The sequence below is a fragment of the Lynx rufus genome, unplaced genomic scaffold (assembly GCF_022079265.1).
Source record: "Lynx rufus isolate CCGP_SWC_20201006 ecotype Redwood Valley unplaced genomic scaffold, mLynRuf1.p SCAF_5, whole genome shotgun sequence".
NCBI classification, from domain to species: Eukaryota; Metazoa; Chordata; class Mammalia; order Carnivora; family Felidae; genus Lynx; species Lynx rufus.
In genome coordinates, this window is record NW_025814867.1 from 10,227,704 (window position 1) to 10,371,882 (window position 144,179).

Below are 144,179 nucleotides of genomic sequence, written 5' to 3' on the forward strand. Positions count from 1 at the left end.
CGGTGGTGGGGCGGGTTGAAGCAGTTTGGGGAAAAGAGCGGTGGGCTGGGTGGGAAGAGGCTTCCTGTGCCTGAGACTTTAAAGTTGGCTCAGTCGTCCGATTCTGGAAGGTAGGTTTTAAAAGTTTCGTGGGCCAAGCATTCTACGCAGAGATACACAGCCCTGCAAGAGAGTTCAAAAGTGAATGGCCCACCACGAAATTTGACACGTTCACAATGTCTTTGGAAAATGCTGGGGAGGGGCACTTGGGTGGCCCAGTCGGTTAAGCGTCTGACTTAGGTTCAGGTCATGATCTCACAGTTGTTGAGTTCCAGCCCCGCATCAGGCTCTGTGCTAACAGTTTGGGGAGCCTGGAGCCTGTGTCTTCGGATTTTGTGTCTCTCACTCTCTCTGCCCCTCTCCGCTCACACTCTGGTTCTCTCTTTCAAAAATAAATAAACATTAAAAAAGAAAAAAATGTGGGGGAAAATTGTGGTAGTGAAAAAAGCAGAATAGTAATTGCTAAATAAACGTGTTTTTTTTTTTCAAACAGAAACAAGTCTGGGAGGAATATATAGAAATATTTTTTTAAAATGGTTATTTTGGGGTGGTGAAGTTACAATGCTGTTTTTATTTTTGCACCTTTGGGCATGTTAAAAATAATGAACATGGTCTATTTTCATCGTGGAAAAACACTTGTTTTTGTTTTTTTTTAAGTCACTGCCCAATATAAGTCGCTACTATATTCAGGACTATATGCAAGTGGGAGGCAAATTTATATGAAAGAAGATTCAAGGATGCTTTCTAAATATTTATTCAGGCCTTTATAATTTGAAAATCTTCAGACATGTCATAGTTGCTTTTCTTGCTTTTTCTCCCCCCATGAGGCATTCACCCTCAGAGACCTGCATGGACATGTGGCACCAGACCACCTTTTGCAACATCAACCAGAAGAATATTGACAGGATATAATCCATCTATCTTTTCATGTTTTATTTGTATTCATGTTTCTGGTGTATTTTCTTCTATTCGATTTTACAACGTTGGTGGTAGTTTGCATATCCACCACCACAGTCAGGATATTGAACCTTCATTCACCGCAAGGATCCCTCTCTTGGGCTTTTATAACCACACTCACATCCCTTTCCCACCTTCCAGTCCCTAAACCCTGGTAACCACTGATCTGTCTTTTCTAAAATGTTGTCATTTCAACAATGTTATATAAATACACAGTATCTAACTTTTGGGGACTGACTTTTTTACCCAGAATAATTCTTTGGAAATTCATCCAAGTTGTTTTGTGTATCAATACTCTGTTCCTTTTTATTCTGAGTAGCTTTCTACGGTATGGATATGCCAGTTTAACCATTCACCCACTGAAAGACTTCTAGGCTGTTTCCAGTTTGGGGACATTACAAATAAAGCTGATACAAACATTCATGTACAGTTTTGTATATGAATTTTTCATGTACAGTTTGGCTAAGGAATATAAAATGGTGCGGCCTCTATAGAAAAGTTTGTCAGTTCCTCAAGAAGTTAAATGATCCAGGAATTTCACTTCTGGATATATACCCAAAATATGAAAGCAGGGACTCAAACAGATATTTGTACACCCATGTTCATAGCAGCACTATTCAGAATAACCCAAAGGTGGAAACAACCCAAATGTCCATCAACAGATGAATGGATAAACAAAATGTGGTCTATCCATACAGTGGAATATTATTCAGACATAAAAAGGAAAGAAATTATGACACTTGCTACAGTATGGATGAACCTTGAGAACATTATGCTAACATGAAATGGACCAGGCATAAAAGAACAAATATTGTAGAATTCCATTTGTTTTAGGTACCTAGAATAGGCAAATTCATAGAGACAGAAAGTAGAAGAGATGTTGGCAGGGGGGAGGGGAAGAGGGAAATGAGAGTTATTGAAGGGTGTTAAGTTTCTGTTTGGGATGATGAGAAGGTTCTGAAGGCAGATGGTGGTAATAGCTGCACAGCATTGTTAGGTGTACTTAGTGTCCATGAGTTGTATACTTAAAAATTGTTAAAATGGTAAATTTTGTTATGTATATGTTACAACAAATTGTTTTTTACTTTTTTCATTTTATTTTTTATTTTTTAAAATTTACATCCAAATTAGCATACAGTGAAACAATGATTCCAGGAGTAGATTCCTTAATCCCCCTTACCCATTTAGCCCATCCCCCCTCCCACAACCCCTCCAGTAACCCTCAGTTTGTTCTCCATATTTAGGAGTCTCTTCTGTTTTGTCCCCCTCCCTGTGTTTATATTATTTTTGTTTCCCTTCCCTTATGTTCATCTGTTTTGTCTCTTAAAGTCCTCATATGAGTGAAGTCATATGGTTTTTGTCTTTCTCTGACTGCCTAATTTCACTTAGCATAATCCCCTCCAGTTCCATCCACGTAGTTGCAAATGGCAAGATTTCATTCTTTTTGATTGCCGAGTAATATTCCATTGTATATATATACCACATTTTCTTTATCCATTCATCCATTGATGGACATTTGGGCTCTTTCCATACTTTGGCTATTGTTGATAGTGCTGCTACAAACATGGGGTGCATGTGTCCCTTCGAAACAGCCCACCTGTATCCCATGGATAAAAGCCTAGTAGTACAATTGCTGGGTCATAGAATAGTTCTATTTTTAGTTTTTTGAGGAACCTCCATACTGTTTTCCAGAGTGGCTGCACCAGCTTGCATTCCCATGTTACAACAAATTAAAAAAAAAAAAATCAGTTGCACAGATTTCTGTGGGTCTAACCACTCTTTTTTCTAATCCCTAAAAATTAGGTCCTTCCCACAGTTCCATATAGCTCCAACTATAAAGTAGGACCTTTATCTATGCTTATTTATTTTTTAAAAGATAATCATAAGGCCACCAAATAGATTTTCCTGCACTGAAATTATATGCTTGCTCCCACAAATCAGTAAATATAGCATAAGCAGACAGTGATCCTCTTCTTACTATGAGAAGCAAAGTTGAATTGAATATCAGAAGAAGTACCTGGGTTTCTAACTCTCTGACATGAGTCAAGTCACAAACATCAACTTTCTTCTTAAAATAACAACAGTACTGGGGCACCTGAGTGGCTAAGCAGCTGCCTCTTAATTTTGGCTCAGGTTGTGATCTCATGGTTCATGGTTTTGAGTCCCGAGTCCAGCTCCGCGTTGACGTGGAGCCTGCTTGGGATTCTCTCCTCCCTCTCTTCCTGTGCTCTCTCAAAATAAATAAACTTTATAAAATAATTACAATAGTACTGTTTATTACCATGATAATCAAATAGGTCATGAATGTTCTTTGTAAACTGTGAAATACTCTTCAGGTGTATTACTACATATTTAGCTGTTTTTGCCTCAAAACGGAAGCAAGCTTTGCTGCAGCTTAAAACTAAGGCTCCATTAGGCTCTATGCATTTCAGACCTCTCCAATTATGGACTTCAGCTTTGCAGATCCAAAATCTGATTTGGTCATTATACCATAAATGTCTCTTGGGGTTGGACTTAACAGCAGTCATGGTATTAAGTGACTGACATGTAAACCAGAACACTAAGCCACTAGTTTACGTTGGGGAATTGTGACCCATATCCAGGGCCCCTCCCTTCCCAGAATCAGACACCCACGAAACCAAACGAGTCATCAGAAAGATATTGAGAGCATGGATTCAAAGCAACCAGAAGCAAACTACCTTGAGATATTTTTAACACTCATCACAATCAGGAGCCTCCTCCCCGCCCCCTCCCCCCCCCCCCCCCAGATAAAAATTGTTCATTTTCTCCAGGTTCAAGATACTTCTGGCTGGAAGGTGCTGTCTCTTCAACTCACCATGGATTTGGGCTTCCTTTGTTGGCTACCAGCCTCTCATAGACTCCCCCTAGTACACTTTTGTTTTATCATAACACCATTTTGGCTATTCAAGTCTTAGTGTTTGTATGTATGGTGATCTCACCCATCATATGCTGATTTTATTAGGAAACTCAATGTTCTGCCAAGATTCAGTAGTCCTTGCTTCCAAGGGATCTCTCTGATGGATGAGATCTACCCTGCTCTCCTCCAAGCCTTCAACACAATGTATTGGTAATGTATTTTTATATTTTACCCCACATTTCTCAATTTCACTCTTAGCTCATATCATGGTCTTTCATAAACACTTGAATGAGTCACCTGGTCTCAGTAATTATCATTTTTTTCCTATTGCTTAGGTCCCCAATGCCTTGTGTACTTACTAGTTTTTAATTTACCACCTTCACAGTAAAGACCATTTATATGGGGGGATTTCTTCATCTTTCTTCTCACAAAGGCCAAAACAAATACTGACAATTTTCATATATGAAGAAACCTGAGGAAGAAGCAGCTATGGAATATTGGCGGGGGAAATGGACCTCAGACCTAATTGGGTAATGAATGTGTATATGTGTGTGGTGGAAAGTGGAAATGAAGATAAGAACAATTATTTATTGAACAGTTATTACTTTATATACCTGCCTTCCCTTCCATCATGCAGTTTCTCCCTGTGACCAGGCTCTTGAGTTCTGGGTCATGCTCTGCCACTTTTCAGTTGTATGGCCTTGGGTAAATTACAGCTTTCCTTTCCTATGTTGGTAAAGTCAGGATAATACATACTTCTGCATTTTTGTGAAGAACTAATAGAAAAGACTATTGAAGCATTTAATACACAGCAAAGCAGTGCACAAAAGTATTATTATAGTGGAGCATGCATTGTGTTTTCAACTTGTCATGGCAAGATGTGAGAGAAAGGAAAGTCCACCGTGGCCTAGAGAGTTCAGAGAAGCTTTACCAAAATAGAATTTGGGTTAGGTCTTCATGGTGTGCACTTGAACTGCCTGGGACTGCGGAAAGGGAACATTCAGGAAACAGGTAAAGCATGAGCAAAGATGTTGGGGGCAGTGGTGAGCACAGGGCTTCAGCGCTGCTGGACGAGGTAGCAGAACAGGAGCTGAAGGGCCTAGGTTTAAAGTGGTACAACAGGAGAAAAAGGACAAATCTGAGTGACGGGAGACTCTGCTTATGAAAAATTGGCAGGATTGGTGAGTGCTTTAACAGTGATAGAACAGGAGGAAGGGAAGACATTTTTAAGAGTTTGAGCCCAGAGTGTGATAGGGGGAGGTGGAGGGTGTCACTGACAGCAATGGGTGAGCCAGGAAGGGGCACCAGTGGGGAAGACCGCGAGTATGGCTGTGTGTGGGCTGAGTTTAGGTGATAGGCATGCAAGGCCTCTAGCTTTCTTCACTCTAGCTGAAAGGCACGATGGCATTTCCTCCTCACATGGTAAAATTTTAGTCCGTGACACTTCAGAGTTACACTGGGGACAGGAAAAAGACCAAACACCATTAGAAAAAGCTCAGAATACTACAGAGAGGACCTGTTCCTGGGTTCCTCTGAGGGGACCAACTGGACACTGATCTCTAACCCAGAACCATTTGTCGTATCACTGCTGAATTTAGAGAAAACTTTTCTAACTTTTGTCTTGCTAAAAACAAATTATTTATTTCAAATAGGATCAAGTATATAAATAACTGACAGTTCTACTATTTGACACAAGAGAACTTTAAAATACCTTATGTTTATTCAGCTTTGTTCTGGCCTAGTAGGTATGTTACAATGGGCTGTAGGTTTACATGGGGATAGAGCCTATATTTCAAGCTCCTGAAACTCTCCAAGTAGCATTTCCTCATCTGTGAGGCAAGAGGCTTGCCCAGCATGACCAATCCCCTACTCCAAAATCCTGACTCTATGATACAGAATCAGAGTGTACCTTGAAGATGTAAGTTCCAACTCTTACCACCAGATGTCACTGTTGCTCATTAGACATAGATAACTCCAGGGGACAGCAGGATCATGAATGTAATAAAACCAACAAAACCTACTTATCCCAACTAGTTCAACATTTACTGAATACCTATATAAGCCAGGCACTAATGCCAGGTACTTTAGGTCATCGTGCCCTCAAAGAGACTAGAGGAGACACGGAAACAATCACTCACAGCTCTCCAGTAACCTGCAACATTAAGCCAAGGAATCTCAGTGAAAAATCAACATACCATCTCTTTTAGGTAAAACATTGATTCCTCAAGGATACTTTTTCTGACTCCAACCCTAGGTTAGGTCCCCCAAGCTCAATGTTACTGCTGCAACCTATACTTAGCATTCATCATGCTTTTTGTAATCACTTAATGGCAGCCTTCCCTGCTAGACTATAAATTGAGGGCAGCGCCCATGAATCTCCTGTCCTGCTGCATTCCCAAGCTTATCATAGTAACAAGGTAATAGCAGTCATTTATGGAATATCGATGCATCAGGTGCTATGCTAGTCACCACTCCATTTAACCTTCCCAAAAATCCTAGGCCACAGATCTTGTTTCCATTTTACGGATGAGGAAACCATGGCTACTTGGCTAGTAGGTGGCAGAACCATGAATCCAGGACTGATTCAGTAACACATAATACCACATTCATTTTAGCCACTGTTAAGGACTTCCATTATTTGATGCCAACCTATTTATCCAGCTAATGTATCACTCTCTTCCTTGGATGAGCAACCCCACCCAATTACATAATGCCCAGTACCATTTCACACTTCAGTCATTTGCCCTATCCTCTGGCATTGGTCTAGATCAACTTCTCTCAAGTTAGCATTTAGCTTAACAGAATCAATAATGTACTCATCTATTAGAACAATAATTTTCTGAAAATTGTTTCCAAATGTGTTTTTCTACAGAAGGCTTATCCTTCATGAAACAATTGTTACGATTGCCTACCAGGATCTAAGGTCTACTGGAACCTGAGAAAATAGTTCCTAGTAATAGCTTTTATTTTTAAAGCACTTTTTCACAGACTCATATAATGACCTATAAGCTACATAAGACTATATAAATTAACTAGTTCAACTTGTTATTTTATAGCTAAGATTGAGACAACTCAAAAAAGATTTGATCCAGGTTATACAGTCAGTGGTGAGTCAAGACCATGCTATAACCTCGTCTAATTTTATTAATTTACAATAACTGCTGCCACTCCAGCATTGATTTCACAAAGGCCAACTTTTCTAAAACCTGTTGGCACCCACCACTTAACTGCCCAGGTTCTAGTTCCAAACCAACAATCCTCTCTAGCTATGGGACCCTGGGTTGGATATTTATACTGTTCATGCCTCAGTCTCCTCCTGTTAAATAAGAATCATAGTTCCTACCCCTTAGGGTTGTTAGGAAATCTAAATGACATTATACATGAAAAGCACTTAGAGCAGTGTGTGGCACATAATAAATGTTCAATAAATGTTAACCATTATTCCTATTTAGTAAATATTTTTTAACCATAGTTCCTACCAAAGGTATAAGACATTCTCTCTTTTCTTGGAACTTGATCCTTGTGATTTATTTTTTCCAAACTGAAAGAAATACAAGACGACTGATGTGTTCACTTACTTTAATAACACTACATTTACCATGTTATCACCATGGAATGTAAATTCAGGTTAGACAAGAAAATTCCACAAGTGCAATAAAGCATTCTAAAGTATACCAAAGTTTGCGTATAACGTCTGACCAAACCACCTTGCTGATAAATCAATCACTAATCACTTCGATTATAGGTAATTTGCTACATTTATGATTCTTCCAAAGAAAAATAAACAAATTTCATACATTTAAAAAGTATTTTTCATTTACCTTAGAATTAGTACTTAAAACACACATTTCTATTTCAAGATGACATTTAAAAATTATTCTAATACAACAGCATAAATATAATTCTGCAATTATAAAAAAAGCTAAACTGGGACTCATACTTAAGTAATTCTCATGTTTACATATGATGCTGAAATAAATACTACTTCTAAGCAGCTGTTATCAGCTTTTTAAGTTTGGTTTAAACACACACACACACATGTTCAGTTGTGGGGAAGCATATTCCATGCACTGCTCTGAAAGGGGTCTAAGAGCCAACCAGCCCTAAAAACTGAAGTACTCAACCAGTCTGCAAAACAGGCAGAAAAAAGTTAAACAGGATTCCTACATAACATCAAAAGCATGTGATAATCTGCAGCAACTGGGAGGACTTCAGGATTGCCAAGTTGTTCTCTTTACAACTCATTTCATCAGAAGGCTTTAAGAAGATGCATGTTTTACCACTAACAAGTACATTTAAAAGTGACATGTTTCTTTTGTGCTAATTTGACTCTCCGGAATGACCTAGCTAACTAGTCATTAGTAATTTGGTTACCAGGCAAATTGAGCCTGCAAGAAAGGAAAACAATATTTAAATTACCATGTTATTGTCTGACCCATTCAAACCATTTATTTTCAACATAAACATATAAATTCAACATGAGATGTCTGGAGCAAGCACCACCAACAAAACCAAGACAGCTGCTCGTCTTCTAAGGTTTAGGTTTTGCCCAGAATTCCTTATACATGGAATAGCCCATACCTAAAGAAAAAGAATGCTAGTTAAGCATTTAAATATTTCCCGTGACGTTAAGAAAATTGAAAACAGTTCATAAAATAGCTAAAAGTAGCATCCTGCTACCATGCGATATTTACAAGGGGAACAAGACCCTAAACTGCTTACACTCCTGCCTTCTTAAACTATTTACACTTCTAAAATTCTTTTATATAGTTTCCCAGGTAGCTCGGACTATTGAAATACTTGTTTTAAAGAACAATCAATGTTTATCTTACAACTTTAAAAGGAGTCACTCTTGCTATGTAACATCAAGTAAAGCCAATAAAAGAATGTAATACTTATATTAATAAAAATCTTTCCCACTGTCAAAAATTCAGTGAAATAACAATCATATATCTCTCCCAGATAATGGATCTTACTGCCAACCTATATACATATCTAGACTCCTCAGTGAAATTATAAGTTCTGTGATGCACAGAATTATCTTTCTTTAAAATATTAGTAAGATATATTACAGACAGTAAAAATAGGTCACTACTTGAACTATTTTTATTAATCCAATTTTTATGTGAAAATAAATATAAGTGACATTTACAAACTACTTCAAAGTCAGCTACAAGCTGCCTTGTTTTATTTACAAAGAAATCTATTAATGGGAATTACAAACTTGAAAATTTCCTGTTGGAACCTACCAAGAGTCATTGCTCCCACAACAAAGCCTTGGGCTGCCACGCGCATGTGGATCAGATGAACAGACATTTTAGTATTTCCCCTGCTCTTCAATTTATATAGTCCATACGCAACGATTGCTGCAAACCCTGCCATTCCTGTAAAACCAATCGTCACAAGCATGTCATGCAAGGGGGCAGGGAACAAAATGACTTTACTGTCAATCAATGTACTTTTGACTATTTTTATAAGGATGCTTTATGAGATCATTAATTAACATACAAATTGAGTTTTTAATTTTCCCCCCTCAAAACCAAAACTCCTTAATTGGCAGCAAAATAGTAGCAGGTTCAGAAAGTTAAGATCATCTTCAAAATGTGGGCTGTGGAGCCAGTAGATGCTTTAAGAGTGTCAAGGGAACTTCTACTTTCAGTCCTATTTCCCTTCCTGAAGGGAATCAGTTAATATAGCAGAGACTGTAATAAATCATAACTGTGAGTATAAGAGGTTTTTTTGAGTCTTGTGAGTCTTTCTAGCAAATCACTGGACTGAGGGTGATCTTCAGGTCCCCCAAAACAGTCATTGAAATAAGAGTCAATAAAAGAAGTCTGAATACACACAGAAGAACTTTTTATAGAGAGTTCTATCAAGCCAGTCTTACATAGAGAGTTCTATCAAGCCAGTCTTACATATTTCAACAACATACGAAAAAAATATATGAAAATAAATGCTTTCAGGATATGCTTGATGAACTGACCACATTTCTACTGCGCTAAAGCTCACAACAGACTGATTATTAGAACATCACAAGCTTACCGATGGGAACAAACGGTGCCTCCCTAGCTTTTCGGATAAGTTTAGATCCCTGATCTTCATCATATGAAGAAAGAGAAACATCTGTGCCGGTTGACATAGTGACTGAAGAATCTGAAAGAGAGTTTCCAGAGGTTCTGCAATTAAAAGGATCTAGAACACTGAATGGCTGGATGTACTTAAAATACTTAGTTTCCACATAAAAACCCAGTGTGTATCCACATGAAGTTTAAGAAGGATTTTTAAGAAACTAACTGTATTTTTAACCCATAGCTACCTTTAGGGAGGGCTGTAGTTATTCCCACCTACTGTTTTGATGTTTATCCAACACAACCAATTCCTTTTTAGCACCACGTCACTGATAACAGTGAAAACTTTTTTTCTAACTGAAATAACTTTTGTCAATTAAAATAGTAGCTATTAATTTTCTGGCTATTTTCACCCTTAAACAACTTCAACTTAACAACTTCACTCAAACCAAACCAACAGTCCTTACTGCCTCTTCAAAACATGTTGAATATCCTACTAAGCACTTCTAAGTGTAATTTTCACTGCTTTCAACTGAGACTGACTTACTGTCTCCAACATGCTACCTGGTTCAGTTCTCACCTCTGAATAGTTTCCAACCTATTACAGTAATCTCTATTATTGATGGTGGCTGTTTTGGGAAAAAATGACAGTCTGAATAACCAAAATTTCTACTTTAGCTCATTATTAAGGGCAAAGCTTTTATTTTTTGTTTTTTGTTTTTTTTTTAGGACAAAGCTTTTATTTTAAATACAACTGCTAGAAATGCCTCTTTTTAAGCATAATTTATGTTCAATTGAACATAACATAGCCTTTTAGTTTTCTACTTAGGGTTATCATTTCTACCATCACTGCAGCAAATGAATAACTGCACTGGCCAAAAACTGAATGCCCCCAGGGCTGTTCTTAATTCATCTATTTTTTAATGTTTATTTATTTTGAGAGAGAGAGTGAGCGAGGAGGGGCAGAGACTGAAGGAGAGAGAATCCCAAGCAGGCTCCATGTTGTCAGTGCAGGGCCCGATGCAGGGCTCGAACTCACAAACTGTGAGATCATAACCTGAGCTGAAACCAAGAGTCTGATGACTAATGGACTGAGCCACCCAGGACCCCCTTAATTCATCTTCTTAATGAATGAATATCTCCTAAGCTTCAGTTCTACTTCCCTTTCCATACCTTACATTTCCTGGGCCTCCCTCTTAAAAATGTGTACCTTTTTTTATATTACCCCTGTAAGTGGTACCAAAAAAGGCAAGATATTAACCTGATCATTATATGGATAGGGGAGGGGGGGCAGGAAAAAAAAGATTCACTGCCATTACCACAGAGACCAAAGACTCCATTCTCCCTTTTTCAGTCATATCCCTTTACACAGGAAGCTATTTAATAGGCGTTTCATCACAATGAGAAAGTAAAAAATTCAGTTTCACCTTAGTCACAGTATATATATACTTCCTTCTTCACTGAACTGATTTAAATTGCCTATAAACTTTACCCAAGATAAAATAAGGGAGTCAAACATAGTATGCAAGTCTCTGATTAGTGTCATTTACAGTAAAGTCAAAAGTCAACTGCCCATCCCACTACCCATATAACATCTCACCTTCATTTCTGGGTTTTTCAAGTGCACCATACTCCCTTCAATAATAACTCTCACTCAACACTTTGCTATTCCAGGGGATGTAAAGAGTAGGTAAGACCCTCAAAGAAAATCCAACTCTAGAGGGGGGCGTAGTGCTTAGTTTGAAAAGTGAAATCATCTTTCTAAACCCTCATCCCCATTCGGAAGAGTCCAATTCTGTCATCTGACAAAGAAGAAAACCTTAATCTAGAGTTGTGCAGCATCACACTGCTAAATAGGAGGAAACTCAGATTAAACTAGACTTTCTCTTCTTTTTTTGTACTCCATCACCTACTAATTGAATAAATCCCTACTTACTGAGCTTTTATTATATACAAGGTTCAACAAGCTCTAAGTTCAGGACGCTCACTGTATATGTGAAGAGTTAAAACAAACACTGAAACAATTAATGGTTAAAAATTAGATTTTTTTTTTTTTAAGGGACACGAAAGAGCATGATTACTTGCCAAGAGCATAACAGAGACAATGAGAAATGAATTTAGAGTGTGGTATCTTTTAAATAAAGTAGGTTTGGGAACTTTCAGAGAAATATTTGAGACTGGCCTTCAAGAAACTACATAAATGGACTAGATGGAGAGATTAAACATTATATTTTAGTCCAGTATACGCTTATTTGTTGCTTTCAAAACTAACTATAGGCTTCTGAAAGGCCTAACAGCTCATCAGATCCTCCTTCCACCTTTCTTGCCAACAGAATCCCACATTATAACCATATTAAATTTCTTAAAGATGTTCTCTATACCTCAGTGTCTCCGCACAAGCTGATTTCTCTGCCTAACACTTTTCCTTCCTTTCCATCTCCTTCAGATATTTTTCCTAGCTAACTCCTCCCATTTTTCGAGTTCTAATCTTTAAAAAAAAAAAGTTTATTTATTTTGAGAGAGAGAAAGAATGAGCCAGGGAGGGACAGAGAGAGAATCCCAAGCAGGCTCCATGCTGTCAATGCAGAGCCGATGTGGGGGCTCAGTTCCACAAAACATGAGATCACAACCTGAGCTGAAATCAAGAATCAGATGCTCAACCAAGCCACCTAGGCTCCCCTCAGGTTCTTATCTTAACTGATGGCCACTGGAAGTCTTCGACTTTCCGAGTTTATGATAATTGCTTCGGTTATGCAGTCCTATAGGACCTCATGCTTTCTCTATAAAAACTTTCTTATAGGGGCGCCTGGGTGGCGCAGTCGGTTAAGCGTCCGACTTCAGCCAGGTCACGATCTCGCGGTCCGTGAGTTCGAGCCCCGCGTCAGGCTCTGGGCTGATGGCTCGGAGCCTGGAGCCTGTTTCCGATTCTGTGTCTCCCTCTCTCTCTGCCCCTCCCCTGTTCATGCTCTGTCTCTCTCTGTCCCAAAAATAAATAAAAAAACATTGGAAAAAAAAAAATTAAAAAAAAAAAATAAAAACTTTCTTATAAGTATCTGTTTCTCTTGCTAGAATCCTTGAAGTCAGGAGGCTAATCTGCCCTGCTTATATCTATCTTCACTGCCTCACACACTTGCACATAGTAAGCATACCACAAAATATTTGTTGAATAAATTTAAAAATAATATACTGCAACAATTAAAGTTATTCTCGGGTATATTTTATTTAGGAATATTTAGTGAAAGCAATAACAATTATACACATTTGTAGAGTTTAATTGGTCAGTAAGAAAAATGCCAAACTGTATGTACCCAGGTGCTTATTTAATTCTTAAAGAAATGATAACATGAGTGGGGCTTGGTTCCTTGCAACCACAGGAACCTATTCTATAAAACTATTCTATAACACAATCCACTTTTAAAAACTAGCATCTTCTTTTGCAGATACATTCATTTTTTTCCTTTTGCCTTATTTATTCCTAAACTAAGAAGTCATTTGGGAATTATCTCTAAAAGCAAGAAAGTCAGTAATCTTTCCTCTAATCTCTCACATCTGGATCACTGTAATTGTTCAACAGGTCAATGGAGCAAAAGTTTTTTGTCTCCCTCTTTCAGGAGAGAGGGGATGGCAGTCTCTCTCCTGTACATAAAAGAAGAAAATCCATTGATCTCCATTCCTCACCTATGATGGAAGGTCATAGACGGGTAGGACATTTGATCTGGTTTTCAGAAAGTAATCCCTAGGGTAAGAATACGGGTATGGGGGAATAATTTGGTCACTATTTGCTTTAAGTGACTAATAATAACCTGTCTCTGATCAAGAACACCTTGTGTGCACATCTGAGGATAAAATAAAGAGGAATATTAAAAACTCAACACTTATACCAGATTTATTGTACTATACTTCATATTACATTTTTAGATCATCTTATACATTCTAATATACTACATGTTCATAACACTCCTTGCATGTAAGATTTTGATAATTCTCTTCCTAATTTTCATCTGAAAGTTTCCCAAATATTTATGATTTAAAGCACATAAATTGAAAATGGCTAACTTTTAAAGTATCAGGATCAATAACTATGGGTGATATAATTTGAGAATAACCACCGAGATGATTAATCCATGCCAAAAGCCTAGCTTTACACACGTAAGAAGGGTTATGAAGGGTTATATGAACTGCTCAACACCAAGAATACATCTCTGGCAGGGTAAAATTAGAACCCAGATCTCCTGATACACAGTCCAGAGTTCTTCTGATTGACAATATATTGCCAAAGCATCAATCTTATGATGCTGGTAATATAGTTAATCTGAAAAATATTAAAATCCATTCCCTAACAAAAGCTTGCATTTCTTTCTTTGAATTGTAAAAATATGCAAGTCATGCATAAAATTAAATGGAACTTCCTTCCCCAGTGACTTGACTCTTCCAACAATTTGAACTGTGCTTTGAATAGATTTTTTTTTTCACTAGCACCACTTCTAGATTTTCCTTTATTTTAATTTTCTCATCTGCCCATAGCAATGAACCCAGATCTGTCAAAAAAGCTGAACAGGTACAAAAAGAGCCATTGATGACCAAATAGTCAAAGTCAGTTCGAAAACACTACTGTCTAAACTTACTAAGATACTACCAAAGACCTTTCCAAATGCATGGGAACCTAGAAAAGACATCAGGGAGATGATGTAACAGACTGAAGGATCTTCACAGCCCGTCATTTGGTCACAGGAACTATTAACAAGGGCTTCAAATTTCGATTTTTCATCGGTTACCTGTCAGCTCGCTTAAAATGGCTGCAAAGGTCCCACCCTGGAGATTCTGATTTACTGAGTCAGGGGCAGGGCGCAAGGAATCTGCATTTTAAGAAGCCCTCTTCAAGTGATTCTGGGGCACAAGGAAGAGATTCCCTGGTATACATGACTCAAACATGTTTGTGCTGCTAGGGCCTGGTACCACTTCAATCTGTCTGAACTTTTCAATCTAAACCGGTCATACTCGAAAGTGCTTGGGTACTTCCCGAAGCACAGATTCCTGCGGTGGGGATTACCCCATACAGGGAAATAGCTGCTGCCCACACCGGTACTAACAAGAGAAAGGAGACTAACACCGCCGAATCATTTCAGCGGCTCCCAATTCTAAACCCGCGCTATGTTTTCTAATCTCTAACCGGCAGGCTTAACTTTCAGGAAGAAATTTAAATTCCTTCACAGATGTTTATACAGGGCCTGAGGGCTTCTTACCTCCCTAGGGTAAGAGAGGATCGCCAACGGTGGGAGGAAACACGGGGTCGTAAAGAAGGGTAAGGTCGTGTGGTTTTACGCTCTCAACCTTTAGAACCTCCTCCCCTGTCTCTTCCCGTGACCTTGTCGGGACTCTGCGGGCCGGAGCGCTCGCCCTCCCAGTTCCTCCTCACCACCTCGCGGGCCCACTCTCCAGAAGGCTCCCTGCTCCAGCTACCGGCTCCCTGAGGTCGGCCCCAGGCCTTTCCATGGGTCTCTCACTACTGCCTCTCCCCGAGTCTTCCCTCCCGGCCAAGATTCACTCCACAAGCTTTGGTTTCATCCTCTCGTTGGCTCCGTATCCCCTCACCAGACAGGCCGTCAGGCTTTGTCTCGGGACCCCCAACTTTCCCTGAACCACGAGGTCGGGCCTGAGACCCTCCAATTACACCTCGTCCCGTTCAACCTGGGCATCGCCCCTTCCTCCCAGCCCCGCGGCCCCCAACACTCCCAAGGCGCTCTCGGCCCAGCCAAGCGCTGCACCACTTCTTCCCTCTCCACGGTCGGCAGTCCTCCGCTCCCAAGACTCCCTCAAGCTTCACTTGCCTGCGATGACTGGAACTCTTAAACTCCAGACGGTTGTCAAGCTCCAACCGGTTTCAGGCTCTCGCCCACGCCCGCTGTAAAGCCGGCTTCTCTTTGTCCCGCCCACACCTGATCCTAACCAATCAGAAACCAGCGGCCGGCAAGCGAGTGCGGGTCGGGTGTGTGCGCGGTGGGTGGGGCAGGTCCCGGATTGGCTGGGGGTGACGCGCGCCGGCTGTGGCTCAGGGTCCCCGGCTCTCGCGTAGGGATAACGTCAGGGGTGAGAGTTCGCCGTGCGAAGTTCACGCGAGGACTCCAGCGTCCCTGGCTCTTAGGCTGGCGGGACCTCAGATTTCTCTCGCGTTTTTTCCCTCGTGCGGCGGCGGCTAACTCCTCGAAGGCTGTATCCCGAGCGCGGGCCTGGCGGGGACGGGCATGAGGGGTTTCGGTCGCAGCCGGTTCTTGGGAGGCTCGGGGGAGGACGTTCCGGCTTTCACGCGCGCCGACGGCGGCGGGGCGACGGAGCGCTCGATCCTTTCCGCTCGTCTGGTGGTTATCTGCTGCCCCGAACACGTGCTGTGGAGCCTCTCGTGGAGCCTTTCTTGGGGCTTGCACTCTGGTGGGGGCAGCCATTAGTTGCAAGCATGGGGTCACTAGAGCGGTGGTCTGACCCAGAACAGGGGAGGTTTCTCTGAGGAAGGCAGTGTCTTGAGGTGACAGTGAACTTCCAGGGATGGAGCCTCTAGTTTGTTCGTATGATAGATAACCAGTATCTGGCGAGCTGATGCAAAGCGTCAACTGTGCCGTAGGGAATATATCTGTGACTAAATTAGAATCTCTTAATGTTGCCGTGAAGTGAGACAGGTTGCCCATGTTGTGTATCACACAGGTAGGAACCAAGTGCCGTGAGCTCCGGATTGTGAAACTCTTTTTGTCTCATGATTGAGTTAAGACACACGTAGGAAACATTCGTGTTATATATGTTGAATTAAAAACGTCATACCTTGGTTTTATTATGGTATGTCTTTCAGCTACTTGAAGGCACATACTTGGTTTGGTTCACGCCCATACTTCCTGGAACAGTCTTTGAGCTCAGCTGAGTAGGAGCCCAGTGATGTTAAATGAAGACATAAGTGATGCAGTAATTGTAGGGTTTCAAAAATAAGGGGGATAACCAGAGACTTATTTAGGATAATTAAAATGACAAAAGAGCCTGAGAGACTTGAATATGAAGGTAAACCCGAAGTCATTAAGCCCCGTGATTCTGGAAATACAAAGGCTTATAGCAGCAGGGAGCTGAGCGTATTCATTCCTGAAGGGGATTTGTACAAATCAAAGGAATGTTAGCTTCCTTTGCACATTTCCAGAGAAAGAGATTTGGGATCTGGGAGACTTGAGTGCCAGCCTCAGGCTAGCCACAAAGTAGTCTTGACCCTGGGTTTTACTTCTCAAAACTTCACTTTCTTCATCTGTAAAATGGGGGTAACAGTGGTGCGGTTAATGAGGAAAATGTAGGTAGAGTGTTAGCACAGTGACTGCATGAGAAGTGTGCACTCTTTACTTTAAAAGTTCCTGTGCTGTGCATTGTGTGGAAAGAGGCAGACCCTGCCCTAGTTGTATGAGAAATTATCTCTTTCTGATTGGTATATAGAAGCCAGATCTTGGTAAATGATAATGATAAATACCTGAAATAATCAATGCAGAAGATTTTTTAATGGAGGTTATTCTGTTATACTTTTTTCCGTGTTGTGTTACAAGAAAACAGCGTGACAGCTGACAAACCATTACATCTTTCATCATGCAGACCTAACTGATAGCAAATGTACGTCATGTATTATTCTCCTTACTCTGTCATTTAGAAGTATAATTGATGCAGAAGACTTTAAAAAATTATTTGGGTTCTCATGCATTAAACTAACCTACTTGTGATTTATAGAAGGAAAGACAGCACAAGAAGTGTCTGCCTAATTTGCTAATTTCTGCTCTTTGGAGAGCCTTTGTAACTTCTTTTTTTTTTTTTTTTTAACGTTTTATTTATTTTTGAGACAGGGAGAGACAGAGCATGAACAGGGGAGGGTCAGAGAGAGGGCAACACAGAATCTGAAACACGCTCCAGGCTCTGAGCTGTCAGCACAGAGCCCGACGCGGGGCTCGAACTCACGGACCGTGAGATCATGACCTGAGCTGAAGTCGGCCGCTCAACCGACTGAGCCACCCAGGCGCCCCAAGCCTTTGTAACTTCTTATGTTCTTAATAGAGGTTTACACACGATCGATCGTATCTACTGTAAGAGAAATGCGCTTCTAAACTCATGTCTATTTAAGCTGACGCCCAGTTTAAAGCTACACTACTCTTTTTTTATATTCTTAAAACTACTTTGTGATCTTTATGGAAATTTTTCTAAAATTTTGAGAAAATTGGTAATAGCTACAGAAATTTTAAAACCAGAGTTCAAAGTCACCTTCAGCAATTATATTTCTTGGTGTGTATATTTTGTTGGGTATTGTACTGGATTTAGAAGTTAAAGACTTAGTCCTTTTCCTGAGATGATTTACAGTCTGATTAGGTAGAATGAAAAGATACAGAAAAACACTAAAAACAGTCTATGATAGGTGGTTTCAACACAGCCTCAGGTAGATACAGTGAGCGAGCAGTTTCAGAGAAGGCTTCTTGGGACTGGGGTTTGAGTGATTAAGCTTTGAAGAATGACTAGCTTGTAAATAAATTGGGAGACTATTTCAGAAAGAGAAAACAGTGGGCAGAGGAATAGCAGTAGACTATGGGATTGTAGCTCTAGCATGGACAGTGAATGGGGAAATGGCAAAATTTGTGACTAAAGGAGAGTCAGAATAATGGGAAGTAGGCTTAAGCTACATTGGGAAGGACTTTAAATGCTAATTAAAGAAGTTGCACAGTATTCTATCAGGTGGCCCTTGAAGGTTTGGGAGTAGGATGTTGACCAGAATAGTTAGAATATATTTGAGGTAGATGATAGTGTAGTAGAATGGTTAGAAAGGGAATATCAGAAAGTTAAAACCCATTCAGTGTTTAGCTTATTATATTATTTGTATTGAAGCCGTATCTGTGGTCTTAAGGATATGGAAGGCTGCTACATGCAGTGGCCTCATCCCTCTACCTCCTTGACAAGAACCACTATTTTGAAGCAACAATAGTTCTTACAAAACAGTTCCCAGGCAGAATTGTCAGGGGCCCAGACCATCTTAAAATCCACGTTAGAGGACTGCCCTGCAGGGCTACTCAATATGTCACAGCTCTGTACATCTTACATTTTGTAGATTTCATGGAATACTACTTAAGGTGTTTGTTTTAAACAAATGTAAACTTCCCAGGCACATTAATAACGTTTTAAAGTTTATTTATTTATTTTGATAGAGAGTGGGGGAGAGTCAGAGAGAGGATCCCAAGCCAGCTCCATGCTGTCAGCATGGAGCCCGATGCAGGGCTTGAACCCAGGAACCATGAGATCATCGCCTGAGCTAAAGTCAGAGGCTTAACTGACTGAGCAACCCAGTGCCCCAAAAGTTTTGTTTAAAACTAGGTAGGAACTTTTAAATAAACCAAGATTCTGTGGCAAAAGGTAATTGGGCCCCTTCCTGGACTGCTTATTTAAGTCTATCAAGTGTTTTATAAGAAATGCTATTTTTCCCCCCAGAAGGAGCAGCTGCTAATCGTATCAGGCCACCAGGTTCTGCTCAGGTATGATAGTTTCTCTTTTTCACAAATTATATATGCCAGAACATTAAGTCTGAGGTACCTAGTCCATCACTCTGCCCTTTAGGAAGAATAGTTCTAAAATGCAATCTCAAAACTCTCCACATGGGGGGAAGTCAATGTCTCCTACTTTTATATCATTGGTTTCACTCAACTATGTAAAATATTTTTCTATTAGTAACGAGTATGGCAGTAGGATTTGTGTGTTTAGATAGTGATATTTTCTGTAGTGAACAAAAATATTATACTTGAAACATTTTAGTCTTGAATTAATTTTTCCACCAATGCACTAGGTATTATTATTGTTGTTCTGGGCAGCAACATTCTTCTTTTAATTTTTTTTTTAACGTTTATTTTTGAGAAGAGAGAGACAGAGCAGGAGAGGGGGAGGAGAGAGAAAGAGGGAGACACAGAATCTGAAACAGGCTCTAGGCTCTGAGCTGTCAGCACAGAGCCTAATGCGGGGCTCGAACTCACGGACCGCGAGATCATGACCTGAGCCGAAGTCGGACGCTTAACCAACTGAGCCACCCAGGCACCCCCCCCCTTTTATTTTATTTTATTTTATTTTATTTTATTTTATTTTATTTTATTTTATTTTGGGCAGCAACATTCTTCTTAAGAAGTACCAAGGGGGGAAAATGTGGTGGAGTGGAAAGGGGACTGGCCTGTGTCCCCAGGACTGCTACATGCATGTAGTTGAGAGACATGGATTTGAATGCTGCCTTGAATGCTTATTACCATTATGACCTCAAACAAGTCATTTAGCCTGTTGGAACCTCAACATTTCATCAACAAAATGGGGATATTAGTAAGTTCCTTAGATGCATTGTATGATCTAAATAACCCTATTTAGATCTAAATAACCCTATTTACCAAGAACAGTGCTTAGGATATATCAGACACTCCGTACATGTTAGTTCCCCTCTCTAATGCAGTCCCCTTCCTCTTGCTGCCATGTTCCTAAGCACTAGCCAGCAATGCAACCTTAAATCACTTTTCTTCTCTAGACCTCTAAATGTCCTGAACTGTGCCATTAAGTCACACTTTTCATTTATGTTTGCTCAGCCTCACCTTCCATTCCCCTGATATCCCCACTAACCCTTTTCACTGAGAGCACTGAGAACTTCTCTTACCTCTTCCTTTGCTCCCACATCTGGACTTACCTGCATCCACCTCAGTCATTTCTTCTGGTCTTGAGTGCCTTCCTCCCACTGAACACCAATTCCTGTACTGGATTCCATCATTTCTTGCCATGTCCGCTATCAATTGTTTGCTCTCTCATCTGTAATTGTGTTTGCTCTCTCTTGTTATGGGCTTCTCCTACCCAAGACTCTTCTACTTCTAGAAAAAGTCCCTTCCTAGCTCCTTCATCCTTCCTGTAGTTATTTTTCTATTTTCTCTTTCCCTGGTTTAGGAGGAAAAAAATATGTGTGTTATTTCCATATCACTCTTTGCTCAACCCACAGGTCTCTGTTACTGTCACACTACTGAGACTACAATAGTGAAAGACATCTACTCTCTTTTCTCCTCTTGGGATCATCTCGTGTACCCTCATGGTTTTTTACTGGTCATCTGTATACTGATGCTCTCTTCTCTCTCTGCCATACTTCTTACCTGAGCTGTAGAACCCTACACTCAGTTGTGTGTTGGACATCTCTACCTCAGTATCCCACAGATTCTACAACATGTCCATAAGTGAGCTGGATTAATCATCTCTTTCCCCTCCTTCCCCCTGCTGTGGACACTCCCCTCCCAATAAGCCTGCACTTTCTCCTAAATTCCCTGACTTGGCTGGTGGAACGGCTATCCATCCCATTAACCAAATATGAAACCTGGGTAAATCCCTGACACGACTTCCTCCTTTCTCCACATCCAGCCCATGACATCTGAGCAGAGGACTGAATGACGAGGGGCCAGTCCGATGAAGCTCTGGGAAGATCTAAGGTAGGGATGGCACTCTGCCTTTGCTCTCATGGTATTCTGCTCTGACCAAACTGGCCCAGATTTGCCTGACTGCTGTATGCAGTGATGTTAAGAGGATTATTTATACAGGAAAACTTTTTAAAAAAAATTTTTAATGTATATTTATTTTTTAGAGGGGGGAGGGGCAGAGAGACAGAATCCAAAGCAGGCTCCAGGCTCTGGAGTGTGAGTGGGGGAGGGGCAGCCTGCTTCAGATGCTGTGATTCTTCAGATTCTCCCCTGCTTGCTCGTGCTTGCACTCTCTCTCTCAAAATAAATAAATAAACATTTCAAAAAATTTATATAATTTTACATTCCATATAGTTTGTTGTTAAATATGCCCTTCAGTAGAGAATATTCGGTTTTATATCTTGATTTTTTAAGTTAGAATACTTACAATCTTATATAATCTATATAACTAAAAAGATTGGCTTATTTTTATGATCTGTATTTGCACAGGTATGTTAATAGGTTATACAAAAACAGAATTAATCACTGGAAGCAAAAGCTTTCTGTTTATCCCAGGCAAACAACTCTTTCCACCAGGAGGGATAAACATAATTTTCTGCATGGCTCCCTAGCTGCTTCCTGGCACTCGATATGATGTTGAGTACTGTGGTCACATGTGAACATTGGGTTACAAGCACCCTGGCAGGAGAGCCTCTGTTACGTGTATCTTTGTACCGCCCACAATGCTAACCTAGTGGTGTCCTGAACATAAGCCTCCAGTAGATACTGGCTGAATGACTCACTGTTGTCTCTCTGCAGAGGTCAGTTCCTCAGTTCAGTGACACAGGTTGCATTTCAGCTACTGGGGCTGCAATATCCAGGTGGGGGCTGTGGACTCCTGTAGCCTCTTAATTCTCTTGATCACCCACCGTTTACACAGTCGCCCTTTCAGAACCCTCCTCCCTTCTCCCCCACTGCTTTGGATGGTGATTGCTTCTCCTCTTCTTCTTACTCTATATCTCTCAGCAATGATTTAGGGCCATTTTTACAGTCTGCTAATTCCCTGAGAATGAGGTGCCTCTTCTGGGAGATACTGCCATCCTCAATGGCACTGCAGATAGGTTTGTGTTGACTGATCTCCAGGCTCTCCAAGTCATTTTGCCCTTATCCTGATTACAAGGCACCATCTGTTTGTCTCCATGGCTTAATGAATCGAGGGCTCATAAATATAGCTGATATCTAAATTAGATCCAAATCACAGTGAAGAAAGGATAATAGTCTCCTTCGCCAGAGATGGGTGGGCAATTACTTTTATAGCTTTGGAGAAAAATGGATTATGTAGATACTTCACTCAAATTGGTGGCCCTGAGTCACTGTCCCTATATGCTGATGCTTTTGCTCAGGGACAGTAACTTGCCTGCCCTGTTTCAGGAGAAATAGATTATCTACCTGACCCAAGTTCACTCAGTGAATCAGCAGTCAGATTCTAGCCATCATAGTCCTTCTGCTACTTTGGCTTATGAGGGTCAGAAGAATTTTTCAAGCATGAAGAATATTAAAATAACCATTAAAAAACTGACCTAGTAACCTTGGCCTGTTGCCTAATGCAGTATGGCTGATGAGAAGGAAATCCCTTGCAGTGAGATGGCTGAGTGTTAAGTGTACTACACAGGTTGTGATTTTTCTAGAAATTGCAGGGGGGGGGGGTGGCTGTTAAACAGTTTTAAAAGATCTATTGCCACTTCTGGTGAATTTGTTCTTACAGTCAGTGGGCTCTGGAATCCTTGAGATCCATGGGCTACAATGAGTGAGTTGTCTCTTGCCTCCCCCTTACCTGCAAGTATTTTACACCAGAAGGAAGCAGAACCACATGCAGCTACCCAAACAGCCTGTGCTACACCAACACATGTGCTCACTGCCTACCATTCTCTAGGCACATTGCCATACACTTGACGTATCCGTGTCTCTGATCATTAAAGCAGCTCTATCATGTAAATATTATTATCCCCATTTTATACGTGAGGAACCTGGGGATCAACATAATTAAATAATTTTCATGGGTTTCCATTGAGGCAGAGGCAGGATTTGAACCCAGTCCTGTTTAGCTCATGTTGTTTCTGCAATGCTTCGTTGCCGTTCAGTGCATTTTTTTGCCCTCCCTATGTTTATTCTCTGTCTCCTCTTCTGTTTCCCTTTCAGAATCCTTATCAATCACAAGGGTTTTTTGAAATATAAAAATGTGTGTATATATTATATGTACATATATATTCACAACACATGTACTTTTATTTTTTTTTTTATTTTTATCTTTTTTCAACGTTTATTTATTTTTGGGACAGAGAGAGACAGAGCATGAACGGGGGAGGGGCAGAGAGAGAGGGAGACACAGAATCGGAAGCAGGCTCCAGGCTCTGAGCCATCAGCCCAGAGCCCGACGCGGGGCTTGAACCCACGGACCGTGAGATCGTGACCTGGCTGAAGTCGGACACTCAACCGACTGCGCCACCCAGGCGCCCCAACACATGTACTTTTATATCTATATACCCATATAGATGTAGATATTTATAGACAGATATAAATAGATATATAGATGTATATAACATTAAATGAGGAAAGATATACCCCTCAAATGTTAATGGTTGTTTTATCTGAGTAGTAGAATAATTTGTGATTTTCATTTTTTCTTTGTGTTTTTGTGTCTTTCTCAAACTAGTATTATTGTCATCAGGAAACAGTTTTTTAAATCTTTCACATCCTTTCAAATTCATATGATACTACCTTTGTGAGTAAAATCTTTCCTGATCTCCACACTAATGCTACTTTCTCTTTTGAAACACACTCTTTCCCCAGCACTTTTTTTTGTAAGATTAGTTATTTATTTTGAGAGAGAGAGGGAGGGGGAGTTGCAGAGAGAGAGGAGAGAGAAAACCTCAGGCAGGCTCCAAACTGCCAGCGCAGAACTCAGTGCGGGGCTCAGACCCATGAACTGTGAGCCCATGGCCTGAACTGAAATCAAGAGTACGATGCTTAACCGGCAAGAGCCACCCAGGCGCCACTCCCCAGCACTTTTAATGTCTTGGGTCATTTCCAGCATTTTGCTTTGTATTCTGTGTAACCACAGGTCCCCAGGTCCCACAAACTGATAGAGGAAAGGAGTCAGGGAGGCGCAGCTAATGATAAAAAAGGTAACGGAATAGCTGTTGCTCCATTAGGAAAGCTAGAATCTTCCTGCTGTATCCACTATATCCCAGACTTTTTGGTCTCATCCCCTCCCTGTGGTCCTGGCCATGTCTCTTCCACATTGCTGTTCCTATGACCTGAGTCAGCCATGATGGTCACTCTGTGTGTGATGCTGTCCCCTCTCCTTCACTTGGTACCAAGCTAGGCCCCATTATTCCATCAGCCTCACACCATCTAGGCTGTGCCTCTACCCTTCATCACTTTGCTGAAGTGGGACCATCTCCCACCCAGGTTGTACCTTTTAAAAGTTATTTGCCTTCCCCTCATTTTCTTAATCTCTGATATAACCTATTGCACGATGACTCATGTTTTCCAGCTCCTTAATACATCCCCTCCCCAGCCTCCTTGCCTAGAAGAACCTGCCCTGAGATTAGGTTGGGAGCCAGAGAAATCTGGTCCAATCCTTCCCTCTCCTTAGGGGCCCCAGATGGAAGGGTGCACAACCACTTTCTTGTCTGGGAGACCGAGCTGTGATTTTGTTCTATAATTTATTCTAGTGTCTCTCTCCTGGGTGGCTTGTTAGCCTTCATCTCACCAGTCATTCCCTTTCCAGGAAGGCCTAGTCTGCAGCAACCAGAACTGGAAGCCTGGTGGCCCGCTTGACATGCCCTGTGCTTGGGTAGACAAGCAGAAGCAACCCTGCTTGGGCTGTCATCAGTCCACCGTGTCCTCTTCTAAGCCTCTCCATTAACTTCTTGGACAGGAGCTGAGGACCAGTCAACTTTGTACACTCTGTGCACTCTGAAGCAGCTCTTAACATAGGATGGTAAGAGCTCCATAAACTTTTGCAGAAGGAATTACTGAAATCTATTGAATTTTGTGCTCTGCTTTTCTTTCTTAACATTATTGCAGCAAACAATCAAATAAAGATGATTAGTCCCACTTTGTTCTATACTAAGTATATCACACTTATTCTAATTCCATGACTTATTTGAGTTTTAAAACATTGAGATATAATTCATATACTGTAAAATTCACCCCTTTAAAGTTTACAGTTTAGTGGTTTGTTTTTTTTTAATGTTTATTCATTTATTTTTAAGGGGTGAGAAAGAGAGAGACACAGCTCAGGGAGGGGTAGAGAGAGGGAGACACAGAGTCCAAAGCAGACTCCAGGCTCAGAGCTGTCAGCACAGAGCCCGACGCAGGGCTCGAACTCACAAACCATGAGATCATGACCTGAGCCGGAGCCAATGCTTAGCTGACTGAGCCACCCAGGTGCCCCTGGCATCCTTTAACTATCACTCCCTCTTGCCCTCTCTACCCCAGAACCCTCCAGTGACTATCAATCTACCTTCTTTCTCTATAGATTTGCCTGTTCTGGACATTTCATAAAAATGGAATCATGTGACATGGACCTTTGTATCTGGTTTCTTTCACTTAGCATAATGTTTTCAAGGTTCATACATGTAGCATGTATATGTGTTTCATTAATTTTTGATGGCTAAATAATACTCCACTGCATGGATATTTCACATTTTTGTTTAGCCATTCATCAATTGATGAACATTTGGATTGTTTCTGCTTTTTGGCTGTTATGAATAAAGTTTTATTTATTTAACATATACATGTTTTTTTTCTCGAGACCTAATGATTTCAATTTTGGGGGTATATACGCCTTGGTGGATCATATGGTAACTCTATGTTTAACTTTTTAAGGAACTGCCAAATTGTTTTCTAAAGTAGCTGCATCATTTTACATTCCAGAAGCAATGTATGAGGGTTCCAGTTTCTCCACATCTTTACAAATGTGTTATTGTTCATCTTTTTATTATAACTATCCCAGTGGATATGAAGTGGTATCTCATTGTGGTTTTGATTTGCATTTCCCTGATGGCTAATAACGTTGAGTTTCTTTTCATGTGTGCATTGGCCATTTGATATTTTGGTAGAACAGTAGAACATCCTCCAGACTGATACAAAGGGCCTATGTAATCTATTGGCCAGTGAGAAACAGGGCATGCAGTCTGTCCCGTATGCCTTGGGGTGTGGCCCAATAGCCCTTGCCTGAGGTGGCAGTAGGGACAGTCCTTGTCAGCAGCTGTGGGTCAGAATATTTTAAAGGCAAATGTAATCTTTTTAGTATTTCCCAAATACTTCCGGGACCTCTGTGTCCTGGTTTACAGTGGACCTATTCTACTGCATCACATGGAGTCCACATTTCCTTCAGCAGAAGGCCCCTGCCCAGGCTAGTGCACCTGCTCCATGCTCGCCTGGCAGTGTGGGCGGGGAGTGAGTGGACGTGTGCCATACTTGGACAGCTGCGTCAGGTTTAGTGCGTACGCCCCAGTTATCTTTCCATAGGTCTGCTCCCCACAAGGCTCTATTTCACATAGCCCAGCTTCCTTTGTGCCTTTGCAGGACCCATGTTGTCAACCCTTTTCATGCTGCCCAGCTGTCAGTAGCCAAATTGGTGAGCGTGGGTTCATGCATCAACACAATCCATAATGACCTCAACTCTGCCCAGTGACTACTTTGTCTAGTTCCTACTTTAAAACAAAGTACATTGGGTCTAGTTGGATGGCAGAGGAATGCCAAATCGGCAGGTTTCCCTGGCAACTGCCATCAGTATACCCTGTGTCCTCTGAAGGCAAGCCTACCCTTTTCTTTACTTAGCGGAGGGGACACATAATGGCAGCAACTTCTGGAAGTTGGGCTGGATTGACATAAGTGACCAGCCCTAGTAATGAGTGCAGTTCATGAGACAGTAGGCTGGTATTGAAGTGCTCCTCTGCAGTAAGTAAGTGTGCCATTTCTGGAAGGTGCTTACCTGGGCACAGGCACTCTTAGGTTTGTGGAACATGTCCTAAATCCATCCTCCTATTGGCAGAGAGATTCGTATCACCACAGGCAGGTCAGTAGTCAGTCCTTCCCTGTGTGCAGTGCAAGATAGACAGCTAATAGTTGTTTCTCAATGGGACTATACCTTGTTTCTTTTCAATTTCTTGAGGCTTGTTGTATGGCCTAACATGGTCTGTCCATGTTAGAATGCTCCATGTGCACTTGAGAAGAATGTGAATTCTGTTGTCATTGAGTGGAGTGTTCTACTTATCTGAGTTTCTAGTTACTCACTTTTCACCTGATAAAACACTGGTCATCCTTTGAGTTCCAGGTCCAAAGGATCTTGTCGGTCAGGCCTTCCTTAATACATCTCACCACTTAAAACATACAGTTTCCTTGTTTGAACTTCCATCACTCATAACTGTGGTATATGGATAGGCCAACACCATAACGGTGTTACAAATTCCATCAAAAGTCAGTCTTTCTGTACTCGGATGTTACAGGTTTCTTTTGTGCAGGGACCATGTCTTAACTCTATCTCCATATCCCTGAAAACTTAACTTTTTTTTTTTCAAGAATTAAATTTTTTTTTCTTCTAAAAAAACGGAAGCAATAAATCACAAAAATATCCTTGAAAAAAAAAGTCTTTGAAAATAACTTTTCATCTCTTCCAGGGGAGGAAAATCCATCACCTGGTTAGCACCAGGTGGTATCAGTAGTTGATTGATGTTTTTCTTTTTTTTTTTCTTGATTTTTTAAAATTTACATCCAAGTTAGTTAGCATATAGTGCAACATTGATTTCAGGAGTAGATTCCTTAATGCCCCTTAGCCATTTAACCCATCCCCCCTCTCACAACCCCTCCAGTAGCCCTCTGTTTGTTCTCCACATTTAAGAGTCTCTTAGGTTTTGCCTTTTCCCTGTTTTAATATTATTTTTGCTTCCCATCACTTACGTTCATGTGTTTTGTATCTTAAAGTCCTCATCTGAGTGAAGTCATATATTTGTCTTTCTCTGACTGACTTATTTTGTTTAACATAATACCCTCTAATTCCAGCCACATAGTTGCAAATAGCAAGATTTCATTCTTTTTGATTGCCGAGTATACTCCATTGTATATATATATATACCACATCTTCTTTATCCATTCATCCATCGATGGACATTGGGCTCTTTCCATACTTTGGCTTTTGTTGATAGTGCTGCTAGAAACATTGGGGTACGGGCGCCCCTCTGAAACAGCATACCTGTATTCCTTGGATAAATACTTAGTAGTGCAATTGCTAAGTCGTAGGATAGTTCTATTTTTAATTTTTTGAGGAACCTCCATACTGTTTCCCAGAGTGGCTGCACTAGCTAGCATTCCCACCATCAGTACAAAAGAGATCCTCTTTCTCTGCATCCTCACCAACATCTGCTGTTGTCTGGGTTGTTAATTTTAGCCATTTTGACAGGTGTGAGGTGATATCTCATTGTGGTTTTGATTTGTATTTCCCTGATGATGAGTTATGTTGAGCCTTTTTTCATGTGTTGGTTGGCCATCTGGCTGTCTTCCTTGGAGATACTTATCCATTTCTTCACTGGATTATTTGTTTTGGGGTGTTGAGTTTGATAAGTTCCTTACAGATTTTGGATACTAACCCTTTAACTGATACGTCTGTTGCAAGTGTCTTCTCCCATTCCGTCCGTTGCCTTTTAGTTTTGCTGATTGTTTCCTTGGCTGTGCAGAAGTTTTATTTTGATGAGGTCCCAATAGTTCATTTTTGCTTTTGTTTCCCTTGCCTCTGGAGACATGTTTAGTAAGAAGTTGCTGTGGCCAAGGTCAAAGAGGTTTTTGCCTGCTCTCTTCTCGAGTATTTTGATGGCTTCCTGTCTTACATTTAGGGCTTTCATCCATTTTGAGTTTATTTTTGTGTATGGTGTAAGAAAGTGGTCCAATTATATTTTTCTGCATGTCACTGTCCAGTTTTCCCAGCACCACTTGCTGAAGAAACTGTCTTTATTCCATTGGATATTCTTTCCTGCTTTGTCAAAGATTAGTTAGCTATACGTTTGTGGGTCCATTTCTGGCTTCTCTCTTCTGCTCCACTGATCTGTGTGGGAGATAGAGGAGAGAAGCATCAAAGGAAAAGACTTCAAATTGGAAGGGCTGGAGAAGATGCAAGGCCTTAGGACATGTTTACACAGCTGAACGTGGCTGTGGCTCCTAAGGAACACCTAGAGCCATTAACATTGTCCAGAGCCAGATCCTCCTTCACACCTGACCCTTCCTAGTGTTATAGAAACCAATTAACTTGAAATTCAACCTTGAAAAGCTAAACCATTAGATTGATTAACACACTTGCTTAGCTGATTTTATGCACATAGTCTTTAGCAATTATCCTAATAAAAAGAAGCTTCATTCTGGAGTTGGGGCCTCATTCCCACTCGAGTATGAGGACCTTCACTTAACTGCACTTTGTTTGCGGACTCATCTTTTGCGACTCTGGCCATACTCCCTGCAACAGATCTGAGTGTTTTTGTGCCAGTACCATACTGTCTTGATGATTACAGCTTTGTAATACAGCTTGAAGTTCGGGATCTTGATGCCTCCAGCTTTGGTTTTCTTTTTCAAGATTGCTTTGGCAATTTGGGGTCTTTTCTGGTTCCATACAAATTTCAGGATTGTTTGTTGTAGCTCTGTGAAGAATGCTGGTGTTATTTTGATAGGGATTGCATTGAACATGTAGATTGCTTTGGGTAGTATCAACATTTTAACAATATTTGTTCTTCCTATCCAGGAGCATGGAATCTTTTTCCATTTGTGTGTGTGTGTGTGTGTGTGTGTGTGTGTGTGTGTGTGTGTGTGTTCTTCAATTTCTTTCATAAGCTTTCTATAGTTGTCAGTGTATAGATTTTTCACCTCTTTGGTTAGATTTATTCCTAGGTATTTTATGGTTTTTATGCAATTATAAATGGGATTGATTCCTTGATTTCTCTTTCTGTTGCTTCATTACTGGTGTATAAGAATGCAACTGATTTATGTGCATTGATTTTATATCCTGCAACTTTGCTGAATTCATGGATCAGTTCTAGCAGTTTTTTTTGGTGGAATCTTTTGGGTTTTCCATATAGAGTATCATGTCATCTGAGAAGAGTGAAAGCTTGACCTCCTCCTAGCCAATTTGGATGCCTTTTATTTCTTTGTGTTGTCTGATTGCTGAGGCTAAGACTTCCAACACTATGTTGAATAATGGTGGTGAGAGTGGACATCTCTGTCTTGTTCCTGATCTCAGGGGGAAAGCTCTCAGCTTTTCCCCATTGAGGATGAGATTAGCGTTGGGTCTTTCATATATGGCTTTTATGATCTCGAGGTATGAACCTTCTATCCCTACTTTCTTGAGGGTTTTTATCAAAAAAGGATGTTGTATTTTGTCAAATACTTTCTCTGCATCTATTGAGAGGATCATGTGGTTCTTGTCCTTCCTTTTATTAATGTGATGTATCACATTGATTGATTTGCAGGTATTGAACCAGCTCTGCATCCCAGGTATAAATCCCACTTGGCGTGGTGAATAATTTTTTTAATGTATTGTTGGATCCAGTTGGCTAACATCTTGTTGAGGATTTTTGCATCCATGTTCATTAGGGAAATTTGTCTATAGTTCTCCTTTTTAGTGGGGTCTTTGTCTGGTTTTGGAATCAAGGTAATGCTGGCTTCATAGAAAGAGTTTGAAAGTTCTCCTTCCATTTTTATTTTTTGGAATAGCTTCAAGAGAATACTTGTTAACTCTTCTTTAAATGTTTGGTAGAATTCCCTTGGAAATTCATCTGGCCACGGACTCTTGTTTTTTGGGAGATTTTTGATTACTAATTCAATTTCTTTACTGGTTATGGGTCTGTTCAAATTTTCTATTTCTTCCCATTTCAGTTTTGGTTGTTTATATGTTTCTAGGAATTTGTCCATTTCTTCCAGATTACCTATTCTATTGCTGTATAATTGCTCATAATATTCTCTTATTATTGTTTGTATTTCTGCTGTGTTGGTTATGATCTCTCCTCTTTCATTCTTGATTTTATTTGTTTGGGTCCCTTCCTTTTTCTTTTTGATCAAACTGGCTAGTGGTTTATCAATTTTGTTAATTCTTTCAAAGAACCAGCTTCTGGTTTCATTGATCTGTTCTACTTTTTTTTTTTTTTTTTTTTTGGTTTCAATAGCATGATTTCTGCTCTGATCTTTATTATTTTCTGTCTTCTGCTGGTTTTGGATCTTATTTGCTGTTCTTTTTCCAGCTCTTTAATGCATAAGGTTAGGTTGTGTATCTGAGACCTTTCTTCCTTCTTTAGGAAGGCCTGGATTGCTATATATTTCCCTCTTATGACTGCCTTTGCTGCATCCCAGAGGTTTTGGGCTGTGGCGTTATCATTTTTATTGGCTTCCATGTGCTTTTTAACTTCCTCTTTAACTCTTGGTTAGCCCATTCATTCCTTAGTAGGATGTTCTTTAGTCTCCAAGTATTTGTTATCTTTCCAAATTTTTTCTTGTGGTTGATTTTGAGTTTCATAGCCTTGTGGCCTGGAAATATGCATGGTATGATCTTGATCTTTTTGTACTTGTTGAGGGCTGATTTTTGTCCCAGTATATGATGTATTCTGGAGAACATTCCATGTGCACTGGAGAAGAATGTGTATTCCACTGCTTTAGGATGAAATGTTCTGAATATATCTGTTAAATCCATTTGGTCCAGTGTGTCATTCAAAGCCATTGTTTCCTTATTGATTTTCTGTTTAGATGATCTGTCCATTTCTGTAAGTGGGGTGTTGAAGTCCCCTACAATGATGGTATTATTATCAATGAGTTTCTTTATGTTTGTGATTAATTGATTTATATATTTGGGTATTTGCACATTTGGAGCATAAATGTTTACAATTGTTAGGTCTCCTTGGTGGATAGACCCCTTAATTATGATATAATAGCCTTTTTCATCTCTTGTTACAGTCTTTATTTTAAAGTCTAGATTGTCTGATATAAGTGTGGCTACTCCAGCTTTCTTTTGTCGACCATTAGAATGATAGATGGTTCTCCATCCCCTTACTTTCAATCTGAAGGTGTCTTTAGGTGTTAAGTGGGTCTCTTGTAAACAGCATATAGATGGATCTTGTTTTCTTATCCATTCTGTTGCCTTATGTTTTTTGATTGGAGCATTTAGTCTAATGATGTGTAGAGTGACTACTGAAAGATATGAATTTATTGCCATTATGTTGCTTGTAGAGTTGGAGTTTCTGGTGGTGTTCTCTGGTCCTTTCTAGTCCTTGTTGCTTTTGGGTTTTTTGTTTGTTTGTTTGTTTGTTTTTGTCTTTTCTCCCCTCAGAGAGTCCCCCTTAAAATTTCTTGCAGGGCTGGTTTAGTGGTCACAAACTCCTTTAATTTTTTTGTCTGGGAAATTTTTAATCTCTCCTTCTATTTTGAATGACAGCCTTGCTGGATCAAGAATTCTTGGCTGCATATTTTTTCCGATTCAGTATATTGAATATATCCTGCCACTCCTTTCTGGCCTGCCAAGTTTCTGTGGATAGGTCTGCTGCAAACCTGATCTGTCTTCCATTGTAGGTAAGGACTTTTTTTCTCTTGCTGCTTTCTTGATTCTTTCCTTGCCTGAGTATTTTGTGAATTTGACTATGATATGGCTTGTTGATGGTCAGTTTTTGTTGAATCTAATGGGAGTCTTCTGTGCTTCCTGGATTTTGATGTCTGTGTCTTTCCCCAGGTTAGGAAAGTTTTCTACTATGATTTGCTCACATAACTCTTCTACCCCTTTCTCTCTCTCTTCATCTTCTGGGACCCCTATGATTCTGATGTTGTTCCTTTTTAATGAGTCGCTGATTTCTCTAATTCTTAAATTGTGCTCTTTTGCCTTAGTCTTCCTCTTTTTTCTGTCCTATTATTCTCCATAAGTTTGTCCTCTATATTGCTGATTCGCTGGTCTGCCTCATCCATTCTTGCCACCGTGACATCCATTCAAGATTGCAGCTCAGTTATAGAATTTTTATTTCATCTTGACTAGTTTTACTTCTTTTATCTCTGCATAAAGGGATTGTAATCTATTTTCAGCACCAGCTAGTATTCTTATTATCATGATTCTAAATTCTGGTTCAGACATCTTGCTTGTATCTGTGTTGATTAAGTCCCTGGCTGTCATTTCTTCCTGCTCTTTCTTTTGGGGTGAATTCCTTTGTTTCATCATTTTGAAGGAAGAAAAGGAACTAATAAGCTAAAAAAAATTAAAATTATAAAATTAAAAACAACACAAATCAAAACATATCAGATAAATTATGCTAGATCATAGGTGCATTTTGGTCTGGTTGTTGAAAGGAGCTTAATAGATTAAAGAAAAACGGGGAAAGGAAAAAAAAGGAAAACTTTTGAAAATTAGAAAAAAATGAATGCAATGAAATAGAATAAAATGAAATGATGGAAGTAAAATAGAATTTGAAAAATTTACAAAAAAGTAAAAAATATAGTAGAAAAAAATTAAATAAAAATATTTTTAATAAAAATTGAAAATAAAAATAAATTTTTTCTCTTTCTGTATTCAAGAAAAAGAAAAAAAATTGAATAGCTGGACCAGCAAACAGACTGAAATACAAGTGAAATTACATCATTTTCCCCTAGAAGTCAAACTCCGAAGCATTTTATAGTGCGTAAACTAAGGAGGTGGAGAGACTTGTGGTGTTCCTGAAGTGTGAGGTTGGTCCACTTGGGTGGGGCTTAGTGTAATGGCTCTGTTCTCCACGAGATGGCGCTCCTTAGCTTACTGGGGTAGATTGTTGTGGTGCTTGTAGGTGTGTATGCGCGTGCGTGGGAGGGGTGAAAATGGCGTAATCCAGCTATCCAGTCTCTAGTATTGGAACTCTGTTCTCCCTGATCAGCAATCTTGTACCCATCCTTTGTCTCCGGTTTCTGTCCACTTCCTGCTTTTATACTGTCTGTGACCAAGCCGTCAGGTTGTGAGGCAGCACCTCCCTCCTGGGTCTTATCTCAGATGCGGTGGTGTTTCCCAACCTCTCACTTCTGAGGGACTGCAGCTTTGACCTGCTTAGACCTTCTGAGGGACGGTCTCACCGAGCAATGGCTGAGTGCTGGCCACACCCAGGAACGTTCGCTGGACCTTGCTGTTGCCGATGCACAGAGACTGAGGTCTGATGCAAGCCCACCCCAGAAAAAGTTCACGCAGTTGTGTTGCAGCAGCATTTCAGGGATTATGGTAAGTCACAACACACATCTGGCACCAGGCTTCCCCCTTAATGTCCTTGTTCCAGTACCAGTGAATGTGGTTGTTCTCTGGGGTCTGCTGGGACCTTTGGCTGTGGGGAGGCTGCACAGCCTCTACCAAATGTCCTCCCAGCAGGGGAACCACCTCTCTCAAGGACCCCTGGACCTCACTCTCTGCTCTTGAGGATTTGCCCTTGCCATCAGAGCACTACTAGGTATCTAGCTGTGGAGTTTCAGACTCTGTGCTCCCCCTGTTTATAGAGTCTTAATGGAATTTAAACCCTCTCCTTTCTTCTTTCTCCCTTTTTTGTTCAGTTCCTGTAGCTGTTTCCACTTTTCCACTTTCTTTCCAGGTGCTTTTGGGGGGGGGTGCTTTTTCCATACTCTCCCCCACCTCTGTCCTCTCTTTGCAAGCAAAAACAGCTCCCTGCCCTCCAAGGCTTCTCTCTCCCCTGGTTCACCTCTCTGCACTGTGTACCTGCTGAGTTCTATATTTCAGGTTGTGCAGATTGTTGTGTTAATCTTCAGATCAGTTTTCTAGGTGTGCAGGATGGTTTAGTGTTGATCTGGCTGTATTTCATGGACGTGAGACACAGAAAAAACTTCCGTGCTCTTCCACCATCTTGGCCCCACCCTGAAAACTTACTTCTCATGGTAACTTCAAAGCATTCTTATTGAAAGGATAAAAGAATTTGGTGGCTATTGAACCCCCCTTAAATGCTGAGCTCTAGGCCGCGTGCTGTAGAGACTAGAGCAGAAGAAACACAGTATACTCTGCCTCTGGGGAACTTGCAGCTTAGTTAAGATGACAGTTTATCTACATGAGAAACGGTGATCACAGGATCTGACCAGGTGCCAAGACAAGGGCCTTAGGAGTTTGGGCTTGTCTGCTTTGTCTCTCTCCATGCCTGGGAAAGAGTCCATAGAGAGTTTCAAGGTTGGAATCCTGATTTCCAGCTGTTAGTCACTGTAGAGTCCTCTGGCAGCTGGTTATCTAGCCTCCACTTGGACACTCTCACCCACAGGGAGAAGCCCCAACACTCTCCACTTAGGATTTGATGATGTTGTTTGCCAACTTTGGGCAGTGAGAGAAAATCAGATTGCTTTTTAGCCTAGATGTATGCATCTTTCAATCTTTGCCTTAAAAGAAACTACAGGCCTGAAAAAAATGTGTGTAAAGTCAACAAGGAAAGGAAAATAGCTCTAGTCAAAAGGTTGAATTCCAGTGAGATAGGTCAATGGATACTCACATGCTGACGTTAGCTAAGGAATGTCAGATCAAATTCATCCTGAGAGGGTCACTTCTGGGGGGACCAAAATGAATTATTTTATTGTTTACTGTTATCCTTCCAGAGCCCATGTGTATGTGAATGTTCTGGGAAGGTCTGAGGGTATGAGATTTAGAGAGGTGAATTCATTCCATATACCAGTTAGACATTTTATTCTAATTCAGGATAAAGGCTGATAATTTTGGAGCTAATCAGATATTTCTCATCAGGAATGCAGTGTGATAAAGGTTTTAAAGCCAGAATGTAAAACCCTTCTCTAGTAACTTCTCAAAATAGATTTATAATAGGAAATAAAATTATAATATGAAGTACAATACCTGCAATTGTGGTGGTGCCAGTTAAATAAAACAAGGGGATAATTCAAGGGCTGGCCCACGGTTGTATATAATAGTAGACAAAATGCGTGGTGTCTTTATCACCATCATCATGGTCATGTTGATTTACAGCCACCAAGGGAGAGGGGAACACTAAGCCATCTGATGTTGGAGAATTAGAGAAGGGACAGAGCAGGTCTCCTGGTGGGTAACAGATGTGAGCAGAGTGAAAAAGAAGAGATAAGGTCAGCGAAAGGGCCATCGAGGTTGGAATGTGTAAGATATATGATTTGATCAATGCAAAGTACCCAGAAAGTTGCACACCTGGGCTTTGGTAGAGGCAAGGGACAGGAAAACTGCTACCCCTGTGTCCACCTAGGTGTGTCTGGACTCTTACAACTTTCAAACAAGATTAGTTCACTAGGAGCAAATAAATCATCCACATGACTGTGCTCCAGGCAATCGCCCCTACTGAATTGATGACTAAGGCAGTCCACCTATGACTTATCAGAAATTCTCTTCCCAAGGAGGTCAGGAGGGACAATGGGTGTGGTGGGCCAGGAATTATGGGCAATTCTAGGTGAGCCAGAGTGAGTCACCTTCCCCAGTTGACTTCTGGCTAATACTGGAGACTAGGTCAAGGGCTTTTGCTTCTGCTGCTCATTCTCTTCACCTTTCCCCCAAATCCTTGCTCTGTCAGCTCTTCGATTTTTCTGATAAGGCTCTGGAGCCGGAGCAGCTCTAATTTTATAGATAGAGCTCCTGAGACCCAGATTGGAGAAGAGATTTGCCCTAATTCCTATAGCACATTGTTTTCAGAGCTGAGAGTGGACCGCCTCTTGACTACCAGCCTCTTGCGCTCTGTCCTCCACCATGTGGCTTTCCTCTTTGAGTCTTTTCCCCATTGTTCCAACTGAGAGGCAAAAAGGACACAAGACATGGCAGAAACTTGAAGAGGTTATCCCTCAACTATGAAGTGCCCCATGGAACATATAGAGACTAAGGAGGAGTTTGGGAGCAGAGTCTCACCTTCCATGACCCTATCCTCAAGAGAAAAATCCAGTTTCAGGTTACAATTTCTAAAGTGTAAACTCTGAACTAATGAACTCTGTGACGTTTTCATCAATCTCTAATATTTTTCTTTTGGGATTTCTTTTCAAATTTTTGTTTTCAGTATCCCCCCTTTTAAGTAGCTTTTTTAAAATAAATTTTTTATTAAGTATAACTAACATACTGTGTTACATTAGTTTCAGATGTACAATATAATGATTCAACAATTCTATACATTTCTCAGTGCTCATCACATTAAGTGTACTGTTAACCCCCCTTCACCTATTTCACCAACCCCCCCACCTCCCTCTGGCAACCACCTGTTTGTTCTCTGTATTAAACTTCTAAAAGTTTGTTATCTTACAACAAGATCCATATTTCTCTCCCCTGATGAATGTCATCTGTCCTGCCTGAATGTCCCAAGGCCTCTCTTCCTCCAGTGAGCACAAAAAAACCTTGGAGTGTCCTTAGGTTGAATCCAGCATCAAAGGGAGTGTGCAGTTTCCCTATGTAAAGAATTGGAAGTCCTCGTCTCTCCTGCTGATGAGCACTCCCCTCCTTCCTTTTGCAGTACAGTCCCTATAAGCGAAAACATCTTGCTTTTAAATCTTTTCTGTACCCCCTTCTCCCAAAATTTGGCCTAGTCAATGAAGTATAGAACAACACAGACTCCAAGAGGAGCAGAAGTGTAATGCAGGATGAAGCAAGTGCCTGCTAATGAGACCCCTTAATTTCTTACTTTTGTGTCCTCTTCTGGGCCTGTGGGAGCCTTCCACTCCTGGAGAGGCTGCATCTAAACTCATACCCTGGGCTTTTCAGAAAGGTTTGTTGTTTCAGGTAAGCATCATAAACTAAAGCTGGCTGTGTATCTGACTATCTGTCTGGCCTCTGTTGTACCTTTCAGGTCTCAGACTCCTCAGACTCCTCAAAATCAAGTGTACCTATTTCTCCTCAGGCTAGATAGGTAAGTGTTCTGTAGATGCTCCTGTCTGGGTCAGGAAGGCAACTCCAACTTCCCCCAAATCAGTTACTTTAATTTTTTTTAAGTCTATCTATTTTGAGGGGCGCCTGGGTGGCTCAGTTGGTTGAGTGTCTGACTTTGGCTTAGGTGATGACCTCCCAGTCTGGCAGTTTGAGCCCCGTGTCAGGCTTTGTTCTGACAGCTCAGAGCCTGGAGCCTCCTTCGGATTCTGTGTCTCCCTCTCTTTGCCCCTTCCCCAGCTCACACTCTGTCTCTCTCTGTCTCTCTCTCAAAAATAAATAAACATTAAAAAAAAGTTTTATGTATTTTGAGAGATAGAAAGCACGAGTGGAGGAGGGGCAGAGAGAGAAGAGAGAGAGAATCCAAGCTGGCTGTACACTGCCAGTGCAGAGCCTGATGCAGGGCTTGAACTAATGAACCATGAGATCATGACCTGAACCAAAGTTGGACACTCAATCTACTGAGCCACCCAGGTGTCCCCAAATCCGTTAATTTCAAAGACTTTGGTTCCTCTTATGTATAATTAGGGATTAGTGTACAAGAGATGACCCAAAACTTCCAAGATTGATCCTGGAACCATAATATCTTGAAATGTTTAAGGAAAAAAAAAAAGGAAACTCTCATCATGACCAGATTGGGTCAGAGATCTGTGAGAAAAGGAGGCTTAAAAAGTAAAAGCCTAAATCCTTAATTGCCACCTAGAAGTTGTAACATCTCATTAAGGATATTTCTAAAAATTCTTTTCTGGAAAGTCTTTTGTATACTTGCACAAAGTCCCTGATAGCAAAAGATCAAGCCCTCCTACGTTTAGAGGAGGTTTGCCAGTTATCACTTAATACCTCCTTTTTTCAGATCTATCCTTCATTGCTTTGCTTGGGATACTAGAACATTTCTTCCTTACAGCTCAATGTTGAGCTTTATCAGTAGAGAGTGCTGGAAGGCCGATTTCATCTACATAAGCAAGTGGTTTCTTCCTTCTGGCTTCTGCTTACTAGTACCCCAGCTGTGGGGGAGTCCTGCTTGCCAGCCAATGCCCACAGTTTCCTGCCTCAGCTACTGTGTACCAGCTCTGGCTAGGGCGATCTAGTGTACTACTGTGTCATCTGATGACTTGTGGCTGTAGTCACACCCTCTCCAGTGAGGTCAGTGTCCCAGCCTTAGGGAGAGGCTCCACCCGCCCCCTGCCTCCCCCCCCCCCCCCCCCCCCCCCCCCCCCCCCCGTCCAAGTAGGTTCTTTTGGTTACCCTCCCTCTGCCTTAGGGTATTCTTTAGAGTTCTCTTTTATTCCCTCATAGTAGTTAGCTCCCTTTAAGTAGTTAATAATTCTTTATATTAAACTGTCCCTGCTCAAAATACTGTGATTGCTATCTCCTGAATGTCCTTTCATTGGCCTTGATGCTGAAAATGCAATTACTGGTAAATGACGGTACCCTAGTAGGTCAAGGTTTTGATAAATTCAAAATCCATTGAACATGTGAAAATACATCGGTCCTAATATTACTAGAAACTATACAAAATGAGTCAGAATGAGTTTTATTCAGCTGGAAGTCATATCTATGAATTTTATATTTAGAATTGTTATTAAATCATTGTATGGTTTAATGGTAGTGAAATGAACTCTAACAAAATTTTGGAGACTGAGATTTCTGGAATAAGAGAGTGATTCTCCCTTTTCCTTGAGTAGCATCAGCACCCAGAATAGCAGAAAGTCTCCATCTTTTAAGATGTTAGATATCCAGTTCTGTCAAATTGGAAAAAAAAAAAAAAAAACCCTCCCCAATCTGTCCATCAGATTAAGAAATTCCATTGCCACACACACAACATGTATGACTGACTCTAGACCAGTGCTGTGCAGTAGAAATAGATGGTAGGCCTCAAATATAATTTAAAATTTTCTATGGTCACATTAAAGAAAAGAGAGAAACAGGTAAAATTAATTTTAACAATATATTTAATTTAGGGGCGCCTGGGTGGCTCAGTCAGTTGGGTGGCTGACTTTAGCTCAGGTCATGATCTCACGGCTCGTGAGTTTGAGCCCCGCATTGGGCTCTGTGCTGACAGCTCAGAGCCTGGAGCCTGCTTCAGATTCTGTGTCTCCCTGTCTCTCTGCCTGTTTCCTGCTCACACTCTGTGTCTCTGTGTCTTTCAAAAATAAATAAACATAAAAAAAATTTTTTTAATTTAAAAACCCAATATATTTAATTTAATCCAACGTAGTGAAAATATTATCAAGATAATAATCATTATTAAATTATTAATTAACATTAAATTGTTGATATTTACATTCATTTATATGTACCAAGTATTTGAAACCTGGTATGTGCTTTATGCTGTAAAACTTCTCAGTGTAGACTAGTCACATTTCAATGTTTATTTATTTTTGAGAGAGAGAGAGAGAGAGAGGGAGGGAGCATGAGTGGGGAGGGGCAGAGAGAGAGGGAGACACTGAATCTGAAACAGTCTCCAGAGTCTGAGCCGTCTGCACAGAGCTGGACACTGGGCTTGAACTTGTGAACCACGAAATTATGACCTGAGCTGAAGTCGAATGCTTAATTGGCTAAGCCACTGAGGCACCCTAGACTAGTCACCTTTCAAATGCTCAATAGCCACATATGGCTAGTGGCCACTCTGTTGGACAGTGCAGCTCTTGAATATGGGTTGACCACCATGTGAGGTCACGGGAGCGACTTTAAGTTGTGACTTTTTGGGACACAGTTTAAGAAAAAAGGAACTGCATAAAAAATATTGGACTTTATTCTATAGCTTTATTGAACCTATTAATATTGTATTTTAAACCATTTTTTGTGTTAGATACAAATAAATGTAGTAGTGATGATGTGTATTACTTTAGGAATCAAGAATTTCAGTATAAAAGAAAAGGAAGTGCAATTACAGAATTAAGAATCTAGGTTGGGAACACTGTTGGGCATTACTGTGGAGTTTGTTACTCCTGTTAATCCTGTTGATCTGAACCCACTTTTTGGTAGCATGAAGATTACAGAAACTGTTAAAAATAGCAGTTTGGAGACATTTTCTGACTCAAAGCATAATTAGTAGAATGAAACTGTAAGTTCTTGACTTGACCTTGAGTCAGGGGAAGCCATGTGAAATATCCAAAATCCAGTTGGATCTAATTTTAAAGATCCTTAGGAGTTACATTGTATGAATATGACAGAACAAAATTTCATCAGGTCTTTGTGTCTTAAAATTAAATTCAAAAGACATTATTGTGGAACCTCAAGTTTAAGGGTCTCTAGATACATCTACATATCTTTACTTTTTAATGGAAAGGTATTTACATATCTTAACATATGTACATTTATATATCTTAAGATTTTAAAATTCAATCAAGGGGCGCCTGGGTGGCTCAGTCGGTTAAACGTCCGACTTCGGCTCAGGTCATGATCTCATGGTTGGTAGGTTTGAGCCTTGCATCAGGCTCTGTGCTGACAGCTCAGAGCCTGGAGCCTGCTTCAGATTCTGTGTCTCCCTCTTGCCCTGCCCCTAACCTAACTCATGCTCTGTTTCAAAAATAAATACATTAAAAAGAAAAAAACTCAAGTAATCAACTTGACTAGGAGTTACAGACTTCTTAGGGAGAAAAACTTGAGCAGGGGAAGTGGGCTAGGTGATCACCTCTCTATTTATATATTTAGGTATATATTTTCTTTTTCTTTTCCTGGAGTATTTAAAAAATTTTTTTTTCAACATTTATTTATTTTTGGGACAGAGAGAGACAGAGCATGAACGGGGGAGGGGCAGAGAGAGAGGGAGACACAGAATCGGAAACAGGCTCCAGGCTCCGAGCCATCAGCCCAGAGCCCGACGCGGGGCTCGAACTCACGGACCGCAAGATCGTGACCTGGCTGAAGTCGGACGCTTAACCGACTGCACCACCCAGGTGCCCCTTTCCTGGAGTATTTTAAAGCAAATCCCAGATATCATATCTTTTCACCCAGTTATTACCCCATGACATTATGAAGTCATTAACATAATCATATATAGAGTTTAGGGTTGCTGATGGGGTCTCAATAAGATTCTTAACCTTGCAGCCCAAGTATCTGCTAATAAATAGCTTCGGTTCACTGGTATGCTAATTGCTTTCTTTAGGTGGGTAAGCATGTTCTAACCTTAGAATAAATCATAGAAATATAAAAGAGAAGATACCATTAGTATTAATATTTTTTTGTGTTAAGAAAGTGGCTTCGGGGCACCTGGGTGGTTCAGTTGGTTGAGGGTCTGACTTCGGCACAGGTTATGATCTCAAGGTTCATATGTTCAAACCTGGGCATCAGGCTCTGAGCTGACAGTGCAGAGCCTACTTAGGATTCTCTCCCTCTCCTCTCTCTCTCTGCCCTTCCCCCACTTCTGTGTGTACTCTCTCTCTTTCTCAAAAACAAATAAATAAAACTTTTTTAAAAAGCTGCTTTGCATATTTGATGGTTTTTTCTTTTTAATGTTTTTATTTAGGGGCACCTGCTTGGCTCAGTGGCCAAGCGTCCAACTTCGGCTCAGGTCATGATCTCACAGTTCATGGGTTCAAGCCCTGCATCAGGCTCTGCGCTGACAGCTCAGAACCTGGAGCCTGCTTCAGATTCTGTGTCTCCCTCTCTCTCTGCCTCTCCCCGACTCACACTCTATCTTTCAAAAAACTAAATAAGCATTAAAACAAAAGAAAAAAAGTTTTTATTTATTTTGAGAGAAGCAGAGAAAGAGAGAACAGGGGAAGGGCAGAGAGAGAGGGAGAGAGAAAAATCCCAAGCAGACTGTGTACTGTCAGCACAGAGCCTGATGCAGGGCTTGATCACACGAACCTCGAGATCATGACCTGAGCCGAAATCAAGAGGCAGATGCTTCACTGACTGAGCCACCCAGGTACCCCTGCATATTTGATGTTTTATAGATCTGTCACAGGAGGATGGGTTTGGACTGGTAGCTTTGTAACTAATTTGGAATGTTTGAGCAATACAGATTTTTTATTTTAAGATGAAACCTTATTAAATTATTCTTAATATTTTGAAATATCTAAGATACCTTTGGATTCCTAATATTTATACACCTAGGGTATTGGATTTACGAGTATGAATTTCTACCCAGAAAGTTTTGCTTATTATAAGTTAAAGCACTTGAAGTATGTAAAGGGAAATGCTGGAGATGAAGCAGTCCGCTATGTGAATACATTTATAAGCACGCTCTTCCAATCCCTAGCCCCTTGTCACTTTCCAATGTAAGAATGACCACAGAGCCTACAAAATGGGGCTGCAATATAGAAAAGCTGCCCGGACACTAACAGGTTGCTAGCCTGTCCTATGTATTTATAGCTTCCACCAAGATGGGCGACTTACGGACTTATGGTCTCTAAGTCCCTCCCTGCTCATCAAAGCCAGCCAGCATCTTAACACACAATTGAATGAAGGAGCATGATAGAATGAGAAATGCTAGGTATGCACCTGGGTTTTGCCATATATTGATTTTTCATTGTGTGCACTGTCTTTCTTCTGCCACTGTAATATGGGAAAGCACCCTAGAAGAGATGGTCCTAGCATTAGGAGCATCCACAGGGCCAGAGCTGTTATGCTTATTCTTTGGGTAGCCTTGAGGCGACCCCTACTGGAAGGCAGATGCTACCACAGTCAGAAGAACTCCGAAAATGCATTCCTTCCTGGAAAAAGATAGACTCCTATCTAAACTCAGACTGATGTCTCATTTTATGGGACAAGTTGTCCAACGTGTGCCTAAATTACAAACCACACACCCCTTCCAACCTCCAAATCACTGGTGAGACAGAAGCAAAACTATGGCACTAAGCAAAACTATATAAAACTTTTCAGCAAGCAGGCTTTATGTGTCCTGAGGCTCTACTAAGGATCAAGATGAACTCTAATGCTGCAGTTCTACAATCCACCAGATCTTGGGACTCAGTCCATGTCAATATTATTATCTATCTGGTATTCCAATAGTGTCACTCCAACCTTGAGAGCTTTCCTTCTTGTCTGTTGCCTCCTTATTGTCAAGTACTCACTTATATCCTGGGTTCCTTTGCAGCCCAGGTCACCCTGGACATCATACAGCACATATGTTCTAGCAGGATATGAAAAGGAATTTTAAGAAAGAACCCAGATGGCAGTAGTCTTATGACATTCTCTTGACCATCCCCATGACTCTATGGGGCTCTAGACCATCCTTGAGGATACAAGAGTGACAAGCCACAACTACATCAAAATTTGTAGCAAATAAGGTAAGTCTGGATACAATTCATGGCAACTTTATCCTAGAAAAAAAAAAGGAATTACCATGTGGCATTCAAGATGGACTAAGTGAAGACCACAAAGAAATTTTGTAGGGTGTATGGAGATACCAGATAAATAACCTCAGGTCTAGTGTATGAGATGGGAGACTGGGCTAAACCAGGATTCTTAAGTCCTCATCTTGCTTACCACCATAGTTTACTGCTGCATATCAAGAAGGTCCATCTTCCCTGCCCCTTTCCATCATAGCTCTCTCCTTCAAATGTCTTTGGCAGTGGTAATTCATGGCCACTGAGTAGTTGGTACACAACAGACCTTAACGTTGTCTGTAAAGTTCTTGGCTGCATATTCCACCTAGGGATGCAATGTGCTAGATACTATAAAAATTCTGCCACCTAAAGAGTACCTAAGACATGGATCCTCCCTGACATTGTGTGTGTGTGTGTGTGTGTGTGTGTGTGTGTGTGTGTGTGTGTGAGCTGCTTTGGAATATAAAGGGCTCCTCATCTTTAGGGACATTTGGTTTTATATCCTTTTTCTAGCTCTAATCCTTGGAACTGGGATTTTTTAATTAGACCCATTGTAAAACCTGTGGGGATTCTAGAAAAAGGCCTAATGCAACTAGGGATGCCACTGGGGCTCTACAAACCAAGGAGTTGTCTCTTACCTCTGTAAAGGAAGACTAAAATAGCTCAGGAATTTTAACTGTGATTCAAGGAAGATAGAAAAATATAACCTTACAATTGAAGAAGTATTCCAGTTTCTTTACTTTATAAGAGAGGAATAGTGCATTAGTTGGTTCGGGTAGATCCTGGACATTGGTGGACAATTATTAAAAGTTATTAATTACTGGGGGTGCCTGGGTGGCTTAGTCGGTTGAACGTCTGACTCTTGATTTCAGCTTAGGTCATGATCTCACAGTTCGTGAGATTGAGCCCCATGTGGGAGACTCTGCTGGCAGCATGGAGACTGCTTGGGATTCTCTCTCTCTCCCCCTCTCTCTCCCTCTCCCTTGTTCTCTCTCTCTCTCACAAACAGACTTTTAAAAAGTTATTACAGATTATGCTGATTGTAAGATGAACTCTTATGTATTTTTTATACTACTTTAGGGTTTGCTTGTCATGTTACATTAAGTAAGCCTCACTCCCAACTCTTAATTCTTGAAAGACCAAACAAATGAGCCTCTGAAGAACAGAGGAACAAAGCCAAGACTATGTGAAATTATATATAGTGTTAAAATACATCTGTATAGCCTACTAAATATACACTGTGGATGTACTCCTATCAAAGGGAGAGTGCAAAAAAAAAGGTCCCATCAACTCCAGAACTTCATGTCATTTATTCTGAAAGATCAACTCTGAATTAGCATAAATTGTTAGCATCTGACTCCATGCACAGAAACTATGACCCTCCTTATATATCTTAAAGGTTTTACTGGATGTAAACTCTGACCTCTTTCAAAATGTACATTATCAGAACCCTCTTGTAAACAGCATTCTGAACTTTGCTAATATAGGTTTATCAACCGTAGGCCTATGTGTAAAACCAAAAATTACAAAATTTCTGGAAGAAAACATAAGAGAAAATCTTTGTGACTTTAGGGCAAGCAAAAATTTCTTAGATAAGACACAAAAAGCACACAACATAAAAGAAAAAAATAAATTCTTTGGATGCCACAAAAATTAAGAACTTCTGCTCTTCAAAGGATACTATTAAGACAATGGAAACTAGAAGAAAATATTTGCAAATCATATACTTGATAAAGGACTTGTATCCATAATCTATAAAAAGCCCTATATACCAAAGAGTAAGAAGACAGCCCAATTTTTTTGTAATGGGCAAAAGTTTGAAAAGACACTTCACCAAAGAGGATAAATGGGTGGTAAGTAAGCATATGAAAGTATGTTCTTAAGGAAATGCAAATTAAAACCACAGTGAAATACTACTTCACATTTACTGGAATGGCTAAAAGTAAAGATTGACCATACCAAGTCCTTAAAAGGATGAAGACCAATTGAAACTCTCATATTTTGCTGGTGGAAATTCAAAATGGTACAGGTACCTTTGGAAAACAGAATGCCTGGTTTCTTAAACATGCATGTACCATACAACCCAGCCATTCCTTTCCTAGTATTTACCCAAGTGAAATGAAAACCTATATTCACACAAAAACCTGTACAATAGTGTTTATAGAAGCTTTATTTGTAATTACAAAAAATGGAAACAAACCAAATGTCCTTCAGCTGTGGAGTGATAAACAAACTAGCACATCCATAAGTCTTGTTAGAAAGAATGTAATTTGGTGCAATCACTTTGAAAAACTGTTTGGCTATGATTACCAAAGTCAAGCATATACCGCAGCCATTGCACTGCTATCTAGAGACCCAATAGAAATGTATAATATGTTTATCAGTAGTCTTATACTACAATGTCCATAGCAGTACTACTTGTAATAACCCTGTAATAAAGGGTCTGACTCCATTAAAAAAAATTTTTTAAGTCTATATTTATTTTGACAGAAAGAGAGAGAGCACACTTTTTTGGGGGGGCGGGGAGGCACAGAGAGAGAGGGGAGAGAGAGAACTCCAAGCAGGCTCCATGTGCCATCAGTGTGAAGCCAAAGATCATGACCTGAGCCAAAATCAAGAGCCAGATGCTCAACCGACTGAGCCACCCAGGCACCCCTAGTCTGACTCCATTTTTAATGTTTGACTGCTGACAGCCCTCAAGCCCCATCACTCCCTTTTTCCATCCTGTCGCACACCTGGACATGCTGCTAAGAAAACCCAGGTTTCCTTGGTGTGGATGGGAATCCAAGCCACACAAACCCCAGCCTGTGGAAGAGGGAGTCCTCATTTTGGACCTCCTCCACCTCCAGTCACTATAAAAACCCGAGCCACTTGCCCCTTCTGCTCCAGCCAAACAGACTGGCTTGAGTGTTGGCCATGCTTGTCCCTGAAAGCCTCACTATGTGAGAATGAATCTTTCAGACCCTCTTGGTGAGTGTATTGCATCACCATCTCCAGCTCCAAGCCAATTTTGGATGGGTGGATACCACCCTCCACGGAGCAACCACAAAGCAAACCCCAAAGTAGAAACTATTCAAATGCCCAGCCACCAGATAAATGGACAGATAAATTATTGCATAGTCACCCACTGGAACTTACAGGGCAGTAAGAATAAATGAACCTCTATTTCCTGTAATCTTACAATGTTTAATAAAAGGAACCAACGTAAAAGAATATATTATTTTATTATTATTTTTTAAAATTTGAGTGTAGTTGACATAATGTTTCACTATTTTCATGTGTATAACATAGTGATTCATAGTGATTCCATACATTATGCTATGCTCACCACAAGTATAGATACCATCTGTCACCATACAATGTTATTACAATATCATTGACTGTATTCTCTATGCTGTACCTCTTACTCCTGCGACTTATTCAGTCCATAACCAGAAACCTGTATCTCCCCATCCTCCTCACCCATTTTGCCCATCTCCCACCCCCCTTCTTTCCGGCAACCATCAGTTCTCTGTATTTATAGGTCTAATTCTGCTTTTTGTTTATGTATTCATTTGTTTTGTTTTCTAGATTCCACATATGAGTGAAATCATATGATATTTGTCTTTCTCAGTCTGACTGCTTTCACTTAGCACAATACCCTAGGTCCATCCATGTTGTCACAAATGGCAAGATCTCACCCTCTTTTATGGCTACGTAATATTTCATTGTGTGTGTATACATACATAAACATGGGTATATGTATATACTTACATGCACACACACACCACATCTTCCTTATCCAGTCATCTATCAGTAGACACTTAGGGTGCTTCCATATTTTGGCTATGGTAAATAATGCTGCGGTAAACATAGTGCATAGTAGTGCACGTGTCTTTTCAAATTAGTGTTTTCATTTTCTTTGAGTAAATACCCAGTAGTGGAATTATTGGATCATGTGGTATTTCTATTTTTAGTTTTTTTGGAGAATCTCCATACTGCTTTTTCACAGTGGCTGCACCAATTTACATTCCCATCAACAGTGCATGAGGGGTCCTTTTTCTCCACATCCTTATAACACTTGTTATTTCTTGTCTTTTTTATGTTAGCCATTCTGACAGGTGTGGAGTGATACCTCTTTGTGGTTTTGATTTGCATTTCCCTGGTGTTGAGTGATATTGAGCATCTTGTCAAGTGTCTGTTGCCTGTCTGGATGTCTTCTTTGGAAAAATATCTATTCAAGTCTTCTACCTGTTTTTTTAACTGGATTGTTTGTTTTGGTGTTAAGTTGTATACTTTTTTTTAATATATATTTTAGATATTAACCCTTTATCAGATATATCATCTGCAAATATCTTATGCCATTCAGTAGGTTGCATTTTTGTTTTGTTGATGGTTTCCTTTGCTGTGCCAAGTGTTTTATTTTGATGTACTCCCAATAGTTTATTTTTGTTTTTGTTTCCCTTGCCTCAGGAGGCATATCTAGAAAAATGTGTCTATTGATAGCCAATGTCAGAGAAATTACTGCCTATGTTCTCTTCTAGGATTTTTATGGTCTCAGGTCTCACATTTAGGTCTTTACTCCATTTTGAGTTTATTTTTGTGACTAGTGTTAGAAAGTGGTCCAGCTTCATTCTTTTGCACGTAGCTGGCCAGTTTTCCCAACACCATTTATTGAAGAGACTGTCTTTTCCCCATTGTATATTCTTGCCTCCTTTCTCATAGATTAATTAGCCATCTAATTGTGGGTTTATTTCTGGACTCTCTATTCTGTTCTATTTATCTATGTGTCTATTTTTGTACCAGTGCCAGACTGTTTTGATTACTGTAGCTTTGTAGTATATCTTGAAATCTGGAATCATGATACCTTCAGCTTTGTTCTGCTTTCTCAAGATTGCTTTGGCTATTCGGGATCTTTTGTGGTTCCATACAAATTTTAGTATTATTTGTTCTAGTTTCTGTGAAAAATGCTATTGGTATTTTGATAGGGAATCATATTAAATCTGTAGATTGCTTTGTGCAGTATGGACTTTTTAACAATATTAATTCTTCCAATCATGAGCATGGAATATCCTTCCATTTGTGTCATCTTCATTTTCTAATATATTCTTTATGACTGCATTTAAATAAAGGGTAAGAGCAGGCAATTGTTAACCTATGTTAAAAGTCAGGATGGTCACCACCATTCTTAGAGTAGTAGGTTACTGGAAAGGAGCACAAAGTGGGTGCTTTTTTGAATGTCAGGCTCAATTTGGAAAAAAAATAAAAGCGGAGCAGGATGAGGGAATGTTCTCAGCTCTGAGGGACGAGGTCTGGCTTAGCCTTTGGGGCTGAAGGATTAAGAATGTGAACTGGCTCCATCCAGTGGCCAAATGTGGATATGCCATGTCAATGCTTAAGAGCAGGACATGACAGGCCTCTCTTGGATGCCTCATAGTGTCAGTCAATTTTGGGAGTGGGGTGAAGATTCTGGGCTCATAAATGGGATAGAGTATGTCAGTAGGACCTGAAATCAGTATTTCTGTCCTGCTACAGAAATCTGGGCTCAGCCAGGCTGAGGAGGGACAAATGACTTCCCTGAAGGGAAAGTTAGGAAGCTCAGGGAAAGGTGGACCCTACCCCAGCCCTCCTATCTCCATCCAGGCTTTATCTGCCCCATGAGGCAGTCTGGGCTGGGTTTGGACTTCAGCTTTACTCAGGTATATGCTAATCTAGTGATCCCCATTCTAGAAGTGAGGGAACTGAGGCCCAGGTAGTTTGGCTTATGTAAATAGCAGAATTAAGATTTCAACTCAGGTCTGTCTAGCTCCAAACCCAGCCCTAAACCGTGATTCTCTATGTAGTGTCTTAACCTCTTCTGTTCCATGGCTCCCTCTGGAAGTCTGTGAAGCCTATGGACCCATCTCAGAATACTGTTTTAAAAATCATGAAATAAAATACATATGGGGGAATGGGGGAGGGAAAAAATACATAAGATTAGTGATCCTATTGAAATTGCCAAGAACTGATGATCTTATTAAAACACATATACCACAATATTTTTTCAATTGTGGCATAGCATGTGCTATCTATGTGTTTCTTTATTGATGTCTTAAATACAAAGTGGGTCTGAAAACAATTTTCAGAAAGTGATGAGTGTAAATATTTTGAAATGTCTGCTACACTGGTGATGTGAATAAAACTATCAGTGACTTCACTGGTGACAAGTCATGTATCACATTCTGTTTGAAGGAAATGTTGAATTTCCATCAGAGGTCAGTGAAAATAAGGATATAATCGTGTTCTTATCTAAGTACCTGGATCTCCTGCATACTAGGCTGGGTCCATTGGGGATCCCAATGGGATCCCTTTCTGGGAACAGGGACAGCTTGAGCTATGCAGAGCCTAGATTGTTTTCTTGTGAAAGGAGCAGACCAGGGAGGGCCACTGGCTGAATGATATAAGGTAGAACACAGAAGGCATGTTTTATTTTCATAATTGTGTTTTGGTTTTATTTTGCATTAGGGAATAGCATCAAAGCTTTGCTTTTATCGAAAGTATTCCATGAGACAGAGCTGGTATGAGTATTTAAGTTTCCAAAAGGTGATGAGTTGATTTAGAGAGAATATTCATAGAATAATACGTAGTACAGGTGGTACAGGGATGTGGCAAAAAATGTGAAAGGCAGGGGGCACCTGGGTGGTTCAGTGGATTAAGTGGCTGTCTGACTTTGGCTCAGGTCATGATCTCGTGGTTTGTGAGTTGGAGCCCCACATCGGGCTCTCTGCTATCAGTGCAGAGCCTGCTCTGGATTCTCTCTCTCTGTCTCTCTCTCTCTGTCTCTCTCTCTCTCTGTCTCTCTCTCTCTGTCTCTCTCTCTCTGTCTCTCTCTCTCTCTGTCTCTCTCTCTCTCTCTCTCTCTCTCTGCTCCCCCCCCCACTCACACACACTCCTTCTCCCTCTCTCTCAAAATAAATAAAACATTACAATTTTTTTAAGAGGTGGAAAAAATGTGAAAGTGGTAGCAATCCTGTTTTGAATCACTGGATCAGGAGATAGGAATCACTTTCATTTTACAGAATTTGAGAGGTTCTTCTGGTTCAGCCCAGCAGTCCCTGCAGCCCTGAATGGGACCGGGGGCTGACGTAAATACACAGTATTTAGGAAAAGCTCAGCAATCCTGGTCCACACCCTTTTATTTCTGGATACACTCAAGGGCAGCGTTTCAAACCGTAGGTCACCACCCAGAAGCGGGTTGTGAAATCAGTTAAGGGACCACGTCCAGCATTTAGAAAATATGAAATAGAACAGAGTAGAAAATATCAAAGCATGCTGTGGGTAGTTAGGGTAATTATTATTTTGTGATGTTTATGCTGTGGACCGCCAGGCAAAATACATTTCCTCCAGTGGGTTACAGGGGAAAGCATCTGCTCTGTGGAAACAGCCTTGCCTTAACCCAAGCCTCTCTCTATAACCCTTGAGCCTCTCTCTATATCCAGAGCCCTCTATTTTGGAGGGATTGAGTTCTCCAGGAGGGAGGACTGGGACCAGGCCAAATAGGCCCCTGGAGCTTTTCAATGTCAGTGTCACCTTCCTGATCTCAGCCTGATGTTCCTCTTTCCAGATTTTCAGCTCACACCCAGGTCTTTTGCTTCCAAACATTCCATCACATTTCCAGTTACAGCATTTCTTTATCTCCTATGGTTTCCTCATTTTGTGGCCACACTTCCCACTCCAATGTGCAATATCTGGGTGGAGGATGTGTTCATCCTGAAGCAGCCTCTGCGTTGTTCTGCCCCACCTCTTCTAGGATCTGCCATCCTGGGGAACCAGAGGAGGCAGAGGGTCCTCTATGGATCTCAAGGGGTTCAGCCCCCCGATTTGGCTTAGCACTGTCTCCCATTGATCTCCCTAAGGGTGACTGGGTGGTAATTTGAGGGAGAAATCCTTGGATAGAGTACGTAGATAACTGTGTTGGCAGACCCTAAGACAAAGGGTTGAGTGTACATTTTAGTTTGGTCTATATGAAATTGCCGTTTTAATAAGTCCAAGAAGATCGGCGATTGGCAAGGTCATGTGGTTCAAGTAGTAGTTTATTTAGGAGACACAGGCAGGAGAGTAGGGAAGTGAGGTAGGGGAGGGAAGGACGCCAATAAAGGTTATGTTACCTCTGTTACCCTGTGGGTAGCTGCAACCTGGAGAAACTCAGGGTAGTATACAACATACATCTCAGGGGCAAGGTTGGTGGGGTAGTTTTGTACCAACTCACCCCAGTCATTTGTTAAGGAGTCTTGAGGGGAGGGGGGGGACCATATGGCTGGGCAGGGGCAAAACAGGCTTCGTTAGCCAGAGCAAGCCCTCAGAGGAAGTAGTGTGGGCACTGCCAGTGGGAAGTCAGCAGTGTATATTGAGCAGGTGAGGCCAGAGTGAGGCCAGGGGATAGGAGGACCACCAAAGTGTCCACTGCGGGTGAGGCCACAGGATAGGAGAATCACCAAAGTGTCCGCTGTAGAAGCTATTCCCATGGATTTTCAAAGTGCCATTGGCTCTTGGCCACATACTCGAGTGTATAAGAAAACACGGTCATAGTTTTCTATAATAACTTATTTTCTGTTTTGAGACCCTAATCCACAGGATATTGAAAAGTAAGCCTCAGTTACTGTGAGGGTCACCCATTTCCCAGAACCTCATCACTTCTATGAGATTCAGTCAGTGCCAAGGTTCAACACTGTACCATCTGGTCTTTGGTGGCATCTGCCCATGGGGGTCTTCACTTAGATGTCATTTCCTGCCTTCCTTTTGGTCACCAGTCCCTCCCATCCACACTCAATCTGATCCGCTGGCACCTTCAGCCCCGGCAGGGCACTGAATATGTCATTCAACTGCTTCTGTGCCAGGTGAGGGTGTGGGATGGGGGCTGCCTGTAGCCCTGCTCATCTTGGATTCACCATTACCGTGTCCCTCTGCCTCTGGACCCCATAAACCCCAGGACTCTGGCTGGGAGGCAGAGCACAGAATCTCTCTAATGTCTACATTGACTTGCTTCTCTCAGACCTCTTATCTTCTCCCTGGCCTGGGGAGTAATTTTTTAGATTGATATAGGATAGAAAGGGAAGCTTGATTTCCTCAAACCCCTGTATTCCTGTATCATAAATGTGTTTAAAAAATATTTTAACATGGGATGCCTGAATGGCTCAGTCCATTTAGCATCTGACTTCACCTCAGGTCATGATCTCATGGTTCATGGGTTCAAGCCCTGCATCAGGCTCTGTGCTGACAGCTCAGAGCCTGGAGCCTGCTTGGGATTCTGTGTGTCGCTCTCTTTCTGCCCCACCCCCACTTGCACTCTGTCTCTCTCTCTCTCAAAAATGAATAAACATTAAAAAACTTTTTTTGTAAATGAATAAAAAAATGAAAATATTTTAACAATTATATTTCAGAATTTTTTAAACTTTTTATTTTAAAATAAAATTATCTAAATTATAGACATGAATTTTAAGAAATAATTCCAAGAGCTCCTGTATACCTTTCATCCAGTTTCTCCCCTTGTAACATCTTGCAAAACTATAGTACAATGTTGTGTCCGGGAAATTGATATTGATACAATCCCCCTACTTTATTCAAGTCTGACCAGTTTTCTGTGCACTAGTGTGTGGTGTGTGTGCATGTGTGTGCATTTAGTTCCATGCAGTTTTATCTCATGTAGATTTGTGTGACCGTGAGAACAGTTCTGTCACCATGAGGGCCCCTCATGCCATTCTTTCATAGTCAAACAATTGCCATGCTCTTCCTTCCTTAAACCCTGGAATCCACTAATTTGTTCTAATCTGTTTGGTCTTGAGTAGTGTTCCATGGTAGGCATGGAATTTAATCATTTTCCCACCGAGGACAACTGGATTGTTTCAAGTTCTGAGGCATATAATTGGTTTTTAACGTATTTTGCTTTATGTTTTTAAAAACATTATTCTGAGAGAGAGTCCAAGGCTTTGTTACACTATCCCAGGGGTCCATTGGCACAAAAGTGTAGTTCTAAAGGAGAAGAGGACTATGTATCTCCACATTTCCTTCTCTCCATAGGGACTGGGTCGGAATGGGAACCACAGAAGGAGCTATTTCAGAGCTTCACGTCTTCTGTGCTGCTGGGGGAAACCTGAGGCAGGTGGTCTCTGTCACCACAGTGAGTCACCAAGCTGATCTTCACTGTAATGAGGGGAGTGTGTCTGTGGAAAGGAGAGTCGGAATGAGAAGGGCCCGGAAGAAAGAGAGGGGCCCAGGCACACGACAAATTTAAACCCAACCATGGCCCCAAACTTAAGGAACATCTGTTATGCTCACGATGGGGTGGTGAGTGATTCTGAGGAGACAGAGTCTCAGGGCCAAGTCCCATACCTGTATCTTCAGGGGCAGGGAACAGCTGGGAGAAGTGAGCTGTGAGTGGGCTAGAGCATTCAAGGATGTAAAGACTCAGAGCTAGAAGTGACTGTGATAGCACAAGCTGCTGGGAGTTTTAGCAGAGGCAACCTCCTGCTAGGTGCAAGCCCATTTCATTCGGTGACCTCAGCTGGCACTGATCTACATTTGACTTCACCTCTTTTGGTTGGAGGAGTCAGGGCACACATTGTGATGACCACTGAACCTCTGTCCTCCAAGAGTAGACCCCTAACTGGGGTGTTTTGGAGGAAGCTCGTGCTATATCTAAGTACCAAGGAATGTCAGTAGCTAAGAAGCCGTTTAGGAGAAAGATGCTACAGAAAGGTCAGGGGTGCATCAGAGTCTGCAGGAGGAGACCATAAGTCATCAGAGGTAAACCAGCCACCATTGTGCAACTGCTAAAGAATGAATGGGCGTTGGCATTGAGCATCAGTGGCTGCTCAGCTTACAAGAAGAGTGACAACCACACAGTACATGCCTCCCGATGGATGAATAGCACCACCTGTGAAGTATAAGAGCTGAATCTGATCAGATCTCTAGCTTCCAATTTACAGGAAAACAAGAGGGCAGAGAAACATTCAAGACCACCACAAGGATGCAATCAGCACAGTCTAGACCATGGGAAACCTGACATACAGGACGAACAACCAGTTTCCTCAATAAGTTTTGAGGAAAAGCAAAAACATGGAGGTGGAGAAAGAACCTATAGGTTTAAAAAGACAATATATAAACCAACCATTCACAGTGTGTGGACCTTCCTCTATAGACAGAAGAAGCCTCAGGGACTGGAGTCTGTGTACAAAAAACATTAGTACCAGCCTTAGATAAGAGTAGGTAATTCTTGGGGAGGCTTTCTACATAGAAGCATGTGTTCCCTCAGTAAACTTTTATTGAGTGTTTGCAGTGTGTCCATCCCATTGGCCAGACTATGGTGCGAGGGATCCTCAGATGGGTGACAAATAACTTCTGTCCTGGAACAGCTAACTAGATCTGAGTTGGAACGGTTGGAGAGCAGGAAGGAGAAAAAAATCAAACAGAATATTCACGTACATTGTAGGCAAGAGAGCACTGATATGGGAGCCAGAAAACCCTGGTGGGTTCTCGTCAACCGTGTGTTTCTGGGCAAGGCTCTCTGAGCCGTAACGTAAGCGCTATATTAAAGCTAACATGTAATATGTGGTTGAAGATGTTTTGATAAGTGAACAAATACATTGATTTCAAACAAATAAGCTTGTAGCAAGGGACTGGTAAGTGGTACAAAGGTTACACATCCCCCCCCCCCCCCAGGCTGAAAGCAGCCCCCTCCTAGGGCCCTGAACATGACAGGCTGGGCAGATGTACAAAAGGAGAGACATGTCTGGGTGGCTGGAAGGGATCAGCCGGTGGGGGCAGCACAGAAAGAGGAAATGGAAGAGGTGAGATGAGTAAAATTTCCTTCCTGTTGTGCTGTCAATGGAGCATGATAGGAAGAAGTTGGTCTGGCCTGACATCTAATCAAAGTAAGTAAACATGGGCTTTACCAGAACTTCTAAACTTGGGGGCAAGTTTGTTTAGGAGTTCCAACTTCAAGACCCTAGAGAGGGTCCGACTGACCCTGTCACGGGCTTAGCCCGGAATGGGGTGAAGTTTGCCCAGGGAAGACAGAGAAATGGAGAGAAAGAGATCGAGAGTGAGGCAGAGGATGAGGCAGGGCCAAATTGGGGCCTGTCCGTCAAAACGTCAGCTTGTCCAGTGCTGGTTGGGTTATGTCAGCAAATTAGCTGCCTGGCTTTCTAGCTTCTGCTCTGTGAGGGTAGCACCAGGTACTCTGTGTGCAGATGAACCACTCTGACTGTGAGGAATTTGTGGTCTGGTAGGGAGACAGATTTGTCCTTGAACAATATTTCCCTTACAGACTCAGGAAGCTCAGAGCAGGGCATTAGGGATGTTTGGAGAGGCCTGGAAAGACTTGAGGAAGCTTCTGGGGAGGAGATGGGCTTAGAGTTGGCTGGCAGAGGACAGGAAGGGTCAGGCTGCAGGCAAAATGTCCACAGGTTCACAGTTGGTCCTTGGCTGGCAATAGAAGCAGATGTTTTGAAAATGTGATGCCACTTTTTGCTGTAATGGTAAATGTGTCCAGTGTGTTAAAATTGTGTGTTAGGAGTGTGTCAGGACAGTATGAATTTTAAGGTCTCCATTCTGAAGTTGAAGCAGCACTGTATCCTGTAGGAGAGGCCCTGTGCATCCCAGCTGCCTGTCATCAGGGGCTGGGTCCACACTCTTCCCAGGGCAAATAATTGTTGCACTTCTTGAAGAGAGCAAAGAAGAGGAGTTCAGAGACTTCTTCCCCCCAGCCCACTTTGATATGGGGAAGTCCCCTTTGTCCTTGACTGGTGCTGTCTCTTCTTTTGGCTGCTTTGGGAGAACAGCGAGTAACTAAACCCCAGGAGGAGAGCGCTTTCTCTGCAGGAGAGAATTTGGGCAAGTGCTGCCCAGCTGTCTGCCACCTGCACTTCTCAGGAACAATCCCTGGGCAGAGAAGAGGGGGTCAAGAAGGAAAAGCGCAGGACAAGCGGTGGGCCGGTGCTGCTACTGGGCCAGGATTGGGGTGGGTCTATGGAGGGCAGGGTAATTCCGGGAGAGTCTACCTAGCCAGGCTCAGACCTTCCTGGAATTCCCTGCCCCCAGAACCATGACTGACTTCCTCTAGCTGGAAACTGCCCATTCCAGGAGGACCCAGCCTTTGCTCGGAAGATGCCTCAGTGAATTCCAGGGAAACCTGGCCACCCATGCAAGGGCTCTGAACCCTCACAACCTGCCCTGCATACCAGAGTGTAGGTGTTTGAGGTGCTATGGGTGGAAATTCAACTCAACAGGAAGCAGATGGGCTGAGATATTTCAAAAGAGGATGAGAGGAGTGCCTGGGTGGCTCAGTAGGTTAAGCATCTGACTCTTGATTTCAGCTCAGGTCATGATCCCAGGGTCGTGGGATTGAACCCTGCATTGGGCTTCTCACTTAGTGTGGAGGCTGCTTAAGATTCTCTTTCTCTTCCTCTGTCCTTCTCCCTCAGCTCATGCTCTCTCTCTCTCTCTCAAAAAAAAAAAAAATTGAGGTGATTTGAACAGCAAAATCAATGATAATAATGGAATAAAATTAATACTCATGAGTCCATGCTGATAGATATAAATAAATAGAAGGGCCAAGTCTTTCTTACAGCAAAATCCAATTAATAAATGTAAAAAGAACGATAGAAGTTGTGAGAAGGTGAGAGGTCTTAGCCCCTGAGCTGGAATTTTTAATGCAGAAATTCAAACTGGCCTCATTTTGTAAAGTTTCTGGGTAAATGGCTGGGCGGGAGAGTTTTGCAAGTTTTGGCATAGCTCAGCAAAAGTAATTATCACTCGTACTGGCAAAGGGTGAAGCCAGTGTTCCAGACCTGCCAGGGTTACCACTCGGGCAACTGGTTTGAGCAATAGCACAGAGGTTACTCTCTTTCTGGTTATGCAGCAGATGGAAGTGCACGGAACCTCTGGACACCGAGCTGAAACTCTGGTCGTGTGTCAGGAAAGCACAGCTCTGGCAGAAAGGCAGGATGAAGACCCACTGGAAGATCCAAATCTTCTTTTGACTATTGAAGAGTTAAATAAGGAGTTTATGGTGAAAAGTAAGGACCTATGGCTCTCTCTTGAGTTGCCACTGGCAGCCTTTGGATACAGTTCACTCTAAAATCCCAAATGAGGGGCACCTGGATGGCTTAGTTGGTTCAGTGTCTGACTTCAGCTCAGGTCATGATCTTGTGGTTCCTGAGTTCGAGCCCCGCTTTGGGCTCTGTGCTGACAGCTCAGAGCCTGGAGCCTGTTTTGGGTTCTGTGTCTCCCTCTCTCTTTGCCTCTACACTACTTGTACTCTCTCTGTCAAACCTAAGTGAAACATTAAAAAATAAAATAAAATCCCAGATGAGACCCCAAAGGAGCATGATGGTCATGAAGGTACCCAACTGTCACATTAATTACATCTTGTTTTGTTTTTGTTTTCGAAAAAAAAAAAATTCTCCCAAGAATGTCCTGGATTCTGTATGCACATACAAATCTCCAGGACTTCAGTGTGACTGACATGATAAAATGTGATATAAATAAACTTTACTAACACACACACACACACACACACACACACACACACACACACACACAAAGAATGATAGAGATAGAAAATCACCATTTGGGAAACAACACAGTAATAATTGTCAGAAAGCGTCATCAATGAATGTTAATATTAGCGGGCAAAAGTTGATAAGAAAGGGTATTTGCATAGTCTCAAAGTACCTCCCTACAAGATGCTTCTTAATTACAAAAGAATAAGTAGTAATTTCACAGTGGAAACCCTGCAGACACTATCTTACTGGGTGATTAAAGTTAATGTTGCCAGTAATGAGACATACTGAAATCATGCACATCTGGTATAATGCACTGAGAAGGACACAACATCACTTCTGTGGTGTTCCTGCCTAAAATACATAGCCATAATTTACCCTTGAAGAAGCATCAAACCAAAAGTTAGGGATGTTCTACGGTTCTCTTCAAAACTATCAAGGTCATGAAAGACAAAGCAAGACTGAGGAACTACCCTAGAAATGGGGAGACTAAGGAGCCATAACAACCAAAAGCAATGTGGGAGTCTGCTTCGGATCTTGGACCAGAGAAATGACATTAGTGAGACAGTTGGTGACATTTGAATAAGGTCTGTAGATTAGTGAATAGTATTGTGTCAATGTTAGTTTCTTGCTTTGGATCATTATTCTATGGTTCTGTGGTTAACATTAGAGGAAGCTGGCTGACAGGCATATAAGAATTTTGTGCGCTAAGTTTGCAAATCGAAAAATTATTTTAAAATAAAAAGTTGGGAGAAGGGGAGGATGAGGAAGGAGCCTAGGTTCTAGAACTTAGCTGTCCTAATTCTCTCAAGAGAATTATACGGAATGAAAACAAGCCAGTCTTAAAAGGTTATCCATCCCTGGGATGGAACCAGGGCTCTGTGGCTTCTGTTGGGCATCTCCCTACTCCTAATTGTCCTATTGGTAACCAGCACTTAGCCTGGAGACACTTGGAGACCCCCCGCTTGAAACGTCCTCTGCTCCCTTCTGTTGGAGTGAGAACCCATCATGGCCTGGCCTCCACTCTAGGTGGCCCGTGGACCTCAGGGAAAGGCAAATGTTTAAGGCCATGTCCACCTCTCTGGGGACATTCAGTTCTCATCATTACTGTCTGAGGGAGGCAGCATCCCCACCCCCAATACAGATCTGAATGGCAAGGCTCAGAGAGGTGAAGACACCATCTCTAGATCACATAGAAGGTACACACAGAGCCAGGTTCAAGCCGGGCAGTGTGTTGACCCCAATGCCAGTGCCTGTGACCACCTGGCATTATTCTGTTACTGCTTAATTCAAGTAGAGACAACAGGCATTCACCAAGCACCTGCTGTGTATCAGGCTGCAGGGGGTTGGAGGTAAGGGTGGCTAGACATCATCCCTGGGCCACAGGTACTGTCCCGGAAGAGAGGTACCTTCATCTTGGCAAGCATATGGTGGCAGAATGTCACACACACATATTCATTCAGTTTCTGCTCTTTTCTGGCCCTAGGCTTAGGCTGGTGGGTTCGGTATAGTCCTTGCCTGGGAGTTCCTGACCCAGTAGGAGAGCAGACAAGTAAGTAGGCAGAGGGAGAAGAGTGGGGGTGGAGAGGGAAGATGGTTTGGAAAGTCTAGGAAATGAAAATATTGCTGACACTTTGGGGGGCAGATGCAGCAGGGCTTGTTGGGAATTAAGGCCAGAGGAGATGAGGGGCAGGATGGGGTAGGATGGTACTGGAGAGATGTCTGAAATCAATGCAGCTGGAGGTTGGGGAAAGCTGCCTAGCAAAGGCCTGGAGTTCTGAACTGCGGCTGTTCATCATCTGCTTGGCTCCCCTGCTGGGGAAATGGTCCAGAGAGGTGTGGCTGGGGACACATGTTTTCCAAAGACATTAGACTGTCTTTGGGTGGGGGGAGTTGCTCCTTCAGGGGGGCGGTCATTTGAGCTTGACTCATTTCAAATGAGGGGAAATAGCTTATGGCTCTGCAGTGAGGCGGGGCAGGGGCAGGCCCAAAGGGGCTGCTTTGTTCCAGCCTCAGAACAGGATGTGTGCAGGGCACTGTCCAGACAGGAGATTCGCACTCCCTCTACACTTCCCTGAGGAAGAAGGACCCGGGTGCTGCTGCTCTCCTGGATAAGGTTGGACATCCCCAGGCAAGTTGGTCTGGCTCTGGTAGGTTATGGCCACTGCTGGAATGGGGTGGACTCTACCCAGGGGAGAGGGGAGAGACTGCATCCAGGGACTTGGAGAGTGGCCACAGGTGTGGGGAGAGGGAAGCACTAACAGGTCAGTGTGGAGCTTTCTCTCTGGGACAACTCTTGGAACAAGTGCCTCAGCACTAGGGAGTACGGCATTTGCTGGTTCCTTCCCTCTTTGGCTCCAGCTCTGAGAATCTGCTTTGTGGATTCTGTAAGACCCTGAAAGTTGGTGTCAGACATGGCTGTGTGGTCTCAGGGATTCCCTTTTGTCTCTGGGTCTCTGGTTCCCCAGCTGAGACAGATGAGAAGGTCTTTCAGGGCCCCCTCCAAGGGCTGAGGTTATTCTTTGCATGTCAACACTCTTTCCTTATGCCGCCTTGCTCTCTCTTGTTACCCCTCACCCAAGTTCTGAGCCCCCTCTTGCCCCAGATAGTCTCGGAATTTCCTCTTATCCCTCTTAAGCTAAGCCAAGAGTCATTTTGGGGCCTGGAAGGGAACCAATAATTCTATGTCAGGCACTCACCTAATTATTATAAAACCTCCAGGAAGGAGATATTTTACAGGTGAGAAAACTAAGGCTCAGAGGGGCTAAGTAATTTGCCTGGGGTTACTCAGCCATTAAGAAGTAGACCAATCTCTTCTGTCTATTCCATGCTGCACCATGCTGAGTATACCACCCTCCCTGGGGGTAGTGGAGGTGGTGATTGTGTTTCATTTTGAACCAAGAATAATGCCGAAATGTAAATGCAGGCAACAGTGAGAGAGACAAAGGAAAGAAATGCAAAAATGATTTGGGAAACGTGAAAATCATACCTTCTTCTGCAACAGCAGCTCTTTAAAGAGTAGGGCTCTAAACTTGCTGAGTTTTTATTAACTGAAGTAAGCTCTGGGAGGAGGGGTTGCCCTGTGAGTTTCTCAATGACACCAACATCCCCATTCCCTGATAAGAGCCAGGAAACATTGAGTAATGTGGGGTCCCAGGGAGCATGGGGAACAGGAGGGCCTCACAGATCCCAGGGGCCAGGAGCTGGGGAGTCTATCAGGAGACTTCAAAGGCACTCACACCCTGCAGGGGACCGGACAAGGCCACTCTCTTCCAGCCAGACTCTCTGATTCCACAAATCTGGGGAGGTTTAGTGCAGCGGATGGAGCCATGGGCATGAAAACAGACAAGATTTACCAAAATATTCCCAGAGACGATTCCTGGAGGCAGCTAGCCTCTTTTCTATTTTTCTCTTACATTTCCACATTTTACATTGAGCATGTATGATTTTTGTAAGCAGGAAAAATACATGTTAGAAAAGTAAAGAGAGAAGGAGAGCATGTAATTGTCCACTGCTCGGAGATTCAGAGCTCTAAGGTCAGCTCTGCCTAACTTGTAGTGAGTGTGGCTCTGGGCTTTCTGTGAAACCGGGGAGGTGACACATGCTGCCGGTAACAAGGGAGCCAGGAGGACTTGGAGGGCCAGGATATAAAGGCGCCTGGAGAAGTAAGGGGCCCCATGTACACGTCAGGACCGGTTACTATTGTTTCCACAGTGTTTTGTGCATCACAATGAATTTAAATGCAGTGCTTTCCACAGTGGACCATGAAGAGGGCATCTGTCCTTTCCCGTGAGTCTGAGGCGAGAGCTCACAACAGTGGAGCTCCCAGTGTGTGGTCCAGGGCTCTGGCCCTGGAGCCGACTGCAGGGACTCAATTTCTGACTCTGCAGCACACTTGCTGAGTATCCTTGGGCAAGTAACTCCCCCTCTCTGAGCCTCAGTTCCTCATTTACAAAATGGAAATAACAATAGTGCTTATCTCCTAAGGTTGTTGTGAGCAGTGAGGACATGAATACTAGAAAGTTTGGAGGAGGGAGTCTACGACTGGCCTGTTATTTTCTTTGAGAGGCAGTATAACTTAGTGTTCTAGAGCATGGACTCTGGATTTCAGTTCCTGGACCTACTACTACTCCCTTGCCAGGTGACATTGGGCCAGTTCCCTAATCTCTCTGTGTCTCAGTGTTTTCAGCTAGAAAATGGGGCTGATGATAATATTTAACTTCTGTAAGGTAAATGTGAGAATTAAATAAGTTAATACATGTATAGCTCCTTGCCCCAGCACCCAGCACACCATCAGGGCTCTGTGGTGTTAGCTGTTATAAAGAAGGCACGAGGGACGCCTGGGTAGCTCAGTCAACTAAGCATCCGATTTCAGCTCAGGTCGTGATCTCCCCGCTCTGGGGTTCGAGCCCCACGTTGGGCTCTGTGCTGACAGCTCAGAGCCTGGAGCCTGTTTCAGATTCTGTGTCTCCGTCTCTCTCTCTGCCCCTCCCCCGCTTGAGCTCTTCTCTCTCTCCCTCTCAAAAAAAATACACATTAAAAAAAAAAAAGATGGCACGAGATTTATTCATCGCGACATTCTTTGCTGTAAGCGCTATTTATTTTATGGGTGAGAAGACAGGCTTGTGCAAGTCACGGGTTCCAGAATGGAAGCCTTGACTTTATGTTAAGGCTGGCAGGGCCTGAAGTTTAAGTCCAAGGGCATCCCAAATGAAGCGGTGAAGCAGAGTCCCAGTTTCCCACCCCCCCCCCCCCGCCCGCCATAGGTTATTCATGATTTCTCTTCCTGTGTGCCATTCCTGAGGCACTAGACATTTTTCCTCGTGTCCTCCTTGTGTGGCTCTTGGTTCTTTTCCTGTTTTTCATTCATGTACCATCAACCCCCCAGCCAGTCTTCCATTCAGGCACGCTGAGCAATGGCAGTCTGGTCTCCTGTCACTTCTTCATCTCTAGTCCCCATCCTTCACCCCTGTCTTTTAATGAGCTAGCCCAGACTCAGCTTGGGTTCAGATCCCAGCTCTGCTACTAACTAGCTGTGTGGCCTTGGGCAAGTTCCTTAGCCCCTCTGTGGCTATGTTTCCTTGTATGTAAAATTGAGATAATAATAGTACCTGCCTCTGAGTGGTATTGCGAGGATGAAATGAATGGGTGCGTGCCAAGTTCTGAGAATAGGGCCTGGCCCAAGGTAAGTGCTCTGTAAGTGGTGGGTATGTGTTACTATTGTTGTAATTGTCATTACACAGTAGAGGTTAATATCTGGCGTTTTCCCAAATGGAGGAGGAAACTGGAGTGATCCCATCACTGTTACCAGTTCCCGCAAAGGCAAGTTTTCTTCTACCTGTAACCTAAGGCCAGAGCACTTTCCGCAGCCAGACCCTGTGGTCAGAGAGTGAGTCACTTCATAACCCCTTGCCTCAACTTTTCCAGCCACAGCTAGGCCAGGAATGCAGAATGGGAAAACCAGAGTTAGAGGCACAGAGGGCTCACTCCAAGCTGAGCCAGGGTAGAGTCCAGGCCTTGGGACTCTGTCTCCATCCCAGTCCTCCCAGAGCAGTTAGGGGAGCTGCTGAGGGAGGAAGCTGAGAGTAGCCAGAGGGCACATCCTCTGACACTGGGTCTAGGGAGGCTGTGCCAGCTGGAGATAGCACTTGAACATGGCTGGAGCGGAAGCAGTGGGCTGGACATGCCGCATGGCCAGGAGCTCCCAAGGCCACTGTGGCAGGGCTGGTCTAGGCTGGGAAAATGACCCACAGAAGGAGTGTCTTGCCTCTGCTGTGTTCAGGGCACCAGTAAGGGAAGGCAGGAAACCAGGCAAGGGACAAATGAGGCGAGAAAAGAAGGGATGAAAAGAGGTGACAGTACTGATGAGGTCCATGGTCATTTGTTGACTGCCTCTAAGTGCCAGCCCTGTACTGGTGAGTTCCAACCCCTGGGTGTCCCCAGTCTAGCAGAGGAGGTGAGCGATTCTCTAAAGGGAACTGTACTCAAGGAGGTAGGTACCAAGGCTGAGGAGTGACCTTCTGTGAGTGCTTGGGGGCTGGGGCAAGGGTTACGCCAGGCTAGTGGCCCGGGCAGGCTTCTGGGAATGAAGAATTTAGGTTGCATTTTAAAGGATATGATTTCCAAATTGTAAGGAAGCCAGCATAATTTTTGTTCGCTAGAAGTGATTTCAGATGTTATTCTTGGTTTTACATTTTGAAAGCTAGTGTGGCCTTTTTGGGGTCACATTTGACCTTGTTTATTTGTTTGCTAGTCACAGCTGCACTGTGGGCAGCACACTCAGCATGGCTGTGCCGTGGGCACGTGAGAGGGGACAGGGTGGCCCTGTCTCCAAGGGTTCTTGGCTGGAGAGGAGGGCAGCCATGGGGTGATGTGGCAGGTGGAGGGGAAAAAGTGATGGGAGACACAGACAGGGACATAGTGAAATGGGCAGGATTAGGTCAGGCTTCATGGGGTCCTGATCAGGGGTATGCCAGTAAAGGTTTCATAACCAGCTCTCAGTGGTAGTGGTAGTGGTGGAGGCCACGTGCAAGGAGAGGAAGCTCCAATTCGTAGCATTTGTTGCGGTGTACATATTCCCACCATGACTAATTTCAAGCTACCAACTCATCCCCAAATGAAGAATTGGTTAATTTCATGGTTGTTTGTTGGATGCCTCCCAGATGTTGTATAACTGGCTCTCATGAGCCTGTGGGAGCTGCCTCAGCACATTAATGACTTTGAATCTTCTCTGCCACTGGTTGCTAAGGTCAGAAGTCCCCCTACCAAAGGCCCATCCTTCAAATTCAGGTTTGGTCCGTGTTGAAAGGAGAGCTAGAGGGAAAGTGTCACCCGTTCTACCTTGTACTGTGGGGGCCATCCAACCTGGGGTCCATCATTTGCTGATCTGAAGCCGTGGGCAATTGGACTTCACCATTCCAAACCTCAGTTTTCTCATCTGGAAAATGGGAATCCTAACAGTACTGTTTCCCAGAACTATGGTAAGGATTAAAAGAGAAAATTGCATCTGAGTATTCAGCTCATGGAAGGAGCTCAACTAACATGGCTGCCTTCTTGTCTAGATGGACATGGCAATATCCTCTCTCTTGTTGCCTCAACTATGACTTCTCTGAGAGGCCTTGGGAGGTGAGCCCTTGATCCTCAGGAGAAGACATTATTCTCCAGCCAAACATTCTTTCTGAGTCAAAGCTGGTGCCAGTCCAGGCCAGCAGCCTCAGGAAGTCACAAAGAGGATGATGTTACTGCTCCAGAGACAAGGTGTAGTTTGCCTTTGTGCCCTTGTCCTCAGTGTACGGGAAGCTCTGCTCACCTCGCCCTTCTCCCTCCTCTTTAAATCCTCCCTCTCTAGGTAGTTCCTAGATTCCCCCAAAAGTTCCACTGCAGAACTTCACACTGCTAATTCATACTGGATGTGAATAACTGATACCCTCATTTAATCCTCTCAAGGTATTGCTGGATACACCAAATGAATTCATACAATAAGGAAAAGTGAAAAGAAGAAAAGAAAAAATCAAGTGAGTCCAGAGGGACAGGTAGGGGTCAGTTAACAGAGACCTGAAGGGCAGTCAGGAACATGGTGGTCATGTTTCAGTGTGGCCACTGATCACTCACTGTATGCTTTGTACAAGTTGTTCCCCTTCTTTGAGTCTCAAGTTCCCCACCTGTGAGTTGAAGGAGGTGGATGCGATGCTCACTCACTCCCTCAGTCTGAGAGACTGATGGGAAAAGAGAGGGTCACAGGAAGTGTATTACCTATTGTCACTGTATCGAATCGCCTCAAATTCAGTGGGTTAAAACAACACACGTTTACTATCTCAAAGTTCTAGAGGTCAGAAGTCTAAAATGGGTCAGCAGGGCTACGTTTCTTCTGGAGGCTCAGCAAGAATCTGTTCCTTGCTTCTACCAGTTTCTAGAGGCTGCCTGCATTCTTTGTCTTATAACTGCATCGCTCTGACCTGTTTCCACCCTCACTCTCTGATTTGGACACTTTTACGTCCCTCTTATAATGACCCTTGTGATTACATTGGGCCTGCCTTAATCACATCTGTAAAGTCCCTTTTGACATATCAGGTAGGGATTAGAATGTGGATATCATTGAGAGGCCATTATTCCATTGACCATAGGGAGGCTATGTTTCACAAGAGGTTCAGTAAAGCCTTGGGGGTATTAATAGTGAAGTCTACAGAGGCTAGACCAGCCACTGAGGGCAGTATCCTGGGCAGTCAGGATCTCCTGAGACCAAATCACACATTTCTCAAGTGGCCCCTTTTGGTGACTGTTGGATAGGGCAAAACAGAGGACGGGGATGGGATGGCACCAGGGTCAAGGCACTGTTCCTAGTGTCTAAAACCTGGGATTCAGATACAGCTCAGCTATGTGATTGTGGAAAAGTAATCCCCTCCTGGATTAAATGGGGCTGACAGTTCCTTCCTGATTTGCCTTACAGGCCGGTCATAGTGGCTGTGAAGGTGCCTGACCAATTATCACAGGCACATGGGGGTGTTCCCTGATGCTGTCATTGTTGTTAGCATTATTGGTGAGAGTTATGGGAGGGGCTGGTGGTCCCAGAGGTCAAGAAGACCTGGAAAGATTCCCAGAGTGAAAGATCAGGAGGCCAGAGGCCCCGAGAGGGAAGGGAACAGTGTTTCAGTTGGAAGGAGCCTTGTAAAGGTGGCCTGGGCCAGCCTGGAGCCTGCTGACCCTGACCTCTGGCTTTGATCAAAGCAGTCATCCGACTTGGTTGTTTATTAAAGCAGGGACTTTGAGAAGCCAGGTCACGATCAACGTCAGTAATGCTAGACCAGAAGAGCCGATATTTAATTAGCGACAACTTCTGATTAATCATCCCTAAGGGGCACCTGGGTTGCTCAGTGGTTGAGCGTCTGACTTCAGCTCAGGTCATGATCTCACAGTTTGTGAGTTCAATTTCCACACTGGGCTTCCTACTGTCAGCCTGTCAGCACAGAGCCTGCTTCTGATCCTCTGTTCCCCTCTCTCTGCCCTTTCCCCACTTGCACTCTTCCCAAAATAAAAATAAATATTTAAAAAAATAATCCCTAATCAGTTCCAAGTGCAGAAGAGTACTCCCTCCTCCCACCACAGCAGCTCATGGACTCCTGACACCAGCCATGTGCTAGGGGCGTCCTTACTGCTGCCCAGGAAAGGGAGGGGCTCAGGGACCGGAGGCCCTAGATGCACAGGAGGGGAGTGGAGAACCAGGAAAGGAAGGCACAGGGTGAAGTTTCTGGCCAGTCAGGAGCCCAGCCCTATATAAAGCTGCCCAGGCTGAGCTCCTGGATGGGGACAGGACATGTGTGAGATTTTCCCAAAATCTGGCCCAGATTCCATTTCACAGGAGCCCAAGGGTGGTGCAGAGGCTCAATGAGTAGGAGGACTTCAGGGACTCCCTGGGAGAAGTTCTGCCTCAGCAGCATTGTATATTTCCATCAGCTGTGAGGTTCCAGTGTTGCGGATACTTAGAAGAGTCAGCTGAGGGCCTGAGTCAATATTTCCTGCAGAATTCTACCTGGAAAAAAAAAATAGACAAAACTTCCAGGAAGGACTGGGGAAAATGTTTGCCATATATATGTAAAAAGCTAAATCGTTACCATATAAAACCTCTTATGAAATGAGAATCCCACCCATTAAAACAATAAATTATTCACAAAAGAAATACAAACTGGCACTGAACATATTAAAAAGTTCAACCTCACTTTAATCAAAGAATAAAAAATAAAACACAAAGGTATAAAGTGGGCTTGATTTGTATTTCTTGGTTTATGAACCATTGTCACCAGCCTCTAGGCCCCACTCTGGAGGCTGTGCATGATTGCTGCCAGAGTCATGTATTCTTTTTTATCTCCTACCTCTCTCCTTCAAAACCCTCTTCTTCACTGGTGAACAGTCTAATGTGTTGAACCTGAAGTCTCTCTCCTGGAACACACAACAGAATTGAGCATAATTCTTATCACTGGTTCATGTGAAGGTCTCTCTTAAAAATTATTTTTATATATTCTATTTTTTTTGAGAGAGAGAGTATGCACATGTGAGGAGGGGAGAGGCAGAGAGAGAGAGGGAGAGAGGGGGGAGAGAGAGAGGGAGAGAGAGAGAGAGAGAGAGAGAGAGAGAGAGAATCTTAAGCGGTCCACACGCGGCTCAGAGCCCATGACCCTGGGATTGTGACCTGAGCTCAACCAACTGAGCCACCAGGCACCCCTTAAAAATTATTATTTTTTAAAATTTCTTTTAATGTTTATTTATTTCTGAGACAGTGAGAGACAGAGCATGAGTGGGGGAGGGGCAGAGAGAGAGGGAGACACAGAACCTGAAGCAGGCTCCAGGTTCTCAGCCGTCAGTACAGAGCCTGACGTGGGGCTCGAACCCACAAACCGTGAGATCGTGACCTGAGCCGAAGTCGGTCGCTCAACCGACTGAGCCACCCAGGCGCCCCAAAAATTATTTTTAATAATACAGTTAAAACCTGGGAAACCACTGCTCTGAGGGGAAACCACTGCACTGACCTGCCTTCATCCCATGTTTTGGGCTTCCGCCCAGGCAGCCACCATCTTGAATGTTGTCCCTATCATTCCCAAGCTTTCGCATTCATCTCTTTGAACTCCTTCAAAGTATTTTTGTTTCATTTGTTTTAATTCTATTAAAAGAATATCATGTGTGTATTTTTATGAGTCTTAGAAATGTTGGACATTTTCAAAAAGCAGTAAGGAGGTAGAGACTCACAGGATGGTGGTGAGGGAGTGAGGAAGGAATCTGGGACGTCTCCTATGTTTCAGTCTTAGGTGACTGAGTCAGTGGTGCCGCTCAGGTAGACGCAGGAGAGAAGAGGCTGGCGGAAAGATGATGGACTCTGTTCTCAACAAAGCAACATTTTAAGCTAACATTTACTGAGGGCCTACTATGTTCTGGGCACTCTTCATGGAGTGTGAAATGCTCTGAAGTGAATGATAATTTTTAAGCCTCACAAGAACCCCATGACGTAGGCACTATTATTATTATCATTATCATTTTACAGATGGGGAAACTGAGGAATGGAAAGGTTTAGTAGGTTCTGAGCCTCCCAACGTGATGGCTCACACCTTTCTGCTACAAACCTAGATATACTGGATAAAATATGTTAAAAATATTGAATACTTATAAATAAAAATATTGATATAAAACTAAATATTTGTAATAAAATATTTTTAATATTTTAAAATATTTTAAAAATAACAAAAGCAAGGGAAATCCTTAGGCGACAGAGGTCAAAACAATTAAAAGCCAGAGTGGGCACACTAGACATTTATGGATAAAACAAATCCTACTGAAGACAAGCATTTGTTTTAAAAAAAAAAAAACAATCACAAGCCACACATGAGGAAAAGTATGGTGATACAGTACATAGGTGAATTGGTATTCTCTAAGTAATTAAGAAAAATCTGAAAGATATTATCAGTTCTTTTTAAAATTTTTTATTATTTTTTAAATTTACATCCAAGTTAGTTAGCATCTAGTGTAATAATGATTTCAGGAGTAGAATACAGTGTGTCTTCCTTAATGCTCATCACCCATTTATCCCATTCCCCACCCGCAACACCTCTCACAACCCACTGTTTGTTCTTTGTATTTAAAAGTCTCTTATGTTTTGTCCCCTCCCTATTTTATATTGTTTTTGCTTCCCTTCCCTTATGTTCATCAATTTTGTAACTTAAATTCCACCTATGAGTGAAGTCATATATTTGTCTTTCTCTGTCTAATTTCACTTAGCGTAATACACTCTAGTTCCGTCCACATAATTGCAGATGGCAAGATTTCATTCTTTTTGATCACCAAGTAATATTGCATTGTGTGTATACGTCACATCTTCTTTATCTGTCGATGGACAGTTGGGCTCTTTCCATACTTTGGCTATTGTTGATAGCACTGCTATAAACATTGGGGTGCATGTGCCCCTTCAAAACAGCACACCTGTATCCCTTGGATAAATACCTAGTAGTGCAATTACTGGGTCGTATCAGTTCTTTTAAATGATGAAGGGGAAAATAAAGAGGAGAAGCCATAATGAAACAAGTGAGTACTATGAGAACATCTGAGGTTAAGCTACGCACCCAGGGTGGCATGGCTAAAGTGGTAGGCTCAGGTTCCCCACACTTGTGCTCTTCCTCGCTGACCTACAGGTACTGAGGTCAATGTGAAGAGTCTGCTGGGCCTCCCAGAGCAGCAGTAAAAGCGGGTTTGGAGAGAGGTAGAGAGTGCCTGGTTTCATCTTATTTCTCTCCTACGGTACTCTGGTCCACAGAGCTCCAGAACTGGGCGTGTCCTCCTGACATGGCCTCCACCGCCTCCCCTCTGCCGCCTACCACTGAGGTTGCCAGTTCTGAGAACAGCAGCTCCTTCTATGACTACGAGTACTACCTGGACAGTGTGGCCTTCATGCTCTGCCGGAAGGATGAGGTGATGTCCTTTGGCAGAATCTTCCTGCCAGTCTTCTACAGCCTGATCTTTGTGCTGGGTTTGGGAGGAAACCTCTTTCTTCTAGTGGTCTTGCTCCGGTACATGCCTCGCAGGCGGATGACTGAGGTCTATCTGCTGAACCTGGCCATCTCCAACCTCCTGTTTGTGGTGACACTGCCTTTCTGGGGCATCTCTGTGGCCTGGCATTGGGTCTTTGGGAGTTTCTTATGCAAGACGGTGAGCACCCTCTATACCATCAACTTCTACAGTGGCATCTTCTTCATTAGCTGCATGAGCCTGGACAAGTACCTGGAGATCGTCCACACTCAGCCCCACCACAGACTGAGGACCCGGGCCAAAAGCCTGCTCCTGGCTGCCATGGTATGGACTGTGGCCCTGGCTGTCTCCATCCCTGACATGGTCTTTGTGCAGACACATGAAAACCCCACAGGCGTGTGGAACTGCTATGCAGATTTCGGAGGACACGGGACCATCTGGAAGCTCTTTCTCCGTTTCCAGCAGAACCTCCTGGGGTTTCTCCTTCCGCTCCTTGTCATGATCTTCTTCTACTCCCGCATTGGCTCTGTGCTGGTCAGGCTGAGGCCCCCAGGCCAGGGCCGGGCTCTGAAGATAGTCGTAGCCCTCGTGGTGGCCTTCTTTGTGCTGTGGTTCCCATACAACCTCACCTTGTTTCTGCACTCACTGCTGGACCTGCAAATCTTTGGGGACTGCAAGGTTAGCCAGCACTTGGACTATGCCCTGCAGGTGACAGAGAGCATTGCCTTCCTTCACTGCTGCTTCACTCCCATTCTCTATGCCTTCTCCAGCCGCCACTTCCGCGGGTACCTGAAGGCTTTCCTCATCACTGTGCTCCGGCACAACCAGGCTCCTCGCCCTGCACAGGCCCCACTGTCCAGCTGTTCTGAGAGTAGCAGGCTCACTGCCCAAGAAGAAATGACTGGCATGAATGACCTTGGGGAGAGGCAGGCTGAGCACTCCCCTGACATGAATGACACGGGAGAAAATGAAGCCTGAGTGGCCATACCACAGTCTGGTGAGAGTGGATGGGACCCAGCTCAGTTGGGCATCTACCCAAAGTCCTCTCTTCAAGGGCCTCATGGACCATGTTGTCAAACCCAGTGGTCAGTTCTCAGTTCTCAACCATCAGCAGCATTTACTTACTCCTGTCTCTTCCTTTCACTTTCTTTATTGCCTTCCAGGAAATCATAGTCTCTTGCATGAATCGCTACAGTAGTGTCCTAACTGACCTCTGTGCTTCTTATCATCATGTTATGTCCTGTCATCTAATCTGCTCCCAGCAGCCAGCATGATCACCCACCCTCAGCCATCACTGCCGTCTTCCTCAGAGTAGTCCAAGGCTTGCCACCCACCAGTGTGCCCTCTTCCCTGTAGCTCAGCTGGGAAAATATTGTTGCAGTATCGTTTAATGTCACAGCTTTGATGGCACTGCCAAGGGTCTGGCAAGCCGGAGGGCCTGGAAGTGCCCCACCTGGGGAACTTCCCAGGAACATGAGAGTCAGCGGGTGGGATGCCAGGTGAACATGGCAGTCCAGGAGGCTCTTCCTTCTTGTGCTTCCCATGCCCCACTCTGGAGCCTTCAAGTGTCCCTGGGGCCTGCACAATCAAGTCTAAATTTTTTGTCTGGCTTCAGGGCTGGAGCTTTCACACGTAGAATCCCATACGCCATCTTACCCTTATAGTCCGTCATTCCTTTTCACTTCCTGGACACCAGGAACCCCTTGTCTCTTACACATTCCCACCTCTATGTTTTGTGCTTGCCCACTTTCTTGTGTAACAGGGATCATTTTTTTCAGCCAGCTGTCCCCTCATCCTTGTTCTTTAGCTGTCTCTCCTAAGGCCCCAGAGTCCCACTGTCAGGAAGGACTCTGAGCTCTATTGGTGCCCTGGGAAATGAAGCTCTGTATCTGAAGGTGGTGATTTGTTTGAGGATGTGGGGGAGTGGGGTTCTATTTTGGAGCTCCTGAAATCTGGTGCACAAGGGACCTCAGTCCTGCCCACATAGCAGCCTGACTGGTGAGATACAGCCTGAGCTGTAACAACTGGGTCTAGGTACCCAGAGTCTCTGACATCGTATCCATGATGCATAGATGAGATGGGATAAGGTATGCCAGCCAAGGGACACCTAGCAGGGCTTATCCCCAGCACTGGCAGATGTGTGTGCGTGTAGTCTATGTGCACATGTCTGTGTTGCTGTGTGGGCTGTGCATAGTACATATAGCTATGTGGATCTGACATGAATGTGTCACTGTGTCCCCTGGGCCTTGTGTCTGTGTGTTCCTATGTGTCTTTCTCTAGCTGTGTAAGTGTGGGTATGTGCTCTGCAAACAACAGGTATATAAGAAGTGCCCTGAAGCCGGTGCCCAAGGGGCAGGGGAAAGGGTGGCCACCAGTGACCCCTCGGTCCCTCTCACTGTCCTAGTTGCCATGTACTGCAACTGACCATGGCGAGGGCTCTGACTACAGCACAGAAGGCACTGGTCAGGAAGCAAGTTGGAGCTGAGCTCTCACAGCCCAGGCCAGGACAGAGACCTCTTCATCCTGACCTTACTTCCCAGTCCGCACCTCGGTTCCTCCTGCTGCTCTCCATCTGCCCACCCAAAGGCCTAGTTCACTGGCTACACTGCTCACGCCTTTCCAGGAAAGCTCCCAGGATTCTCTTGGTCCTCAGACTCTGCGGCAAGATGGACTCTTCCCCTGGCTGACCCAGGGAGAGGGACAGGCATGGCTCTGCCTCTACCCTGTGAAATGTGGTTTGAGGGTTTACAGCTATTACTGCCTATGGAAAAAATATTTTTCTTTCCCAGGTACCTGCAGTTCCACCTTTGGCATGCCATCTCTGATCTTACTTTGTTATAAGCTATCCTTAGAGAATACACATAGTGGGCTTTTCTTTGAGGGAGAAAAAATTTGGTGCAGAAATGAGGATTTGGGGGTCAGGACTGTTGTGTCAGGACAGGTAGTGATTAGATGTATCCTTGGGGGTCTCAATCTTCCTACTGCCTCAAGGTCCTTGCTAGGGAAGGAAGGGTGGCCCTTGCAGAGAGTGTGTCCAGTCCCCATGCAAGTGGCGTAGGACTACAGGTGCCATGGGCCCCTCCTGTGCCCGCAGCTGGGCATTGGCCCCTACATGCACACTATAATCCTGGGTGCTCACTGCTTCCTGGGAGGCCTGTTGTTATGGGCTGTGGGACGGTATACTTGTAGTCACCCCACACCTCTGACCCACTGAGGCTTCCCTTGGTCCCAGGTATACCCTCAAACATGCAGTTCCTGGGAGATCACTCTCAGTTGAGACCTCTTGGTCTTGACTTAATGGATTTGGGCCCTCAGTCCTGCCCCCCAGCCTGTTGACAGGCCAGGCCCTTGGTCCAGATTTCTTTGGGTATAGGGAAAATGAGGGGGTGTAGCACCTGAGCAGTGCCCAGGAGGTGTGTGAAGGCCCTGCATCTTTGCCTGTATCCCAATACCTGCTCTGGCACAGGGCCTGGCTGTGTGGGGAGGTCATTGATAAGCTCTCCATGGTGGTTTCCAGCCTCTCAGTCCCCTTCTCCCTTCCCTGTTCTCCCTGTGTGTCTCTTCTTGTGCTCCTGGCCCCTTGTGGGATAGGTTAGGATATCCTGGCTTCTCCAAGGCAGTCAGAGCTCTGTCAGGCTCTAGACAGAGGTTGTCATTTGGGGGCAGTTAGACCCAGAGGAAGGCAGACTCTGGCCCACAGTCACATAGCTAGTGGGGACAGACTCCTGCCTCCAGCCCCAGCCCCAGCCCCAGCCCCAGCCCCAGCCCTTGCCTGAGTTACTCTAATAGCCTGTTATCTTGGCAAAACTCAGGGCAGAACAGCCAGCCTCAAAAAAATGCAGGAGGCCAGTCACAGATTTGGGAGAGGTGAGTGGAGAGAAGCCCCACTAGGCATCCTTGCAGGGGGTCTCTGCTGCCCAGCCTCCCTTCTCCAGGACCCTACACCAGCTCCCAGTCACTGCTCCTCCTGTCCTAGCCCCAGCCACAGCCAGGCCCTGCCATCAGCCAGCTGTGGCTCTGGTAGCAGCACTTCCAGCCCTGGTAGGCAGGCCTGGCAGTGGGACTGTCTCCATTTCACATGCCAGGAAGCTGAGTGAGGCCAGGGAGGGGAAGGAATGATTTGAGGACATGAAGTAAAGTAGCTGAGACTGAGCCAATTTTCTATCATTTAATCTCCATTTAGGGAATTGGGGGTCAGGGATGAAGTAATAAGATACCAAGCCCTGTGGGCTGCAGTCCGGGGGAGGGGGCAGGAGGAGGAAAGCAGGAAACAGAGAGCAACAACAAGTAACAGATGTGCTGGGACACAAGCTGTGTCAGGGGAACCTCAGGGGAGGGAGCCCATTTCTGGCCAGAGGCTGGAATGGGTGAGATCCAGGAAGGCCTCCAGGTTGGCAGTAAAAAGCAAGCAACTGTACTTTCCAGGCAGTTCCACTGGAGAAAGTTGGTAAGGCTGAATTGCACTGGATTGAACATTTGGGATCAACTGTGGCAAAATTTAAATGTTAGGTGCACGGAGGCAATGGGGAACCAGAAAAGTGAAAGTATGACAGGGAAAAGGTCTGGCGAAAGGTCTCTGGCAGCTGGGTGCACAGAGGGCCAGGCAGGCCTGGTGTGCAGAGTGCTGAGTCATAGGAATGGCAGTGGGGCTGGGGAAAAGAGGACAGTTTCGGAGGCACGACAGAGGGTTGAACTGACAGAACTGGGGCCTGACTGTATGTGGGTGAGAGTGGGGAGGAGATCCGGTTTCTCCCAGATCTGTCCTGGGGGGATGGGGTGGGTGGTGGTGTCCTGAGCAGAGGCAGGCAGGGTAATCCGGAGAAGGAGGTGGTTCAGGACAGAGGTGGGGAGACAGATGCTGAGTTCTGTGTGGGCCAAACTGAGTCAGAGGTGCTGTGGGACCCCAGCGGGGAGATTGAGGGTCTGGAAGTAGGAGAGAGCTCTGAACTCAGCTGTGGTTGTGGAGACCACAGGAGGGATTGAGACCACCCTGAGGTGGGAGTGTGGAGGGGAGACAAGGGCACTGAAGTGGGGGGGCCTTGAATAACTCCTATGTGAAAGGCAGCGTTTCTCCAGACCTGCTCTATCTAATTCAGGGGCCACTAGCCACATGTGGTTGGTGAGCACTAGAATGTGGCTAGTCTGAAGTGACATACACTGCAAGGGTAAAAAGTACATACCAGATTTTGAAGGCAACACACACACAAAAAGAAATTTAAAAAAAAATATATATATATATATATTTTTTTACTAATGTTTTATATATATATTTTGTCCCAATGTTACTAAAAAATACATATTTTACTAATGTTCTTATATTGACATATTGAAATGCTAATATTTTTGATCTATTGGGCTAAGTTAAGTATATTATAAACATTAACTTCACCTGTTTCTTTTTACCTTTTAAAAAAATGTATCAACTAGGAAATTAAAAATTACACATGTGGCTTGCCTCGTATTGCTTTGGACGAACCTGAATTCCACAGGATGTGGAGTAAGCATTGAGGAAGATAATACAGTGAGGTGGGAGGGTGGAGGTTAACATTTGCAGGACACTGTGTTACTCATGATGACTGGTTTCTGTACGGCAAGACTCGTCAAGCTATGCCATCATTTCCCCAACTAAGTTTCCCCCAGATTTCCCCCCCTTCCCCTGGACTTCATATGAGAGGAAGGTTCTGCGGAACCCACGGTGACAGACAGTGTTTCAAGAGAGAAAGATAAGCCCATCAGGTGGCTAGAGGAAAACCAGAGAGCAAGGAAGGTGACTAGGACACAGATAGGAGATATCACAGAACCGGAGGCGAGGGTGGGGCTTCAGAGGGGTGAGAGGAGGCGGAGACCCTAAGGGAGCCTCCCTGGCCAGGCCTGCGGCCCCCTTGGCGGAGCTCACTTGGCAGGACGCAGGCGGTAGCGGAACCGCACCTCACGGCTCGGCTGTGTGGTGCCAAAGCCCCAGCGCCGGGGGTCCACAGGTGGCACAGGTGTATCCGGATCCACCAGTTCCAGGTCAAAGTATGTGACCATGAGCAGGACAAAAAGCTTCATCTCACTGAGGGCCAAGAACCTCCCAGGGCAGATGGAGACACCCGAGCCCCACGGCATGGTATAGTGGTGGATCTTCTTGCCTGACTTGTAGAAGTCCACTTTGCGACTACCGTTGGGGTTGAGGAAGCGATCGTATTTGAAGGCAGTGGGTTCCGGGTGGATGTCAGGATCCATGTGCACTGAAAGATAAGGGAAGAGGGCCACGATGTCTCCACTGCGGAGCAGGTACTCCTGTCCACTGGCCATCTTCAGCATATGGTCACCGTGCACCACTCTGAGGAGGGTGGGTGCGGTTCCCAGCCTCAGCGTCTCCTCCATCACGCTGTCCAGCACTGGCGTGTGGTGCAGGGCGCTGATCTCAACGCCAAAGGATGGCCTGGCCTTCAGCTTGGCCTCCCCTAGGACTTGGGCAGCCTCCTCCCTCACAGCACGCATGGCTTCCGGGTGCTTTAGGAGGAACAAAAGGGCCCAGAAAGAATTAGGCCCCGTGTTCCCCTGAGAGGCCCAGAGCATCATGAAGTTGAACTTGTCTTGCATGGCTGGGGCCATTCCCTGCTCCCTCAGACACTGAAGCATGTAGGAGATCCAGTTGCTTATGCCATTCTTCTCCAGGTGGTGGTTCACGGAGAGCATCCTGTGGAAGAGCCGCTGGAGCCGGGCCACTTCTAGCCACTCCCAGGGCCCCAGCAAGGAATAAACAAACCTGGGGAACAAGAGATCAAACTTGCGGAACTGGACAAATAACTCCTCTGCCTGTAGTAGGTCCTGCTCCTGGTTCTTCGTACAGCCAAACAAGCTCAGGTAGCCGGCCTTGAACAACACATTGTAGCAGAAGTGGAAGAGGCCGTCTTCACGCCAGCAACCAGCATCCAGACTCTGGCCCGTGGGCCCCAGTAAAACCAAGGACAGGCTGTCCAGCATGGTTTTGTTGAGATCCTCCAAGCCATCCCCCATGAGGTATTTGGTGCTGGCAGAGTGTATCATCCGGTGGTCTCCCTGCATGGAGCGGTAGCCAAATACCTTTAACACCAGTTTTTCTGCATATTTCACAAAGTCTAGTTTTCTCTGTGCATCCTTGAGGATGGAGCCAAAGGAGAGCGGGTCCATGACAAAGGTGAAGTACTGGCCCCCTAGCTGCACTGTGAACACATCTCCATGCTTGGCCCGCATATACTTCAGGAATTCAAACATATTCTTCCGGAAAGCCATGGCATGGCCCAGCCAGGGTATGAAGCCCTTATCCAGAGGGGGCTCCTGGGGTCTGCGCTGCCGGAACAGCCCCAGCAGCCACAGGCACCCCACCACGGCCACCAGCAGGGTTCCCAGCACCAGACCCCAGAGCACCATGGCTATGCTCTTCCAGGTTGAGCTCTGGACACACTGTTCTCTAAGTGCCAGAGAGCTTTTGAGAGACCTTGACAAGCTGGGGGTGGACCTGGACCTTGCCCTGTGGCAGTAAGTTATACCAAAAATCCCTGGCAAGGCAGTACCTAGGAGCAAAACGTTCTCCTAGATTTAGCACTTGCTGCAACCTCGTCGTGTGGAAGGAGGGGGTGGGACCAGAAGGAAGCCCAGAAAGAAGCCTCTCCTCACCAGCTTTAGGCTTTGCTGTAATCTTTTCAGACCCAGCCCCAGAATGGTATCTACAAAGCTCTCATGGATCCCACCCCATCCCCACGATTTACTGACCATTCACACCTGTATTTTTTCAAGGATTCATTTATTCATTAGTTTACTACCTCACTCAGCATAAATTCAACACTCATTTATTAAGTTTCACATTTAGGGGTGTCTCAGTGGCTCAGTCAGTTAAGTGTCCGACTGTTGATTTCGGCTCAGATCATGATCTCATGGTTCACGAGTTTGAGCCCTGTCCTGGGCTCTGCACTGACAGTACGGAGCCTGCTTGGGATTTTCTCTCTCTCTCCCTCTCCCTGTCTCTCTGCCCCTCTTCCACTCTAAATAAATAAATTAAATTAAATTAAAAAGAAAAGTTTCACATCCTGTCCGTTCCTCATTATTAAATGACCCAGAGAGCCTCCCAGACTGATGACTCTTAAAGCAGAGGTTCAGACTACCATCCCTGAGCCTCTGGACTGGAGCCCTACCCCTGGCCTAGTTTGTGCAAACTAGGCCAGGGGTAGCAAGAAAGACAGATTCGGAATCTTGGAATTATGAAATGTCAGAGATGAGAAGGACTTCAAACCAATCACTTTATTTCATGATAAGGGTGTAGTCTCAGAGTATAGTGGGAACTTTCTCTCACTGCTGTCCTGGCTTGCGTGAGGTGAGCTGACCATTTACTGGGGGCCTTCTGTGAGGTGTCAGGCTAGGTCCCTGCCAGCAGGCCCAGGAAGGAGAAAGTTCTGCCATTGACTCTAAGGCCATTGTTGCAATAAGGTGAGGTTCAGACTCAATTCAACCAGTTCTAGCGACCTCAGGTTACTCTTTAACTTCCTAATTGATTGGCAAACAGGGACTTTGTCTCCTCTGATTTCCACATGAGCTTTGAGTTCCCTTTGCCTTGTGCCATTCCCCTCTGCAGGGAGCTGGAAATGTCCACACTGTGCCTCCATGAAGTCCTCTCTGATTGCTTAGGGAAACCACAGCAAGTACTCAGAATCATCCACTCTCCCCAGCCTGAATCTGCAGTCAGAAATTGTCTGTGGGCCAACATGCATAAGCTAAACATTGTTCCCCAGTTTTTAATGGATGGCAGCACCATGTTACATTCATTCTTACCTTGATTCATTTCATTCCCTCCCTCCTTGGAACAGTCCCATATATCCATTCAACAGATATTTACTTGGCACCTACTGCCAGAAATTCTGCTATAACCAACTTTGAATGAGACAGATATGGCCCCTGCTGCTCCCTCAGACACTGAAGCATGTAGGAGATCCAGTTGCTTATGCCATTCTTCTCCAGGTGGTGGTTCACGGCGAGCATCCTGTGGAAGAGCCGCCGGAGCCGGGCCACTTCTAGCCACTCCCAGGGCCCCAGCAAGGAATAAACAAACCTGGGGAACAAGAGATCAAACTTGCGGAACTGGACAAATAACTCCTCTGCCTGTAGTAGGTCCTGCTCCTGGTTCTTCGTACAGCCAAACAAGCTCAGGTAGCCGGCCTTGAACAACACATTGTAGCAGAAGTGGAAGAGGCCGTCTTCACGCCAGCAACCAGCATCCAGACTCTGGCCCGTGGGCCCCAGTAAAACCAAGGACAGGCTGTCCAGCATGGTTTTGTTGAGATCCTTGTCCTCAAGCCATCCCCCATGAGGTATTTGGTGCTGGCAGAGTGTATCATCCGGTGGTCTCCCTGCACGGAGCGGTCGCCAAATACCTTTAGTACCTGTTTAAGGAAGGGAAAAATATATTAAATCATTGCCCAGAGAAGTATGTGATTACAATTGTGTTAAAGGCAGCAAATGAGAGGAGCAGAGCGGAAAGTGGGGTGGGGAGTCAGGAAGGCCACACTGATTAGGTGGTAATTAAATGGAGGCCTGGAGGAAGGCAAAGTCTGGTCAATGCGTGTTGTATGGTGGTGGTGCCACAGGTGAAGGTCTGAGAGCTTTTGGGGTGTGCCGCCCAACGTACTGTAGCAGCGCCGTTCCAAGGAACGGGGTGCACACACATTCGGGGCCAATGTGGCTGGAGGGCTCAGTGGAAGCCGAGGAGTTTTCAGCACTGGGCAGTCTCAGCGCAAATTTGGGCTTTAACCTATCGCGCTGCACTCAACTCCTCTCACGCCAGCTGGTTCAGTCCACCTATAGCCACCGAAGGGCGGTCTGATGGAGGGCAGCGATCACCGGCTTTGCCAAGGGCAGAGGCTAGCCGGCCCCAGCGAAATCGGCCTATGCGGCTGCCCTCACAACCCTCCCGAGTAGCCGGGGGCCAGCTACCCAGAGCAAGCCCCAGGAGCCCAGCGGCACGCCTCACCATTCCCAAATAGGGTCGCAGCTCCGCAGGAGGGTGGGACAGAGAGTTACACAGGTGAACTCAGAGCCCTGGAAGGACCAACGACACGCAGAGATGGCCTCCGGGCGTGCTAGAGCGGGCGCGGGCCCAAGCGCGGGAGGGGCGGTGACGCACTTCCGCCCTTGCAGTCTCTGCGACGGAGTCTGTAGGGTGGTGTGTGGGCAGTTCTCCGCGCGGAGGCGCTCTCTGTCCGTCCGTCGGCTGGGCTTCACGTAGAGGTGCTGTGTGGCTGTCAGTTCGTCTGCGGAGCTGGTCAGTAAGGGCGTGGGGCTGGGGGAAGGCGTGCGGACAAGGGCTGCCTCCTTCACTGCCACCGACGAGCTCGCTGAGCGTAGCCGCCACGTGGGTCCGTATTCCTGAGACTTCTCACCCCGGAGACCTGGCAGGAGCATTGTTTCGGCTGTCCTTCAACATTTTTTTGTGCTCCTTTCTTGCACACCTCGTTTGCCCATTCCGTGGTGGGCAGGGGTGGTGGGCTGTGGTTTGAGACCTCTAGACAGCGCTCGAGAGGGTCTCTGGTCCAGTCTGGTCTCATGTCTTTTCGTTCCATATATGGCCCAGAATTTTGAGCAATCGTGCACCCATTGGAGGGTTCCGTTCACCTGCTGTGGTTTCTATACTGGGATTCTTTTTGGGGTGTTCTTTATTTAGTGCAGCTGTACTGGCTATTCTCTGCCTCTTGTTTGCCCTTTGTTCCAATGCTTGATGGTATTCACTGCTCCCTCGGTGCCTCCTGCTTCCTGCCCACTACCTCACCCCCAGAAGTCAACAACAGTACTGTAGAAATGGAGATGCAGGGGGGAAATTGTTTCACTCTGCCTTTAGATCAAATAGTAGTCTCATTTGATTTTGGGCTGAACTTGTTTATGGCTTCTCTTAATTCCTAGCTTTCAAGGTTTCTTATTTTTCTAGGAAGAGAAGGAAATACCTCCACAGCAGCTGGGTTCTTGACAGCCTGGCCCCAGGTTAATTATTTTACTCCTAGTCTGTATCACATATACCAAGTGTCAGTGAAGTCAATGAGGGACTTAAAGGGCAAACTTGGGTTCTTGTTACAACTTTGTCACCAACTCATGACATGACCCAGGACATTTCAGTTTACCTCTCTGGGCCTTACTATTATGCTGTGTAAAACAGGAAGCTAAACTTGAGGTACTTGCCAGCAGTGAGATGCCATTATAAAGATATTGGGCTGTGCACTTGCTAAGAGACTTAGATGAGGGAATATAGTGGGAGAAGATGGAGGGATAGGATGGGAATTGGATTGATTGACCTTGAGCACCTATCCTGTTCATGTCTCTGTACTGGTCATCCCCATTGTGACTATAAACATCACTATTCTTATTTTGAGAATTTACCATGAGCCAAGATGCTAGATGCTTTACATGTATTAAGCAATCTAATCCTCATCAACCTATGGGGAAGCTCCAAGACCACCCTAACATTCAGAGAGTCCCTAGAAGAACTAATGGGACTTGGCATACGGTTGTACTCCAAGATTTATTACAGTGGTGTACTAAGGATACATAGCCAGATCATAAGGGAAAAAGATACACAAGAAGTCTGAAAGAATCCACATGCAAGCTTCCTAAAGCTTTCTTCTTGAAAGAATAAATCATAACAGAAATTACAAAATACCTTGTGATGAATGAAAATTAAAACCAGCATACCAAAAATCATGGTATATAATGAAAGCAGTGCTCAGAGGTAAAATTATAGTTATAAATGCTTACGTTAAAAAAGAATATCTCAAGTCAATTACCTAAGTTTACACAGTAAGGAATTAGAAAAGAAGAACAAGCTAAACCCAAAGCTAGCAGAAAGAAAGCATAAAGATTAGAGCAGAGATAAATAGAGAATAGAGAAAATCAGTGAAACCAAAAGTGGTTATTTGAAAAGTTCAACAAAATTGAAAAAACTTTAGCTAGATTCACTAAGAAAAGAAGGAGAGAAGATACACATAATGAAAATCAGAAATGGAAGTGGAGACATAGCTACTGACCTTACAGAGATAGAAAGGATTATAAAAGGGCATTTTAATAATTTTATGTCAACACTATCAATAATTGTACATCAACATATTAGATAACCTAGAAAAAATGGACAAATTCCTTGAAATACAAATAACCTAAACTGACTCAAGAAGAAATAGAAAATCTCAACAGACCTATAACAAGTAAAGAGATTAAATCACTAATTAAAAACATCCCAACAAAAACAAGCCCTAAACCAGATGGCTTCATTGGCAAACACTATCAAACATTTATTGTTTTTGGGGGCGCCTGGGTGGCGCAGTCGGTTAAGCGTCCGACTTCAGCCAGGTCACGATCTCGCGGTCCGTGAGTTCGAGCCCCGCGTCAGGCTCTGGGCTGATGGCTCGGAGCCTGGAGCCTGTTTCCGATTCTGTGTCTCCCTCTCTCTCTGCCCCTCCCCCATTCATGCTCTGTCTCTCTCTGTCCCAAAAATAAATAAAAACGTTGAAAAAAAAACATTTATTGTTTTTTAAGCTTTTTTTTTTTGGTAATCTCTATGTGGGGCTCAAATCCACAACCCCAAGATCAAGTTGCTCCTCCAGCTGAGCCAGCCAGGCGCCCCTCTACCAAACACTTAAAGAAGAATTAACACCAATCCTCAAACCTTTACAAAAAATTTAAGAGAGAACACCTTATAACTTACTCTGGGAAGCCAGTAGTACCATGATTCCAAAGTCAGATAAGAACATCACATGAAAGAAAATTTCAGGCCAGTATCCCTTATGAACATAGATGCAAAAATCCTCAAAACAAAATATTAGCGGATCAAATACAATAGCATATTAAAAGGATGATTCACCATAAGCAAGTGGGGTCTATATCAGAAATAAAAGGGTGGTTGAATACAACATCGATATAATACAACATATTAATAGAATGAAAGAAAAAAACCCTACATGATCATCTCAATTAATGCAGAAAATTCACTGACAAAATTGAACATCCTTTTATGATAAAATATTTTAGAAGATTAAAAACAGAGGAAAAGTTCCTCAATATGATAAAGATTATTTATGAAAAACCCGTAGCTACTTTCATACTCAATGGTGAAAGACTGAAGAATTTCCCTTTAAAATCAGAAGGCACAAGACAAGGAGACCCACTTTCACTGCTGCTATTCAACAGTATAGTGGAAGTTCTAGCCAGAGCTATTAGATAAGAAAAATATAAAAAGAGCCAAATTGGAAAAGGAGAGCAAAAACTATATCTATTTACAGATGACATGACCTATCTATAGAAAATTCCAAAGAATTTACAAGAGAACTACTAGCATTAATAAATTCAGCAAAGTTACAGGGTGCAAGATCAACACAAAAATCAGCTGTGTTTCTATGAACCAGCAGTGAACAATTCAAAAACGAAATTAAGAACACAGTTCCATTTACAATACCATATAAAAGAATTAAATACTGAGGGAAAAAAATCTAGCCAAGTTGGTGAAAGACTTGTATACTGAAAATACAAAACAGGGGCGCCTGGGTGGCGCAGTCGGTTAAGCGTCGGACTTCAGCTCAGGTCACGATCTTGCGGTCCGTGAGTTCGAGCCCCGCGTCAGGCTCTGGGCTGATGGCTCAGAGCCTGGAGCCTGCTTCCGATTCTGTGTCTCCTTCTCTCTCTGCCCCTCCCCCCTTCATGTTCTGTCTCTCTCTGTCTCAAAAATAAATAAACGTTAAAAAAAAATTAAAAAAAAATACAAAACATGGCTGAAAGAAATTACACTTCTGTAAATTAAGATGGAAAGACATTCCATGTTCATGGAGAGGAAGGCATAACATTGTTAAGAAGTCAATACTACACAGAGTGATCTATAGATTCAACACAACATGATCTGTAGATTCCAATAGCATTTTTTTTTTTTTTGCAGAAATGGAAAAGCTGATCCTCAAATTCATGTGGTATTGCAAGGGGCTCCAAATAGCCAAAATAATCTTGAAAAAGAACCAAATTGGAGGATCCACTTCGCCTGACTTTGAAAAACTACAAAACTATAGTAAAAAAAACCCCACTGTTGTACTAGTATAAGAACAGACATAAAGACCAATAGAATAGAATAGAGAGTCCAGAGGGGCGCCTGGGTGGCGCAGTCGGTTAAGCGTCCGACTTCAGCCAGGTCACGATCTCGTGGTCCGGGAGTTCAAGCCCCGCGTCAGGCTCTGGGCTGATGGCTCAGAGCCTGAAGCCTGTTTCCGATTCTGTGTCTCCCTCTCTCTCTGCCCCTCCCCCGTTCATGCTCTGTCTCTCTCTGTCCCAAAAATAAATAAACGTTGAAAAAATTTTTTTAAAAAGAATAGAGAGTCCAGAAATAAACCCTCATGTATGTGGTTAATTGATTTTCCAAAAGGATGCCAAGACAAAGGGGAAAGGACACCATTTCAACAAGTGGTGCTGGGAAAACTGGATATTACATGCAAAAGAATGAAATTACACCACATACAAAAATTAAAGTGTATCAAAGACCTAAACAAGATCTAAAACCATAAAACTCTTAGAAGAAAACATTGAAGAAAATCTTTATGACATTGGATTTGGCAACAGTTTCATGTAGATGACATCAGAAGCACAGGCAACAAAAGAAAAAATAGGTAAATCGGATTTCATCAAAATTAGCTGTACAAACCCCTAACAGGATACACCCAAAGAAATTCAAGTCCAGACACAATGTAATCAAACTTCAAAAATCTAAAGACAAGGAAAATGTTTTGAAAGCAGCTAGAGAGAAACAGCATATCACATATAGAGAAACAACTCAGATGACCTTGGATTTCTTACCAGAAACTGTGAAAATCATTTGCAAGTGGCGCAAAGTTTATCAGGTAACTGATGAAAGAAAAGAACTGTTAATTCAGAATTCTATGCCAGTAAAAATATCCTTTAGAATGGAAGGTAAAATCAGCATATTCTCAAATGAAGGAAAATTAAGAGAATTGTCACTGGCACACCTACCCTAAAGTGATGGCTAAAGGAAGTTCTACAAACAGAAAAGAAACCGTAAAAGCAGGAATCAGGAGCCTGCTTAATATTCTCTCTCTTTCACCCTCTGTCCCTATCCTCCATTCTCATTCTCTCTCTCTCCCTCTCTCTCGGAGGGGAAAAAAAAAAAAAAAAAGAAGAAGAAGAAGAAGCTTGACAAATATGGCTGGACTGCCAGCCACACAGTTGAATAGGAAACGAAACTCTGAAGCACATAAGTGGGGGTACTGGACCTGGCAAGTCCTGGCAAATAGACTGAATGGATTCCCTACCTTCATATGAAGAATACTGCTGGGCATAGACTACAGTAGACATCCTTTCAGGGTATGGCACTACCATTTTCCACAAGGCATATGTGGACAATACCATTCAAAGATTCTTAGATGACCTATGTTCCATATTTAGCTTCCCCAAACACTCCCAATAAGATAATAGTGGTACTTTTATAGATAAAAGTATAGGGGCCCCTGGGTGGCGCAGTCGGTTAAGCGTCCGAATTCAGCCAGGTCACGATCTCGCGGTCCGGGAGTTCGAGCCCCGCGTCAGGCTCTGGGCTGATGGCTCAGAGCCTGAAGCCTGTTTCCGATTCTGTGTCTCCCTCTCTCTCTGCCCCTCCCCCGTTCATGCTCTGTCTCTCTCTGTCCCAAAAATAAATAAACGTTGCAAAAAAAAAAAAAAAAATATATATATATATATATATATATATATATATATATATATATATATATAAAAGTACAATAGTGGACAACTACCTGGGACATTAGCTGGACCTTTCATGACCTTTATCATCCCCAAGAAGCAGGTGCTGTTAAAAAAGAGAGTGAACTCTGAAAAACTGAAAAAGATAGTTGGACAATCAAGCCTAAGCTTTTAGTGGTGTACAAATTAAGATAGTCTGTTAGGGTTCCAAATGTGATAATTACCTAAAAGAGTACCTCCCATTCAAGCATAATGTCTAATTATGAGGTTCAAGAGTGGAAGAAAGCCCTAACTGGCTGCAGGAAACCCAAACCACATAATAACCCATATAATTCTATTTTTTCCCTCCTATGCCTATCCCTGGAAAACTGGACTACTAGAATTTGAAAGTAGGAAAAAAGAGCTGGGGACTTGGAGACTGGAACTTAGTGTATCCCCTCACCCCACCCATGCTTGCTGGATTTGGACAATTATAGATAATGATCATAATGATCATGAATTATAAGGTGAAAACTACTAAGGTGTTTGGCATGGCCCACATGTCAGGGGGTGGGAGATATTCTAGAATGTTCTAAATTATAAAAGAAAGGAACTTCTGAGCTAACTAGGGATGAGTCTAAGCATATGGTGTGGGTTAGATATGGAGAGAATTTGGGGAAAGATGCAGTGATTGTTGCAGAGACTAGTCATAATGGTCATATGGCCGTGTAAGGAGAGAGACAACCCTGGTTGGTAAGAATTAGACCCTGGGAAATCAGGGGCAGAGGGAGGGACCATGAATCTCTTAGCTTTTGTCTGTAGGATATCTTACCAACTTAACCCAAGCTTCCACCATCACCACCCTCAATCTGACTACTGACCAACAAACAATCCTAATTTAAAGACTCTCAGAATCTCCCAACAGCCACTGACTCCAGAAAGAAATACTCTCAGCAAGAAACAACAGAATAAGATGAACTTTCTGGACATTGAAATGCCTCCCTTTAGCCTTATCCTGTTATTGTTGGACTTTTTGTACATTTTTCACAGACTACTTGTTGCATCCACACGACTCCTGAAACAGAATGCTACGGGCACCAGTGACAGTTGCAACAAAGTTTATTACAATGAGAGGCAAGGCCGACCGATCGGGACCAACACTCTTGATAAGAGTGCGGCCCCGAACAGCCTGGGTACAGAGTTTTTAAAGCCGATCACATCGTTTTATCATTATCTGGGAACAGAACAGATAAACAGTTCCCAGATGAGTTAGAAACAGTTGCCAGATATGTCAGAAACAGTTATCGAATGAGGTGATTATTTTAGACTTTCTGCTGCAAAGTTGCAACCAGTGGATCTCCTTGACCTTGTCTCTGATGCTCTTTTTTGAGCTTTTGTTTCCTTCATTGGTAAAGCCTGATTCACAAGAGTATGAAGTATGATTTACAAGAGTAAAAGCAAGGTTGTTATCTTTTGACCTTCAGTGTCAAAACAAAGTTGTTATCTTTCAAGCTAAGCGTTAGCCCTACAGTACAATTTAACCCTTACATACTGATTGTTCTAAATTCTCTAGCATGAGTGGTAATGGAGATTGTACTACCTGGATTGTTTGCTGGCCAGTTTAGGTGGGGTATGTGCCACTGCCAGTATCTCTTGCCTCACTTAGAATAATGACACATTTAGCTGGCTTGGCTCTGCATGAGGAGCCTGACTATGGTCCATTCTCTAGTGGGCCTGGCTCTACTACTGTGTATCACTATCACAGTCACTTTCGTCTAATGTTGCCTAAGACAAATGGAATGTATTTGATCCAGGCCTTTAGCATTACAACTAATTAGAGCATCTGATGACTTACATGGTGGCTCATGTTCCTGAGAATCTTTATGTGTAAAAGTTGAGAGGTCTAGGGGCGCCTGGGTGGCGCAGTCGGTTAAGCGTCCGACTTCAGCCAGGTCACGATCTCGCGGTCCGTGAGTTCGAGCCCTGTGTCGGGCTCTGGGCTGATGGCTCAGAGCCTGGAGCCTGTTTCCGATTCTGTGTCTCCCTCTCTCTCTGCCCCTCCCCCGTTCATGCTCTGTCTCTCTCTGTCCCAAAAATAAATAAACGTTGAAAAAAAAATTAAAAAAAAAAAAAAGTTGAGAGGTCTAGTTGTAGGGGAATGGCTCCACCGTCATGCCCTGGCAAGTTTTCACATATCTGTGTAGTCCATGCAGGCAAAGCCTTGAACTACAGCTACTCTGAGCCATGGCAGATCACCTTGTGATCCTTCTAGAACATGAGAGGATGAGAGGAGCTTTATTGGCCTTCAAGCCCATCTCCCACTCCCTTCCCTGTCTCTTATGGGAGGCTGTCATGAGACAATTTCTCATTGCCGCTAAGATTCTGAAGAGGCATGAGGCTTTCTGGATGTAACTGCATACTGTGACTGCTTAGCTATAGTCTGAAATTGGCTCCTCACCACGGATGTTGCAGTCATCGAGCCCCCTTTTGTTTTGGTGTCATTGTGTTTGGTGTATGGGACAAGGAGCTGGAGACCGGCATGCTTGGGTACTCTTTCTTCCTTTTGCTGTTTGTGTAAGTAACACATTGTATGAATCTAAAAGTGGCTGATTGTATCTACTGGCTGAGTCACTTAGGACATGGCCTTGACCTTGCCTGCTGCTGTGTGTTTAACAGGAAGAACAATAGAAACAGTACAAATATATGGGTAAATATGATAGACTATCCCTCTCCTCTTTAGTTTTGAATCAAAACACTGGTCAGAGCCATAAGAGACCTTCCTTATGGTCTTCCTTAAGACCATGACTAAATAATCAGGTATCTGAGGGCTCCTTGTTCTGAAGCCAAAACTCCCATAATTGTGTCGCACTCAGTGCAGTTTTCTCCATTTTTCCCGAAGAAAATCATGGGAGCGTTTGTTGTGTGCTCATCCTTCCTAGTGATCTGTCGTAGGGTAAGGCTCACTGCTTCCTTCTCAGTGCTCGTGGACCATTCACTAGTGTCCATTTGTGAGCTTCTTCTGGATCCTCTTAGAAACAAACATACCTTGGAGCTCATCTGAGGTCTCCTTTGTTCTGTGGTTTTTCACAGGTATGGTATCTGTAAGCTTTCAGTACCTGTGGACCTAAAAGGAATATGAGCCTCTAGGCTGGAATTTCTGTGAAGCAGACATCTTCCTAATTTGTTCATCCCAAGAGACTACATGTACAAATGGAAAATGGACAGACCATATAGAAAAATATAACTCTGACCCGCAGTCTGTAACAACGAGTCCAGGAAGCCAACCCATTATCTGTAGTTACCAGTCTGGGAAGTCAAACTAGTATCTGTGGCAAATAGTTCGGGAAGCCAAAATAAACCCTGTAGCAGTCAGCCCCACACGGCCAGAATTTGATTAACATCCTCTCCCAACCAATCACATAAGATGCTTTGCTTCTGGTTAGCCCCCCAGGCCAACAATCTCCAATCAGAGCATACCTGAAGTCTCTTCCCTGCCCCCCCCCCCCAACTATAAAGCTTTCTCACTTCTCTGCCTGACTTAGAGCCTACCAAATGCAAGTGATGGTGGTTGACTCCCTTGCTTAGAGCAAGCTCTGAATAAACAGCCTTTGCTTGTTCTCATGTTGGTGGTCTTTTATTTCCACAATTTCATTTAAAGGGTTTAACTTTCCCGACATGCTATGTGATGTTAGATAAGCCATCTCCTCTCTTTGGGCCTTACTTTCTTCAACTGAAAAATTGTTTCAACATTTATTCATTCCTTTATTCGACAGATATTCCTTGGCACTTAAAGAAGCTGGGCCATAAGAGTTGCTAGACATTGGGTGAATATTCGAGGCACAAAGTTGATCAAGGACGTTACTTGCTCTCTGGGAATGTAGAACCCAGTAAAGGGATGCGGCTATGTGAAGTATTTGCTGCTTCATATTAGCATCCCTCCTACAAGGGTGCAGTGCAATACCGAAGAAGAGTGGTCAGTGGGAAGAAGAGGGCTGGGAAAGGATTCCCAGAGAAAGCCTCCCCCCCCACGCCCGCTTCCCCGCATTGCCACAGCAGCGCCCTGAGGCAGTCGGTGTCTGTGGGAGAGCTGGACTCGCTCTGCCCTCCCTGATTCTTTGCGGGGCCAGAAGGGAGGACCACAGAGACGTGGCGCCCTCCACCGTCCTAGAGAAGCCAGAGTGGCAAGAGTGCAGCAGCCTCCACCTCTCCGGTGCGGAGCGTGGGGAGCTGAGCGTGGGACTGGCCGGGGCGTGGAGCCTGGGGCTTGCGCGCCCGACTCCTGGGCCGCTATATCAGGCCCGCCCCGGTCCGGAGCGTCCCTTCCCGACCCCGGGCAGCCCCCAGTAAGGCCTGGCGCGCGCTCGCTTCCCGGGAGGGCGGCCCTGGCCATGGCGGCCGCGGCCCTGGCGGGCGGCGCCCCCTTCGGCCCTGCACTCGAGCTGCTACCGGGACTGCGCGCGCCGGCCCGGGCGCGCCCGGTGAGTGCGGGGCCGGCGCTACGAAGCTGGCTCGGCCCTGCCCGGTGCTCTAGGTCCAGAGAAGGGGCGGAGGGGGCAGTGCGGCGGCCGGGAAATCGGGGTACAGCCCAGAGTGGAGGGTCCGGAGGAACAGGCAGGGAGCAGAATGAATTCGACATCCCCCAGACTTGGCGCCAGCCGGGGAAACACACGTGCGGCTGCACAGGCATGAGCCAAGTGCTGGGGAGGAGGTGTTCACAGAGTGCTGTGCGCAGCGACGAATGTCCAGAATTTCCATATCACTGGTTTTAAGAGAGCTGGTTATGTTTGAGGTGGGTCTTGAGATGAATATGAGGTTGCTGGCGCTGGAGGGAGGAACTGGATCTCCAGGCAGGGGGGAGGGGGGCTGCAGGTGCAATGGCACAGATTGCAGGTGCAATTTGGGCAAGGAAAGGGTTTGGATTCGTAACAGGATGGTGACAGGATAGGGGATGAGGGTGGTGGTGCAGGAGATGATCTTTGGCAGGTAAACTGGGTCTCTGAATAGTGAATGGAATGGTCTGCGTGCAGAGGATTTGGACATTTTGAGGTAGGTGAGGGTGATCCGGCCCGCCAGTCTGAGCCCTGGAGTGTCGGGTAAGTCTCTGTGGGGACTTTGTAGGGCAAGGACTGATGTGAAATGGAACAGAGTCAGCCCCTCCATAGTATGGAGATTGAGATCCTAAATGAGGCAGTGGCTGGGAATTATAAGTAAGTCTTGATGGCTCTCCATTAGCACTGTTTGTGTTTCTTACAGAGGAAAGTGAGAGAGAAGGTGCAGAAGGTTGGGCCTCCCAGAGATACAGGAAAAGGGGACATTAAGACTGGGAAGTGGGGAAGAAAGAGTAGGGTGGGGTGTTTTAGAGAGTGTGTTGGAGGGGCAGAGTGCAGGGAGCAAAGTCAGTTTGGATCTGAATTTTGAAGTCCAGCCTCCAGAGCAACCTGAGTGTTCTCAGGTGCCCTTAGCTGCCTCTTTGGCTAGTGGCAGTGACAGGAAGGAAGAGAAGAGAAGAGAAAGAATCTCACACAGGGGCAGCAGGGGTGGCAGGAGTGAGGATAGAAGGCAGTGTGGTACAGTAAGTAAGAGCCAGAGAGTCAGACAGGCCTGAATTCTGTCTCAGTTCTGTAACTCTGAGCCTCGGTTTCCTCTTCTATAAAGTGAATCTGATACCCTCCTCATAGGCTGTGAGGCGTACAAAGTAATATATGTAAAGTTCTTGGCATGGGCTCAAATGGGTAAATGGTGATTGTACTTGTTATGAAGGGTTGGTGACCTCTGGAGGAGGGTACATTGTGGAGAAAGGATGGCACCTAGGGCACGCATAGTTGTTCTGGGCACAGGATGGAAAGGGGAAGCTTGCAGAGACTCATGAAAAAGGTGATGTGGTGAAGTTAAGATGAAGGGATGTGAGAAATTGATGACTGATCCCTCATATCTTTGTAAGTAGGAGACACAGATCCGCTGAGAGTTCCCTTAGACATTCAGAATGCAGAAACTCAATGGGCATTCCCTCCAGTACCACTTGGTGCCTCATCTACCCTACTGTAGGCCTGGGTCTGGAATTGTCCGAGGGCATTTAAACACATGTTGTTTCAGGAGTCAGTGACCTTCGAGGATGTGGCCGTCTACTTCTCTGAGAACGAATGGATTGGCCTGGCCCCTGCTCAGAGGGTCCTGTACAGGGACGTGATGCTGGAGAATTATGGGGTTGTGGCTTCCCTGGGTAAGGGTCTTTCCTTTTGGACTCTGCTTCTGCCCTCCAGAGTTCCCCGGCTCCTCCTTCCTCAGAAGCTCTGGAGTCTTTGATAAGCCTCACCTGAGTGGCAACTTCAGACTCTTGGATTCTTTTTTTTTTTTTTTTTTTTCCAACGTTTATTTATTTTTGGGACAGAGAGAGAGACAGAGCACGAACGGGGGAGGGGCAGAGAGAGGGAGACACAGAATCGGAAACAGGCTCCAGGCTCTGAGCCATCAGCCCAGAGCCTGACGCGGGGCTCGAACTCACGGACCGCGAGATCGTGACCTGGCTGAAGTCGGACGCTTAACCGACTGCGCCACCCAGGCGCCCCCAGACTCTTGGATTCTTAATGAGCCAGCCTCAGCGGTTGCTAAGAAGTGGGAAGTCCTGGTGTAAATTTGGGCCTCACATCAGCCTTTCTTGCCCCAGGGTGGGAGCTAACTCTCAACTCCTGTGCTAATGGGTACAGTAGGAAGAGAGCAGATTCCTGGTGTCCCACCAAACCCTCAGTTTCCCACCCGCTTAGTTTGGGAGACCCAGCCCAATACCAAGCATCCTGATGCAGATGTCTGAACTTGAGCGCTCTAAGAGAGGGAGAGAACAAAAAAGCTCAATCTCTCAACGAGTGGAATCATCCGTTTGCTCACTCAAACTGTTGTTGAGCACCTCTCGGTCTAATTCCTGACCTTTGTCAGCCTCCTGGCCCTGCTGCCCTGGGTCTCCTGGCCCTTCCCCTGGACTTTCTTTTCTCGCTTTCCCTGGTTAATTCCCTTCTTTCCCTTCCTGCCCCTGAAGACAAAGCCTGGGAGGAGCCTTGGGATTGCTCTATGTCACCCCACTCACCTGCCTGTCCCATTTCCTCCCCCTCAACCAGCATTTCCATTTCCCAAACCGGCTCTGATTTCCCAGCTGGAGCGAGGGGAAGCGCCCTGGTGCAAGGCTCCTCAGGGAGCTCTGGATGGAGAGTGCCCGAGGGGCGTCTCCACAGGTGAGTGAGGGTACATGTGCCAGTCATCTGACCAGTTCCCTTGTCTTGATCTTTACAGTGTAGTAGGTATGTGTTCTCTTAACCTAGTGCTATAGACACCAGTGGGATTCCTCCCCTCCCCCCCTTTTTTCCTGTGTCCCCATGGTTTTCCCTCTTCTTGAGTCTGTTCACCCTGGCTCCTTTTCATTTACCTCTTTTGCCTCTTCCTCATTTCCACTGTTCTTATCATGGCCACCATTTATCTGTACTCCCTGACTTTTCTGTTTACACTCTGAGGTGGCCTTTCTACTTTCTCAGCCTGCTTATCATCTTCCAGAAGAAGATTCTGACGGCCCTTTGGGCTATCATGGTCATCTTTGTCATTAGAAATCAAGAAGTCTCAATAATTCTGAGCCATATACTTCCAGTTCAGGGATTTCTGATGGGCAAAGCCCTGGCATTCCTTTAGGAACATAGGGCTTTCCTGTTCCTAATTTGCTAGTGACATCTATGCCCCTTATGGCCTCCCTGGCACCATTCCATCTTCTTCCCACAGGAGCTCTTCTGTGGGCACAGTGGAACTTGAGCTGTGCCCTCAACTTCCTTGTTCTCACAGTTCCTTGCTGTGTCTGGCTGTCTTTCCAGAGTCTTAGGATATCCTTGATTATAAGTAACAACCCAGTTCAAACTGGCTTGAACAAAAAAGGTATTTGCTATTTCATGTAAGTAGGAAGTTCACAGAGTGCAGCTACAGCTTGATCAGTTTCAGTCTCTGCTCTTTCTTGTCTCCTTATATGCTGGCTTTGCCTACAGCCTGGCTCCTCTCGTGGCTGTAAGGTGATTGGTAGTTGTAACCAAGGCTCTGCTGCTTCGTACCTAGGGAGAGAAATAGGGCAGGCCTTCCTCAGGCCTTTGGGATGTACCATCTTAAGTCTTATGCCAGCTCTAAACCAATCGCTGTGGCCAGGGAAATAGCATGCGCTGATTGTCTTGGCCTAGACTGCCGATTTCTGAAACCGTCTCTCGTGTAGTGAGTAGGGCGGGCTAACCTGCTGGTCTTAGACCAGTAAGGGGTACACTAGGAACTGGAGTTGGGATCGCTGTCCCCCAAAAGGCAGGGCTCTCCATAATGGGCAGGGTGGGGGTAGGGGTTGGTGGTGCTGGTAGAATGGATGTAGAGAGACAACTACACTGTCCTCTGCACTCTCTCAGGATCTCAGTGCTTACTCTCCCACCACCCAAAGGAATTTCTCGTCTTTGCTTTAGGCAGAAAACCAACAGCTAAGTCATTCCTTGAGTAAAACCCTAACTCCCTGACCTGCAGCAAACTTCCTTTGAGGACATGTCCCTATTCAAAGTCCATTTTTGTCTTAAAGAAAAGAATACTCAGGGGACACACAGTCTTGGCTTCAGCAATATAAAAGAGTGTCATTTGGAGGATGAAAAATTGATCTGTTTCTTAGAAGGCATTGGATGGGAGTTATGAAGAGACCAATCTTAGCTAAGCCTGAAGAAGAGTTTATTAGAGTGGACCTTTGCAATTGAGGTGTCTGTCATTAGAATAAGAAGTGACTTCTGGAAATGGCTGAGTGAAGGCTGTGAGGCCATTTCTAATGGATGCCATGGAGAGATCCATCATTGATCCTTTGTAGAAAGAGAAGGCAATAGATGGACAGACGGGAAGGAAGCTAAGCTTAGAGGCTGTGGTTTCCCAACATAGCCTCAGGAATAGTTCTTTGCAGTTCAATCCTTTCCTAATTCTATTCCATGTGAACTGGAGTTCACCTCCTAGGGGAGGTGAAGAAGAAAACTTAGTCCCCTATTTTTTCTTGACACTTAAAAATGAGTGATGCGTTTTCATGTTATAGGGAACTGATGGAATCGCATCTTCCCTGAAGGTCTGTTTTCTGTCCTTTATATTGTTAACCTCCTCCAGTTTCAGGTCATCTGTGTACCGATCTGTCCACCCACCTTCATTCCCCCTTACCACTTCCATCTCTGCTCCTTTCTTCATGGGCCCCACTCCTCTCACTGAGCTAGCCTTATTTATATCTTGACCCGGGCAGGATATCCATTTCTGAAGCCTGCTGCGATCTCCCATCTTGAACAGGTGGAAGAGCCGTTGAACCTGAAACTGCAAGGAGAGGGTCCAAGCCTAATCTGTACTGGTAAGTGAGGGGAATGAACACTTTTCTCCCAGGCACATGTTTTCCTCTGTCTTTCCTTTGTAAAATGTTAAAATTCCATTTTACCACGTACGTTCTAAATAAAAGACCCTCTCATCTTTTGGGATGAGCACTGGGTGTTGCATGGAAACTAATTTGACAATAAATTTCATATACTAAAATGAATAAATAAATAAATAAATAACCCTCTAAAAATCCCCAAGTCAACCATAAGAGGAAAGTTAAACTTTAAGCTTCCAGCTTCCATTTGGTCATCATCAATTATAATTAAATTCGGGTGTGTTGGATCATAGGCTGTAACTGAACAGATGGCCTACTGGCCGCTATGGCCAACCAGTATTTTAAAAGAAAATGCTGTGTTTTATTCATTCTGTTAGTTTTTAAGGTGTGATACTGAAACAGAAGTGTGGATAAAACACTATGGGAACAAAGAGGAGGCAGTCTTTGCCCAGTTGTGTATAAAGTAGTTTGGGGAATCCCTTTTCATGGTGGACCTGGTGACTGGATTGAATGAAAAGACCACATTTCCTTTTAGTGTTGACAAGTATGAGGAAGATTCTCCTTATTGCTCCCCACTGTGTGTGACAAGTTCAGGTTCCCCAGGTATACCACAAAGGATTCTTTATTTCCGAACATGTTGTTTCTCATGTTATAAACTAGACTACCTAGAAGAAATTCTTACTTGTCTCCCTTAGATTCAATTAAACTATTCCTGGAGAGCTCCCTCTGTGCTTGGTCTGGTGCTTGGGAATCCTAGCCCTCAGGGACTCTGTCTAGTTTCTGCCTTTCTGTAGCATAAACTTTGGTCGCTTTCAGTGTGTTCGCCCTGTGGTGCCATTTTCAGCTAGGACAGGGCCACTGGGACATAGAGGTAACACTTGAAGTGCAATGGATGTATGAGTACCACTTGGTGATGCTATTTGCCCCATTATTGGTAATGATGACATTTGCAGCTTTGATTTCTTCTTTCAGAGGGTGTGTTGAAGAATGAGAAAGAAGATTTTATTCTGAAGGAGGAAGGTTTTGAGGAGGCAAAAGACCACATGGTGCTATCAAGTGGACCCCGGTGGTGTGGTTCCCAGGAATTCTGGTTTGGGAAAACCTGTGAGGAGGGAAAAAGCAGGTTAGGGAGGTGGCGCAACTACTCCAATGGGAAAAGTGTGGAGAACGCTGCAAATGATGTTATAGAAGTGATTGTCAAAGATGAGATGATCTCAGGAGAAGATGGTTCAGAGAATACTGATGTTAATACTCACCTTGTTATACATGAGAAGATTCTCAGTGAGCAGGTGTTCTGTATATGTGAAGAATGTGGCAAGTGTTTTGATCAAACTGAAGACTTTGACCAACATCAGAGAGTTCATAATGGAGAGAAGATCTATGGTTGTAAGGAATGTGGGAAGACTTTCAGTTTTAGATCACATTGCCTTGCACATCAGAGAATTCACACTGGGGTGAAACCCTATGTGTGTCAAGAATGTGCTAAAGCCTTTGTTTGGAAGTCAAACCTGATTCGGCACCAGAGAATACATACTGGAGAGAAGCCCTTTGAATGTAAGGAATGTGGGAAGGGCTTTAGTCAGAACACAAGCCTTACACAACATCAGCGAATCCATACTGGAGAAAAACCATATACTTGTAAGGAATGTGGGAAAAGCTTTACTCGGAACCCAGCCCTGCTTCGACATCAGAGAATCCACACTGGGGAGAAGCCTTATGAATGTAAGGACTGTGGAAAAGGTTTCATGTGGAACTCAGATCTTGCTCAGCACCAGAGGGTCCACACGGGGGAGAAGCCCCATGAGTGTACTGACTGTGGGAAAAGCTTCATTTGCAAGGCACACCTTATCCGACATCAGAGAATCCATACTGGGGAAAGGCCCTATAAATGTAATGATTGTGGGAAGGCCTTCAGTCAGAATTCTGTTTTGATTAAGCACCAGAGGCGCCATGCTAGAGAGAAACCCTGTAATTATCACACCTCCCACCTTCTTGAACATTAGAGAAGGCATAAGGGTGATGCTTGTTTATAATTCTTATGCTACAGGAGCCCCAGAGACAAAACGAGATGACTGTCCACGGTTTGTTATAACTCTAATAGTCAGTATTATCTTGCCCCTTCTGAACAGATACCCTGTACTCTAGCAAGATGGTCCCACTGTTCAACCATGTTCATGCTAGGCAACTTTTAGTTGAGCATCTGCTCTGTCAGGCACTTGCTAACCACTTTACATACATTCTTTTGTTTTCCTTAATCCTGTTAAGGTACGTACTTATCCTCATTTTACTAATGGGAAGTCTGAGGTTGAAAGAAGTTGTAAAACTCATTCAAGGTTACTCAGCTAATATGTTACAGAATAGAGATTGGAATCAGGCCTATCTGACTCCAGAGTTTTCTGTTCTTTATTTGTACACATTTCTGCTTCTGTTCATTTCTATTTGCTCAAGTTTCCCTGGGCTACAAATTTCCCTTCCTCATCTAAGACCCAGCTCCTTTAACTGAACAGACCCCTGTTCCTCTTCTACTTGTAGTCAGTACTGTCCACATTGGTATTTAACTATGTGCTGTCTTATATTTTTCTAATGTCTCATGTGTGTTAGTCCAGCTAAATGGCTCTTTGAGGACCAACACTATTTCTTTTATGTTTTTCAAATTTTGAAACTTAACTTATTTTTTACTAGATATAATATGCTCATGATAAAAAAAAAAGTTGAGATAGTTCAAAAAGGTGTTCATTGAAAAGTAAATCTTGTCACTCCTGTCTCCCAGTCTACCTCCTTAGAGACCATCACTGTTACTGGCTGTGTGTCTTCCTGGGCATATTCTTTCTGTATACAAGTGCTTATTAATACTGTTTTCAAAAGTCTACCTCACTGAAAACCATTTGACGCAGATGATAGTGCAGTTACATTGCCAACTCCAGAACTTTCTCTTCCTCAGAAGTTGTGGTCTACTTTGAGATCACCAAGATGACTTAAGCAAAGTAACTGAGAGTAGTCTGGGTTATGCAGTTGTGGGAGACCTGACTGCCCTTGTGTTATAAGATAGGAATCTGGGACTAGGAAAATGTAAACCAAGTGGGAGATTTTTGTTTCCATAAAAATTTGTATACCTATAACCTCTCTGATTGCTCTACTATCCCAAATCCCCTTCCAGCCTGTCCCTTCTCATCACCATGATAGCCCACATCCCAGAGTAAGCTATATTATTAGAGAATGCTATTGACCACCGTCAAGGGTTAGAGAAACAAAGGCCCTATTCAGAGAAGAGCACTGGCCAAAACAGATGAAACGTACATTCCAGACTTCACCTTTAGAACCATTTTCAGATTGCAGTTTGCCTCTCTGCTAATTAGGCATTCTGCTTTAGAAGCTCCTAGCCAGGTAATATAATTGTTGACTAAGGAGCAAGGAAGAGAAGCCAGAGGCTGGCTTGGACTAAACTTCTGGTTCCTGAAAATTACAAACATTAATTCTAGAGCCCCTGATTGCTGACGTAGTAAGGAGAACTTGGCCTAGCATAGTCTAGTTAGGGTGCCTCTACTAAGTAGGAAAACTTTTGTACCAAACAGAACCAGGAAATGGAAATGAGTGATGTGGACAGGCATTTGGGGGAAGTTTATTAAGCAAATAATCACTGAGTACCTGCTTGCATGTAAAGCACTATGCTTCATGCTGCATAAACAATGGTAAGTCAGATTGGTTTCCTGCCTTTCTGGAACATTAATGAGAGAGACCAAACAAAAAAAATTCAAGTAATTTATTAAAAATTGCTAAGTGTTACAAAGGAAATGAATGGTACAGAGAGAGAGAGAATGATAGAGAGGAACCCTCTATATGAATAGTCAGGGAAGGCCTACCTCTCCTAAGAGGTAACATTAAACCTCTCAGAATGAGAAAAAGGCACATATATGAAGAATGGAGGAAGAACAGAAGGCAGAGGAACATCTCTGTAGACTCTGATGTGTGAAGGGTTTGGCATGTTCAAGACACCAAAAGGTTTTAGGTATAGCATAATGATCAAGGGTATGAGGGGCACAAGTTAGGTTTGTAGACATAGGTGGCTCAGATCATTCAATTCCATCCCAAGTGAAAAGCTATTAGAGGACATTCAGTGGAGGAATGACATGTTTGATTCACATTTTGAGATGGTCCCTGGCTGCTGTGTAGAAAATGGCTTGTTAAGGGACAAAAGTGAAAGGAGAGGTCATATTGGAGACTGCTAGCAGTCCAGGTTGGAGATGAGAGTGGCTTGGAGTGGGTGGTGGTTGTAGAAATGGAGAGAAAATATATTTAAGATACAGTTTGGAAAAAAATCAGTGACCTGTTAAAGGATTGGATATAGGAGTAACAGGAATTAGGGATCGGTTTCTGGTTTGAGCAGCTGAGTTAGATAGCAGACCATTTACTGGAATGAATAAGACTGGAATGGGAATAGGTTTGGGGAGGGAGAAATCGAGAAGTCTGTTTTGGATTAACATTTCAGATATGTGTGAGATATACAAGTAGAAATTCCAGGTGGTGGTTGTATATATGGGTTTGAGCTCTGGGTTAGTGATATCTAGAGCTTTGCATTTGGGAGTCATCAAATGAGCAAAAGGTATTTTAAGCTGTGGGAAGAAATGAATGAAATCTCCTGGAGCTGCATTATCCAACACAGTAGCCACTGGCCAAATGTAGGTATTTAAATTTAATTGTAAGTTTTAGGTTCTTATCAGACTGGCCAGATTTCAAGCACACAATAACTATGTGGGAGTTGACTACCATATTGGATAGTGTTGACATAGAACATTTCCATCATTTCAAAAAGTTCTGTTGGACAGTACTGCCTCCAGAGAATACAGCAAAATATGAAGACCCAGGATAGAGTCCTATGAAACACCGATTCAATATTTAGGGAGTTGGACAGGAGGAAGTGCCTGGAAGAGAGGCTAAAAAAGGTCAGTGAGAGGCTGGCAATATCGCCAGTGGACACATTACACAGGCAGCAGTTGAAATAAGGTCGAATACTTGGACCAGTGCTAAAAGGAGGTAATCATTAAAATCCTAAATGTCAATAAGCTCCCAGAGTGAAGATGATGTGTATCCTAGATGACGTCAGTATCTTAAAATGGGAGAGAGACAGATAACGAATAGGAAGCAGAAACCACAGAAATGGAACCTGGAAGAGAAGAAACAGTTTGGACTTCTGGAGGAGCACCATGGAAGTTGATCAACCCTAGGAACTCTCCCTCAAAGATGGAAATGTTTGTAGGCAGAGTGGTGGGATGGGAAGACAAATTTTAGGAGTGTCACAAAGAATTGCCCACATATGGCAAAGACACAAATTTCGGAGGGATTAAGAAGTAGCACGTAGAAATGGATGGCCCCTATCAAAAAAAATCCTAACTAGTCTTTTCCTTACCAGAGACCCAGAGACAGGCACTTGGAAGTCCTGAGCCTATATCAAAGACTGTAATGTGTGATGAAGGAATCATAACATGGAAGATTTTCCAATTTGTAATAATACTTTCCACACATCTTGAAGTCAGAAGAGGAATGATTAGTACTCATTTCCTAAATTTTGGAGACATATAAAGGAAAAAATTAGAAATATAAGATACTTTCTGATAAATCCCAACTAGCAATATATTAAAATCAAGAATTGATTATGGTAAATTTTTATCTTCCAAATTTTCCAAAATAGGATTGGAAAGTAAGGAAATATAAAAACAGTGTATAGAGTCATTCACATAGTGAAAATTAACTGGCCTGCCCAGAATCTCTCGGGGGAATGAATTATTAAATCCCCCCTATTTTTCAACTCCGAGGTAGCTACAGAGTTGTCTTAGAAGCAACTCTGTTGCAAACCAGTGGTTGCAATTCTGAGCATGTCTTTGTCACGGCCAAATCAGGGTTCTGTACTATTCATCTCTTTGTTGGTTCCCAGCATCCATTCTTCTGTCTGGGAACAGTAACCCAAATATTCTTTGGGAAAGCATCCTTTCTCAGCCACCTGGTTTGGGTCCACCCCCAACTTCATAAGTGGATCCTGGTTAGCCTAGGTGCATCAACACCCTATTACTTTGACCACAGAGCCAATGAGATCTGAGGAGATATTTACCTGGCCTGAAAGAGAGAGGCTTTTCTTTGAGAGCAACCAAAGGAGATATTCTGTCCTCCTGTGGATGGTATATAGGAAGATATGAGGCCTTGAACTGCAACAACACTTTTATTCTGTTAAGAGGGAGGTAGTCTGGAGCTTCCTGGTGTTAGCATGTGGAACCTGAGGATGACGTCAGTACCAAAAGAGAGAGTGGCAAAGCAGAGAAAAACTGGGTCCCTGGTGACATTTGAGCCATTAGCCCAAGCCTTACCTGAAATAGACTCACCTCTGGAATTTTCAGTCATGTGAGCCAATAAACATCTTTTGTTAAACTAGTTGGATTTGAGTTCTCTGTCGTTTGCAGCTTCGTCATACTGATACAGGCTTGTATTTGAAAGCACTGGTTTCTTGTACAGCACCTAATGTCGCATTTTCTCTTCCTCAGTAGTCACACAAGCTGTTCATTTGTATCTCATCTCAGTTGCTTGGAGTTTGCATGGCTAAATAGGTACCTCTCATACCCTAAACTTAATTTCATGAACACCACCAGACCAATGTTTTGTCATACCTTAGCATACCTTCCAAATTTGAATATAATACTTTCAGTTCCAGATTCCCTAGTGGATAACTTCCTGTCTCTGACATATTTTCTAGCCTCCCCTCCCCTGCTGTATATGAAATTCGGGTTTGCTATGTCCCCTATATTTTACGTCAAATTCTTGTGAAGTGACCAGATATTTTTCATATCCACAAAGACTTTGTTTTATTGAACAGTGTTCCAAAACTTAGGGAGAGGTAGAGTCTCCTACAGCATATTCTCTGAAATTGAAAGTCATCTCTCTGCTGAATGGTTGAGAGGTAAGTGAAAAGTTACTTCCTTACCTTAGCAAAAAGAAAACAAGAAGACTTGCTTTGAACTTTCTTTTTCCCCAAGAGAAGAACTACTTCCCTGGTGTAAGTGATACAGGCGTTGCATTTTTCAGCCTCCACTCCCATTTCCAGCATACCTAGTCCAGGCTGAGCTCAAGTGTGCTTGGCATGAATGAGAAGTGAGCTCCATTCTGGTCTCTAGTACGTTGTACACACTAAAGTTGATAAAAAGTTACTAATTTTCAAGTATATAACATTTTATTTTGTTGATAATATAAGAAGAAATGAGAAAGACAATGTAGATTTGTCTATCAATTGTTGCTAATTTTCAAGTATATAACATTTTATTTTGTCGATAATATAAGAAGCGAGAAAGAAAATGTAGATTTGTCGATCAATCAATCGTTGCTAATTTTCAAGTATATAACATTTTATTTTGTCAATAATATAAGAAGCGAGAAAGAAAATGTAGATTTGTCCATCAGACAATTGTTGCTAATTTTCAAGTATATAACATTTTATTTTGTCAGTAATATAAGAAGAAATGAGAAAGACAATGTAGATTTGTCTATCAATTGTTGCTAATTTTCAAGTATATAACATTTTATTTTGTCGATAATATAAGAAGCGAGAAAGAAAATGTAGATTTGTCGATCAATCAATCGTTGCTAATTTTCAAGTATATAACATTTTATTTTGTCAATAATATAAGAAGCGAGAAAGAAAATGTAGATTTGTCCATCAGACAATTGTTGCTAATTTTCAAGTATATAACATTTTATTTTGTCAGTAATATAAGAAGAAATGAGAAAGACAATGTAGATTTGTCTATCAATTGTTGCTAATTTTCAAGTATATAACATTTTATTTTGTCGATAATATAAGAAGCGAGAAAGAAAATGTAGATTTGTCGATCAATCAATCGTTGCTAATTTTCAAGTATATAACATTTTATTTTGTCAATAATATAAGAAGCGAGAAAGAAAATGTAGATTTGTCCATCAGACAATTGTTGCTAATTTTCAAGTATATAACATTTTATTTTGTCAGTAATATAAGAAGAAATGAGAAAGAAAATGTAGATTTGTCTATCAATCAATTGTTGCTAATTTTCAAGTATATAACATTTTATTTTGTTGATAATACAAGAAGAAATGAGAAAGACAATGTAGATTTGTCTATCAGACAATCAATTGTTGCCTGTATCCTCGACTATATGTCCTATACTATAGGCTGGTCTTCCTTTCAGATGTGTTTCCTGCCCACCAAAGGCACCCTATGGAGAAGTTGACACAGGCTTTTGACTCTGCCCCATTCTCTTTGAGAACATAGTAATTCTGAATGCATGGAATCTGACCACTAGGCCCCAAGTTTATTTTACTATTTTCCTGGGAGACTCAAAGGATACTCAGGCAAATGGGACTAAGCTCCTCTGATATGTCTGCCCTGGGGGTGGCAGGTCAGATTCTCTGATGTTCCTTTGGAAAATGCGAGTCTGTGTGAAGAGGAAATAGAGAAGGAGGGGAGTGGAACATGCTGGGAACTGGTAACAAATAACACAAAAGACCAAAAAACCCATGATGTATAAAGTGAAAGTATTCTGAAAAGGTAACAGACACACCTGAGGGAAGCCACCCATGGCAATGTTAATATGGAAACTGACAATCAACTCAAAGCATACGTGAGAGGTAGGCGTGATCCATTCATTCCCTTCTGCATCCTTGGCTTTATTTCACATAATGACCATCTCAGAGTTTGTGATAGCTATTGTCTTTTCAATCCTGTCTCTGAGATCAAGAAGCTGTTCTTAAAATGAAAATCTAATTGTATCACTCTCTTTCTAAAACTCCTGTAATCATTTTCTGTTGCCTAAAAAACAAAATCCAAATTCCTTAGGTGAATATTCAGAACTATATTACTGATTTGCTTTAATTGATGGTTTTATTGTATTCCTGCATCAGTCTCCAACTTAGATCTCAACTACAGCCATATTTCTCTGCTTCTAGTGTTTAACCATGTGGGTTTTTTGTTTCTTTGAGCGATGTTTTGCTCTTTCAAGGAATGAGGGATATATCTGTATTGATCAGTAGTTCTCATCGGGAGCTGACTTTGTTTCCTTTTCCCAGACAATTCGCCAATGTTTAGAGACATTTTTTGTTGTTACGGTTGATGAGAGGGCTGCTCCTGGCATCTTGTGTTAGAGGCAGGCTACTAAATATACGACAATGCACAGGCATTCCCCCACAACAAAGATTAGCTGGCACCAAATGCGAATAGTGCTGCTGTTATGAAAAATCTTGTATAGGCCAATCTCATTTGGAAGTTTGTTGACATTTCTTTGAGCCTTTAAAAACTTGTTACAACGGCACCTGGGTGGCTCAGTTAGTTGAGTGTCCGACTCTCGATTTCAGCTCAGGTCGTGGTCTCAGGGCCATGGTCCCAGAGTTGTAAGCTAGAGAAAAGATAACGTTACTAAGAAAATCATAAGGAAGAAAAGATATATTTGCAATACTTTACTGTATTTATATAAAAAAAAATCCATGTATCAATGGTCCCTTGAAGTTCAAATCCCTGTTGTTCAATGGTCAACTGTACTTGAAGGAAGTTATGGAAACTCATTCCCTTATTCTATTCTATTATTCTATTAGGCAACATTTAAATATATTGGCATAACACCAAAAATGTGGGAGTATTTTATTTTATTTTATTTTATTTTATTTTATTTTATTTTATTTTATTTTGGTGGGGGTGGGGAGGGGCAGGGAGAGAATCCTAAGCAGGCTCCACACTCAACACAGAGCCCAACATGGGCTCAGTCTCATGAACATGAGCTCATAACCTGAGCCAAAACCAAGAGTCAGATGCTTAACCATTTAACCAACTGAGCCACCCAGGCACCCCGATGTGGGAGTACTTTAACCAACATTTATAGATTTTGTAATGTTTGGCATCCATCCATCACAAGGCCAAAGTAATAGCCAAAGTTGTTTACATTTCCCCTGTTGTCTCACTTTCATGGGTGTGCAGAAATCATATTACAAGTGCTCCAACTACAGACCCAACTTCTGTGTTTTGCTTCCTGCCCAGTAGACCATCCCCACCTGACAGCTTCTCCCCAATATAGTAATAAAGGCTTTTGCCTGTTTTCTGCTCACTCCTTCTCTTGACTGACCTTGGTACTTCCTTGTGTGGTAGGACATGCCCCCATCTTTTCAGGAATTGTAAGTAATAAGCTTCTTTCAAATGCAGTTGTCTCCTTGCCATTCCTGATTTTTTTTAATCCAGAGTACATTTTAACCATAGGATAAAACCCACAATATATACATGATTATGCCAAGTAATGATAAATGCTACAAAGAACAATAAAACAAGAAAAGGTATAAAAAGGGATAGATAAGACTTATCAGGAACAGACTCCAATAAGGGGACATTTGAGCAAGAGACCAGAGTAAAATAGGGAGTGAGATGTGCTGATATTGAGGAGCAGAGCATTTCAGACAGAGGGGAGAGCAAACACTAAGGGCCTGAGGCAGGAGAGAACATGCCTGGAGTGTGTAAATAGGAAGACAGGCAACATTGCTTAAAAGTGGGATGGCTTCAGAATATGGGAGGTGGGTTGATCTATTCTTCCCCAAATTTCTATGTTGAGCCCTAACCCCCTAGTACCTCAGAATTTGACTATATTTGGATACGAGGTCTTTAAAGATATAATTAAGTTAAAATGAGGTTGTTAGAGTGGCCCTAATCTAATCTTAGGGATGTCCTTCTAAGAAGAGGCGATTAGGACACACATACCAGGAGTGCACTTGTACAGAGAGACAACCACGTGAAGAGGCAATGGGAGGCTGGCTGTCTGCAAGCCGAGGAGGGGCCTTAGAGGAATCCAACCTGCCAACACCTTGATCTTGGACTTCCAGCCTCCAGAACTATAAGAAAACACATTTTTGTTATATCACCCAGTCTGTGGTATTTTGTTATGTCCTAGAGCTAAACTGTGATGGCAAAATGTTGCTACCTTACAATTACCATTATTTAGTTGGTGTAGCTAGCAGGTTTGATCTGTGTTCTCCTGGCCCAATGTGGTTTTCTCTAATTTTGCATATTATGTTTCCAGATAACATGCAAGCTTCCTGATAGCACTGAGTTTACACATTGTTCCTGTACCCCTAACTTGGAATATCCAAGTTATTTTATTTATTTTTTGTTTGATATTTGATTAAATAATAGGAATCTCACTTAATTTTATCTTTTTTTTCTTTTTTATTAATTGTCAATCTCCTTACTAATGCATTCAATTTGTACCCCCCTCCCCACCAGCCTGCCCAATGTAATAGCTTCTTCACGTTTCCATTCTGTTTTAGCCTTCTCAAGTCATTTCAATATGAGATTTCTGTGCTCAGCAATGCTACCCTCTTGTCTCCTTTGTGTCTCTGACCATAGGATCAGACTAAGGCCCCTTCCTTTTAAAATCCTAGGACTTTTCCTTGTCTTTCTTTACCCTCTGTGTTCTGTGAAACCAGTTTGTAAATATACAAAAGCTGTGTATTTATAGGACACAATCATATCCTTGATGACCTGGTTCCCTCTCTAACATTGCTAAGAGGTGATGTTTACTTTTTTCTTTTTTTTTTTAGTCAGGTTGTGAAATAGCTGAATTTGAGCTTTTGTCCTTCTTTTAGAAGAACATCTAAGCAACCTTTTCAGGGACCTAGTTTTTAAGTCGCCTATGAATCAGGACAAGATAGACATTCAGGAAATCTCATGGGGGATGGAATGAAGAAAAATAAGAGAGATTCAGCAAAGAAGGGAGTAAATAATGAGAAAATTCCTATGGAAAATAGATGTCATCCACATAAGAAATCAGAAAAAAAAAATCAGTTCTTATCACGTAACACATCTTTAATTTCCAGGTGAAGAGATCTCCTGTAAGTGTTATGTGTAACACACATCTCCATTGCAGTTCTGACTTTTTGCAGCACTGAGAATCCACCCTGGAGAAAAGTCCTATGAGTAAGGATTGGGGCAAAGCTGTTGCCTTCAACTCTACTTCTGTTCAGGCACTTCTCTGCAACTGGGTCTGAAGGCAGAAGTGCATCCATCCATGTTCACCAGCAGGGTAACCCCTGGAAGGACCCGCAACAGGAGAGTGGCCCTCCACGTGCAGAGAATATGGCAAGGCTCTTAGCTGCAGCTCCCACCGCACTGCACACCAGAGAATCCACAATGGAAGAAGCCCTCTGAGTGTAAAGAGTGAAGCCTTTAGCTTCAACTCAGCACCAGCAACTCCACACCCGAGGAAAGCCCCTCAGATGCAGGGACTGAGGCAAGACCATCAGTCAGAAAATCACCTCTGTTCTAGGGCCGCCTGGGTGGTTCAGTCGGTTAAGTGTCTGACTCTTGGTTTTGGCTCAGGTCACGATCTCAGGGTTCGTTAGATGGAGCCCCACATCGGGTTCTGTCAGCGCTGACAGTGCGGAGCCTGCTTGGGATTTTCTCTTTCCCTCTGTCCGTCCCCTGACCCTGCGTCTCTCTCACTCTCCAAACAAACAAGAAAGAAAAAAGAAAGAAAGAAAGAAAGAAAGAAAGAAAGAAAGAAAGAAAGAAAGAAAGAAAGAAAAGACAAGACAATTACCTCTGTTCTACATCTGAGACATGCACTGGGAAAAAATCCTATGCATGTAATGATGTGGTAAAGATTTTAATTTGAACTCAGAGCTCATTCACCACCAAGTACTGCATGCTGGGGAGAGATTCTAACTTGCAAGCAGTGTGGAAAAGGCTTCACTCAGAACTCACATCTCCTCCAGCACCAGAGAAAACCTATCAATGTAAGGATTACAGCAAAGCCTTCAAGCAAAGTCAGCTCAAATCAACATCAGTGAATCCACCCTTAGACAAAACCCCATGAGTGCACCGAGTGTGGGAAGGCTTCAATAATAGTTCAGGATGAAGCAGGCCCAGAGGCTCCATGTTGGAGAAGAACACAATGAAGGTAAGGAATGTGGGAAATCTTCATTTGGAACTCAAATTCTATTTACCATTGGAGAATTCATCCTGGAGAGAATTAATTAATTAATTTATTTATTTATTTATTTATTTATTTATTGAGAGAGGGCACAATTGAGCAAGGGGAAGAGAGGGAGGGATAGAGGAGAGAGAGAGAGAGAATGAATCAGGGCTCATGCTCACCTGAAGTGGGGACCGGGCTCACCCGCTGTGGGACTTTGAACTCACGAACTGTGTGAGATCATGACCTGAGCCAAAGTCAGATGCTTAAACGACTGAGCCACGCAAGTGCCTCTGGAGAGAAAATTTTAAATATAATTGTTGGTCTGTGTATCCCCAAGTGCAAGTTAGCAGGCCCTCCTCCTTTGGCCTGATCATCCCAATCCAACTACTTCTTGCTCCTCCCCACAATGCTCACTGTGCTCGAGCCATTACTCTCTGCTCTCTGTCTGCAATACGTACTATTTCAGTTTCTACCTCTGGGCCTTTGCTTTTTCTGCTCCCCCAGGTACCCTCTGCCCACCTCTTCCCCTTTCTTTGATCCTAGCTAGCCTTAGGACCTTTTGAAACTACAGCCTCCTTCATCTCTGTTTTCTTAAAGAAAGACTTATTCTATTTCAAATTCATATGCTGAGTTTTTGTTATTGTTTTGTACTTTTTTCTTTTCTTTTCCCTCCAGTTGACTCAATATCATTTCCAACTCTGCTGTTGTAAGCTTTTCTAGAGCAGGACAGTTCAGGAAGTTGTAATGTTCCTCAAAGGGATGAATGAATGGAATGACCAGTGAGGATTGTACCAATCCGTGTCCAATTAGGAGACAGAAACCAACAGTGATTTAAACAAGAGAAGTTTAATAAAAAGAATTATCAAAATATGATGAAAAAGTAGCCTATAAGATGGAAGAGAGCTCTATATGGTATCATAGGGCTGATGGAGACAAACTTGTCCTCCAAGTTTGAAGGACAAACTTGGAAAGGAGGTTTCTTTCCAAGGCTGAGGTTCAAACCTTGTTGGGGAAAGTATAGCTGTAGTCCTCTGGATGGCAGAAGAGTTCTGATTTGCTCAGGCCAGAGCTAGTTTATATTTGCTGGGCAAGCAGGAAAGAACCCTCTAGGGCATGGGTAATCTGTAGCCAGTGAACAGGTACACAGATGGCACCATTATGGCCCTGAGCACGTTGTATTCACATTGGGAGAGTCACTAGGGACAAACCTGGGGTAGAGATCCTTATTGGAGATTGAAATGCACATTAATGAGTATGTGTAATTAGGATTTAATGCACAAAGAAGTAGTTAATGATCACCAGGCATATATGCAAAGAAGGAGAAAGAGGCCATCTAGACTCACTAAAAGTTACACTAATATTTACCATTGATGTGTGTCTTTGGATGAGTGTTTGCCTTTCAGATTTACTTATCTATGACATGTGACTTAGCCTTCAGAGACTGTTCACATAGTATGAATTTTCTTAAATACCAATGGGAAATATTATCACAGAATTGCACAAGTAATAAAGACAAAATATTCCTGCAATCTCACTATCTCAAGAGATCGTATTTTCATATTTATATGTCCACTTTTAGTCCTTGTCCCATATATAAACATAATTTTTATAATCTTAGTCATAACAAAATGTTAATATTTTAATGACCGTTATATTGGACAACTTCCCTCTCCCCCATTTCCATACGATTTTCATGATTATTATTTGTCAGCAAGTAGATGTATCTTTATTATCTGTTCCCCTCATCAAATGTTAAATTAAATTTTTGGGCAGTGATTTTATCTTAGTTTTTTGGTTTTTGGTTTTTGTTTTTTTTAAACTCAAGACATCCATCACAGTGTCTGACACACTATAGGTAGTAACTTCTTGTTATTTGAAATTATTTGATGGACATTTAGGATAATTCTTGTTGTTAGCTGTTAATATTAATATTGCTATAATCAGCTTGGTGATTGTAGCTCTTTTCCTTCTTTTGTATTATATACCTGGGATGAATTTTTAGGAATGAGACTATGAATCCAGGAGTATGAAGATTTTTGTTTAGAAAACGTCATAACATAGCCATACCAATGGCTAGTTCATGCCCATTTATTCTGTTTCCAGCAGTTTGGCAAGTTAGCTTTTGCTTGCAACCAACGGTGGATATTATAATTACTTTAGAGATGGTTAATTTAGTAAGTGTAAAATGGAATCTCAGGGTATTATTTTTGACGTTTATTTGTTTTTAAGAGACAGAGAGAGACAGCACAAGCAGGGAAGGGGCAGAAAGGGAGACACAGAATTGGAAACAAGCTCCAGGCTCTGAGCTGTCAGTACAGAGCCGGATGCAGGGCTCAAACCCATGAACCGTGAGACCACGACCTGAGCTGAAGTTGGAGGCTTAACCGACTGGACCACCCAGGCGCTCCAGGGTATGTTTTTAAAAATATTTCTTTAATTGTGAGATTGTGTGTGTTTTCATGTTAGATTACCAATTATATTTCTTATGGTGTCAATTAATACCAGGTACCATTTTATCTGCTGAATTTTAAATATTTTTAAAAAGAACTTAAGATCTTTCAAAAGACAGATGTCATCCACATAAGAATGGTGATATCAATGTAACTTTCTTTCCTTAGATTTTGGGTAAATTGTTTGCCCTGAGGCTTCAACTCTCTGATGTATTCAAGGGAAATTTTCAGATTATCCAGCTATTTTTTGTTGTAAGGGTACAGCCATCCTCTTCAGTTTTCAGCCTCTTGAGAAGAGGTGGATTTCTTGATTTTTTTTTTTTTATTTTTCAAAGTGGACCACACTTAAAACCAAAACAAAACAAAACACTAACCAGCTGTTTGCAGATACTCAGTAGCAACTAGTGCAATGTGACGATTTTGGGGAAAGAGGAGGCACATAACATGAACATCATATTCACCCAGACTTTCTCCCTGGAGTATTTGCCTAGTGGCACAGGGAGTTAGAGCCTTTCTCATTGTGTGGAGGAGGTAGAGATCAGACCCTCTATATGTTTTGAATACACTGTGTTAATAAGGGGAAATGTATGGAAAGAGCACCAAATGGTTGACAAGGGATGGGAGTGTGTGACGTTACTGGTTGGCTGACCTCAGAGCCATTTTCAGGTCTGCCCTGTATGGTTGTGATAGTTGTGTCATGACAAGCGTAACTGGCCTCCAACTGGGGAGTTGAAATCTGCCCTAATTCCCCTTGTCCTGTCCACATCCATGAGATTATATCTGTTTAGGGGATACTCTTTCCTAACAGGCACTGCGGTGCCAGAAGGGCTATTCTGGCTATTCCCAGAACCTTTCTCTGTTGCATTCTTTCACTATAGAGTACGGAGAAGCTAAACATTCAGTTTTCTAGTCTATCTTCCATTCTTTCTTACAACGATCATGGTACAGACTCCTGGTCTCCATTCTCTTTACTCCTCTAGAAATTATCAAATTTCCTGATTTCTCCTGTAGGTATGTTGTGACCAAACATTCTGGCCATCGTGATGAAATGGTATGTGCAGCTCTCTGGCCATTCACTTAAATATATGTCCAGTACCCCCATTAGACAAAGGAAAACAGGATCCCACCCCAGGGCATGCAGCGGTTCTTGGACTTTGGACTTCCTTTACATTTTTTAAGTCATCTACTGCTGCCTGAGGGTGGCTGGGTCCAAGAACAGATTGTGACCTGTGTAAGCCCTGGGCTCTGTTTCTCCCCTTTGGGGCACTCTCTGACCTTTTACCTAGTGTGTGGAGTTGACCAGGTACACACCTATAAGGTTGTTCCAGGGTCTCGTGGCTGGGCCGCAGTTTCAGGAGGGTGGCTGACATGGTTTTTCTTTTGCAAGATCACATGAGGCTGGGCCATCAGAATGATGGTGACAGTGATTTTGGGTGTTGACAGCAACTCATGTCACTCACAGGTTGACTCCAGGGCTCTGGGCTACCGTAGGTCCGCTGCTAATCCTTGGGTATGAGCCGCATGTGGGCCTTGTTCATCTGTGTTCCTACTGCAGTGCTGCCTATGTCTACAATACCCAAGGACAATGGAGGTCATAGCAAATGTGCTTTGTCTTGTGACACCCCCTTTGCTGGCATCCAGGGTGGTCACTGTCCCCCCTCCACAGGCTCTGGCACCACCTGGGGGTAGCCACATCTGTCTCCTCTGAGGGCTTTCAATAGGCTTTTGGATAGATGTCCTCTCTCATCTTTACTGATGCAGTGATGCTATGCTGTCCTGGGTCTGCCTTAAGCATCCTGGACGGGGATGGACATTTTTTAGGTAAATTGAACTGTTCTTCTCACTCTGTTCATGGGCCCGTTGTTATCTTCCCCACTGGTGGTGGTGTGTGGAAGGGAGAGGTGTGATCAACACTGAAAGACAACACATTCTAGGAATGCAGTAATTACTGTAGTGGCTGTAGTCTGAATGGTTGTGTCCCCCTCAAAATTCAAATGTTGGAATCCTAATACCAATGTGATAGTATTAGGAGGGTGGCCTTTGGGAGGCGCTTAAGCATGAGGGTAGAGTTCTGATGAACTCTCTGGGATTAGTGTTCTTGTAAAAGAGAACCCACAGACCGCCTCAGCCCCCTTCCACCAGTTGAGGACACGGTGAGGAGACCCTATGAACCAGGAAGAGGGCTCTCACCAGAATTTAATCATTTTGGTCCCTTGATCTTGGACTTCCCAGCCTCCAGACAATGAGAAATAGATTTGTTTATAATTACCCAGTCTGTGGTATTTTGTTATAGCAGCCCAAATAGACTAAGACAAGCAGTTCAAGAGAAGTCATGGTTGGAGGTGCCTAGGTGGCCCAGTCAGCTAAGCAGCTGACTCCTGATTTTGGCTCAGGTCATGATGTCACAGTTTGTGAGTTTGAGCCCTGCATCAAGCTCTGCACTCTCTGCTTGGGATTCTCTCCCTCCCTCTCTCTGCCCTTACCCCACTAGCACTCTCTATCTCTCTCTCAAAAATAAATGAACAACAACAACAAAAAAGAGAAGTCATGGTTATAAAACATGTTATTTAGTGATTATGCTATAACATTCTAAATGGTAGATTTAACATGGCCAGAAACTGTGTTACAATTCACATTTTCCTCCATATTCTTTGTAAAACTTACATTTGCAGTCATCGTAACAAACTTTGACGATATCATTAGAAGCCTATATTTGTGCGTGGCATGATGCTGCAATGTCATTGGTAATGATGTAGCTGGTATTAAATAAATAGTATTGGAGAACTGAAGAGGCAAAAAGATCTATATTGTTCAATACTGTGGTGAGTTCAAGGATTTCAAGGCTGGTCAAGCAAAAGACAAAGCAAAGCAAAGCAAAAAGAAAGAAAAAGAAAAAGACAAGAAGACCAGGAGATGGCAGTATTGTTCAACAGGCTTTACTGGATAGCTCCACACTGGGATTGCCAAAGAGGGGAAGTCCCTAACAGAAGGGGACCACCCAGCAGGTAAGGGAATTGGGGACAGATTAGAAAGGAGGTTTACCTGTCTAGGCAATGTCACTCAGCAGCAAGGTGGGAGTCTCTGGGTTGGAGAGCTTTGAAGGGAAGCAATGGTTTGGGATCTTTTATAGCCATAGAGTTTGTCTTATCTATGGCTACCAGATGTTAGGTGCAGTTTCATGGGTTATGCAAAGCAGGTAATCTCTATATGGCTAAAAATATGCTTGTATTTAAAGCAATTGGATGGGTAAGAATTTGCAAAATATGTAAAAGCATTTAGATATGTGTGTTCTTAAAACTTGATATAAATTTCCTTATGTTTACAGGCTATTAGACAATTACAACTGAACATTCAAATCAGTATTCAAATTGCATTTATTTAATATTAGGGACAGTGATGTTTTGCTGAAACTAAATTGCTCTTCTAAAATGAATATTAAACTAACCACTATGGAATAGGTTCTTTTGATTTTGCCTTGGCATATCCTTTTTTTTTTTTTTTTTTTAAGTATTTATGTTGAGAGAGCACATGTGCTTGAGCATGCAAGTAGGGGAGGGGCAGAGAGAGAAAGGGAGAGAGGAAATCCCAAGCAGGCTCTGTGCTATGAGCATGGAGCCCGAGGTGGCTGGATTCCAGGAATTGTGAGAGATCGTGATCTGAGTTGAAATCAAGATTCAGAGGTTTAACTGACTGAGCCACCCACATGCCCCTTGCCGTAGCATATCTACCCAGCCATATACCTTGTGATGATTCAGTTTATTCTGAGTAGGGAGTGAAATCCTGACCTTTCCTCTCCCTTATTTAAAGGTCTTTTGGGAGTGATCAGAGGAACTCTTATAAAGGTCTGGGGTTATGCAAACCATTGAGGACTTGAGATTAAATTACCTTAAAAAGATGTGATCTGGGTTCCACACAAGGTTCTCACGAATCCTGGGCAAGTGTTGTCTTCAGTAGGCTATGGGTGAGAGCCGGATGTTCCTCTGGAGCCAGCCTTTTTGGCAGTGTGGTAGTTTTGTGGGAGACAATGGTTGAGCATGAGTGTGAGATAAAAGAATTGTAAACTTCGAGTCACATGTAGGGATGGTAGGAACTGGACAACCAGCAGTGGTGGACAAATAAAGCTCGCTGAACCAATCAAGATAGTCTAAGAAAGGTATGCAGGATTGAGCCTAGGCTCCTAGCTGGGGCCTAGACTCACTTCTTCCTGTTCCTGACCCTCCCTCACTTATTCGTGGTGGCTCTCCCTACTGTGCAGGACCGAAAAGCACTGCCTTCTTGACATCCTGTCTTCTGGGTATACAATAAGATCGACTTTCATTCATTCAGCAAACATGTTGGAGGCTCCTCTGTTCTGAGGTTCCCACCCCGTCCAGACCAGCCCTTGGCCTGAGAGCCTCAGATCCTTCTCCAGCGGGACTGCAGGGTCTAGAGAGACTCACCTCTAGGTGGGAAATCTGCCAGGCAAGGGCTTGGCCTGTCTGGGCAGGGAACAGTCTCCTGCTGCCAAGGGGAAGGATGACCTAAGCAGGCTCCACTGCTCATTGGCCCGGCTAGGCCCCACCCCTTCACATTATAGCCAATGGAATGAGTACCCCGCTTCTTGCTTTAGCCATAGGCTCCACCTCCTTTCAGAGGAGGTCAATGGAAGAAGGTCGGTTGCAGGGCCCTGGATTCAGACCTCGAGGCCGTGAAGGAGGCTGGAACTATACCTTGCCCCACCTCCTTTTTCTCGGGAGTGTCTCACGGGAACTAAAAGGGAGGGCTACCGAGATATGGGTTCCTCCAACTTTACTGGAGTGTGGGTTGGCAGTGTGACAGCAGTGTGATGACGTACTTCCTGTGCAGCCTTTTTTTTTTTTTTTTTTTTTTTTTAACGTGTGAGCATTTGGTCTGTGAGGACAGTGGTTGTGTCCCAAACCTGTTCCTGGAAAGCTGTAGAGGCTGCCCAAAACCCACGATGAGCGGGTCCGGCTTGTCCTGAGGACAGAAAGGATTCTGCAGGAAATCTGCGCGACTACTGCTGCTACTGGGATCCTCCCCCAACCCCTTGGGCTGATCTTGGGGTCTTGCCCGCTGGTTTCTCGTCCCCAGGACAGCTTGCGGCCTGTTCAGATTTGAGTACTGATACAAATTCGAGTGTTGACCCTGAGGTCCTCAAAAAGTTTTAAATGTCTTCACTCCAGGACACCCTATCAATAGAGAACATGACTTCACGGTCACTCCAGCCCCCTCTTGTTCCAGCTGTGGAGACTTCAGTCTTACCCCTTGGCCTGTGTACATCTTAATGCTCTTTCTCGCTTTCTGGGTGGTCCCAGGAAGTAGTTCTGTGGTCACTTACTTTACTTGCCTTGCCTGGTGTAACCCCCATCTGGAAGCTTATTATTGTCCGTAGAGCAAAGTTTTGAGAATAATGAAATGGTTGAGTCTTTTTACCCCCAGGGTGAAGGCTACTTACTTACTCCAACGATTAGAAAATGTGGAGCCCTGGACTTGCATTGGCCCATATGAATGTTCAATCTAAAAATGCCGTGACGAGTCATATCCGCTTAGCACCTAATGGGTGTCCAGTGTTTCGGGTATAATTTCATATATATAATATTGAAGATATAGAGAGATTTCTTGACCTGTGTCACATCCTTTGTCACTACAAATACTTTCTCTTTACATTCTCTTAGCTTTTCACTCATTGTCATAACCTAATTGTTAGGGTTCCTAACAATCAGATTAAACATTTTGTTCCTGTCCTTAGTGAAGTGTGTTGGTTTATGATTTGTTCTCAACCCAAGCTTGTTATCTATGCTTCAAGTCCACAGCTTTGGTTTTTCTCATAGGCAAGTAGGAAGGAGTGTTCCGTAGGGTGGTCTCTGCTGCTGTTGTATTTTCAGAGGATTTGCTTTTCACAGATTGTCAACTGTGCAGATCAGGCCTTTCTGCTTCAGTCCTTTTGTTTAATATGTCAATATTATTAAGTATCCACTATGAGGGACATTTATTACAAAGATATGATGACAGTATGATTTAAGAGAGCTAGAACACACAACTATCAGGGGTACCCATTTACTCAGTATGAGTCACTGCTTTTCATTACCCTTGGACAGAATTTAAATTTACCAGCATTATTTGTGTGTGTTTGCATTGTGTTTTCTTTTACGTTCTGCACTTATAACTACTCTTTCCTTACTGTAATCCCTGTAATTGCCAAAATGTGGTTCCCCCCCCCCTTTTTTTAACGTTTATTCATTTTTGAGAGGCAGAGAGAGACAATATGAGCAGGGGAGAGGCAGAGAGAGAGAGAGAGAGAGAGAGAGAGAGCGAGCAAGCAGGAGACACAGAATCTGAAGCAGGCTCCAGGCTCTGAGCTGTCAGCACAGAGCCCCATGCGGGGCTCAAACCCACAAGCTGTGAGATTCTGACTTGAGCCGAAGGCAGACACTTAACCAACTAAGCCACCCAGGTGCCCCTGCCAAAACATGGTTTTTAGTGTCTCCTGACAGCTCTGTTTCTCTGAGAGCCTCAGCTTCTACTTTCCTGGATGGCTTTCTGGATTCACTAAGAAGGGTCAGTGGAGGAAGGAGCAGTGTACTGAATATATAAAGTGTTTTGTCTGATGTTATTGTCGTATCCTGAGACTTACAGCAAATATGGAGTTGAAATGCAAGTTGTTTTTAAGGTCTGCCTACAAGGGCATGCACTTTTATGCTTGTTAAATATTTCTGACCTGATGGCAGCTATTTGTATTTCAGGTGTTACCATTAATGTGTAAACCTTGCTAATTCACTCTATTGAATGGCAGAAGGCTTACTTCTTAATGAACTGTTAACTGACCCAGAAATGCAGTTGGAACGACTTTAGAATGAAATTGCTTTGCTTCTCTTATAATATTTAGAACTTGGAGTATTTGAGATAGGCCATGAAGTTGATGGAAGAAGTTGTTTTTCTCACCATCTTCCCCCAACACTTTTAAAATTGAATGAAGATCTTAGAATCAGTCTATTTAGAGGAAAAAATAGTAGTGAGGAGACATAAAGTTATTCCTAATAAGCTATTTTCAAACTCTGTTTTGACTTATTACTTATGTAATAAAATTAATATTTTATTTTATTAATGTTTTTAATGTTTATTTTTGAGAGAGAGAGACAGAGCATGAGTGAGGGTGGAGCAGAGAGAGAGGGAGACACAGAATCCAAAGCAGGCTCCAGGCTCTGAGCTGTCAGCACAGAGCCCGATGTGGGGTTTGAACCCATGAACCCATGAACCATGACCTGAGCTGAAGTCGGGCCCTTAACTGACTGAGGCACCCAGGCGCTCCAAAACTGTCTAATATTTTAAAGAACATAAGGGGAAAAACAGATCCTGAGGTCTTCTGGTGTTTGATGGATTCCTTGTACATGACTCATTACTAACTGTACTGTGTGGATTCTAGGGATCTTAACTGGAGCTCCAGCTTTCTTTTCAGCCCATTACATTCTATCCGCTGACTACCCTAATTTCCTTTTCTGTCCTCTTTCCTACAATGTCTTCTCTGGATTACCAAAATTATAGTTTTCTCAGTCCACATTCTTGGGATAATTTCTGTTTCTTTTCTGTGTTTCCCTCTATCCCTGCTATCTTATCACTGTGAGATGAGAATTGCCACTGATACAAGGCAGTAATTGATGAATAGTAACTGTTCAGGTTGCCTCAAACGGGGTGGGTCAGATGTTGTGTACAGGAGTTATGGTCAGTAGAGTTACTGTTACTAATGCTTCTTTCTTTACCTTCACTCCTGAGACTTACTCTTCCCCAAGATGGGGATGGCAGTGTCCTTACTAGCCAGGCTCCAGATAAGCGGGGTTTCCTCTGCCTCTGCACATATACGTGTATATATACATATATATATTTATATATGCATGTATACTTTCATGTATGCGTATACAAACATACATATAATATACATGTATATAAGTTATATACATATGTAAGTTATATACATATATACATACCTACATATGTAAATATACATGCATATATAAAAATATATGTAACATACTTTTATATATGCATTTATAAAATATATAAATTTACTTTCCCACTGAGGTATAACTTGTTTATGGCACAAATCTGAACTGTATAGCTCACTTTTTAGAAATACATATACTTGTATTACCATCCCTCATATTAAGACATAGAATATTATTGGTATCTCAAAAGACTACTTCATGCCCCACCCTGAAGTTGACCATTATTCTGACCTCTGTCACCATAGATTAGTTTCATTTGTTCTTGAACTTCATATAAACAGAGTCATTCAACAGGTACTCTTTTGTATCTGCCTTCTTTTGTTCAACATTATATCTGAATTTCACCCCTGTTCAGATATAGCAGCATTTGGTTCTTGTCTCTTATTGAATAGTTTTCATTATGTGATCATACTACATTTTATTTACTCATTCTAGTGTAGCTGGACATTTTGATTGTCTCCAGATTTTGACTAAACTCTGTGAGTAAGAATGCAGTGAACGTTCTTGTATATGCCTTTTTGTGGACACATGCACTCATTTCTGTTGCTATATCTTTAGTATAGGTGATCATGTGTTTTTTTGTCCCTTATTCTATTAATGTGATATATAGCATTGATTGATTTTTGTATGATGAATCAACCTTGCATTCCTTGCTTATTGTGATTGGTAGTAATATACAATCCTTATATGTTGCTGGCATTTTTTGGAGGGTTTTTGCACTTATATTAATAAGAAATATTGGTCTGTAGTTTTCTTATGATGCTATGAAGCCTTGGGAAAAGAAGTAGTGACTGGACAAGAGGGTCAGGAGTTAGAAGCTGGGCTGTAGTGTAAAATTTTCAGAGGGATAGTTGGAGCCATTAAGAGCTCTTCTTGTGTAAGACCTGTGCTGATTAAGATTGTGTTATTGTGTTTTATTTGAACTGTGTAATTTGTATCTCCCGGATTGTTATACTTCAGTAAAGATATGCTCTTAAATGAACTGTGAATATGTTATAAAGGGAGTGCTATGAAGAAGGGCTACTTTAGAGAGTGAGTCACTTAGCATAGTGTTTTCTAAGTTCATCCATGTTGTGGTATATCAGAATGTCATTGTGTTTTTATGGCTGAATAATATTCCATTGCATGTATATACCACATTTTTTATATTCATTCATTGTTTGTTGAAGGGACTTGGGTTGTTTTTACCTTTTAGCTATTGTGAATAATACTGCTATGAACCTTTGTGTACAAGTATCCATTTGGATCCCTGTTTTCAATTCTTTAGGTGTATACCTAGGAGTAGAATTGCTATGTTGTAGGGCAATTCTAACTTTTTGAGAGGTGCCAAACTGTATTCCACAGCAGCTGCACTATTTTACATTCCTACCAGAAATGTGTGCAGGTTATCATTTTTCTACATCCTGGCAAACATTTACTTTTTTTTTTTTGTAACAGCCACCCTAATACATGTGAAGTGGTATCTCATGGTGGTGTTGACTCATATTTCCCTAATGACTAATAATATGAAGCATCTGCTTATGTGCTTATCGACCGTTTGTATATCTTCTTTGGAGAAGTGTTTCTTCAAGCCTTATGTCTATTTTTTAACTGTTTTATTTGTTTTTAATGATTCTCCTTCATTTCTGATGTTAGAAATTTGAGTCTCTTTTTTTCCTGGCTTTTGCCATAACCCCTAAGTTTTGATGTATTGTGTTTTCATTTTCATTTGTCTCATGATAGTTTCTTATTTTCCTTGTGATTTCTTTGACATGTTGGTTGTTTGTGTATATTGTTTAATTTCCACATATTTGTGAGTTTTCCATTTTTCTTTCTGTTTTTGTTGCACATTCCAAGGATGGGCGGATGGGGAGCTTCTGATCATTGGGGTTCGGCTCACAAGTCAACTGGCAGTCAAGTCCCCTCAATGATCTCCCCTAACAAATAAGGGTTTACTTCTGCTAGTTTGCTATTTGTTTTGTATGTGTCATATGTTTTGTTGTTTCTCAATTCCTTCATTGCTGCTTTTTTGTATGTATTTGTATATATTATTTTGATTCCCTTATTTCTTTTCTTTTATATATTTTTATTTATTTTATTAATGGTTACGTAGGGGATTACACTTAACAGCTTAAACTTATAACAATCTGGTTAAGGCATACGTGGGTAGCTCAGTTGGTTGAATGTCCAACTCTTGATTTTGGCTCAGTTCATGATCCCAGTGTTGTAGGATTGAGTCCCATATTAAGCTTCACACTGAGCATGGACCCTATTTAGGTTCTCTCTGTCTCCCTATGCCCCTCTCCCCCTACTTTTTCTTGCTCTCTCTCTCTAAAAAAAAATAAATATAATAAAAATAAAAATAATAAAATCTAACAATCTTGTTTGAATAATACCAACTCAATTTCAATATATTACAAATGCTCTGCTCCTGTACATCTCCATTTCTCTCCCTTTATATTGTTATTTTCACAGGTTACATCTTTATACATTGTGTGTCCTTTTAACATAAATTTATAATTATTTTTATGCATTTTTAAAAATTATATAGGAAAGAAAGAATTATAAATCAAAAGTACAATACTGCTTTTATATTTACCTACGTAGTTCTCTAATAATGTTCTTTATTTCTTCTGTGGCTTCAAGTTACTGTCTACTGTCCTTTCATTTCAGCCTGTAGGACTCCCTTTAGCAAATCTGGTAGGGCAGGTCTACGAGTAATGAACTCCCTCACCTTTTGTTTATCTGGAAATGTCTTAATTTCTCCTTCATTCTTGAAGGATAGTTTTGCAAGATATAGGTTTAAAAAAAAAAAAAAGAAACGTTCAACCAAGAATTCCCACTGCCTTTGACCTCCAATATTTCTGAGGAGAAATCAGTTGTTAATCTTAGTGAAGATCCCCTGTGTGTGATGAATCACTTCTGTCTTGCTGCTTTTAGAATTGTCTCTTTGTCTTTAGGTTTCAATGATTTGACTGTAATGTGTCTTATTATAGATCTCTTTGAATTTATCCTGCTTGTAGTTCTTTGTGATTTTTGGTTGTGTATGATCATGTCTTTCATCAGACTTAGATAGTTTTCAGCCATTATTTCTTCAAATATTTTTTCTGCCCCTTTCTCTCTTCTGGGCCTCTTGTGATGCATGTTTGGTACACTTGATTATGTCCCAACAGTCTCAGTTCTAACTTCTGGTACCATATTAAATAGCAGTAATATTATAGTGGGCATTCTTGCCTCATTCCCAATCTTAATAATTTCATCATTAAGTATGATCTTTAAATATTTGTAGATTTATATTTGTAATTTATAATTTTGTATAAGATATCTTTGTTTCTGATTTTGGCAAGTTTTTCTTTTTTTTTTTAATTTTTTAATACATTTATTTATTTTTGATAGACAGAGACAGAGCACAAGTGGGGGAGGGGCAGAGAGAGAAGGAGACACAGAATCCGAAGCAGGCTCCAGTCTCTGAGCTGTCAGCACAGAGCCCGACGTGGGGCTTGAACTCACAAACCACGAGATCATGACCTGAGCCGAAGTTGGACGCTTGACCAACTGAGCCATCCAGGTGCCCCAAGTTTTTCATAATTTATAATTAAGAAATAGAAGAAGGTTGAATTTTATCAGGTGCTGTTTCTAAGTCTGAGATGGTCATGAATTTTCTCCTTTAATCTGTTAATGTGCTAATTACATTGATTGATGTGTTATGTTAAATCAACTTTGCATTCTGAAATAAACTCATTTTTGGGGTACCTGGGTGGCTCATTTGTTTAAGCCTCCAACTTTGGTTCGGGTCATGGTTTCATGGTTTGTGAGTTTGAGCCCTGCATCAGGCTCTGTGCTGACAGCTCAGAGCGTGGAGCCTGCTTTGGATTCTGTGTGTGTCTCTCTCTAAGTGACCCTTCCCTTCATGCACTCTGTCTCTCCCAAAAATAAATAAATATTAAAAAAATTTTTGAAATAAACTCATTTTTGTCATGATATATTAGCCTTCATTCCCTCTTTTTACATATTGCTATATTTGATTTACTAGTATTTAAAAATTTTTTTAATTTATTTATTTTGAGAGAGAGAGTGTGTGAGCCAGGGAGGACAGAAAGGGAGAGACAATTCCAAGCATGCTTCGTGCTATCAGTACAGAGCTCCTTGCAGGGCTTGATCCCATGAATGGTGAGATCATGTCCTGAGCCGAAATCAAGAGTTGTTGCTCAACCAACTGAGCCACCTAGGTGCCTCTGATTTACTAGTATTTTATATAGGATTTTAGCATCCATGTTTATGAATGAAACGAGATTGTAAATTTTTTCTCTTGTAGAGTCCTCATCAGGTTTTCTTGCCAAGATTATATTAGCCGCACACAATGAGTTGGAATAAACCTTTTCCTTCTATTCTCTACAAGATTTTATGTATGATTAACATTGTTTGTTTCCATATCTATTTGGTAGAATACTTACTAAAGGCATCTGGGTCTGGAGATTTCTTTGTAGGAAGATCATAATCACAAATTAAGCCTATTTAGTAGGACTATTTCAGATTTTCTTTTTATTTGTTTTCATTTTGGGAGGACTAGGAAGATGGCGGCGTAGGAGGACGCTGGGCTCACCGCGCGTCCTGCTGATCACTTAGATTCCACCTACACCTGCCTAAATAACCCAGAAAACCGCCAGAGGATTAGCAGAACAGAGTCACCGGACCCAAGTGCAGACGAGAGGCCCACGGAAGAGGGTAGGAAGGGCGGCGAGGCGGTGCGCGCTCCACGGACTGGCGGGAGGGAGCCGGGGCGGAGGGGCGGCTCGCCGGCCAAGCAGAGCCCCCGAGTCCGGCTTGCAAAAGCGGAGGGGCCTGACGGACTGTGTTCCGACAGCAAGCGCGACTTAGCGTCTGGGAGGTCATAAGTTAACAGCTCTGCTCAGAAAGCGGGAAGGCTGGAGGACAAAGGGAGGGTGAGCTGCGGAGCCCCCGGACGACAGAGCTCAGTTTGGCGGGGAACAAAGGCGCTCGCCAGCGCCATCTCCCCCGCCCATCCCCCAGCCAAAATCCCAAAGGGAACCGGCTCCGGCCAGGGAAATTGCTCGCTCCGCGCGAACACCCAACTCTGTGCTTCTGCGGAGCCAAACCTCCGGCAGCGATCTGACTCCCTCCGGCTGCACAGGGCCCCTCCTGAAGTGGATCACCTAAGGAGAAGCGAGCTAAGCCTGCCCCCCCTGCCGCCGTGCACCTTGCCTTCCCACCCCAGCTAATACGCCAGATCCCCAACATCACAAGCCTGGCAGTGTGCAAGTAGCCCAGACGGGCCACGCCACCCCACAGTGAATCCCGCCCCTAGGAGAGGGGAAGAGAAGGCACACACCAGTCTGACTGTGGCCCCAGCGGTGGGCTGGGGGCAGACATCAGGTCGGACTGCGGCCCCGCCCACCGACTCCAGTTATACACCACAGCACAGGGGAAGTGCCCTGCAGGCCCTCACCACACCAGGGACTATCCAAAATGACCAAGCGGAAGAATTCCCCCCAGAAGAATCTCCAGGAAATAACAACAGCTAATGAGCTGATCAAAAAGGATTTAAATAATATAACAGAAAGTGAATTTAGAATAATAGTCATAAAATTAATCGCTGGGCTGGAAAACAGCATACAGGACAGCAGAGAATCTCTTGCTACAGACATCAGGGGACTAATGAACAGGCACGAGGAGCTGAAAAACGCTTTAAAGGAAATGGAAAACAAAATGCAAACCGCCACAGCTCGGATGGAAGAGGCAGAGGAGAGAATAGGTGAACTAGAAGATAAAGTTATGGAAAAAGAGGAAGCTGAGAAAAAGAGAGATAAAAAAATCCAGGAGTATGAGGGGAAAATTAGAGAACTAAGTGATACACTAAAAAGAAATAATTTACGCATAATTGGTATCCCAGAGGAGGAAGAGAGAGGGAAAGGTGCTGAAGGGGTACTTGAAGAAATCATAGCTGAGAACTTCCCTGAACTGGGGAAGGAAAAAGGCATTGAAATCCAAGAGGCACAGAGAACTCCCTTCAGACGTAACTTGAATCGATCTTCTGCACGACATATCATAGTGAAACTGGCAAAATACAAGGATAAAGAGAAAATTCTGAAAGCAGCAAGGGGTAAACGTGCCCTCACATATAAAGGGAGACCTATAAGACTCGTGACTGATCTCTCTTTTGAAACTTGGCAGGCCAGAAAGAATTGGCACGAGATTTTCAGGGTGCTAGACAGCAAAAATATGCAGCCAAGAATCCTTTATCCAGCAAGTCTGTCATTTAGAATAGAAGGAGAGATAAAGGTCTTCCCAAACAAACAAAAACTGAAGGAATTTGTCACCACTAAACCAGCCCTACAAGAGATCCTAAGGGGGACCCTGTGAGACAAAGTACCAGAGACATCACTACAAGCATAAAACATACAGACATCACAATGACTCTAAACCCGTATCTTTCTATAATAACACTGAATGTAAATGGATTAAATGCGCCAACCAAAAGACATAGGGTATCAGAATGGATAAAAAAACAAGACCCATCTATTTGCTGTCTACAAGAGACTCATTTTAGACCTGAGGACACCTTTAGATTGAGAGTGAGGGGATGGAGAACTATTTATCATGCTACTGGAAGCCAGAAGAAAGCTGGAGTAGCCATACTTATATCAGACAAACTAGACTTTAAATTAAAGGCTGTAACAAGAGATGAAGAAGGACATTATATTTGTTTTCATTTTGGTTAAGTTTAGTTTTCTGAAAACTTCCCTTTTCCTGTTAAAATTCCAAATTTGCTGGCATAAAATTGTTCATAATATCCTCTTATTTTCTTTTTAATGATTACATAATCTGTACTGATATCTTTTTTATTCATAATGTGGGTTATTTGTGACTTCTCATTTTTTTTATCAGTCTCATTAGAAGTTGATCAATTTTATTAGTCTTTTCAAAAGACCAGCTTTTCACTTTAATACTCTTTATTGTATGTTCGTTTTATATTTCATTAATTTCTACTCTCAATTTTACTATTTTCTTCCTCTACACTTTGTTATTTGTCTTTTTTTTTTAATTTTTTTTTTCAACGTTTATTTATTTTTGGGACAGAGAGAGACAGAGCATGAACAGGCGAGGGGCAGAGAGAGAGGGAGACACAGAATCGGAAACAGGCTCCAGGCTCTGAGCCATCAACCCAGAGCCTGACGCGGGGCTTGAACTCGCGGACCGCGAGATCGTGACCTGGCTGAAGTCGGACGCTTAACCGACTGTGCCACCCAGGTGCCCCAGATTTTTTGACTGCTTGGACTTTTCTACCCTTTTATTTTCTAGTATATGAATTTATGCTCTAAGTTTCCCAGTTCTTTATCTACATTTTCAAATTTATTATCTTCATCTTTATTAAGTTCAAAATATTTTTCTTTTTTTTGTTTTTTAATGTTTATTTATTTTTGAGAGAGACAGAGGCAGAGTATGAGTGGGGGAGGGGCAGAGAGAGAGAGAGAGAGAGAGAGAGAGAGAGAGAGACAGAATCTGAAGCAGGCTCTAAGCTCTGAGCTGTCAGCACAGAGCCTGACACAGGGCTCGGACTCATGAACCGTGAGATCATGACCTGAGCTGAAGTTGGATGCTTAACCGACTGAGCCACCCAGTCACCCCAAAATAATTTTCTAATTTATATTGTGATATATTCTTTGACCTGTGAATTACATAAAAGTATATTCTTTAATTTCTGAATACATGAGGATTTTTTTGTTACTGATTGCTAGCTTGGTTGAGTAGTTGTCAAAGAATATATTCTGTTTGATTTCAGTCCTTTGAAATATGTTGGTACTGCACAATGGATACTCAATTTTGGGAAATACTCCAGACTTTAAAAGAATATCTATTTTGTAATTAGTGGTTGCAGTATTATACATAGAGCCATTAGGCCAACTTTGTTTTTGTATTTTTCAAATATTTTATACCTTGACTAATATTTGTCTGTTTTGCCAGTTATTGAGAGGTATATTTTAAAATTTCATACTGTGCTTCTGGATTCGTCCATTTTCTCTTGTTTGCTTAGTAAACTTTGAGACTATATCTCCAGATGTGTATAGCACCTCATGGGTCTGGATAGGCATTATTAATGTGTGGATGGGTGGATAGACCCCATGCCTCTGTAGTCCAGGTGTGTGTGCGTGTGTGCGTGTGTGCGTGTGTGCGTGTGTGTGTGTGTGTGTGTGTGTGTTTTCCTCTTAACCTGGGGCAGCAATACTTTCCTATTGACCTTTGCAGGGATTCTGAGACTGTGAAAGGGAAAGTTGCAAGTTGGTTAGAAAATAGAGGAAACAGAGAAACAGAGGGAGGATCAGGAAGGCTTAGCTGCCAAAAGACTGCCAGGGAGGAAGAAAAGAAGATGTTATTTTGACAATGTTTTCAAATATTCCCAGTTGCCAAGAAAAAAATTATTACTTTTTTGGAGAGAGTTTTAAAGTCTTTTCCCTATCACTTCCTGCCATGCCTCCAAATGCTACCCATATTGCAGATGGGCCTTTTGTGTCCTTCAAATCCAATTCAAACCCAGTTTTCTGCTCTGCAAAGTCCAGATCCAACCAGATGCGCATCATTTAGTTCCCTTTGACTAGAATACCTCCCCTTCCCCTATTGCCCACTTGGAGAAATTTTACTCATCCTGAAACACTCCACTGGCCACAAGTCCTAGACGCTTTAGCTCATCTAGTCAGGAAGGTTTAATTCTTCCTCCTCTGGGTGGCAAGAGCAGCCTGGTCACTTCTTCCTGATAGCTGTCATCATATTATTCACTTCCACACACATTCTCTCTCTCATCTGGAGATCCTTGTGGGCAGAGGACTGTGTTCTAGTCAACTTTGTCACCCTGGCCCCTCACACAGATCTTGGCACATAGCAGATGCTTAATAAACATTGAATTAAGAAATGAGTGAGTGAAGTGATTTCTGTACTTAGTAGATATGGTATATATTGGACAATTCAATCATTGTAACATTAGTTCACTCAGCAAACATTTATTAAGCTCATTCTCTGTACCATGCATCACAATTGATGCCAAGAGTACAACTGTGAATAAGTTAGTCATGGCATCTGTCCTCATGTTGCTCAGGAAAACCATAAGAAGATAGGCAACCATATATGGGGTAAAGCAAGGACTCTGGTAGGAAATATAGTTTCATGAATCCCACAGAAAGATCAGCTGGTGGTAAAAAAACAGTGGGATGGGCTTGTTCAGGGTAAGGTTTGTGAGATGCCTATGGCAAGGGGTTGTTGAGTTAGAGCCTGTTAGGAAGGTAGGAGGCCCTAAAGGCACAGATCTTCTGAGGGAGGAACAGATTGTGACATCAACTGTACTCATTGCCCTGAATTTGTCTTAGTTCTGTCCCCACCCTTGTGAAGCCAGCACATTTTACAGTAGCTAGAAAAAACCCAAGGCTGACTCAAGACATATAATAGCTTTCCCCATGGAATATTGATCACACAGTAAAACTATTTGACTTCTTCAAACCCTCATTATTTAAAATATTTCTCTCTTACTCTTGGTTCAGGGACTAGCCTTTGTCCAATCCTGCCTGCCATCCTTGAAGCTCAGTGCATTGGCTCCTTTTAATTTATTCTGAGGGGATTGCTGTCCATGACTGGTAAGAGCAATTCAGGATATCCATTGCTATGAGTTCTCAGAATTCATCTTCAGACCTTAAATGATGTGGTCAGCCAAACAATCTCCTGAGCTTGATAAGCAGTGATTGGCATTAGGACGCATGTTGAGTTGATGCTGCTCTTCATTCATTCTCTATACTTCTATTTGGGTACAAGAGCAAGGTAAAGAGAATCCTCATATACATTATATGACTCAATAATGACTCAATAATCAGTCATTATTGAGGGCTCTATGAGCCCTTGGCAAGTGTGGAAGAGAAGAAAGCTGTCATTCAATGAGCACCTGTTAGGGTTAAGTTCCTTCCATTCACTGTCTAAGACTTTGTAACAGACTTCACAAGGTGCACATTATCCCCATTTTAAAGATGAGGAAACCGAGGCTGAATGGGTACATTATTTGTACAAGGTTACGCAGCCATAAGTGATAAAATTCAGTTTTAAACCTAGGTTTGACTATCTGTACAGCTCCAACTTCTCTTTTCTTCATGTGATTTGCAAGATGAAGCTCCCACACCTGTAACATTTATAATTAACTTAAGGAGATAAGATTCCTAAAAGTATGTTTAATAAAAAAAAAAGGTGACAGCAACTTAAAATAGATAAAAGCTACTTTTATTTACATGGAAATGTTCACAATATATTGCTAAGTGAGAAAAAGGAGGCTTGAGAATAGCAAGGTAGTCTTCAGTGGAGGCAGTGAGATGGATTGTGCCCACCACCCAGATCGAGATGGTATGAGGCTTCCTTGTGGTTCTTACTGATCAACCTCCCACAAGGGTTAATTATGCTAATGATTGCTATGATTATAAGTTAGTGTCATCTGTTCTACATACAAATAAAATCATTTAATATGTACTTCTTAATGTTTAAATGCCCTCACCACATTTAGTCTGTGAGGTTTATCCATGTTGTGTATAGCAGAGGCTTTTATTTTTTATTAATTGTTTTTTACTTTTTTAATTTTACTTTTTAAATTTAAATCCAAGTTAGTTAACATATAGTGTAATAATGATTTCAGGAATAGAATTTAGTGATTCATCACTTACATATAACATCCAGTGCTCATCTCAACAAGTGCTCTCCTTAATATCCATTGTCCATTTAGCCCATCCCTCCACCCAACACTCTGCAGCAACCCTGTTTGTTCTCTGTATTTGAGAGTCTCCCTCAAATACAGATGTATGGTTTGTCTCCCTCTCTGTTGCTCTTATTTTTGATACCCTTTCCTATGTTTATCTGTTTTGTTTCTTAAGTTCCCCATATGAGTGAAATCATATATTTATCTTTCTCTGATTGACTTATTTCGCTTAGCATAATAACCTCTAGTTCCATCTACGTTGTTGCAAATGGCAAGATTCCATCCTTTTTGAGTAATACTCCATTATACATATACATATAAAGGACATATATGGCATTTATATAGTAGCCAGATATATATATATATATATATATATATATATATATATATATCTCACATCTTCTTTATCCATTCATCAGTGGAATGACATTTGGGCTCTTTCCACAATTTTCCTGTTGTTGATAGTGCTGCTGTGTACATTGGGGATGTATGTGCCACTTTGAATCAGCACTCCTGTATTCTCTGGATAAATTCCTAGTAGTGCAATCGCTGCATCATAGGGTAGTTATATTTTTAATTTTTTGAGGAACCTCCATACTGTTTTCCAGAGTGGCTGCACCAGTTTGCATTCCCACCAGCAGTACAAGAGGGTTCCTCTTTCTTTGCATCCTCGCCAGCATCTGTTGTCTGCGTTGTTAATTCTAGCCATTCTGACAGGTGTGAGGTGGTATCCCATTGTGGTTTTGACTTGTATTTTCCTGATGTTGAGTGCTGTTGAGCATCTTTTCACGTGTCTGTTAGCCATCTAGATGTCTTCTTTGGAAAAGTGTCTATTCATGTCTTTTGCCCATTTCTTCACTGGATTATTTGTTTTTTGGGTGTTGAGTTTGATAAGTTCTTTATAGATTTTGGATACTAACCCTTTATCTTATATGTCATTTGCAAATATCTTCTCCCATTCTATCAGTTGCCTTTTAGTTTTGCTGATTGTTTCCTTCGCTGTGCAGATTTTTATCTTCATGAGGTCCTGGTAGTTCATTTTTGCTTTTGTTTTCTTTGCCTCCAGAGACATGTCAAGTAAGAAGTTAACAGAGGCTTTTAAAATTGCTGAGTACTATTCAATTAACTGACTATACCACCGGTTGATGGATATTTAGGTGGTTTCAGATTTGGTGCTATTGTGAATAAACCTACTATGAACATTATGTTACATGCCTTTGGCTGAACTATTTGCTCATCTATCTATCTATCTGTCTATCTATCTATCTATCTACATTTATATAAATTTGTATTAACTAATTAATTACTATATGGGTGGAATTGTTGCTTCATAAGTTGGATATATGTTTAGCTTTAGCAGATACTGCCAAAAGTTTACAAAATAGTTGTAATGATTTATATTGCTTCCAGCAATGTCTGAGAGTCTTTGTTTCTCTACCTTCTCCCTTTACTTAGTTTTTTTTAAATAGTAACCATCTGGTGTCAGTACAGAGGTAGCTTAGTGGTTTTAATTTATATTTCCCTAATGTCTAATGAGGCTGAGTACCATTTTCATCTGCTTATTGGCCATTTGGATACTCTTTTTTGTGTGGGGAGTAAAGTTGGGGTGAGGGGTCCTACTATGCCTCAGGGGCTTGCATAGTTTGAACTTCTCACTGTCACCTGGAAGAGAGCCTGCAGGGTTTCTTATAGGCCTGTCCAGCTGCGGATCAATAAAAGAAGAGGGAGGGATGGGGCTGTCCCCATGCTTGAAAGCTATCAGCAAATCAAACATCATTAATGGAATGACACTCTTTATTACAATGTCTCTAAAGTGTGTAATGGTGAGAAGATCATAAACCTTAATATTCACTGAAATAATCAATACTTACCTTGTTGCATGCACTTGGAACACTAGATAAATAAGTACAAAAACAAGATACTGGTGTTCTTCACTCTTTAGGTTAGTCCAGGGAATTAACCTTTAAGTGTGATTATGTTCTGCTTGGTTGTACTATGACTGTTTTATGAGTGAAAACTAGAGTTAGAATTCCAGAGAAAAATGCAATTATTTTTTCTTTGTTTTGTTTCTTAAATTCCACATATGAATGCAATCATATGGTATTTGTCTTTCTCTGATTGAAGTTATTTCACTTAGCATGATATCCTCTAGGTCCAGCCATGTTGTTGCAAATGGTGAGATTACATTCTTTTTTATGACTGAGTAATACTCCATTGGATATATATATACCACATCTTTTTTATCTGTTCATCTGTGGACGGACACTTTGGTTGCTTGCATATCTTGGCTATTGTAAATAATACTGCAATAAACCTAGGGATGCATATATCTTTTCAAATTATTGTTTTCATATTCTTTGGGTAAATAACCAGTAGTGGAATTACTAGGTCATGTCATAATTCTATTTTTAGTTTTTTGAGGAACCTCCATACTGTTTTCCACAGTGGCTGCACCAGTTTGCATTCCCACCAACAGTGCAAGAGGGTTCCTTTTGCTTTACATACTCACCAACACTTGTTCTCTTGTGTTTTTGATTTTAGTCATTCTGATATGTGTGAGGTGGTATCTCATTGTGGTTATGATTTACATTACCCTGATGATAGGTGTTGTTGAGCATCTTTTCATCTGTCTGTTGCCATCTATATGTCTTTTTTTTTTTAATTTTTTTTTCAACGTTTATTTATTTTTGGGACAGAGAGAGACAGAGCATGAACGGGGGAGGGGCAGAGAGAGAGGGAGACACAGAATCGGAAACAGGCTCCAGGCTCTGAGCCATCAGCCCAGAGCCTGACGCGGGGCTCGAACTCCCGGACCGCGAGATCGTGACCTGGCTGAAGTCGGACGCTTAACCAACTGCGCCACCCAGGCGCCCCGCCATCTATATGTCTTCTTTGGAGAAATGTCCATTCATGTCTTCTGCCCATTTTTAAATTGGAGTGTGTGTGTGTGTGTGTGTGTGTGTGTGTGTGTGTGTGTGTTGAGTTGTATAAGTTCTTTATGCATTTTGGATATTAACCCCTTATCAGATATATCATTTGCAAATATTTTCTAAAGAAAAGAAAGAGACAAACGAAAAAACAGACTCTTAATTATAGGGAACAAACATGGTTACCAGAGGGGAGGTGGGGGAGGGGATAGGTGAAATAGGTGAAAGGAATTAAAAGTATACTTATCCTGATGAGCACTGAGTAATGTATAGAATTGTTGAGTCACTGTACTGTACACCTAAAACTAATATAACGCCTGTGTTAATTATGCTGGAATTAAAAAATTTTTTAAATAAATATAATTATTAACACTGTTCATTTACTCATAACAGTAAACTAAGTATGGATCCTTGGCTACCTAAATACTTATAAGCTTAAAGAATATGTCTTACATAGGGGTGCCTGGGTGGCTCAGTCAGTTGAGCGTCTGACTTCGGCTCAGGTCACGATCTCACAGTTTGTGAGTTCGAGCCCCGCGTTGGGCTCTGCACTGACAGCTTGGAGCCTGTTTCAGATTCTGTGTCTCCCTCTCTCTCTCTGCCCCATCCCCACTCATGCTCTGTCTCTCTCTGTCTTAAAAATAAATAAAACATTAAAAAATTTAAAAAAAAGAATATGTCTTATATGTAAATTATTTCCTCTCATTTCTCACAAAGACTATGGGATAGAGAGGGAAGGCATCATTTCATATTTGCTTTTATAATAAATGTAAATGGCTTGCCCATAGTTACTGCTTTCTGGAGCAGTAATTTTATTTTTATTTTTATTTTAAAAAATTTTTAATGTTTATTTAATTTTGGGAGACAGAGTGAGAGTGAGTGGAGAGGGACAGAGAGAGAGGGAGACACAGAATCCAAAGCAGACTCCAAGCTCTGAGCTGTCAGCCAGAGCCTGATGTGGGGCTCGAACTCACAGACCATGAGATCATGACCTGAGCCAAAGTTGGACGCTTAACCAACTGACCCACCTAGGTGTGCTGCAAAAAGTATATTCTTAATCCCCTTTATCTGTTTTACCCATTCTCCACCCAACTCCCCTTTAACAAACCACAAGTTTCTTCTCTGTATTTAAGAGGGGTTTTTTTTTAAGTTTATGTATTTATTTTGAGAAAAAGAGACGGAGGGGAAAAAAAAAGCGAGTGGAGAAGGGGCAAAGAAAGAAGGAGAGAGAGAATAGGAAGAGTCTGAGAATAGGCAGAGCCTGATGTGGGACTTGATCCCATGAACCATGAAATTAGGACCTGAGCCGAAATCAAGAGTTGGAGGCTTAACCAACTGAGCCACCCAGACACCCATAAGAGTCTGTTTTTGTGTCTCCTTTTTTCTTCGTTTTGTTTCTTAAATTCTACATATGAGTGAACTAATATGATATTTGTCTTTCTTAGTCTGACTTATTTCACTTAGCATAATACTGTCTAGGTTCATCCATGTTGTTGCAAATGGTGAGATTACATTCTTTTGTATGGCTGAGTAATATTCCATTGTTTGTATATACATCACATCTTATTTATCCCTTCATCTACAGATAGACACTTGGGTTGCTTCCATATCTTGGCTATCATAAATAATGCTGCAGGAAACATATATATATATATATATATATATATATATATATATATATATATCTTTTTGAATCAGTGTTTTGTTTTCTTTGGGAAGAACTTTCATTTGAAAGTCAACCAAATGTTTCAGACAGGTCCTCTGGAAAGCTAGTTAACGTCTTTTGCAGCCATGAACTTACTCTTATGCTCCCATTTCTTGACAAAACCTCTTGAAATAGTGTGGCTGTCCTGGCTTTCAGGAGGTTGACAACACTTTGTAGAAATAGACACAGTCTTTTCAGGATGGCTGGCAGAGTCACCAGGTGACACGGCTGCAGGTTGAGATGAGGAGCATGTTTCTTCACCAAAGCAACAAAGCCAGATGTGTCGCCAGGCATCACAGATGCTCTGTCTGAGCCCAGAGTGCCAAGATTTTTATTCCGCCTGAGTTTGGCAAAGAAATTCTTCACCATGTTAAAGACATTGACTGAAGATTCTAAAAGAACTTCACAAAGTAGCAATTCTGTCTTGATTATAAGAGCTTGTTGACAGGAGTTGACTTTGGCTGTGCAAGTAGAGGTGTCTCTTCATGTTGTTATATGCAAAAGGGACATATTCTGACATTAAATAAATGCCAGAACAAAATAGCATTTATGAAATAAAAGTAGATAGTACATAATTTTTAACAAACACCGATTTCCATATTTTTATGTTGAAGTAATAACACATACATACATAATTATTTGTTATCTATCATATTACTATGGGATTTGGGGGGTGTAACATACCTTTTTTTGGCCTGACAACGCTTTTGTCCTGGGTTGGCTCTCTAAAAGCTTAGCCATCCTACCTATATCACTCAACTTTTGCCACAATAATGCTTCGTAACAAAGCTCTCCAAAACTCAGTGACTTCCAACCATAAGCATTTATTCTCATGCCTTTGGGTTGAATGGGCTTGGCTCCAGGCAGTGAGTTGAGCTTAGTTCTATCCCACATGTCTTGCTTTTAGGCTCAGACTGGAGGCTAGTGGCTACCCAAGGCTTCTTCTTTACATGGTGAATCACCAGAACGAAAGCCATGTGATACTGCATAGTATATACAGTACCTCTGTTTGCTTACATTGTAGTGGTTGAAATGAGTCCATGGCCAAGCCTAACAACAGTGGAGCAAAAATACGTGCTCAGCTCACAGCAGAAGGAAGGAGAATTAACATTTGCTGTAACCTAAGGGATCCCACCTCCTTTAAAAGCTTTCTGTGGGCCCCACTCAATGACTTCCATTTATTTCTCATTGGCTATCCCTTTTTGCAAAGGAGGTCGTGAAACATAATTTTGGGGGGCTGAGTACACTGCTGCCCCCCTAAAATATAGGGTTTCCATGAATGAAAAGAGAAGAGAGAAGGTAAATTGGATGTTAGAATTCTCTGCTGCAAGAGAAGTTTCTCATTCATTCGTGAATTAAACAAATATTTTTCAAAGTTTAATATGAGACAGGCCTTGTTTTATTTTTTGATTTTTTATTTTTTTTAATGTTTATTTTTGACAGAGAGAGAGAGAGAGAGAGACAGAACATGAGCAGGGGAGGGGCAGAGAGAGAGGGAGACACATGTCTGAAGCAGGCTTCAGGCTCTGAGCTGTCAGCACAGAGCCCAACGCAGGGCTCGATCCCACAGACCGGGTGAGATCATGACCTGAGCCAAAGTCAGACGCTCAACCGACTAAGCCACCCAGGCGCCCCAAGACAGGCCTTGTTTTGATTATGTAATTTATATGAACATGTTACATGGTTTCAGGAACCCAAGGAGGTGGACTGGACAGGGTTAAGGGTTCTGATTTGTCAGATGAGGAACTTTGAAGCCTGTGGGAGAGAAGTTGCTCTCCCGAGTACCTATGCTTTGTGAGCAGTAGATTCAGCATTGAACTCGTCTTCTGTCTTATTCTTTTACTCAGAAGCATTTGCTGAGTAACTACTTGCTGCTAGGCAAATGGAGGATGAAGACCCAGAATGGTCCCTTCCTCTAGGGAGTTCAGGGTCCATGAGAGACACTAACAAGATCATATTTGCAATAGAGTAATCTCAGGGAACCTGCCGTTCCATGTCTTCAGGATAGAGAAGATTCAGGGTGGAAGTGAATGGGTGAGAGGTGGAAGTATGTCAGGTTAGAAATAAGAGTGTATCGAGAAAAGGCTTTTAGATGGAGAAAACCACTTAAGAAGATTTAGAAATGTAAGTGCCCTAAAGAAGTAATTATGAGTCAAACCTTGAAGGACTTTGAAAGCCATGCTGAGGAATTTGCATTTAATCCTGAGAATTACAGGGGAATAGGCCAGTGGTGAGTCCGCATTTCCGCTGTGATGTGCAGGATAGATTGGAGGGAGTAAAAGCAGAGCCTGGGACACTAGTTCTGAGGTCTCTCCAGGAGTATTGTGAACGAAACAAAAGTTTGAGCCAAAGAAATGGTAGTGAGAATGGATAGAAGGAGATTCCATAGTCATTTACAATGGCCATTTGGGGGGGGCACCTGGGTGGCACAAGGTGGTGAAGCCTCCGACTTCAGGTCAGGTCATGATCTCACAGCTTATGAGTTCGAGCCCCACGTCAGGCTCTGCTCTGACAGCTCAGAGCCTGGAGCCTTCTTCAGACATGTGTCTTGAGAGAGAGGGAGAGAGAGAGAAAAGAGAGAGAGAGAGGGAGTGCGAGAGCTCTCTCTCTGCCCCTCCCCCACTTGCACTCTAGCTCTCTCTTAAAAATAAATAAACGCTTAAAAAATTTTATAAATAAAAAAAATAGAATGGCCATTTGGATGTGAGAACCAAGGAAGAAGAATTGCTTAGCTTAGCAGTTCTCAGCCCTGAGTGTGCTTTAGAATTTAAAAAATACAGATTCTCAAGCATTGGAAACTCTGATTTAGTAAGTCTGGAATGGAGCTAGACATGGAACCGTAGTAAAGAGTGTACCCCTTGGGCAGCTGCCTGGGTTACAAATTTATAAGGACCCTAAAACATCATTAGAGCAAACTGGAAATCTGACTTCTTAGAACTGGTGAGGTTAAAGATAGACTCACTCCTGATGAAGTAGGAAGGGCTCTCTAGTAGAAATAGTAAAAATATTCCCCACTAGCACCAACCTGTCTCAGCTGAATGTTTCCTACTTGCAAGATCCACTGTGTAACCAGAGGCCCTACTAGCACCCTGGGAAGGGCCAACTGCCAGGCAGCTTACATTCTGAAAGAAAGTAATATATGGAGTGCTGCTTCTAGAAAGGAGGGGTGTATTGGTTATCTAAATTGAAAAACTCTTAACATAGCACTCAACAAGTTGTCTATCTCAGAAAAAAAAGTTACAAGATAAAACCCAAGGGGGATCAACATGTGTAGTCTTAAATACAGCAGCCAGGGAAGGCTTCACTGAGGAGGTTACATGAGCAAAGACCTGAAGGAGATAAGGAGCAAATACGGGGCATTTCGGTCAGAGGGAAGAGTAAGTGCAAAGATCATAAGGTGGCATAGGGCCTGGAGAATGCTAGAAACAATAATGAGGAGAGTGTCTCCTGGGGCACAGGCAGTGAGAGAGTGCAGGTGCTGATGATAGACAAGCAGAGTGTGGAAGGACTTGCCGGGCTCCTGTAGGACCTGGGATTTTTGTACTCTGAGGGAGATGTAAGTGTCTGGAGGTTTTGAGCAGAGGAGAGACAAAACCTGATTTACGGTTCTCTCAAGCAACTCTTCTCCAACGTAATTTTATTCATGTGACCAGGATGGATTAAGTTATACTATAGCAACAATTTTTGAGTCTTAGTGGGTCTAATGGTTAAACGCATAAGTTTATTTCTCACTCACTCTCATATCCAGCGAGGTCTTGTGGAGGCTCTGCTTGTCATAGCCACTCAGAGACCCAGGCTGACGGGGGCTCCACCTTGACATAAACTTTTCAGTCACTGCATAAGAGAAGGAACATGGCCAGTCATGCACTGGCTTTTATAGCTTCCAGCCAGAAGTGATGGCACTTCTACTTAACATCTCATTGGCCAAAGCTACCCTTTCATAGAGAGCGCTTCATGACTAAGAGTTCCATTGGTACATATGTATGGGTAGTGTGTGTGTGTGTGTGTGTGTGTGTGTGTGTGTGTGTGTGTGTGTTTGAGATTGAGGGGTGTGGAGTTTAAGGGAAGTCCTGTTTTCCTGGCAGAAAAGAATAGTTAGACCCAGAGTTATAAATCTCCACCTCCCACAAAACTAAGTTTGGTTCAGAACTTTAAAATGACCTTTTTTTTTTTTTTTTTGCTGTCATCAAATCTTCAAAGCCCAGAAGGCTGAGTCTGATTTAAGTCTCAAGTTCAAGGTATGAGATGCTGTCAGTACTTCCAGCAGCTCTGCAGGAAAGCCCTGTCCCCAAGCACAGGCCTTAGGTCTGGGAAGTCCCCCTCAGGTGGGGGAGAAGGTGGAAGGCTTACTTCTTTGCAGTTTCCATAGCTTCTCCTATTTACCTTTTCTTGCACTGAAATATTCACCTGTTGTCCTTTACCATCAGGCTGGCCACTGGTTTTCAGAATGAGACGTGAGCAGCCCATTCATGTTATAGAAAGACCCCTTAAGGTGTGAAAAGAAACATTTACATTTCTATTTCTGCTATATTAACCTTACCCTTCCAAAATTTTGTTGTTGTTTTTGTTGTCATACATTTAATAATAGGTAGAAAACAAAGTGGTACACTTAAGTAACTTGTAGGTAGGTAATGCACATGTTGGGGGATATATTCAAAAACTTATTGCTACTGAGATGAATAATATTAAAAGTTTGGAGCCTCCTAGGATAGATTATGAGTCCTTTGAGGCTAGAGACAGTATGTGCTAATTTTTGTTTCATGTACATACAGAAAGATGCACATATCTTAAGTACTACAGCTTGATTTATTTTCATTTGTAATTGATACCAAAATTAGTAGCCAGATTGACAAACAAAAAACACTAGCAACGCCACAAAAGCCCTCTTCATATCTCCTTCCCAGTCCTGACTTTCCCCTAGGTAACCAGTCACCTGACTTCTAACAGCAGATATCAACATTGCCTGTTTGTGTATTTCATGTAAATGAAAGCCTACGTAGGCCTGTTTTCCTGGCTGGCTTCTTTCCCTCCACAGAATGTTTGTGTGTGACTGTTGTTCACAAATTGCCCTTGCTATAAGGCACTCTGTTGTGTGAATACACCACAATCTACATATTGTTTCTACTATTAATGGATATTTGGGTTGTTTCTTGTATGGGACCATTGCAAATAATGCTGCTGTGAACTTTCCTTTACATGGCTTTTGATGCACATGTGTAGGCATTTCTGTTGGGTAAAGGTCTAGGATTTGCTGGGTCACAGGGCTCATGTATATGCAGTGTAAGTAGATAGCCAGACAGTTTTCTAATGCAGTGGGACCTCTTACTTGTTCTTGACATTAACACCAATCACAGAGTGTGCGGCGAATAATGCATGGAGAGTGAGGAAGCAGGGGGGACAGGGAACAAAAACGTGCATGTCAGAGGCTGTCAGCATGTAGACATGTTGGGTCACAGAATCACAGCCATGGGCATGGCCCTATGCAGGAGCACGTTATCACGGAAGTAAATGATCACATCTAAGGTACTATGGACCAGTGGTCTGAATTATAGCACTTCAGAGCTGGAGGTGCTTTTTCTGGGCAGGATTCTGTGAAGGGCCCCTGGAGTCACTGCAGATCCAGGTGTGTCCTCAGTTCAGCAGGGCCAGAACTCAGTTTTATCTGCTTACCCGGCTGTGGGTCTTCCTGGACTACTGACTGCTTCCATTCAGTCTGGGTTACAAAAGTGGCAGTTGTTCATTCACAAATGGAGTTCCTACATTCACCATCTGGGCGCTTCCTTAGCTGAGCAGAGTATCAGGTGAACAAAATAAGGCCGAACTTGGGAGTCTCCCTTCAGAATGCAGGATTTTGACTCTCTGTTCTTATGTTGACAGTTCACCTGGCTAGGGCAGGTCCTAGAACCGTTATGCCCAAGTGTGTCCCATGAATCCACAGAAAAAGAGTTTAGCATCCAGTAAGTCTGGAAAAAACTGGGCACTTTCCTCCTTTCTCTGAAAATCTCAATGCATAGTAGTCGCATTAAAGGCTCTGACAAGTCCTACTGCCAAAAAGAGAGTCTGTTTAGCTGTGCTCAGTGTTCTCAAACTTGGCCAACAGAATCCCTCCCTCTTAAATTCTTTTGATACATAACAGATAAATTCTGAAGAATACCACAAAACCCTTTGAAAACATTAATTTAAAGGAATATGTCTGCTCCACTCCCTAGTGTAGTGTTTTTCATACGGTACTTATTAGTGGATACTATTGAAATTAACATAATTATTTGAGCCCACTGTTACAAATAATTAAAATGGAATAGAATAGAAAACATCAGAGGGCATCACATGTAATAATGTTTTATAAAACTTGGTTTTAATGACATCTATACATAAATGTGTGTAAAGAGTCACAGCCAAGAATCTACATCTTCTTTTTTTTTTTAATGTTTATTTATTTTGAGAGAGAGAGAAAGAGAGCATATGGGGGAGGGGCAGAGAGAGAGGGAGCAAGAGAGAGTCCCAAGCAGGCTCTGTACTGACAGTGCAGAGCCTGACGCAGGGCTTGAACTCACGAACCATGAGGTCATGACCTGAGTTGAAACCGACTGAGCCACCCAGGCGCCCCTAGAATGTACATTGCAGTCAGAAAAGGAGACTCAAAAGACCACATTATTTCCTCAGCAGTCTGCATGAGACAGTCTGCCTCACTGTCCTCATCCAGGGCTCAGGTTCTTCTGTGCTCCCCTTACACCCTAATCCCCAGAACGCTGCAGTTTTTAGCACTGCATCCTGCCTCTTGTTCCTGGTTTACCAATTTCTTCCTCTTCCTCTCGTGCTCTAAGGAACAGGCTTTTTGGTTTGCGAAAAACGACTTACTCGCTATCCGGCTTCAGGAAAGTCACTTCAGCTCCCTAATCCTGTTTCCTCACTTGTAAAATGGTGATGATAAATTTTCTCTCTTAGGACTGTTTGTAACGATGAAATGAAATAATCTGTGGAAAGCATCCAGAACATAAAAAGGACTGAAGAAATCCTTTCCCTTCCATTAGTTTCCTGACCATCATACACAATTTAAGGAAACCCTCTCAATATTTGTCCTCCTTTAGAAGCACTGTCATCAGTGACAACCTCAAAGCATGGCAGGTGACTCCTGGGAAGCCGGTTTCAGACCATCTAGTGATGACTCCTGTTAGTTTCCATCTCAGAGGGTAATTTTTCCAGCTGGTTCCCAGATTCTGTCAGTGCTGCTGCTGACTCTTCCCTCTTAAGAATCCTGAGATCCAAATGTTGGACTACGTAGGGACAGAGGTCTCAAAGACATCCAGGCACCAGTTAACGGTGACTCAGCTGTTAAATGTCACTCAGCTGTTAACAGAGGGACCGCCCCCCCCGCGCCCCCCCCCCCCATTCCAGGACTATGGACTCCAAGCCTAGCCTTCTCTCCAACAAGGAGCATGCAGACCCTTAGGTCCTGCTTCGATTGTGGCCCAGGGGACACACACACTCTATGCATCCATAGCAGAGGGATCGGTATCAGCCGCTTACTTCCAGCGACTTATATACACTGATTAGTTCTCAAGGGGGAAAATGTCCATTGTGACAAACGTCCAAAGTGATAAAAGGATTTTCCTACCATATTTCCTTCCAAAACGCCCTTGGGGCTGAGCCCAAATAAGGTTAGGAGACGCCAGTGAAAAGACTTATCTTTCCTTGGCTTTGCAAGGAAGAGCATAGTTTTGGCGACCCTCGATGGGCCGGCCCCGTCCTCCCCTTTCCCCGCTCCTTCGCCTCTCCCTCCCATGACTGCCCGGGCTCCAGGAGCACCCTCACACCTCGGAGGAGGAATCGAGGCGACTTGCCAGACCCTGCTCCGCGCGCCTTGCCTCAAATCAGCGCGGGGCGGGCGGGACCCATTCCTTCCTTGCACCTGGGCCCCTGCTCGAGGCGGCTGTGGCTGCCAGAGCCCGGGTCAGGGCTTTTATTGTGAAAGGAGCTCCCCCTCCCTAGCTTTCGGGGAAGTGGGGAGGCTGGGCCGGGACGCACAGCAGGGACTTCGCAAACTCTGCAAACGCCCCTAGTTGAACGCGGAGGCTCCCGGCTGTGGAACGGCTCCTGCAGAACCTCAGATCCTCAGATGACACGCAGACTCAGCGTGCATTCTCCCGGAGCTCCTCTAACAACCCCACCTGCAGGGCATCCCCGAGCGCGCTGCGCACCCAGGAGTCGCGGGGCCACTTGGCTGCTGGGAAGCTGTGGACGTCCCGTCCGGGAAACCCGCGTCTAGGGAAGCCTGGAGAGTCACGGAGCAAGTGGCGACCCCGGGGCGGTGGGATGAGCCGGAGAGCCAGCTGAGAGCTCCCAGAAGCGGGTCCAGCCACTGCGGGGGCCATGGTAGGAATCTCAAGAGGGGACCCTCGGGTGGGCGGATGGGGTGGGCACCCAGGCAGGTTGCCGCGGACAGTGCGCACAGCTCTGGGTGCGTGGAGCCTGCGTGGCCTCCCGGAGCTGGAATTGTTCCGGAAGGTGGCTTGGGGGCTGCAAGGGCTCTTATTTCTGCACCTAGGAGGAAGCGAAGGGGGCGAAGGGGGGAGGGCAGCGGTGAGGGGGGCATGGAGAAGCTGGGCAATTAGCTTTGCTGCTTCCCTAGGCGGGATGCCCGTAATAAGGGAGCTTTCATTATGGACCCGTACACCCTGGCTGAACCTTAATCCACGCAGAAATAGATTGGGCCTGGTAAG

The 144,179-nt window shown here is 42.9% G+C and overlaps 5 protein-coding genes and 1 pseudogene across 5 annotated transcripts; 3 read left to right on the top strand and 3 right to left on the bottom strand.

Annotated features, from left to right (window-relative positions):
• Positions 1-7,439: 7,439 nt before the first annotated feature.
• HIGD1A (HIG1 hypoxia inducible domain family member 1A) lies at positions 7,440-15,843 on the bottom strand. Its single transcript, XM_047100124.1, has 4 exons — positions 15,771-15,843; positions 9,917-10,027; positions 9,124-9,258; positions 7,440-8,455 (listed from the first exon to the last, which is right to left on the bottom strand). The coding sequence occupies exons 2-4, from the start codon at positions 10,011-10,013 to the stop codon at positions 8,406-8,408; spliced, it is 282 nt and encodes a 93-aa protein (XP_046956080.1). The 5' UTR covers positions 10,014-10,027; positions 15,771-15,843; the 3' UTR covers positions 7,440-8,405.
• Positions 15,844-34,462: 18,619 nt separating this feature from the next.
• ACKR2 (atypical chemokine receptor 2) lies at positions 34,463-76,828 on the top strand. The gene is made up of 3 exons (XM_047100285.1): positions 34,463-34,656; positions 44,345-44,537; positions 71,388-76,828. Exon 3 carries the CDS (start codon positions 71,417-71,419, stop codon positions 72,575-72,577), a length of 1,161 nt encoding a protein of 386 aa, XP_046956241.1. The 5' UTR covers positions 34,463-34,656; positions 44,345-44,537; positions 71,388-71,416; the 3' UTR covers positions 72,578-76,828.
• LOC124526573 (putative uncharacterized protein C6orf52) lies at positions 58,289-65,111 on the top strand (annotated as a pseudogene).
• A 438-nt stretch (positions 76,829-77,266) lies between the features above and the next one.
• Positions 77,267-78,997, bottom strand: LOC124526704 (5-beta-cholestane-3-alpha,7-alpha-diol 12-alpha-hydroxylase). Its single transcript, XM_047099828.1, has one exon. It carries the CDS (start codon positions 78,995-78,997, stop codon positions 77,492-77,494), a length of 1,506 nt encoding a protein of 501 aa, XP_046955784.1. The 3' UTR covers positions 77,267-77,491.
• Positions 78,998-79,849: 852 nt separating this feature from the next.
• LOC124526626 (5-beta-cholestane-3-alpha,7-alpha-diol 12-alpha-hydroxylase-like) lies at positions 79,850-81,653 on the bottom strand. The gene is made up of 2 exons (XM_047099706.1): positions 81,588-81,653; positions 79,850-81,000 (listed from the first exon to the last, which is right to left on the bottom strand). The coding sequence occupies exon 2, from the start codon at positions 80,885-80,887 to the stop codon at positions 80,453-80,455; it is 435 nt and encodes a 144-aa protein (XP_046955662.1). The 5' UTR covers positions 80,888-81,000; positions 81,588-81,653; the 3' UTR covers positions 79,850-80,452.
• Positions 81,654-92,355: 10,702 nt separating this feature from the next.
• ZNF662 (zinc finger protein 662) lies at positions 92,356-103,115 on the top strand. The gene is made up of 4 exons (XM_047100216.1): positions 92,356-93,527; positions 94,417-94,530; positions 96,576-96,677; positions 97,668-103,115. Exons 1-4 carry the CDS (start codon positions 93,389-93,391, stop codon positions 98,696-98,698), a joined length of 1,386 nt encoding a protein of 461 aa, XP_046956172.1. The 5' UTR covers positions 92,356-93,388; the 3' UTR covers positions 98,699-103,115.
• The last annotated feature ends 41,064 nt before the right edge of the window (positions 103,116-144,179 follow it).

Coding starts and splice junctions, on each gene's coding strand:
- ZNF662 (XM_047100216.1), top strand. CDS start 93,389: ATGTTGTTTCAGGAGTCAGTGACCTTCGAGGATGTGGCCGTCTACTTC. Junction 93,528..94,416: donor TGGGGTTGTGGCTTCCCTGG/GTAAGGGTCTTT, acceptor CCCCTCAACCAG/CATTTCCATTTCCCAAACCG. Junction 96,678..97,667: donor TCCAAGCCTAATCTGTACTG/GTAAGTGAGGGG, acceptor TTCTTCTTTCAG/AGGGTGTGTTGAAGAATGAG.
- ACKR2 (XM_047100285.1), top strand. CDS start 71,417: ATGGCCTCCACCGCCTCCCCTCTGCCGCCTACCACTGAGGTTGCCAGT.
- LOC124526704 (XM_047099828.1), bottom strand. CDS start 78,997: ATGGTGCTCTGGGGTCTGGTGCTGGGAACCCTGCTGGTGGCCGTGGTG.
- HIGD1A (XM_047100124.1), bottom strand. CDS start 10,013: ATGTCAACCGGCACAGATGTTTCTCTTTCTTCATATGATGAAGATCAG. Junction 9,259..9,916: donor GGCACCGTTTGTTCCCATCG/GTAAGCTTGTGA, acceptor TTGGTTTTACAG/GAATGGCAGGGTTTGCAGCA. Junction 8,456..9,123: donor TGTGGGAGCAATGACTCTTG/GTAGGTTCCAAC, acceptor CTTTTTCTTTAG/GTATGGGCTATTCCATGTAT.
- LOC124526626 (XM_047099706.1), bottom strand. CDS start 80,887: ATGCTGGACAGCCTGTCCTTGGTTTTACTGGGGCCCACGGGCCAGAGT.